Source organism: Centruroides vittatus, unplaced genomic scaffold (assembly GCF_030686945.1).
Source record: "Centruroides vittatus isolate TY-2023 unplaced genomic scaffold, ASM3068694v2 scaffold_2802, whole genome shotgun sequence".
Lineage (NCBI taxonomy): Eukaryota > Metazoa > Arthropoda > Arachnida > Scorpiones > Buthidae > Centruroides > Centruroides vittatus.
Window position 1 is genome coordinate 838,847 of NW_027122693.1, and position 144,179 is coordinate 983,025.

The following is a 144,179-nucleotide window of genomic DNA, read 5'->3' on the forward strand; positions in this document are numbered from 1 at the left end:
GTCTCACGGACCTGTTAGCCGACAAAAAGGAGGAACGGGACTTTGGCCGCCTCCCGGCACCCACAAATTTGGTATCTTGAGAGTTTACATAAATTCGGGTCATACCTCGTGATCCGGGTCGGTCTTCGTAGTCGACAATATTTCGTCGATTATCGGCGGTTCCCCTCGATTTTTGTTCGCACACGCACAGTTAAAAGACAAACGTAACTGACCCCCCTTTTCTCCGTCGTCGCCCTTTTATTCTCTCGGTCACGAGTTCCAGTTTCGCCAACCCGCGTTTTTTCGACTCTTGTTCCTCCTGATTCATTTTTTCTTTCTTTTGACTCATATCCCTTTTCCTTCTACTCGCGCGGAAAGGGATGTATCATTACCGGCTTAATTCCGGTGAGTTCTAACTTTCACATCATGAATGAGACGTACAATGGTAGAAAAAAAGCTCTAGAATTTATTTTCCTTAAATTTACGATTTATGTATCGGTTGTCATAAAAATTTCTTTTTACTTCTTTCCCAAGACTACAAATATTCAAGTACAAAGTAACCGATTTCAATTTATTTTTACTTAAGAAGTAGTTAAATAATTAAGCGATTAGGGAATTAGAAACATAAATAAAACCCCGATGAAAGAGCCAAAATTTTACTTAAACAGAAGCTTAACCGAACCAATCTCTTGCCGAGTACAGTGGGGTCTGATCTCTTCGTAAAATTAGATGTAATAAAGACAGAAATTTTTCCAGTTCAATGAGAGTGACCGAAAAGTTGCAAATTTTGGAAATTTCCGTGGACACTCGGTCCTAAAACGAATTACTTAGAAAATGAACGACGGACAATCTGTTAAGTTTAACATATTTAGATTTTTACAGCTATGGTGAGAAACGTTTAAAATCTACAACAACCCTGTCGCGTCTTTTGATATATACTAGTGACGCGAACAAAAGAGGCATTTGACATTGACCGGTATCGGCACCCCGGGATTTGGCACGCACACACCTACCTGGACCGTCTCTGATTCCATTCATTAGCCACTCGTAGGGAGCTATTTCACTAACTTGTAAGTGGATTGTTTTAAGATTTAAAAAGTAAAGAATATTTTGTTATTTTTATGTACGTTTCTTCACAAAGTTATATTTAATTATAAGTTTCATTAAAAGTATATTCGTACAATTGAAGAAGTTTTTGTACTAGGTATGTATATTCGTCACACATTTTGTTTTACCAAGTAAGTTATTCTGATAATTTTAATTTTAGCCCTTATATCGTGGCTAGTGATTCAAAAATTTATTCTAAAAAAGTTTTGGCTCGAGACCATATAATGAAAAAGAAAACATTATTAAAAGAGAAAGACCAATGCCTAAATTAAACATAAATACGTCAACAAAAAAATTTCGACATTTTGACGATAAAATTTATGACGAATGACGATTCTTTCGTAAAATCGAAACAATTTGGAAATCAAAGTGTAATAGAATTTAACTTTGGTAGACAATATAAAATAAATATTGAAAATTTATAACAAGATAATTACGATTAATAGATGTTATATGTTTTTTCTCAAAGCGAGAATTGGCATTTAAAAGGCATAGGAAATTTATTGAATCTAATAACAGAGGTAATTATATTGAACTTTTTTATTTATTAAGTACGTCGGATAATCTATTAAAAATACATTTAAAGAAGTATACGGTTTTTACTGGCTTATCGAACAAACAAATACGAACGGGCCCTGACGCGCAATTAATTGATTGCCCTGAAAGTCGGCTTCTCACAGAAACACAGCTTCCTCATCATCAAATGTCACGGCACGCCACTGGACTCCACCTTTACTTAGTTTATTAACCTTTATTAACAATACGAATAAGCAATCTAGCACAACAGGGTTTCTCTACGACTGACAATAAACTACTGTTAGAAACGGCAAAACACCACCGAAAAAAGAAAAAGGAAATTAGTGTACCCCAGCCAGCGATATGGACACCGAACACGTTACAAGAACGAAAGCTGACTGATGAGGGGCAAAAGCCCGAAACGTATAAAATTAGTTACCGTATCGACTAAATAAAGGTGGAGTCAAAAGCCAAGTGATTGAGTTAACAACACGATCTTGTGTTTAACAATACGAATAGGAAATTTAAGTGTTGGAATCTATAAAACAGTGAAATAGTTCGACAATTCATTAGTAATTTATAAAAGGCAAATTTCAAATCATATTACTAAAAATTATGTCAATTTACACAATTCTATATAACGGAAAAAAGAGAATGGCTATTTTTTATATTTTGCTAAATTATGCTATAAAATATTTATAGGTACAACATAATCGCTATTAATTTATAAAGTAATTCACCTAAGAGTGTCTGTTGTCCATAAATTCCAATAATGAGATGAATATCTTCAATAGCTGAAAAGGAAGTGATGACTTCCTTTGTAAAGACACAAATGTTGTGCATTTTAATAGTCTTTTGATCTTTTATTCTGACATTCATATTCTTAAATTTGATTTGATAGTCAAAAACGTGTACATCATCGTAAAATATAAAATTAAATAATTATTGCTGTTTACACAGTTGATGTCTTTTAACATGCTTACTTTACTAATGCTATTACTATCTTTACTAATTACTAATGCTATTACAAAACTTTACTATCAAGATTTTATGCGTTTCTGTTTGCAATATAATGTACACTACGACAAATTAATTGCTATTTCCCTTTATGTTTGGTTGAAACTAGTCTCAACCAAACATAAATTTGTTTCTTTCTTGTAAAATAAATTAATGGTTTCAAACGAACAAGCCCGCAATTCATCGTGAAGGAAAGGAAAACTTAAATTTAGTTGTCTTATAGATCTTAATTGTACTTTATACCACTGTATTGATTATCAGCAGAAGGAGGAGTTCGTAATCAGAAAAATCACGAAATCTTTATTTTATCGCCTGTAATAGTTTTTCCTGTTTCGGTATAAAGCCCTATTAATGCGTTAAGTCCACGTAGACAATTTATAAGAAAAGAAAACTTGCCTAAACGTTAACATCGCACAGTTTTGGGGTGCAATTTTTAATCATATTTTAAAAATCCAAACAAATTAGATGCATTAAACTGATATAAGTTGCTTTAAAGAGAAATCTTTACCATAAATAAGTGAAAATCATTAAGCGATGCAACATTGGAAATATATTTAGAAAATATTTAATTCGTATACATGATTTTCCTACATACTTCAGTTTGGTGTTTTATTTATAAATCGAATATTTAAATATGTAATAACATAAAAATATAGTGTTTCGCACTTATTTGCCTTTACTTTTTGGAAATTATTTAGAGATACGTAAAAAAATTCCAGCTTTACTGATAGAAAAGTTAATTTTGAGAACGTATTCTTTTCGAGGTCTTCGTCCGACACGTAGCATAGACTTCGGACGAGTTTTCCACTTTGGGATAAAGATTGTACGAGAGTTTCGAATTTACACTCACGTATCTGATTATTTTATTTCCATTACCCTCTTAGCAAAATATAGGTAAAAGTTTCACAGTCACTGAGAAATTATATTATATTTTGGGGACGAAAATTAACTTCGTAAGCGCAGTACAAAAAGACTTGCGGAAGGTAAGAAAATTAACTCCATGCACTTTACATAAATTAATATAATCGTGCATATTGTTTACTAACAATATCTAGTTATTCATAAATTTTATGACTAACTACATATTGTTAGTCATAAAATTTATTATGCAAATACTCGTATGTCAATTTGCGGCACTACAGATGTACAGTAAGTATGTATAAAAGCACTATACTTAGTAACACTTTAATGGGTATCGATAATTTATCGAATTTTATATCTCTCAGTTTTTATGATTTATTAGCAATTATTAGCGAGATTGACTCGGCTACAGAACTACAACGCATAGACTGGTATTAACGTGGAACAATTAATTATAACTGTCGGAGACAAGCAGAACATTAAAGAAATGTTCGCTGGACTCCAAATGAAAATAGCACAATAAAAAAAAGTAACTGTGAAAATCAAATGCAATAAATATTTCACTAAACTTTTATATCTTTGACATCGCTTAGAATGAGAGTTTTTCAACGTGAAATTTGAAAAGAACTGAAATAGTGGAAATTATCGCCAGATGAAATAAAAGCGAAAACAGCGAAGTTCAAAAAAATTAAAAAATAATGTTATTAAAATGTAAGAATATTATAAAATTCATACCAAAGTGGAATAAATTATAACGGAGAACAGAAAAGTATTTTAATTAATATTAATAAAATTGTTATTTGAATGTATTAATAATTACCAACTCTAAACAAAAAAGTAAACTGCAAGCATGTAATTAAAAATAAATAACTAAATATTGACGTGCAACTTTTAATCACGATGTTTTACTTCATTTAAAATATATGCTCTCCACCTCTAATTAGTATTGTTTTGACCCTGTACAGTGCATTATATTTTTCCTCTAACAATAAAAATGTGCCGATCATTTAACACCTTTCGGAAGGTGGAATATTTGAATTAAAATAAAGTGTCATTTGTTATTCTATTATGTTTATTATCTACTTAAGCAATGAAATTGTGTATAAATACGCAACAGAGCATAAATTAACGAAATTATTCGACTGTATAAATACGAACTAAAAATATTTGCAAAGTTTATACATAATTGTACTGAAAAGCTATATTATTAATAATTCATAAACTATATTTTAACTTGATTTAAAGTAGAACTGCAAATAACATTTCGTGAAATTTTATTTTTGTTATCTTTGAAATGAATTTACATATCTGTAAGGAGCAGAGTAAGGTCAAAGACCAAAACTTCATACATTAATGTGCAAGATATTCATTTTAAAATGTTGAAACATTTATTCGTTCACATATATAAGAGACTACAACAAGAAGAGAGTACAGGGTGAGCTGATTAAATATGAAATATAAATAATAGTACATATGAGTCCACAACTGGCTCTGAAAGTTCTGTGGTGTGAACCATTGCATTCTATGATAAAAATACTGATTTGTGTACAGGCGTTCGAGTCAGTGGCGGCCTTAGGAGGTGGCGAGCAGAGCAATCGCCCGGGGCCTCGCTCTTGCAGGGGCCTCGCGCAACCACTCGAGTAAAAAAAAGTTGATATTTAAAACTTTTTATTTTATCCTTAGCTATTAGTTATAAGCCGCAAACATCATTTTTAAATTCTTGCGTATGTCTTTTAAGACATTTAAGTACGTTAGTTTATCATGATTACTAATTTGTCGTCTTTATGACTGTTAACTTTTATAAATCTTCTAATATAATATTTTAACAATAAATTTATTTATTTATGACTTTTGCATTTTTCGTCAATCATCAGAAATACCTATTTTCAATTCACATACTTTGCACAAAGAACAAGGGTCTAGCAAAAATCTGTCGCCCGGGGCCCCGCAATCATCAACGCCGCCGCTAGTTGGAGTTATCTCGATTACTCCTCAGATCTTTCAGCTCAAAATCTGGAATTGACATTCAGTTTAATATATTTCATAAAATTTTCACAAAAATCACAATGAAATATCGCAATGTTTTAAACACAAAATTATCTCTTTTCCACACCAGAGATATCTTGTAAAGTGATTCATTTAATGTGATAAACTTTAAACATATTTTTACAAAGTTCGTGAAAAAAATAATTACTGTATAGAAAAGTAAATAGAAAAAGTTTATATAAAAGACAAAGTAAATGATATCTGCAGTTCGAGTCTTCGTTGAATGCAACTAGGTGTATTAAGCGCGAAGCAATATTAACAAAAAACAAAAATTTCATTATTTGTGATAAAGTATAATAAAAATCATATTCGTATAATAGCGACATTTGCCAGTCGAAATTTCTATAGTCGTATGACTAAATTCACTAGAATTTTGCAAAATGTTTGAAATTGTGAATAATAATAGCTTTGAAAAACGATTTCCACGCGTAGTTCCGCATTTAATCTGTGGTTGATTTCTGCTGTACTTTAAGGAAAACTCCACGAATCCATTTTGTTATAATACATATACAAAAAAAGATATAAATATTGAAAGTTATAACACTGCAATGTAATGGCTCCTGCTTAAAAATACTTTCTTTTGTTTATTTTCGAACACTTATAATAGATAGTTTTAAACATTTGATGTGACTTCGATATAGTAACTATTTCGCTCTACAATCTGCGATGTATAAAATTTTCGATGCTGTTGCTATGTAAGTTGAATTTCCAGAGCGCTTTGCAGACACCGTATTATCTTCCCCTTTTTGAGTTGATTCCAAACAAGGTGAGCAACAGACGTGTATTATATTGACGTCGGTATTACGAGTGTTTACCGTTGCTTTTCTCCTGTTCAAACAGCAACCTTGAAAAGTGACTCAAGCTAAATGACACTTTATTTAAATATTTGATGTTTGAGCAGGAAAATTTCAAAAATACTTTAGGTTCGATAAGTTATCTATCAGTCGAGCAAATCCAATCATTAAAGTCCAAAATAGAAATTGTGATTAAAACTGTAAATCACTTTTCGTTAAATCTCACTTCTTAGTGGTCAACTTCTCTTGCGAATTGAGTCACCAAGAGTTTGTATGGGGTGCAATTTACAGCGTATCTGTTTTATCATATTTTAATTTCGTCGTGGAATCTTTTTGTTAATTAATAAAAAGCAGTATGAAAGGTTTAATTTTCAGTAGTAACAATTACATAAAATTATAGTGGTAAAAACCAGCACTATTTTCGAAATTTGAAAATAACAATAATTTATTATTATTATTATGTTGGGTTGAGTGAGATATACTCGGTTAACACCGGTGGCTGTGTACTATGTCGGACCAAAGTCAAGGCATAGTAACCAAAACAGAAATTAATGAAGTGTATCAGTGTGTGTGTCTGTATTCAGGAATTTCCTGACAATATGACATGTATTCAATATAGTGGCCTTCTGTAGTGTGATGTATGTGTTTCTATTCAATTGTAATGTGCCCAGGCTTTTGTGTACTGTGTGTGGTATGACACCTGTAGAGGAGAGAACGACGGGTACAATAAGCGCCCTATCCATCCTCCGCAGATGCCTTATTTCCTGGGAGAGTTCTGTGTACTTGCTAATTTTTTCAGTGCATGCGTTTTGTATATTGTGAGTGTTTGGAATGGATATGCCTCTAATGTATGTGATTTTTATTGTGTTTGTCGATGAGTGTGATGTCTTGTCTGTTGTGGTAAATTGTTTTATCTGTGATTACGGCTCTGTCGTAGTACATTTTGTGCGTGTTGTTTTCCAATACTGTCTGTGGAATGTACTTGTAGTGTGGTTCGTGGATATCTAATAATTTGTGTTTCTTTGCAAGCTCTCGGTGTATTATATTTGCTACTTGGTTATGTCTGTGTAGATAATGTGTGTGTGCCAAGAGCTTGCAACCAGAAATGATGTTTTGTATAGTTTCTGGCATGATGTGTCATTTTCTGCACGCGTCATTTGTGAGTGTTGTATCCTTGAGTATGTGTTTTCTGTATTATTATTATTATTAAGTTTCCATTGTATACTAAAAGGGACGTAATAATAAACTTTTCTCTTGAATACTTATCGCAGCACCGATCCTATTTGAAAGCTCATTATTATTGTAAGCTCTGCTTAAGCCCAAAAACTTATTATTTTATGTATGCTACTCTGATATATTAATATTACGCTTTAAGTTTGAATATAAAAATGATAGGAATTTTAAAATTTGAAAGAATATTGTTCGTCACTATGTGAACTTTTTGCAAGGTGTATTAATTTTTATATGACAAATGATATGTAAAATAAATTAAGGTTATCACAGCCTTTCGTGTTAAAAATGAATTTGACATCGTAACCTAAACACAAATGACAAATTTCCTTCGTCATAAAATGTTTAGTAATAATGCGGTTTCGTGTGCTGTATATTAATTATATTCAGTATAATTAGATAAGAATATTTCGTTACATTGTGTGTTCCTTTTCGATGCCTTCCTTAACTTTAAAAGTCCTGAAAAAATAGAATGCAACGAACTCGCCATCTGAAAAAAACGAAAATCGAAATTATTTAGTTGCATCAAATTTTTCAAATGTGCTATAATTTTGTGGAAAAGAGAACGTTATATAGGCCTAATCAGCAGATAGGCCCGGCGTTGCTCGGGCAAAAATAACAATAGCGAAGATTAAGATTATTGCGTTATAGTCAACCTTACCCGTTTTCACAGAATGCAAGAATTGGGTCCCCCTGTTTCTAGACTAATTAGATAATTGTTAGATGAGTCTAAAAGTATGTTCGATTTCCCGCAAAAACGAAAAAAACCGCATCTGCGTCTTGCACGTCGCTTTCTCTTAACAATTCCATTGTTACGTAACATTTTCATTGTTGATACTTCCATTCTTACTTAACACTTCCATTATTGATAGAAGTGTTAAGACTTCTGTTTTGTCCAACCCACTCCCCCGTGGGGAGGAATTTCGAAAAAGCCCTTAGTGTGCGTTCTCGTGACGTACCCTAACTGTGTACCAAATTTCAACTTTCAACTCCTAACCGTTTGGGCTCTGCGCTGATTATTATTATTATTATTACTAACTCGTCTCGATTATATATACAAATTATAAACTGAAATAACCTTGAAAAAATTTTAAAATTTTAAAATTTTTCATAATTTTTCTAAGTAAGGAATTTATTAAATATTTATGATTATAAAATAAAATCACCTTGAAGAGGATTTTCTTATCCACATCAAAGAAACCACCGACTGAAAGACACAAGGAAACTTTCCCAAATCTCTTCATAAAATCTAAAATCTGCGAAACGAAATGAACAATAATCGCAATAACCAATTCAATCAAAAGTTGTAAACGATGTTAATTAATTAAATTTAATTTCAATAAATACCAGCTGGTGTTGAAATATATTAATTCTGATCATACGAAAATATGGCCATAATTTATTATATTTGGGTATTTACGAAATACGCTTAACTTTAATAACATTCAATGCAGCTACTACTAATGAATAAAAATATATACCTTGAGTTTGAGTTCCAGTTTAAGTCTGCAATCCGCAAGTCGACGAATATCTTGAAAACCATTTTGCATCTACAAAATAACATAATTAATGTTTGAAAAAATTTAAATTTTAACAAAAATACTTACCGTAAATGCAAAGCAGGACAATAAACATCCCATGATTACAAAGATGAACGTGATAGTAAAAGAAGCAACTAATGCAAGATCTTGCATTGATTCATTCATTTCTAGAAAGAGATAGGCATAAAACCAAAAACTCGTCGTCCAGATGACAGCAAAGTACAGAAAGCAAAATGGATAATTAAGTTTAGTGTTGAATTGATTGATGAATATCCACAATTCCTGGTGACGTAGCATCAATTCGTTCAATTTTTTCGGCATATTCTTGTGTTTCTTTTTCAATAAAGAGAGCTTAAACAGGACATTTTCTAATTCTTTATACGCGATCAACAACAATAAAGCTACTAATAATAAAGCAAATGAAAATCCTCCTGTTAGAGGTATGAAACATAGAGCGTACAGAATATTGCATAACAAAGGTTCGCCTTCAAATTTCTTTTTCCTTTCGACTCCGAAATAATAAACATATACATTCATAAATAGAAAATAAATAATATATATCATTGTACAGAAAAATGTCAACAGGGAAATTTTTCTAATTAAAGAATTGTTTTCGTTTCTCATTTTTTGTTGCAAGTATTCATTTTTTAAATCAATTTCTATATCGAGTTTGTTGTCATGTTTCGTAAGAATAGTTAAGCATACAGAATAAGTTAAGAACATTACTGCATAAACCGTTGTTAATAGTATGGGCTCATTGGTTATATCGTCAAGCCACCCTTTACAAATTGCGTATTTATTCAATCCCGGTATTATCTGCCAGAATAACAATGAAGTCCATGCCCATAAAACATATTGTATGAATCGGACATAACTATTTTTTAATCTAATAATTTTTAGCGTGAACATATCTTTTCTGCAGCTACATATGTTAAAAATATCGAAGCCAAAGATAATTGCTATCCTAGTGCAAGGTTCTAACAAACAACTCAAACAAATTTTTTCTTGTAAATTAGAATACATTTTTCCTGTTGTTTCTTACAAATTATTCAGAAAATTTCGAATCATTAACTTATATTTGTATAAACTATGTTGTCGAGAAACATTCTATAATAGTATATGTTAATTGAATAATTATATGATTTGCACGAAAATGTATAAAATACAAAGATGCGAATGTCCATGATAAATTAATGAATTATAGTGAATTTCTTTATCAAATAATGTTATTTTAATACATTTTCCAGGAAATATCATTTTTCGTTTCGATTAAATTCGGGTTTACATCGGTTTATTACGGTCTTATGAATTCATTTATAAAATTGTCATCGGATTCATTTAATTCGTGTTGATTATTATTTGCGAAAATGTCACGCTGGGAATTTAATAAGTTTTTCTTATCAAACACCCAAAAAAGGCAAGCTGAAAATTAAAAGTAAAATAAACATCAGCAATGTGCGATAATCAGCAAATAATATATTAATATATTAATTTAATGAAATAGTATTTTTAATAAACATTAAATTTTTTCATTATGAAAGTCAAGTTATGTTTTCGTTAGTTACGCTAGTTTCTGTTAATTAATATTTTGTAACTAACAAGTGTTGTTAACACGTTTATGTTATTGTTTGAGGGAAATTTAAGTCAGTCGTAGAGAAACCGTGCTGTGCTAGATTGCTTATTCGTATTGTTAAACACAAGATCGTGTTGTTAACTCAATCACTTGGCTTTTGACTCCGCCTTTATTTAGTTTATTAACCTTTATTAACAATTCGTATAAGCAATCTAGCACAATACGGTTTCTCTACGACTGACAATAAACTACTGTTAGAAACGGCAAAACACCACCGAAAAAAGAAAAAGGAAATTAGTGTACCTCAGCCAGCGATATGGACACCGAACACATTACAAGAACGAAAGTTGACTGATGAGGGACAAAAGCCCGAAACGTGTAAAATTAGTTACCGTATCGACTAAATAAAGGTAGAGTCAAAAGCCAAGTGATTGAGTTAACAACACGATCTTGTGTTTAACAATACGAATAGGAAATCTAAGTGTTGAAATCTATAAAACAGTGAAATAGTTCGACAATCCATTAGTAATTTATAAAAGGCAAATTTCAAATCATATTACTAAAAATTATGTTAATTTACACAATTCTATATAACGGAGAAAAGAGAATGGCTATTTTTAATATTTTGCTAAATTATGCTATAAAATATTTATAGGTACAATATAATCGCTATTAATTTATGAAGTAATTTACCTAAGAGTGTCGGTTGTCCATAATTCCAACAATAAGATGGATATCTTTAATAGCTGAAAAGGAAGTGATGACTTCCTCTGTAAAGACACAAATGTTGTGCATTTTAGTAGTCTTTTCGTCTTTTATTCTGATATTCATATTCTTAAATTTGATTTGATAGTCAAAAACGTGTACATCATTGTAAAATGTAAAATTAATTAATTATTCTTGTTTACACAGTTGATGTCTTTTAAGATGCTTAATTTACTAATGAGTATATAAAGATACTATGCGTTTCTGTTTGCAATACAATGTTAAAAATTTACACTACGACAAATTAATTGCCATTTCCCTTAATGGGATCATTTAAATTGAAACCAATATTAACTTCTTTCTTAATTAATTAGCATTAAGCTTTTAATCGATCTGTTATTAAAATGTTTATAATAGTATTCATTTTGAATGCGCAATTTCCTCGTGTATTTCACGTTTGTATTTTTACAATAAATGAAAAATGTTTTAATAATTAAAAACAGAAAACAAATCATTAATAAGAGAAGCAGTGCATTTCCAGTAATGTTTAGTAACTAGTGTCAACCAAACATGAATAAAGCCATTTCTTTCTCTTAAAATAAATTGATGGTTTCAAACAAACACGAACAAGCTCGCAATCCCGCGTGAAGGAAAAGTTAAATTTAGTTGTCTTATAGTTCTTAATTGTACTTTACACCGGTGTATTGGTTATCAACACAAGGAGGAGTTCGTAAGCAGAAAAATCAAAAAATCTTTATTTTATCACCTGTAATAGTTTTTCCTGTTTCGGTATAAAGTCCTATTAATACGTTAAATTTACGTAGACAATTTATAAGAAAAGAAAACTTGTCTAAACGATTAACATCGCACAATTCTGGGCTGCAATTTTTAATCATATTTTAAATTTATCTAATTTAAAATATATGCCCTCCACTTCAAATTAGTAGGGATTGCTCCTATACATCATACTTTTCCTTTAACAATAGACTCGTGCCAGTCATTTGCTTTCTGGCTAAAAGCTTTCAATTAAAATAACGTGACTTTCAGTTTGCATTGAAAGTTCCTGTACAGTTAATTGAGGGTCCTGCCCTACGCTTTCCATATCCGTTCTTGGATTTCATCTAACTTCGTTCTCGCGATTAAGGAAAGACAGTCGGACGGACGACAGTGGCATTTATAGGTGTAAATCCAGCAATTCCGGAACTGTTCAATCTGCTAAACAGTTCTGCAGCTGTTAAGTATTGTTCCGATGCACGCCTTCTACAGTGTGCTGTTTCGAAACATGTTTGGTCTTTTGACGTCACATTTCGTAACTGATTTCATTTGGAACTGATCAAGAATTGTTGTATCCACATAAAGTGAAGTGTATATTAGTATTAATCCACTCAAAAGCAGATATCTGCAAAATAAGCTTTGAGTGTATGATAGAGCGGAAAGGAGAAACGAAGCGATCTTGATAGCCGTGGCTCCGGTATATTCCCCTGGGACTTTTTCAAGAAAACGAGCCGTGTAGTATTGCAGGAATACTGCGCAGATTAGTTGATTTAGAAGGCAGGCCGTTTACTGCTGTAGATGACCTTACGAACTTTAGTGGACTTCGATCGAAGTAGAATTTCTCTAATTTTTATTGATTTATAACCCCGCGGGGCATGGGCCGTTCTCGGAAGAAGTGCAACTCCGAGTCAACCCGCGGCAAAGGAGGAGCAAGCTCCAACTCTTCGCCAGTTTCCAAAAAACAGGTTAATATCGAAGCTTCCGGGGTGGAAGCGAATCAGATATTAAGCTGATTAGAACAGATACTACAAACGATCTAAGCCTTAGGCTAGAAGCGATAAAGTGCATTTCCGAAATTTCCTTAAACTTCTCTCGGTGACTTCGCGAGTTACAGGTGTAGTTACGTCGCGGTTTGAAATACGGCGAAATAATGTGTTTAGAAATAAATCGTCTAAACTGAAATCAATCCGAATCGTAAATAGCACCGATTTAATGGATGTTATACGCTAGCTTATCTCATAAACTTGAAAATACAATTTCATTTTTAATCATCCGTAGGCATTCGGAAATGAACTACAGCTTCGACGTAAACCAGCGTCGGAGCCGTCGCGTTCCATCGTCCTGTCTTTTTGACGTTTATAAAATGTACCCCGTCTTATAAAAATATAGTAAATAATTAAATAAACTCGATTCGGCCAGCATAATATTTCATCGTATTTTGATCGAGAATAGCATATATAAACGAGCAGTTATTTATTGCGACATGGTCGAAATGACGGCTTGCAATTCCCAATTGCATTTTTAATCAATTTAATTTAAATTATATGTTCTCCGCCTAAAATTAGTAGTGGCTTGACTTTGTACATCATACTTTTCCTTTAACAATAGACTCGTGTCGATCATCTATCTAACACTTTTCGGGGAAGTTTCGAAGTGAAATAACGTGACTTCCGGTTTGCATCGGAAGTTCGTATATAGTTAATCGTTTATGGTTTCTATATATGTTCTCGACATTAAATAGGTCTACAGATTTTTAGAATTGCAGCCCAATTACAGTATTAATATCGCTGAAATAGTACAGTTATTGATAAGATTGTATAGTGTATGAAATTTTAAGTCTTCGTCCAATAGCGGATCCAGAAATCTTTGGAGGAGAGTGCAGAAAGGAAACAATCTGCCTTGCAAAACTTTTTGCTACTCGAAGTACCCGGCTTCTCTCGGAAAAAAACCCCCAGGAAAAGTCAACTGCCCCCGTGCACTTCCTTACATCCATCGTCGACTCCATCTATAGTGTAGTCTTAAATGTTTTAATTTTTATTCATTCATTTCGGTAGCCAAATGGATAAAACTGCCGAATTGGTCGCGGGTTTGCGCCTCTCCAACGGACTTGAGCTTTCCGGGTTTTTTTTTACGATTTTAACACCTAAGTAGAGGCTGTTTCCGTTAGAAGGTTTTATCGAATGGCATCTCCATCGGCAGATCGACCACGTGTAACCAAATAATCCAATCCAATCTACTAATGAAATGGATAAAACAGCTTCTTCCTGCCGCAAAGCGACTCCAACCCCAGCTATCGGTCACCTGATACACGAATTCTGTTTTTAAACGTAGCTCTGTGACCGGGAGCGATTTCAATAAACAAGAAGTTAAGTAAGCAAACCAATGGATTATTGCTTACTTAACTGTTTGTTTCTTGAACTTAGCCCAGTATATCTATCAACTCTGATAGTACGAGGCGTATAGGCTCTGGGGATCCATCATCGAATTCAATAAAAGAGCCCCGGGAAGTTTTTGGCCGCACAATGGGCTGAAAAAGGTTCCTTTATGGGGTGGAAGTGAGATACGTAAAAATTTCTCCGAGAAATAATCTAATATTATATATTATATTCTTTTAATGTAATTAAATTAATATAATTTTAAAATTATGTTATAATATTTAATTAATATTTTAAATAATTAGTCTAATAACGAAGAGTTAGTTTCGTAACAGTACCTGTGTCTTGACGTCACACAAGAATTGTAGGTTATTCGGAGAAACATGTGAGTTCTGAACATATTTTGTTTTTCTACGGTGAAACTGCGAATTGTCCAACTTGATTAAATACTTGAAATGATTATTTTTATTGTATAATCTCAGGTCAAAGGTTACGTTCAAAATAACGCAGACTGCCGATCCAAAATTACCGTATAAAGTGTAAGTGCTTTTTAAAATTTATTTCTAAGTAAATGCCAAGGAAATTATTAAAAACATCTGACTAGTAGTCCGAAAACTGATTTTACCGATATATTTTGATAAATTTATAAGTTATTAAATAGAAAAAATGGAATTTGTCGATGAGGAAATACTTTGGGTAATTATACAGTTTAAGAGAATATGAGTTTTTAAAATTACTGTATTTTACGGACTATAAGACGCAGTTTTTTCTTCATTGCCTCCAAAATTTAGGTGCGTCTTATAGTCCGTAAAATATGGTATTTTATATTAAGAAAAAGAAATATTTAGTAGACATTCAGAAAATGCATAACATTTTCTCAAGCGACCCGTACATAAAGTGCTATAACTCTTTGGGTACCAAAAAGTTGAGTGAGGGATTTAAATAAGCCAGATTCGAATTGCCGTCCTTGGTCAGATGTTATTTGGGCAGGCACTCCAAAGCGAGATATCCAGCCTAAGTACAGGGCTGAAGCTACTGTTTCAGCTGCTATATCTGGCAACGGGATTGCTTCAGGCCAACGAGAAAATCTATCGATGATTGTAAGGCAATATGTTGAGCCGTTGGAAGGTGGCAATGGACCAACAATGTCAATATGAATATTTAAAAATCTAGCGTCTGGAACAGGAAAGGTTCCCAAAGGGCTAGCGACATGTCTCTGGATCTTCGACCGTTGACAAGAAATGCAGGTGCGAGACCATGTCTGGCAGTCTTTACTGATGGATGACCAAACAAATTTTGCTTTTACCAATCTTGTTGAGCTCCTTACACCTGGATGGGACAGGTTATGGACAGTGTTGAAAGCAGTGCGACAATAACTAGGCGGAATGTATGGACGAATGCGACCTGTCGATACATCACAGTAGATTTCGACATCACTATCAGGAAGTTTATACTTCTTAAGTACAAGTGAGACGGCCGGATGGCCGAGCGGTAAAGGTTGCAGCCTACCGCTCTGGGGGACCCGGGATCGAATCCGAACGGGTCGAATAATCCCCAGGAATTTTTCGGGGGGTGGTCCGTTCGGATATGTCGGTCCCCGTCCCTCACCACCCGGCCGCCCCATTGTGGGCCTGGCCGAACCCATAATGGGCTTGCTGTAAGAGGCCCTCTTAGTGCCCACTGGGCGGAAAGAGTTACAAAAAAAAAAAAAAAAAAAAAAAAAAAAAAAGTACAAGTGATAAGTCACTTGAAGTCAGGAGAGACTGGAGCTCAGGATCTTGCTGTTGGTCTTTTGCAATTTTGCTATAATCTATAGATGGGCTACTAATTGATTCAATACGGGAAAGAGCATCAGCTGGAACGTTATCGATCGCTTTTGTGTGTCTGATGTCTGTTGAGAATTGTCCTATAAAATCAAGATGTCTCAACTGACGGGGTGTACACTTATCGTGTCGTTGCTGGAAGGCAAACGTTAATGGTTTATGGTCTGTGTAAATGGTGAACTGTCATGCTTCCAGCATAAACCAAAAATGTTTCACAGCCAAATACACAGCCAGAAGTTCTCGGTCGTATGCAGAATACTGACGCTGAGAGTTACTCAGTTTGCGGGAAAAGAATGCTAGTGGCTGGAGACCTTGTGCTGTAACTTGATGAAGGGCAGCGCCCACAGCAGAATCGGATGCATCGACGTGAAGTGCAAGGGTAGCACTTGGTGAAGGATGATGTAGTAAGGTGGCATCTGCAAATTGTGACTTACATGACTCAAATGCCTGAATCGAATTGTCAGTCCATTTAATCTCGCGCTGGTCGTTTTTCTTTGCTCCTTTAAGTAGATCGTGTAAAGGAGCTTGGTGATGGGCCGCATGGGGTAGGAACCTACGATAGAAGTTCAAGATGCCTAAGAACCTTCTCAGTTGTTTGAGGGTCTGTGGTCGCTTCTGTTGAGTTATGGCAGATACACGTTCTGGAAGTGGCATAACGCCGTGGGAAGACACCATATATCCTATGAATGATACATGTGGGGCAGCAAAAGTACACTTGGATGCATTGATTTGCAGACCGTACTTGTCAAGGCGTTGAAACACTTGCCGCATGTGCATCTTATGTTCCTCCCACGAAGTGCTAGCAATGAGGATGTCATCTAGGTATGAAAAACAAAAGTTTAAGCCTTTCAGAACTTCGTGCATGAATCGTTGGAATGATTGGGCTGCGTTGCAGAGACCAAAAGGAAGGAAAACGAATTCAAATAGCCCAAATGGCGTTGTAAGTCAGGGGGTCAACCAGTAATCTGTTTCTGATGTCGAGATTGAGTCCAAAGTTGGCCAAAAAGTCTGCATTGATTATAGGCTTCTGCACATCAGCTATGGTAAATTCCCATCTGAAAGAACGTCTTAAATTGAGGTCAAGTTCTAGCACATTTGTTCCATACGTCGAGATTTTAGAGTCGTTGGCAGCATACAATTCAACCTTTGTAGGCTGATTCTTAGTGCGATTGGGAATGATTGATAAATCTGCTCCAGAATCAATTAAAAAATTTAGGCCAGTTTTGTTGTCATACACAAACAGACGGCTATATTTAGGAGCCAGGCTGGACCCACAGGCCGTTACTGCAGCTGGCTGCGCTCGTTTCCCTGATCGTAATGCAGTTCGGTCGAAGGAACACGGCGAACGACATTTCCTAGCGGCTGATCCAAACTTATCATGGTAGTAACAATACCCCTGACGGTTGAGGCTTCTTCCTCGAGGGCGTGAACTAATGCGATACCTCGAATTCGGGTCATGTCGGTTTCTCTCTCTACTACGATAACGGGGACGAGCAGTACGCGATACATTAAGTTCTGCAACCTTCATTGTGAGTTCTAATATCTGCATTTCGAGATTTTTGATTACGGGATTGTCGGCTTCTAAGTTGATGCTGGCCAGTTGAGTTGGTTCTGTAAGTTCAGCAACCTTGTCAGCAAGGATGGCTAGCTTGTCTAGTTCATCACCGCTAACAGCCAGAACTGTCTGAATATTTTTGGGGAGACGTTGGAGCCACAAGTTTCTAAGAAATTCTTCGGTAATCTTGCCCGCTGAAAGCTCCCTCATTTTATGGAGTAAAACGCTGGGTTTCTGATCCCCTAACCCAGATCTTCAAGCAGAATTTTAGCCTCTTTAGCAGCGGAGTTCTGAAAAATTTCGAGGAGTCGATCTTTGAGTTTAGTAAAAGGAGCCTCGGCTGGACGGTCAAATACTGTCACTGACGTTAGATAGAATCTCCGCGTCCAGGGAATTGATTAAATAGTTGTACTTAGTGTTCTCACTTGTAATCCGATTAATGGCAAAAGCTGCGTCTAGCTGCACAAAAAATAATTTGATGTTGGTTTTAGTGAAGATAGGCATTTTTGCCTGTACACGTTCGATTTCCAACTCGTTCTGTTCCGCCATTTCGGGCGCCTAACTATGCGGGTACAAGGAAAGCGGGATAGTCTTTGATTAGGCTTAGCCCGAGTCACGCACTCTTAGTCGTCTTATTGAATTTACGATTCAGAAACTGATCATACCTGCATGTCCTGTTAAAAATGTTCCTTCATAGACACAGAGTTGTTCACTATCCAATTCAGTCGAAAGTCCAGGTAGTTCGTTAATCGCATCACGTTCGGGTCACCACTTTGTCATCCGATCCTACTGATCTTTTTTTTTTTTTTTTTAACTCTTTCCGCCCTGTGGGCACTAAGAGGGCCTCTTTTAGTAGGCCCATTATGGGTTCGGCTAGGCCCACAATGGGGCGACCGGGTGGTGAGGGACGGGGCCCGACATATCCGAACGGACCACCCCCCGAAAAATTCCTGGGGAATATTCGACCCGTTCGGATTCGATCCCGGGTCCCCCAGAGCGGTAGGCTGCCACCTTTACCGCTCGGCCATCCGGCCCCTACTGATCTTTAGAACTAAGCAGACAAACACGAACAGTAACAAAAAACTTTATTAAAAAGGTGAGAACTGTCACCGACATCCTCGGCCAACATCCAGGCAAAAACCCGCGATCTTTCGCGCTTCTTTTTCACGTTGCCAGCCAACTCGTTGGCAAGTGTTGTCAGGCAGTATTCGGGATCTCTGGCGCTGGCGGCCACAAGGTCATCAAGGTCAATGTACTAGTATTATTTCAAAAATTCGTATAAAATCAAATTTTTATAATAGATGAAAAAAATTTTGCTAAACTACTAATTTTGCTTAACAAAACTACTAATACTATACAAGTATTAGTAGTTTTGTTTAGTATATTTTTCAATTGCTTGTATCTTGTACTTATTTTTTAAAAAAATTCGTTTCTTTTGCTTACATTAAAGACTTGTAAATTTACTGAAATTTGATTTAACATAATTATCTGTAAAACTCATAATTCCTGTTTAGCTATATGCTATTTAGATGGAGAATTTTGTTCTTTATATTTTCATGTATATTATGTGAGTATAGTTATATAGCATCGCGAATTATAACACATTATATGAAACGATACCCTGACCCGTAAAAGCTGATTACGTGAATTTTCGATCATACTTCTGATGACGTGAAATTTGTCGAATAATAAATTTTTATACTAGAAATATGACTATCAGTCCTTCTAAGTATTATATTATTTAATATTTTCAACTTTTAGAATGTCAGAAGTGATATATTTAATTTGTTTTTTTGTATGAGAAAGTTGATATTTTGGCTATTTATAACGGTGTTTTGAATGTAATTAATTTAATTTTAAGTTTAATTAATGTACTATCTGATAGTTACTATTTATTTACTTATATATTTAAGTATTAGTATATTACATTTATCGTTAATTATTTTCATTTGAATTTTAATCTCATTTTTTCGAAGGTTTCTTTGTTCTTCAAACTTTTGATAGTGTTGCCACTTTTCGTACATTTTTACATTCACATAAGTTCTTTTCATACACATTAGACTTATTATAATATATAATTAGTTTATTTAATTGATCTGTAGATATTAATAACATATAAATTGCTAAATATCTGCAATTTATATTATAATTATTTTTTAAATTTTAGTTGTATAATATTCATTTATATATTTTGTTTAATATGTTTTCAGTTTAGAGTATTATTAAATTGGAATTTCTATTTTATTACAGAAAGTTTTAAAATATAACAGTTAGGAAAATTTTTCTTTGTCCTTTTAAACACAAAGGGATTTAAACGGTTACTCGTCAGACTAGTTTGACGTAGCGGAAATAGAGTATTCACGTGATCTTGGGTTGTGAGGTGTTTCGTGTTTCGTCATTATAAACAATAATTTCACTTAATTTTATATTCTTTCATAATTGATTCAAATGGTTTTTCTTAATAGATAGATTAAAATATTTTTTATATAATAAACTGAATTTATAATTTATATAATTTATTACTGTGTTGATATTTTCGAAATAATAAAACATTCGAGTTATTTAAACATCAAATTAGCTATATAATTCAGATAATTATATTTCATTTTTATTTTTCAAGAATGTAAGCACATTTCTTATTAAAAATATATTTTGTTTGCCGGTTTTTCGTAATACGTTTAAATAATTCAAAGTATTTGCGATAGATGGCGTCTCATTATTATTATACAAAAATTCTTATACGAAATATAATGACTATTTCAAACGAAAGATGGCGTTGCGTATTTTTCGAACTTAAAAACATATAATTACAGTATATGAAATTATTATTTTCGTGGAACACACAGTTTTATGTGAAATATTTATTGTTTTATTAATTAAAATACTTTTTTAATAGTTATTATTTTTTTCTCAATATATATATGTATAATTGTTTAAATCTAAAAATATATCTATTTTAACTGTTCGGTTGATATAAATACTTTATTTATTTAAACATCGAATTGGCTCTATAATTATGATAATTATGTTATCGTTTTACATTTCTCGCGTGTATGTGTAAACCGTTAAATAGGTTAGTAAATTCAACACCAAAAACTCTACTTTGAGTAAAAAATTTATTTACTGAAATTTTTGTACAAAAATTATCAATTTTTTTTTCGTAAAAAAAATATATATAGAACTTTACAAAAAAGTGGTCAAAAATCAGGAAAATTCGGAATTCAAGATTCACGCCAAAATTATCTCAAAGTTACCAGGCTTATATAATTTCCTTAATAAATTTTAAATCTTAATTATTAATTATTAAGCGTATTATAATTAAATATAGAAAAATTCGTGTTATATTTTTAAATTAATATTAATTAAAACTTAAAAATAAAATTAAAGGTAAATATTTTAAATAATTTTATAAATAGAAAAAAAACTTAAATATGTAAATAAACTTTTTCCTTTAGATGGCGCGCTGAATTGAAAGGAAAATGGCGCTTCCTGGTTTAGCACGTAATACGTAGGTTTTTAATCGTTTAAAAATGATTACTTTAAGTAAAATTAACTTTGTCAGTTTTAAACAGGATTATTTTCTGTGTACTCTCTACGAACAAGAGAATAATCAGTTTCAGATATTGCTAATTTCACTTGATAGTGATAAATATTTTGAAAGGATTTCTTATTTTATTAGTAAGTTATCTTATATACTCCACTATTTACTTATACCAAATTCAAATCCACGTTTATATAAACTTGTTTGTTTACACAATAGAGTCCGAGCGCAAGTTACTCGCTCGCCGCCCTGGTGGCAAATATTTACATAACATATAGGAGTTCGTTAAAGAATGCATATGCGTTATATCTGAGACATTTCGAAAACCGTACCTAGTTCAGTAAATCGCTTATTGTTTTTTAATTTGTATTTGAGTTATAATATTAAAAATGGGTAAATCAAATGTAAATTGTTGTGTTTGGACGTTCTAATACACTAGCAAACACGCAACATGTAACGCCGAAAGTTTCATTTTATTGTTTTCTGGCAGGTCTACACCTTAAACAGAAGCGCCAAATTTGGATAAATTTTGCTGAAAGACAAAAGGAAGAAATACAAAATTTATTGTTAATTTTAAAAAAAATTGACACGAATAATTTTATAAAAATATCCTTGTAAATTTATTAAAAACGGATCACAGGGGCTACCCTCTAAATCAGCACGGATATGCAGTATGCATTTTATAGATGGGGGAAATAGTGAAGATCCAAGATGTCCAAATTATAATCCAACAATCTATCCTGAAAAAAGAAGCAATGAAGAAAATTGTCGACACGAACAGTCAATGAAGAGATATAAACACCTAATGAACAGAAGGAATATTTTATTTGAAGAAGCAGGAAGACACCTTTGATGTAGCAATTGAAAACAATTTTTTAGACCCTAAACAAAAACAAAAACGTGATTTTGGAACTCAAACGAGGTTTGGATGCTTAAAAATTTTTTATTTGCATGACTAGTAACAATGTTTCTGAAACTCAAGTTTCCCATATTAGAATGATTTCAAAAAAATGTGGAGAAAATCATAGGTCATGTCATTTTAGTGGTGTAGAAAATTTTCATGATGATCAATCTTTAAAAGATCTAATATCAGTAGGATTCGATGTTTTCAATTTATTTTTAGGCGTGCTTCCAAACAGTCCTGTTAGAATTTATGAATTGTCTTGGGAAAATAAGTTACTAATTTTTCTAATGAAGTTAAAGTTGGGTTTGTGCTATTCGGCATTAGGTGCATTGTTTGGAATTCATAGAACCACTATTAATTAGCCATATTATAGCCCGATATTTAGGCGATCGTTTGGTGTAACATTAAAAGTGCTCAGCAAATAAACACATAGAAATAAAACACCTTAATTTGTTGCTGAGAAGAATATATTTGAAACAAACGTTTTCAGCCTGGTTAACAGGCCATCATCAGGTTAAAAAAGGAAACAAAAATGGAACAGATACGTTCCATGTATTTCAGTGGCGTGCCGTGACATTTGATGATAGGGAAGCTGTGTTTCTGTAAGAAGCCGACTTTCAGGGACAATCAACTAATTGCGCGTCAGGGCCCGTTCGTATTCGTTTGTTCGATAAGCCAGTAAAAACCGTATACTTCTTTAAATGTATTTTTAGTAGATTATCCGACGTACTTAATAAATAAAAAAGTTCAATATAATTACCTCCGTTATTAGATTCAATAAATTCCCTACGCCCTCTAAATGCCAATTCTCGCTTTGAGAAAAAACATATAACATCTATTAATTTAGATATACCTATTAATCGTAATTATCTCGTTATAATTTTCAATATTTATTTTATATTGTCTACCAATGTTAAATTCTATTCCTCTTTGATTTCCAAATTGCTTCAATTTTACGAAAGAATCGTCATTCGTCATAAATTTTATCTTCAAAATGTCGAAATTTTTTTGTTGACGTATTTATATTTAATTTAGGCATTGGTCTTTCTCTTTTAATAATGTTTTCTTTTTCATTATATGGTCTCGAGCCAAAACTTTTTTAAAATAAATTTTTGAATCACTAGCCACGATATAAGGGCTAAAATTAAAATTATCAGAAAAACTTACTTGGTAAAACAAAATGTGTGACGAATATACATACCTAGTACAAAAACTTCTTCAATTGTACGAATATACTTTTAATGAAACTTATAATTAAATATAACTTTGTGAAGAAACGTACATAAAAATAACAAAATATTCTTTACTTTTTAAATCTTAAATCAATCCACTTAGTGAAATACTGTAGCTCCCTACGAGTGGCTAATGAATGGAATCGGAGACGGTCCAGGAAGGTGTGTCGTGCCAAATCCCGAGGGTGCCGATACCGGTCAATGTCAAATGCCTCTTTTGTTCGCGTCACTAGTATATATCAAAGGACGCGACAGGGTTGTTGTAGATTTTAAACGTTTCTCACCGTAGCTGTAAAAATCTAAATATGTTAAACTTAACAGATTGTCTGTCGTTCGTTTTCTAACTAATTCGTTTTAGGACCAAGTGTCCACGGAAATTTCCAAAATTTACAACTTTTCGGTCACTCTCATTGAACTGGAAAAATTTCTGTCTTTATTACATCTAATTTTACGAAGAGATCAGACCCCACTGTACTCGGCAAGAGATTGGTTCGGTTAAGCTTCTGTTTAAGTAAAATTTCGGCTCTTTCATCGAGGTTTTATTTATGTTTCTAATTCCCTAATCGCTTAATTATTTAACTACTTCTTAAATAGAAATAAGTCGAAACCGGTTACTTCGTACTCGAATGTCTGTAGTCTTGGGAAAGAAGTGGAAAGAAATTTTTATGACAACCGATACATAAATCGTAAATTTAAGGAAAATAAATTCTAGAGCTTTTTTTGTACCATTGTACGTCTCATTCATTAAATTTGGTTGTAAATGATGCAGCCAAAGTAACAGTTAATTTTTTATCACTGTACTAGAATTGTACACGTTTTTTCTGCATCCCCTTACAGATGGGACATACTAAATCGTAATATCACCGGTTTAACATCGAAATCCGTAAGTAATATAAGATGGGAGAGCAGAATAAACGCGGAATAAATGTATCAAATATTTTAATGAATTTTTTTAAAACTCCTGTCAACTATACAGAACTATCATAAAAACATGCCAGTACATTCCTATCAGTTGGGTTAAGTTATAAATCTAGTCTAGGGTGAGCAACCGTTTTTATAACATGGGCCAGAATAAATTTTACGTTGTTTCCACGGGCCGTAGTAGTCAATTGACGCCTTCTTGTGACTCGTAATTTTTTTAGTCTGCAAATATGAAATAAATAAATAAAAAGTTAATTACTACATTTATTTCTCTTATCGTTTTCGAAAATTACAAAGAATTGGAAAAATAACTATTAATTAGTTATTTTTCGAATTTAATAATCTATTAAAGATCTCGCGGGCCGGATAGAAACTTTTCGCTAGCCGTAGCTGGCCCGCGGGCTGGGGGTTCCCCGCCGTTGATCTAGTCTGCTCGTGATTCACATAATCGGGCGAGGGTGGCCGAATATCTAGCAGGCGGCTAACAGCCCACAACCGCTCCGGGATATAAAGTCGGACTCTTTACGCGTGTGTCGCTTCTACCAGCTAAACCGGGTGAGGTTGGTGCACTGTAAACCGCATGTGCTAATGCCTATATAATCTGGCTGATTAGAAACTGATTCGGTTTCGACATTCCTTCCGCCACTGAACTATTCGAATAGTGGCCGGATGGCCGAGCGGTCAAGGTGGCAGCCTACCGCTCTGGGGGACCCGGGATCGAATCCGAGCGCGTCGAATAATCGCCAGGAATTTTTCGGGGGGTGGTCCGTTCGGATATGTCGGGCCCCGTCCCTCACCACCCGGTCGCCCCATTGTGGGCCTGGCCGAACCCATAATGGGCCTACTAAAAGAGGCCCTCTTAGTGCCCACAGGGCGGAAAGAGCTAAAAAAAAAAAAACTATTCGAATATACAGTAGCAATCTTATCGTTTTTTTCACATGTAATATAGAAATTTGTAAAAGATACATAATGCAGTTATAATAAAATATTCATTTTAATTAATTCAAAGTACGTTAAAATATGAAAATTTATATTTTATAAAATACAAGGGAAGGTCATTGGAAGGTGGAATCGGCGCTTCCATCGCTTCCAATGACGGCACGCCACTGTTCTATTGTAGAAAGTATGTTATTAAATGGTAACACACAGTACTTTCCAGGATTATAGGGTGATCTAATTCTCTCTTCTGTTTAACTTTTACATATACAATATTAATAAATCTTTTACTAGAGACAAAGATGGGATTAAACTTTGATGTTATACATTCAGTTCAATATGCTGATGATATGATACTGGCATCTGCTTTACAGAGAAAACTATTAGTCAGAAATAATAATGTATGAAAATAAATCCTGATAAATCTAAAATATTATTTAGAAAAGGTGGTAATTATCCAGCAAATAAACTAGTTTTTATTTACTAGGAAAGAAATTAAAAATAATGAATGAATATAAATACAGCAAGTACTCTATTAATAAGTTCTTGGAAACTGTGACATTAAATGAAACACACAATGAAACTAATTTTACCATAAACTAAATGATATATAATTTGGTTAATATTTGTTTATTGGACCATGTTTGCAACCTCCATTTGTTTCCCATCTCATAGAATCAATTTTACTGTTTATAAAGAAAATTCAACAATATAATTGTAAATGATCACAGGTGTACTTGTATCATTTCTCATGAACATTATAAAAAAATAATGTTAAGTGTGGACCTGATGTACTGTATCACCACTGTCAACCTGTAAATGTATAATGAGGGAGTCAGACCAATGATAATGAGTCATAATTGGAGCAGATATAAAAATAAGGTGTACCTATTGTGTAAGTAACACTAAATTGAAGTACTGTATGTATATATTCTGTTATAAATTATGAAAACTTAAATTACTTACTTACTTACTTTAATTACTAAACTTAAACTTAAATTAAAAATCTCTTATGAAAAATAATAATAATTTTATTACACTAAATTTTCTTTTATAAATTTATTAATTCATTATTTTACACGCTCGAATAAAAATATTTCTAGTTTTCTATTCATTATTTAATAACCTCTCCTTCCTCTGAATCTCTGACGAGTATCAAGCTGAAAATAAAAACAAATATATATTCAATAAAGATTAAAATATAAATATTTAAATTTAATAAAATTATATTTTTACCAAAGAACGTTTGCATTCAAAGAATCCATTTCTTAAAACATAACAACGTTCAGGAATACTTGCATCTTGACTCAATAAACATTCCTTAGGTGATTTTTTATGCTGAAGAGAAAAGAATATAAAATAATAAGTATTATAATTGAATAAAAATAGTTTTAATGATAATTGATACATATCATCTTTGTGTCAAAGTAGATTAACTACATGATAAACAAAAGGTATGATTCTATATACAGACACAAACCATAAGTGAATAGACACCCTTATTTTCAGACACAGTCATTTATTTCATGGTATCCAAGTATACAAATGCCGCATTAAAACCACACTTGGACACGGAATCGACAAGTTCTGCTAAATTGGTCGACTCGGCGTGCAAACAATCCACGGAAGCAGGTTTTCACGAATGTTGTCAAATTGCACGATCCAAGAGATTCCAGACATGTTTGATGGGGACACAAGTCCCATCCAATTCCAGGTGTTTTCGGCAATGTGACGAGGCACTCCGTGGCCCACGAAGAGTGAACGTTTTGTCTATCGGCCCACTGGTAAATTCGGAAGACCCTTCTCTAATACGGAAATATATTTTTCACAGTTAATATTGCCTCGTGCATTTGTTGACATTCGGGGTGTCCATTTACTTATGGGTTGTCTCTGTAGTTTGTGTTATGGATGGCTTATGGAAATTTGAATTTCTTTTAATTTTGATATCTTTTTTTATAAGTTATATATGTATTTTTAGAGTTTTTTGATGAATAACATTATTTATTGATAAAGCATTGTTCATACATTTATATTAAAATTTTTAATAAATTGCTATAAACTATCTATTCAATTTAAAAACGCTAAGTATGTTTTTAAGAGTTAAGAAATTTGCGTAATTGGTGACATTCACAATTCAAGTTACACTCTTGCTTTAGGTATAATTTTTTGCAATGGAGAGCGCATGTAAAAGAATAGAATATAATTAGTACGAACGGATTAATTTAAGGTGCAACTATGCAGATGCGAGCGAGCGAGAATATGTGGCAAGAGGTGATGACATTTTACGCTCTCGTCCCTGTCGTAATAAATGAGAGAGTTTATTATCCTGGGAGAGATGCTTGGGTGCAAGTTTACCATTGAGCCAGCACCATTTTCACACACAGTTTGATTGGTAAGATGTGGACTGCAAACAAGGGCATTTTGAACAGAAAAGTCAATGGAATTGTACTCATACATACAACTCGAAAACTGAAATGCCTCTAAAAGTCCATTTTTATTGGAAACCAGTACTGCTCATTCCCCACATTCTGCATCGGTCCGGGCTTGTTAGCGCTCACCTCGACCGATGCTCCGCACGCAGTTGTGCATTTTGGCGCTTGCCATCGCTCGCACCTCGGCACCCAAGTGGCGGCAAGTCCCCCGACCCTCTAAAACCGTATCTTGTAGGCTAAATAGTTAAATGCAATAGTCTTAGAAGATGACACGACACCCAATTACGTACGTCCAGAAGTAGGCCAGGAGAGCCATATCTCGCGAAGGGTTACGTTTAGAGGTACGGACGCTTTGACTTTTTTGCTCCCATGGATACAGTCTACGTCTCCGGTACGGTCCAACCGTCTCGTTCGGAGGCGTAATTGCGGAGAGTTTAAATTATTCTTTAAATACGGTTTTCTTAAGTTAAAACTGAAATGCATTTAAATGTTACTGTAATTTAGAATTCTGAATAAAATCAATCAGAAGTAATTCTATGCCTTAATATGAGAATCACGTGGATAGAAATATCAGCTGATCTTCGTTATGTTTACATATTTTTAAGCTCTGGCATCAAGTAAATGCATGGTTAAGCTTTAGAAAATGAATAATAATAAAATAATTACAATCCGGACGCAGTCTGTAGCAAGAAGACATTCCCTTAGATCTTCTCTAAGCCCTTTACAAGACACTCCAGATTCGACGTCTTCCTTCTCGTAATAATGAGGCATGTTTAGAAGCGATTACAAACAGTGCTGCCACCTAGTCCACAATATCCGGTTCAAGGATAACAAATTTCTCCCCAATTGTCTCCAAAGAAATCCGTGTATATATCCTTAAATCTCTACATCATTCCGTCACAAATAATTCAATTTTTAAAAAATTTTATGTAGCGCTTTTCCTTTATTTTAGAGAAAAGGAAGAATTTTTCCCTTTATTTCGTAAAGTATCTGAAAATACCCGAGAAAAATTTCTTGTAACCAGGGAAATTTCCCTCCAAGTGGTAGCACGATTGCAAAAACAAAACATTATATCGCGCCACCAAGCGGAATGAAATTTATTATGTAAAATATTTAGAATTTTCCTTATTCGTGTAACGTAATGTTATAGTATAAAAAAAGAATTCTGGATTAAAAGAAACAGCTTTTTATTTAAACTTGATTTAAAATTTACAAAGTCGATAGGGACAAAAACCAATAATTGCCGATACATAAAATGTTTTGCATATTTTTCCCTCGATTTTATTTGCAATACTCAATATCACTTTATAGATGTAAATTATATGTAAATAAAGCATGGTACTTTATGTAAGCTAATTAAAAATTATAAATTAGGATAAAATCCTGAACTACTTTGCTTATCGATGCGTCGTTTAACACCATGTCGATATGTAAATTACGTTTCTTGGACGAAGTGATGCGGAACAAACTTAGCTACTGTAACATTGTCTTCGATTTTGTTCCCTTGTTTTTTCTTTTTCGAGTCCAAATGGATTTCACAATGCGATTACGTGCGTGAGGTTTGTGCCAACTCATATCTGTGGTAAAAATAGAGGTGTTACGAGTCGACGTTGCGAGCATGCGCAATTGTCCGGCGCCATCTTTGTGGTTTGTTTACGTTTTATTTACGCGCGTTTTAGCTGGAGTTCGCGTTCGTCGCGAATATCACTATGACGAATTGTTATGTAATTGGGTGTAATGCTAGTTTACTCGAGAACAGAGGAACAACGTTTTTAAAAATTTCCGGCATTATTTGTCATCAAGGACACCAAACTGAGGTGTTCTCACCATGAATTTGCATGGCTCTGGAGAATCAACGGGAAAAATTTTGACACGGATAAAGTGAATATCACTACAAGAGTTTGTCAGAAACATTTCATTTCAGGTAAGCAGTAACTTTTGAATTCTAGTTATCAATAAATGATTAGATAAACTTTTGCACAAGTATCATAAGCCGGTTGCATAAATCCCTTTGTTAATACCGACAAAATAAAGTTTAAATTTTAATTTGAATGGATAATAATTGTTCTAACTTTATTTTTCACCTTTCAATTTGTTTTCCTTGTGTCTGCTTGTAATAAACATACGGTAGAGTTAATATTAAAGCGTTAACCAAAGATAATCGCTTAGCATTTGAAGAATTCGAAAGGACAATTGGTTCAAAATTCATTTGTCTAATTTACATAAATAAAAGTGTCTTTTTAAGATACAAGCCGCTAATTTCCATTGTTCATTTACAAATAGCTAAGTTAGGTTATTTTGGCGAGTAACATTAACATTTCTTTAATGGCAGGAGGCCCAGATTAACCATATAGGAACTTCAGGTTTGGAATGGACGTCACATTACTTCGATTCCAAAATTTTCCTCAGAACGAAGTTATATAGATGTCCAGATAGATAGATTTTTGTTGAATTTTTTGCCAATGGATGGCGCTACGTGTAAACCGGCAAATCGAATGGAGATAGAAAATAATTGATTTTTCAGAAATCCAATAGATATTTTGGGGTGGGATGTTCGACATTATCGAAGCTAGTCGTATATAAACGTGACTACCGAGTTTCGTAGCAATTGGTCGAACAGTCTAAGCGTACATAGAGAACAAACATCCAAACAAACAAACAAACATTCTTTTATATATATAGAAGAATATATAACATACCATGCTGGTAAGTTATTTAATAATAATATATTATTGAAAAAGTTTATTTAAATTTCAAAGGAAAATCTTCCTCATTTTATGATGAGTCATCATCAGACTGGGTGCCAATATTATACATGGGGTATGCATGAGAGTATTTACAACCCAACTGCATATCAGGAACATTATGAAAGAGCACATAATCAGGAAAAACAGCCACTTGTAAGATAGTAATGGCCCTCTAAAGATTTGTAAGCTTTCGTTTGTTAAAGTGTGTGTAATTTGTGACCAAAACCAAGTAATTTATGATGTCACCAAATTCTACTTTAGCCATAACTTTTGATCTATAACGAAAATGCTGGCTTCTCATGGATCAGCTTCAGAAAAATGCTGGATTCACATAATGAAACTTTCTCTTCATATAAAACAGCATCTCCTGCTGCCAGAAAAGCATCTTTTTGAAAATTTGGTTATGATAATTAATAGAATTGCAGTATTTTTATAAGTTTTTTCAATTTAAAGTGCTGCCACATGGCGAAGGGGAAGAGCAAACATGTTTTATCACGTGCGAAACCTCTCTATAGGCAGTTCACTGGCCAAGCAGTTCCATTCCCTGAACACTGGGAGTTCAGTCGTGGGTTTGTGCCTTACCAGCACAGGCTGGTCACGTGGAGTTTTTCTAGTTTTCTCCATGTCTGTAATGCCAGAATAGGGGCTAGTTACCCTTAAAAAGACCTCCTGGAAGGCATCCCTCCTAGGCGGATCACCCAAGTGTTGCATTGCTGTAACTTAACAAAACAGTATAAATCACAAAATGAAAAAACAATTTCAATAAGAGATGCAGTAAAAATTGACTGGCATCCCACTAACCAAAAAGTACCTTACAAATAATTTCTTTATTTCGTAGTTCAAATTAGTAAAAGTTATCCGTCTAGCCAGGAGGCGTAAATACGCCATTCTCAAATAATGCATAGATCCAGAAAACATCCACCAATGTAACCCTCTTTTCTTCTTTTGCTCTCCAACATCAACACCTAAGTTATCGGCCTGGCAGATTCTGTTGATTCTTGCCTCCATGTACAGCTCCAAAAAGATCTGGTTGCTTATGATGCTGAATATACCAAGAACCCTTAAAAGTGTTGTCTGTTGGGATAATATAGTTCCTCCTGACCATATACATCTAGCCACCAGATATGGGCCTTCTTTCGCACCTCCACCCTCTACATGAGTACCCGAACGCATCATATCAGAAATGAAACACCTTATTGAGGGCATGGCTAAATCATATAAGGAATTTTACAGATAGAAAACCATCTTTACTGTCAGATGCAATCCCATCATCAGGAACAATTCGGCCCTTTGGAAGTCCGTATGAGAATCCAAGATATGGATGAATTCTGACAACAACGTCCTCGCGTATAGATCTACTTATCACAAAGGCATCTGGGAATATATTTGTGATGCATGCTGTTATGTTGCCCCCCTGATAACTACTTTGTTCAGCTATAGTCTCGGGTTCTACAATTCACTAGCACCTTTCTGGCCAGTATCCTTCGTCTATGTAATGCTTCTGTTACCGCCCCAACTACACTATGTATCTTTGCTTTCACCAAGACTCATAAACCTGGCACATGACTGGCCTATTGTGGATAAATCTTTGTCACTCACCATATGTCTCAAAAGAAAGGTCAACAGTTTTGTCTTAGACCAACTCCCTCCCTACTCGTATTCCATCTCCAATGCCTTGAGGACCTTAAGGTCTGGGGCCCGATACACTTGTCTGCGACTTCCAAACTCTGTGTCTATCCATCTGTATTGAACTGTGCTTCTGCTTTCTCCGTAATTTCCTCCTCTTGTATTTCGGCACTCGGGTAAACACCACCATAACATTTTAGAACTGGCTGATCTACTTTGCCATACTTCTTTTCCTTTTGAAGGCGACACGTTTCTACAAAGTAGGGGTGTCCCTACGGACAGACCCCTTGTGCAAACTAGTTATTTGGCAGTTTGAGACCATCAATCACGTTCTCCTATAGACACGGTACATTGATGACATTCTCGTAATCTGGCAGGACAAATCCTGTATCCAGGAATTCCTGCAAAAAATCAACAATTTATGATTAAACTGTCATTTCCTGAACTTCCAGCTTTCCACATCCAAAGGATTCATCACTACTCAGATTTATAGGAAGCCTACACATCACCCGACCTTCATCCCTGCCCTTCCCACGATCTGTTCACTTTCAAGATGGCCAGGTTCGAGGTCTTAATTCATAGGGCCTTCGTTCATTCGTCGGACACACACGACAAAGATACAGAGCTGCTCATGATCATCTGGTACACAGCTCTGCATGGCTACTCCAGACTATTAAAGGCCTTATATGTCGTCTTTCCTCCTCCACAATGGTAAAGACCGTCTGGACATTCACTTCTAACCAGGCATCTACATTATACCCATCACTATCCTTCCCCCTTTCTTATTATGTCACTTCCCCTCTTCATGTGTGCGGCAATCCCCCATTGTTTCAGCACCTGGGGATTAGTTTGTCTGATGATGAAAACATTAGCACCTTTCTTTTAATCTGCTTGATATTAGGATTTTTAGTGCTTTTAATTACTAGATATTGAATTCTCAATATTTATTCTGAAATGTTTTATTTAAATTTATTCTCTTTTATAATAAGCATACATTTATTATGTAATTACATTTATTTGTTATTGAGATAAGTATAAACAACTCTAAGCCAGAACCTGTTTAAATCTTGGACATCTTCAAATTTACTGCTTTTATTTACTTACTTTACTACCTTCGTCAATCTATACTTTTTACAGTTTTATCCTTAAACTTCGACCCACCTAAAATATTATTAGGGCCAAATGGATTCAGGCTTCTTATAGTAGGTGTCCGTGCTCCGAAATAACGAAAATAGTTTTTGTATATTTTTAACTTAACGTTGTTTAGTCTGCAACATTGCTTTTGTGAATTGAAATCGAGTCATTACCCGAGTTAATATAAAGGGTAAGATTTGCTCAATATATTAAAGTAAAATCTAAAGCCAACGTTTGGCCGATGCCGAATAGCGTGAACAATTTATTCGTACTCGACTAATATTAGGTATTTGCCATTTCCCATTCCTCGTTGGCATATTGTGACAAATCAAAGGGGACAAATAGGCAATTATTTGGCAATTTGTGAATACCAAATGTGTGGAGCAGGTTAATTTCAAATCCAACAGAATCTTGAATGTCGGTTGAAACATTCAATGTTTCTAACTTTCTACTCTGAAATAAATTCTGATTTTGATAACAATAAATGAATTGTTAAAAGAAGATTAATTGTAAAATTTCGATAAAGAATTTTTTCAACAAATTAGATAATGCCGAAATATTAATTACTATAAACAAAAGTGATATTTCTAAAACTTTATTTTACATTTCTCACTTAACTGAAATCAAATATCAGTTTTATGAATTATTAATTGATGTGCAATGACTTTGCCATAATAATAGCTGTACGCTACATATCAGAAATATGGGGGCCACATCCTCTATTGGAATGGTATTTTATACATAACCAATACTGTGTGTGTGTGTTTAGAAGAATAGCACTAAAGTTGGGTCCCTACCCCTAAGTATGACCCTGCAGATAATTTTGCAAAAGAATAAATAGTTTATAAATTGTATAACTAAAGAAGCTGCAAGTAATGGTCTAGAAGAGCCACACCAACTGAGGTTTAGCCCTCATGGTTATAAGAAAGTGTGTTGATTTTTCTGATTAGAGTATAATTTCAATTACTTATTATTTAAGTAACAGTAAATACAAATCTGTGTTAAAAATAAGTACTGTGTATACAATATATTGAATTTAAGAAAAAAATCATTATCAAAAGTTCCTTATAAATGTATCTATAATAAAGTATATATTATTAACACAATGCAAACACATTCAAATAAACCATATCTGATTTTAAATTGTTCAAAATTAATTTTAATGCATTAAAGTTTTAATGAATGATAATTTTAAATTGTAATTATTTACTTACTGTATAATAATGACATAGACTTTTGCATACGTATTACCTTCTATTTTCAATAATTATAAATCATTAAAACATTCTTAATGTCTGTAGAACTGATTGTTTGACTTCTCTTTTTCCTTAAGAATTCAATATAACCTAATTGAAATTTCTAATAAATAGAATAAACTTCCAATTAAGCCTTATTTATCTCCAAAGAATGATATATAATAAGGATATTTGTAAGTTAGATTAATTTATATTTTACTGACTACTTTATATGAAGAAAAATTTTCTAAAAGTAGGAAAAACTAAATGCCTACACTTGTTATTAGAGTAAGTAAATATAAAGCAAAAGAGAGCCTTAAAATGTTTGAGCTTATGAAATCTCAAGAAGTCAGCAGCACTACTACTATTGTTATAACTGCTAGCATTTTAACATTGTCTACCTTTTAATAATTTTATTTTTTTATTTATATTTATTAACATAGAAAAACTGCTTTCACTATTGCTAGTCGCGTAACTGGAGATGTTGGCATCTAGACTTCCCTTCCAAACTCTTGGAAGTAAACAGAATTTTTCTTTAGAAATGCCAGTTTTAGAATGAAGTGTGTTTCATTCCATATGTAAATACACAATTAAGCTTGACAGAAATCAAGAGATAATGCTTAAAAGTTTTCCTAGTAATGTCAAGGGGTGGTTATCAGAAATAATTTCTGATAACCACCCCTTGACATTACACTTTATTCCATCTTATCCTTTATATATATATATAATATATATAACTTAATTATTAAAGGGGTGTAATTAATAAGTAAAGGTAGAAATTGGTTTTATTATTTAATTGTAAATATTCAAGTATACAGTTAAAATGTTAAGTTTTAGACGAATAAAAATTACAAGTAACCATTTAATTATATAGAAAAATTGTATTTCTGTTGTTGAAGCAAAGCAGAAGTTTGATAGCCGAATTTCTCTTCAGCCATTTTAGAAACGTGACACATTACATATGCTTTACAAAATACTGATTAAAATACTTGTGCTATCACAAAGTAGTGGTTTTTACTTTAATTTTGACATAAGTATACCAAAATTGTATATACAGTATTTTAATGTTATGTAATCAACAACATGAATTAATTTTACTTATTCACAAGTTGAGAGACATTGCAATGGCTGGTATTAAGCAAGAACCATATTATATAACTGCAGATACGAGTGAAATAAACATAAACAAAAATGTGTTCAGGTAATGTGATCATTCTGTATCAAAACATGCATATTTGAGAATCATGTTCAAATATAATAAGCAATATCAAAATCAAATTGGCACAGAGCAGTCGCCAGTGACGCGTGGCAGAAGCACTTGAAATGTGGCTGGTGTGACTGAGGTGGTGATTTTCTTTTTTTAATTTCATTTAATTTTACAAACTATAAAAATAACTTATTACAGTTATTTTTTAACTTATGTAGGACTACTTTTTGCTTATTAACAATTAATTTTCACAATTTTAACATATATATAAAAATTTTGTCCAACTTAATTTTATCTCTTCTTCCCGGTGCAGACATCGTCTTTCAATGATCTGCTACAGACTGTCCGTTAATCACGTGTACAGTTAAAGGGAGGGAGGAGGTTGTGAAATGTATGTAATTATTTATTTTGGGGAGGGAAAGATCAAGACATTGTCTATGTGGACTTTTAGTGGTGTTAGTGGTGCACAAATTTGTTCTTATAAGCCTACTAACTGGTTGTGTGAATAAACTATCAGTTAAAAAGGTTCTGCAGATATTTTCTATGCCATTTCTTCAATATTGGGATCCATGAATTATTGTATGTGTAATTAAAGTACTTTAGGTAAACTCTTCCTCATTATTGTAGACAATAGGAAGAGGTTGAAAAGTGGCTCAAAAATTGTACACAATTAATAGATGTTCCCTAACTGTTTTTAGATCTCTTATAGTTTTTTCTTTATTGAGGTTTTTAATTAGGAGTATAAACTATGGACATCCTGTACTATTAAATTAATTTCGTGTGAAAAATACAGACACGGTGTGACAATTTAATTCCAGGAGTGCACCTTTAAAAAATATACATGCGGAACTGTACACTAGTGGCTACAGTCACCTTAAAAATACTTTCCTTGTGCATCTATACACCGACTTAAATGGCACTCTCATTTCTGAAGCAGGCCTAGAACACATTTTCCAGAATATTGTTGAGCAGCTGTCTTGCATTCTGTTGGATATCAGTTATAGTATATTAGAAAATCTTTATCCTTTCAGAGCAGCTTTTAATTTTGGAAATAGCCAGAAATCACAGGAATAGGCAGGATTACTCTAATTGGGTAATTACTTTTTTGCCAGAAAATGTCTCACGGTGAATCTACCGTGATGAATGATCCGCTTGTCAGACCACAGTTTGGGTCTATTTCTTTAAACGAAATCTCGCATTGTTGGTTAACTGTTTGTCCCCATTTGATAAATTCTTGTGGACTCTTCACTTGTAACCAAAGAAACACACCAGCATGGTCTTAAACTTTGATTATGACACGCATCACTTTTTTAGAGTGTTCGGCAAGAACAATCATCATTATTGTGTATTGTACAGGTTACAAATAAAAAAGTCATGTATATATGTTTTACAATATAATAATCACATTTATTACAAAAATTTTTACAAGATATTATTATTATTTATTGTGAAATTTTGCCACCCCCTAAAAGTGCTGCCCAGGGCAGGCCACCCCCACTACGCTATGCCACTGATACACACAAATAACTATTACAGTAGAGCATTGATCAACCGACCGCGTTCTAGTCGGCAAATTCAAATGTCCGCTAGTGATGTGGCACTACAATATTTGGTTATGTCTTGGCTACTTTGATATTATTTTTGTTAAATTTTTGCATGTTTTAGCTGGCAGCACTGGCTCGACCATGAAAGGGAGGCTAGTATTTAAACCAGGCCTAATACACTTTACTAATAATGTATTTTTTCATACTTTTCGGTTATTCGACCAACCCCAGTCCCCAATTAAGTCGGATAATCGATGCTCTACTGTACCTTCCAAATAGCTAATTAACAACTAGCTGTATCAGCTTGAAATTTACACACGTATTAATTCAAACACGAATTCACATCATTTTGATAGTGTTGTCCGTGACAAACATATGCGACCATTCCGGGAATTAAATTGTCACATCTTGTCATATTTTATATTTTCTACTAGTCATATACTTGTTTTATTTTATATTTTTAATTTATAGCATTGTTGGAGTATACATCTAGATGGCCATTTAAGATGATTAATTTTTAACAACAAAGACATTTTTATTGTTGGATTATAAAATTTTTTTTTGTTTGGTATTACCAATATGCATAATTTCTTATTTGTATTTTAATTTCTTGTAACAAAAATTGGTCAGATTAAACAAATCTTGAATTGACAAAAAGAAAATCATCATAATCAGAAAAACCGATCCAATAGATATAAAGGTAATATCATTTTGTAAATTCACCGTGAAGACACATTGAGAAGGGAGGATGTATAGCTCTCCCTATTCACAGCCTGGATAAATCTAAAGACCAATTTATAGTCCTTGACATTCTGTTCTGCTTGCATCCATTGATGACGATCCATTCTCTTATAATGTTCATTGTTTCGGTCACATTCCACTAAGTAACACGAACCTTGCAATGGTCTAACGGAAAGTTTACTTTGTGATCAAGAACCAACAGAAATAAGCAATGGTATTGCATATTCTGTATTTGATGCAATTGCTCAATTGCCTCATCTTGTACAAATATAAAATAGAGAATATTTGAGCCATAATAAATTGTATAACAGATGTAAACAAAAAAATCTGTCGTTTGTAAGCAAGTATCCAATTAAACTATAATGGATTCCCTACCGTCATATATACTACAAACTGTAACTAAATGTCGTTCGACGACCCTCGGCAGAATTGTCACATCTAACGAGTCCTGTTGTTCGTAGTCCACTTTTAAGGTCTGGCCACCGTGCCCATTTCAGGCCATCCAGATTCAGTTCCAGCTCTACTTAGTAATAATGATAATGTAGTACCATACTACCAGACCACCTCACACCTCAAGCCTAAAATATGCCAAACTCCTAATTATCCATGCTAATTAGGATGTGGGTGTGCACGGAAAACATGGACAATCCAAAATAGCCCTCTAAGTAATATATATATAAACCTATTCCAGAGGTTTTAAATAGACTGTAATAGAGTTGAACTCTAATATATTATAATGTAATGCAAGACCCAGGTTTCATAAGCTGAAATGTATATTTAGTCAATAAACACAAAATTTAATTTCTACACAAAAATAGACATTTACAATTTTATATTTCTATGCATAATTCTTGCATTTTAATTTTAGGACTAGCAGGATATTTTTTATACCGTTTATAGTGTGTGTGATTTCCCCCCCTTGTGTATTATACTGATAAATTTCTAAAGGTTTTGCTTCTAAATTGAGGTTGACTCCTCGGTCGAGCTCGAGCCTACCACTCGTACGCTGACGCATATGCCACTTCATATTTATTACGCCATCCCCAGACGAGACGGGCAAAACGCTTCGACGACGTACGGATAATTGAGAATTTGGCACATTACACTGCAGCTCCATATTTATGTCGTGGTGTCGTTAGTTTGGTGTTTAATAATAATTGGTCTTAACTTCTCCTTTCAAATAATAGGACAGTACTTTGCAATTTAAATTAATATATTTTATTTGGAAATTATTTAAAAAAAAAACAAAGAAAAGAAATCACATATAGAATATATCTGCTTGATAGACTTACCTATATTTCCAGAAATACGCAAATAGCCTTACTTTATATCGGTAAATAACTGTCATAATTTGCAGGAGGTACAAAATGATATATTTATATATACATATACATACCGAATATCTTAATAATAAATACATCTTGTTTAATTTCATCATTCTTCTGATACATTTATTTACAGCATACAATAGATAACTAATGTCTACAATCATTGCAGTTTTTACATATTTAAAAAATCCTAAATAAATGCTGCCTTCAAAGATGAAATATTTAACATTTATTTAAATAAAAAACATAGGCACATAAGTTAAAATTTCATATCAAATCTTCAAATGCAATATAATTATTTGCATACACAGAGATATCAAATTAAATATTTATCAAAATAATTAAAAAAACAAAAAAAAATGCTTGGTTAGGTAATTTGGCGCGGGTTCAAAGCGAAACTGTGGATGTATTCGGAGTTGTCGACCGAATGCCGCTCTAAAGAAAGGTTGTTTCCTTACGAGAGATTTTAAGTAAAATTTGCTTTATAATTTAAATAAGTTACAAAGAAAAAAATTCCAGTAGTAACTGCAGGGACAGGCGTATAACAAGTAATTAAAAAATCTAATTAAATCTATATAAATAATTGGTCCGAATGTATAACTTTTTAAGACTTTTGTTCTTAATAAAACTACATATTCGACTGTTGTAACGAATTACGAGAACTTCTACTGCCGAAAATTATATATTTTACAAGAAGTGAGTTATTAACATGTATAAATTAACCAAAAAAAAATTATATATGGAATTTTTAACATTATTAAACTATAGGAAATAGCTAATCGATAATAAATATTTTCGAATATATTTTAATGTAAAAACCCTCGAATATAATCTTTTCTATCGGATCTTATGATTTATCGTACATTTAAAGAATCGAAATTAATGTTTTAAAATACTCCTTTTCTTTTGCCGGTGTAATGAAACCGATAATGCAAATCAGTTTAATACAATTCACTATCTGATAATATATATAATAATAATAATAAGTATTAAAATAAATTCTTTGTTTTAGAAATTAGAGAGATTAATAACTATTCTTGTTAGCCTAAAGTATGAGTTAACGTTTTACATTTGAAACAAAAATCTGAAAATACAAGTTATAAGATTCTTTGGTGTCTCAAATATCTGATGCTCGGTATAAAAAAAATATTAGAAAGATAAGAGAACTTAAAAAATAATCTACAATATTAATAGTATTTTAAGATATTTGTAGAATCTTACGATGCATAATTAAATTACAAAAAACTTCTTAACAATTGTTTCATAAATAACTATCAATGACTTTACATTTTGGTCTTGAAAGTTACAATAATTTTCCACATTCAATACGGCACCACAAAATTTGAAGTTTTTATAGGCAGTAACTGGGAGCACTTTAGCGACTTTACCTTGCACGAGCAAATTAACGATCGGTTTCCCCGTCGACGATTTTGCATCGGCAGTCGTTCTCGGATCGTGGCGGAAGACCGAGCCGACGGACTTTGCGCGCTTGGAAATAGTTTCGGTACGTCATACGGCCGAGAGCGATCTCAGTGTTCTCATCAGGGACGTCAGGGCGGTCGCCAACGACGTCGCCTGATGCATCAGCGTGCCCATCTGCGGATTAGTAATCCCTCTTCCTATGGTGTGTTGAGCGGCTATGACCATTTGAGAATATGCTAGTGCGACTCCTTTTAATCTGTCTAGAAGTGCCGACATTTGTACGGTCGACGTCATGTGACTTAGCACCGACTCGCTGATGTTAAAAATGCGATTCATCAAAGAAATGCAAGACACCATGTTTTCTATCAGCCCGTCTGACGATTCCATGGCACTCTTCACAAAAAATTTCGAAGCCGTAACAAACTGTCTAGATTCGGCGATTAATGTATCTTTGGCAGTTATGAACTTATCCATGTCTACTTCCGTCTGATGATGATTCATATATTGTTTTAGATTTTGTAACTGAGTAAACATAACCGATATTTCGTTATGTACTTTTTGGAAAGATTCGTCTTTCACTTTTGTCTGATCTTCCGTGCAACTGTTCTCTAGAGATTTTAAATTATCGTTTGACGTCTTTCTGTTGTAAGCCTCGCTTAGCAACAGATGATTTTTTTCTCGAGAATTACTTTTTACCTCCAAAATACGATCGTTATGGTTAAACTTTTTCTCGGCATATTCTCTTTTATGCTGATGTATTTCCTGTCTGAGAAACGTGTACGTCATATCGCCGTCCACGCTTTTATATATTTTTAAAGAATTATTACTAAGTCCATTGATAAGTTTCGGAGTAATTTTTGCAGAAGACAGTTTTCCCGTACTCATTCTCTGATAACTCCTCGTAAGTCTCGGCGAATTGTTGGGACTGACTCCGGGACTATGTCTTCGTAGATTATAATTCATTGTCGTCAGTCTTCCTCCGACATTGGAGGATTCAGATAACTTCTTTGATCCGCTGGCAGAACCATGATTATCTTTAGTCAGAGACCTTCTAAATCGACTCTAGAATAATAAATTACAAATCCATGCTGATACAAATCATTATATTTCTATTTAAAAAAATCGGTCAAAATATTTTATTTATCAAAGGCATCGGATTAGAATTAATCTAATAATTTACTATATATTTTATATAAATCATTATTTCATTAAACATTAGCATGGAATTCCATTATATTATTAATACCATATGATGTCTCATTGACATTTTTATTTACTGTAATAAAATATATTTATCAACAATTGATGTCTTCGGAATAAATTAACCCTTTCGATATATCATTTATCTTACAAAATAAAAAACCTGCAGATTACAAATTTACCTGCAATAGGGGAGATGTTGGCGGTAAAGGTGGTTTCAATATTCCTGAAAGTTCGTTATGCTGATTGGGAAGTTGAGTAATATGAGCCTTTGAATCTGATATGCTATTCCATGACATAGATCGTGATATTAATACTGATTGCGGGGTCTGCGGATTGATTTTAATGTCGTCCGAACTTCGCTTTTCTGTCTGATCTTCGTCGACTGCGTGATTATTAACTATCCTTTTAGTTCTTGGTGGTACTTGAGGTTTGTTGTCTTCGGATGAAAGACTTTTGGAAACAGAACTAACTGATGACTTAGAGACCTTAGTAATTAACGATTCGATTTGATGATCGTTGTTGCAAACACAATTTCCGTTTGAATTCTTCCAACTTTGCTTCGAGTTTAAAACTGGAGATGATGTACTACTATATACACTAAACTGATGAATGGTTTTGTCCGTTAACCGAATGCTTGAGCTGTTTGTTTCCGTACTGGATATTCCGGAAAAGTCGACGTTAACGTATCTGTTTAATTCACTATCAAAATCGTGTAAACATTTTTCGATATCGTCCTGTAAAACAGTTTCTCCATACGATGTTAAAGAAGAGGTCAATGTATTATACCCTGAGGAATCACCACCACGAGTTTCACTATCACTTATTGCATTTAATGTTTCACTTGATAAATAATCTGGATTAATTACTGGAAGATTGTGATCAAAATTGCATATTTTATCCGAATATTTTAATTCTCGAGTCCAGTTATCCTGAATGCCCACATAAAACTGAGATATATCACGAGGGTTCTCTTGAAGATCGTCTTCAGATTTAAGTTCTCCGCAACAATGACCGTTCTTGCAATTTTTTTCATCCGTGTTGTCAATCATTCTGCGAATGTCGTCGGCAGCCTGTCGGAATCTTGCCAAAACTTCGTTCTGTTCTTCGGTACTGGGGCTAGAGGATGGAGGTGGCGGTATAATGTATGCCGAAATATCGTCTTGATGTTCGTCGTAGGAAATGGGTTCACCAGAACTATCGGTCGGAGGTGGCGGTACCGTAACACTAGCGATGAAAGTGTCAATGTCATCATCTTGACTGAGACACAACACGGATGACACCGGTATTGCTTCTGTCGAACGAGATAATTCTGGAAGACTGTCGGCATCATTCGACGGTATTGCTTGTATGGATGTACCGGTTATTGAAGATATCGATTCCGCTATGGAGTTAGCTTGCATTTCTGACAGTGTATCACACAAGTGATCTAATTCAGCAACTACTCTAGCAGAATCTATCATTGGTTTAACTTTGGCTTCTTCTGTTGACGTTTCAGAATCTAGGAGGAGAAAAAATATCAGTGTAATTATATCTGTGGAAATTTATAATTCCAAAAAATAAGTAATTATGGCTTAAAATATGTGTGCATGCCAAAGTTTGACTTGCACTAACAATATTTAATTTATTTTAATTAAACCATATTCATTTTCCTTCTTTAAAGAAGCCAACCAAAAACGATGATCAGGTAATAAATTGAAAAAAACAAGTGAAACTGACATCATATAATACATTACATGCCAGACAATTTCTCTTGGTGTACTACTTTGGGCGTGCATGCAATAGGTTTGCAACCCTAACACAGATGATTCAAAGGTATAAAGAAATATTATTCAATGATTTTTTTTTTCAATTTGAGAAAATGGTATGTTTTGCATCCTGTTAATATTTAATTTATTGTATTAACTGATATATTTGAATGATTTCTTTTATCATCATTACAAGACATTTAATTTTTTTCATACATTGTGTCTTTTCATATTTAACTGGAACTGAAAATTAATATCAATTAATTAATTTCAAAAATTCTTTTGAAATGTGGTATGATCCCTATTTAGAAGCATATCTTGTTCTTTAAAACTTATTTGCAAGAAGCTTTTCCATTATTTCTTATGGTAGAAATTTATACCATGTTTCTGCATAAACCTATTCATCCTACCCATGTTAATCAAGTAATATTAAAGTGCTACAAAGTGTATATTTATCTAGCACCCAATGATTCTAAATTGAATAAAATGAAAGTGTTGATTATTGTAGTTCCTTTTATCTCAATGACTAATGCATAGTGGCATATAATATGCAGAAAAATGTTTATTTTCGTGAGTACTAGCATTTCCACTCTAGTACTCGTGGAAATAAACCTCTGTTTAATCCATGCTAATATATACTCGTGATCAGTGGTGATATTCAGTGGGTTCGCACAGGTTCGGCCGAACCCGTTGGTAAAATTTTCAGTTTTCCGAACCTTGTTAAACACACGTAACATTTCTCAGTGGTTTTGTTTCTTTTAAAAAATATGTTAAAATATATGTATTATCAGCAGAGCCATTCGGGGTGAAAAATTTCTCTGCCTAAAAAAAAACAAGGTTGACAGCACTAATATACTCTCGTTACCTGGTCTTCGCCCAGGGCCCCTTATGTTCCAAATATGCCACTGATTATTAGATAAATACAATACCTTTTCTTGCAATATATTTCTAGCCAAAACTTCCATTTTGTTTGTCGGTGATTGTTGTTAGGGAAAAATTTTCTGCTAGCGAACCCTTTGTTAAATATTTTGAATATCACCACTGCTTGTGATTCCCATTAATTACCGTCTCCCTCTGGAATAATTTTTTTCTGTGTCATTTTAGGCACAGTCTGCAAGTTTTGATGTGAAAAGGAACTTGTATACTAAATGGGATTTATCCATTCTGCGTACGTGACCAAAGTACTGAGACTGCACCGATGTACAATTACTTATAGCTGATTGATTTAGGCAAAACTTATTCTCATTCTTCAGACAGTGAAAGGGGGTTACCCAGTATTTTTCTCAGGAATTGCATCAGAAAGTCTCTAATTTGTTTTTGTCCAACTTGAGGATAGTACAGATTTCATCACCGTATAATAGTACAGATAGAAACAGAACCCTATAAAGGTGCATCTTTGCTTTAAGTGAAACAACAGCAAATATTAGCTTTCACAAAGCAAAAGCAACTGCCTCTGTCTATTATGGAAGAGTATTGTAAGAAACTCCTGTAAATTTGTGGCATCCAAAGCAGCTACGCCAAGCAAACTAATGGGACATAAGAAGTGTTTTTAATTTAATTCTCTAACAGTAGATGGTGAAGACAAACAGTTTTCAAGTTTAATTAGCTTATTTTAAAATTTTTAATTTCTAAATGGCAATAGCTGGTACAGTTGCCCTAGAAAGACAAAGAAATAGCAAATTTTTGCTTAACTTTCTGTCAACGTTTTCCATTTCTTTATGAAAGTGTTACATTTTGTAATAATTTTGTTAAGTTGTTTTTCAAGTGAACCAAAAGAAAATAAACTCATTCTAAATTTTATAAAGTAATAATTTTAATTATTAGATTTTTTTTTTTTTCGTATGGTGCATGTAAGGTTTTGTAGGTACTCTGTATCGTGCAGAACAACTAAAAGAATAGTGATTGATATAATGTTCATAAAACACTAAAACTAACTAGTCACTTTTCTATTATTATTATGTTTTAATTATACATGTTTTTGTATTCCTATTTTTATTCAAATAGTTATATCAAAAAAAAAAAAAAAATACATAGGTGCTCCTTTACTTACAAACTTTATAAAATTGCAAAGTTAATAGAGTAACACTTCTTGCATTTATCAGAAACTAAACTGGACATTATAAAACTAAGTGCATTAGGTGAAAAAAAACCATGTTTGAAACACTTACTACTAAGCGGTAGTGAGTGGGTAAACTAATGTAATGTAATGTATTGTATTGTATTGTATTAGTGTTTGATTCTCCAATGTACTTAACAATAAGTGGTTATTCTGTGTACAGATGTACTTCCTAGGTTAGTTTTTGACTTACAACAAAACCTGTTTAGCAAGTAGAGATATTTTTAGACTTATCCATATTAATCTCTAAAAGAAACTTCTTTTTCAGATATTTAATCAATAGATTGGCTAAATGTGGAATTCAGGTGGAGTTCTATAACTCTTCCTGAAATACTGTATGGCAGTATTAATACAGGTTTCTACTCTCATTGCACGTGGTCAATGACTACACAAATCTTAATTTTCATAAAACAAGGTAATTTCTAGATGTTGGCAGTAGAAAGACTGTAAATTGGAAAATGAATTCTTCATTAAGTATATTGTTTTTTAATCTTTGTTATGTCATAAGGAAATTTTTACTTCAAAAATTCTAAGTAGCCAATGACTGTACCATTTACCCTATTTGGTGTATAATAACTGTATAAAATATTTTATTGCACCAAAAATGTCATCCATTACCATTCTGAAGCTAAGGTTAACAAAGAGATATGTTTTAAAAATATTATTTTGATAATATTAGAAAATGATAAAAATAATTACCTAATTTTGAGGTTAATGTTTCATAAATAGGAGATTCTTCTTTAACAGTGAAATTACTTAATATTCCTATTTTTGTTAGCCTGTCCAATTTCTCCTTCAACGAATTACTGTCCAGGAATGGAGTGGGTGGATGATCCAAATGGTACGGAACGCCGTCCAGGCCGGAGTCGGGAGTAATCGGCGGCGGAATCATAGTTAAATCGATTATGTCCGGATCCAAGTACAACGTTCCTTCGGCAAATGGTAATTGGAGATCGTTGCAGGATTGTAACTGGCGTAACATATCTATAATATGATGATTTGTTGTATCTATACCTGGAAGCAAATCTGGGCTGTGAAGTCCAAAACTGGAACCCCGTCTCCTAGAATGGGAATGTGCCTCGATAGAATTTCTCAGCGGAGTAGAATGATGTAAGGGACTGTCGTTAGAAGTGCTTTCTGCATCGCTTTCCGACGGCGATATTTCTTCGTTTTCTACCATATTTCTTACTTCGGAAATATTTATTCCGGTCTGTATAGAGTCGTCGTCTATCTGGGTTAAAAGCAGAAGAGAATCGGCAGCTTTCAATTGGGACTGTACCTCGACGTTTTCGATTTCTTCACGCCGTTCGCTTTCTAAATCTTCCGAATCTTTTAATTCGTCTTTGTCGTCGGATAAATATATTTCGGCGTCGTTAACGATTTTATTCATTTCGGATATACGTCTGATGACTTCGTCGTTTTTAGCTTCGAATAAATTGAGATCGATGTCGTCATTTGTATCCTCTAACGAATCTAGAGTTGCTAAATTTCTGTAATCGGTCTCCGTATCCAATACGTCTAATTTTGTTCCGGAATCAATTTTATCACTTTGTTTACTAGAATCGTAGGAATTCTTACTGAGCAAAATGGATGTATTATTCATTTCCGGTCTTGAAATACATTGTGTCTCGTTCATATTATGATCGACCGAACTAGAACTGATAATGCACTGATCCCTAGAATTATTGCGAGAGAGTTGGCGTTCTTGTTGCTGAAAAATAAATAAAATAAAGTTTATAAAAATGTATATTTATATGGTAAAGAAATTTTCAGTTTCTAAATTGTATTTTTAATAATAATATTAATTAAACTGTATTTCTTTCATGTTAAAAACAGTTAGTTAATTATCTGAAATAAGGAATATAAGAGCCAGATTTATATGCAAGTACATGTTTTTTCTTATGCCAAAACCTCAATATAAATGCTACTTTGGACCAAGTAAATCAAATTAAGGCTGTCTGGTAATGTATATTTGTACACATTTATGAATTTTATTGCAGATTTGATCAGGACTAAGTAAGTGCTTTAAAAACTTTATATCTGTTTATCTGTGCAGTGATCCATTTTTGTACACGTACAGTTAATGTGAGAAATATCACCCCACCATCCAATTACAGATGAGTGCACAAAGTTTGAATGTATTCTTTTAAAGACTTGCAAACAAACACTGTATTCCATGAGAAATGTTAAATTAAATACATGGAGATGATCTCTTATGGGAGTTTGACAATCTTGCCTTACTCATATTTGGAGCATGCATAGAAAAGATTCTATTATATCAAATTCAGTTCAACCAACGATAGGTGTAAAACAGCAAAAACTAACATTAAATTGCAGAGAATAGGATCTCAATGCCTGTATGTGCTGACATTTAAACTAGATGGAATTCTTTATTACTGTGACAATGATATAGCGAGTCCAAGTGAATATAAGATAATAAAACTAAATATAATCCTTATAAAAATATATATATATATACAGTGGTGCCTCATATAATGTACTTAATCCGTTCCAGGTGCACGTCCGTTAAGTGAAATGTCCGTTATATGAAACGCATTTTCCCATAGAAATACATGTTAAAACATCTAATTCATTCCGCAGCATAAAATAACCGTACTGTATCATAAAAAAATGAACATGGGGTGCGTTCTTTTATTCCTCCGCGTAATCGTTTAAAAATTCCTGCAGAATGCGTTCCTAAATTCTGGTGGGAGTGCGCGCCGTTGAACGGCAAAAACGGCCGCTTGTAGCAGTAGTTTACGGTAAAAAGCAACATGGCGTCTTCCGTGGCTCAGATAGTTTCGTTTCCGGGTCCATTATGTGGTTTTATAAATGAAAATTTAAAAATTGTGACAGCGCAAGTTAGTGCACGCGGTGATGTAAGTGTCTTTACGAATTTTTTCGAATGGTAGCCGGCATTCTAATTTTTTTTGTGGCTATTTTGAATGCTCTTTCAACAAATAATCCATTTTATGGTTAAATTTTACAATTGGGACTCTTCTTTTGCCTTTAAAAGCTCATATTTTAGAATTATAGATTCCTCCATCACGATACTATCGATAGTGCAAGCGCCGCCATCTTTCTTTCTTTCACCGTTGTTCTTAAATGCCTACAAACAGCAGCGCACTCCCGTAGTAGCGGAGACGCAGAGCTCCGCTACTACGTCTCCGGTTATGTTTGTTTAGTATGTTAGGAAAACACTAACGCACTCACGGAGCAGTCGCCAATTATGCTGGAAAGTCCGTTGTTCGCAGCCAGTCCGTTGCTCGAGTCACCTAACGGCCAAACAGAAAGTCTGTTGTTTGCAGCATCCGTTATTCGAGGCGTATGTTATACGAGGCACCACTGTATTTTAAAATTGATTTGTAGCACCATTTATTGGCAAAAAAGTTTACATTCAATTTGCTGATTTACATGTTGATTGATTTACTGAATTCCAATACATATTTCTATTATATTTTGAGGTGGGATGTCATTTTATTTTCTAACCAAAAGAATTGAAAAATTTATAATTTTTAACTTGTAAGAATACTCATAATTAGTAATTTCAATTTGTAAAGAGAGAGCTTTTAAAATAACACGGTAAAAGCTGTAGAATGCTACATAAATCAAAATCCAGCGGCATATCCTGAATTTTGAGAACGTGCATATTGCTCGACGGATATTCTCGGACCGAGGAGTACCAATGTGCTCCCCGGTTATCTTAGAACGACCTTACTTGTCTAGATTTTTACATCAGCTTTTTAAAATTGTTAAACAGAACATGAAAAATACATAATTTTTTTGTCTGTTCATCAGTTCAAGAATTATCCAAGTTAGTGTGTGATTTATACTTACTGTACTTAAGTATAAATATACTTATATTTATACTTATATCTGTTCCTTCTTTTAGTATTATACTTGGTATAATACTAAAAGAAAAAACAGAAAAAGTATAAAATCATTACATTTCTTACTTTCACTAGAAATTATAAAAATTAAAGTATGGAGTACAAAATAACCATAAACTGATATTCCTTGGAATGCAGATCAAATTTTTCTGCTTTTTTTTCCTGTTTGTATAAGATCACTTTGTCATAGAAGTCACATGACATAATGCATTATTATATTTAGTTTTATTTTAAAATGACAAAACTGAATGCATTGGTATTAATGAGGCATTGCAACATGCATCTTCCTGGATATGTTCTTGTCAAAATTTGAGTTAATTATGCTATAATTTGAAAATCTTGTTTAAGATTTTATACAGTTTGTAATAATCAATTTTCTCTATTTAAAAATAATTGAAGTATTTGTATGATTCATTTTGCACCACAAAATGTTACATATTTTCTTTGTATAGAATGTTCTACAACAGGATGTCCAAACTTTTGGCTTCATTGGGCCACATTTGAAGACAAAAAAAAATTGTCTTGGGCCACACAAACTATAAAACTACGTGTAAAGGTGACACGAGAAAGATTTTCCATTCTAGGCCAAAACAAACAATGAAATAATTTATGTAGCCAAAAATGTAGCCAATGAACCAAACTAAAAAAGGGTAGCCCACTTTGGTGCAAAGTAGCCAAATCTTTTTAAGTGAGATACAGTACATAATATGCATATAATTTTTGGTGGCAGCCATCTTCTGTCTTCAGCACTGACACTACAGTGGCTAATTTAAAGCCAAAATAGCTTAACTGCATTAGACAGCCCGTGCTACAGACTATTTAACAGTTGATATGTTTTGTTTTCTGAAATTTTCTGGGTCATTTACAAGGTTTTATGCAGTGTAAATGATCCAGCAACATAAAAATACATTTCTTGAAATCATTTGGACATTATCAGAATACTTAAAAACTCAAATTAATGAAATTGTGTAGAAATTAGTAGTTATAGAAATAATGTAATTAAAATTGACATTGTAAAACTGTGTAAAACTTGGCACAATGATTATTGCAGGAACTGATATTGAAAAAAAAAAACTTAAAAAAAAAACTATTATTAAACTTTACATGTAATAAATAAATAAAAAATATTTAATTCTTACTTCAGATGACATGTACGGAGGAGGCGGCACCGTTAAATCGACCGAATGTAACTTAGCCGGAGAGTCTTGAACCGACGGATAACTCCAAGGAGCCTCTCTGACGGTATGTCGATTGTGATAACACGGCACTGTAAACGAGTAAAATTTTCATTTACTTAAGTCGATTTGTTTTTAAAAAAGTAATTGACTAATCTACGTCGAACATAAAAAAAAAAAATTACTATTTATGCTTATAAATCTAAAGACAGACAATTATTACTCGGTTCCGACGGAATTTTTTAAAATCACTATTCGGTTGATAAGTTATTATTAAAAAGCAATGCAAATCAGAATCAATACCACATACCCGAAGAGCGGACAGACATGTCCGAACTTTGTTCAGCTGTGTAAAAGAGTCATCCAATAAATAAAAAAGTATTAAATATAAGGATACAAAGAAATTTTCTTTTGAATTTTAAAATATGTTAAATATTCAAGTTCATTTAATTAAAATTTCTAATAATGAATTAATTCTACAAGTAATATAGATTTTATAGACATTTAAAATTATTCAGAATCCATTCATTACAGAATTTAAGTTAGGAAAAGTAAGTAAGAAAAATGTACTTAATAATTATTTCACCATTATCTGTTGGTTATTAATACTAATAAACAATAAAAGTAATTATTGATGATTCTATTAAATGTTTTCTTAATGTATTTCAAATATAGCTTTATAAAACAAACTGAATTTGGTGACTAAGAAAAAAACAAGATGTGTGTGTGTGTGGTGTGTGTGTATATCTTGTTTTTTAAAGCAGAGATTGCCACTGATTACAAAGATCATGCATTGTATTACATTATTTGTAATGCTAGTTTCAATTATTACAGCTCTCTCTCATCTAATTCCAGAGAAAATTGTAATGACATTAAAATTATACATACAATATTGCAGACAACATACAGGTTGTTTCAAAAACATATAGACAAACTTCAGGGAGTTATAAGGACATCAAAACAATCACTATTTTAGTAAATCCGTGTCTGCAATAGAATATACAAAGAACCAACTTCTGGTGCATATAATATAAAAAACAAACACTATAAAAGAGTTAGAGTTTTAATTCTGAGCCACTTTTTGCAGTGGCAGCCAGCTGTTACGTTGCAATATAAAACATTCGTTAGGATACAGATATTTTTATTAAAGTCAGTGAAAATCTTCAAACTGGTGGTAGTTTTTACTCTCAACTGGCAACCTTGATATTTGTTATTCATTTAGATATTTGAAATTCTTTCAAATGGACAATAATTTTTCTTTTGAAAAACTGGCTTGGATTCATCTCGTTTAAAGTGAAGAAAATTGTAAAAGATGAGAAGCTGCAACTCTCGTACGAGAAGAGGTATCCCAATTGCCGTCGAGGAGGTCTGGCAAGAGTCGCGGTCACTAGTGCAAATGTAAAGCCATTTCAAGAATATTCTGTAGAATGACAATGCAATCTCTGTAATGAAATGCAAGCTCACCATTTTGGCAATGGAGCACGAGTTTATTAATAACAAGTTATAAAGGACACGAAAATAATAATTCCCCAAAGTTTGTTGGTGTGTTTTTAAAACATCCTGTACAATTTCAACATTATGATTAATACAATGTGCGTGAAAAGTTACTGCGCAGTGAGAAATTTGTAATAAAAATAAGTATGAAAATAATTAAATTTCCCATAACTTTAGTATATAAAGTGATAATTTGTACTACAAATTTGTTGTATTCAAACAAAAATAATTCTACTGCTCAGTTCAGAAAACCAAATTACCTAAATAAAAAACAATTTTGAAGAAGCTTTATAAATAGTTGCAATTTACATTCCTTTAAATAACTTTTTTGTAATCTAAATCTACTAATTATGAATTCAAATTAATATATAATATACTGAGTATTGAAATATTAATGCAACACTTTATTGAGATTCAAATTTTCTAATTGCATTGAGAGATTCAAAAAATTCATCATTTGGTAACTTTATTTTTAATTAATTGCAACTTCTGACAAATTTTCGATAAACTTTTAATTAAATTTCAAATACATAAAATATGTTTATTACTTTCTAAAAGGAATAGTCATATTTAGTCTATTACATTTTTGAGTATGAATAATCAATAATATTTGCATATTAATTATTAAAGAAGAAATTGATTATCTGTAAGATTGTTGTTATAGACACGAATATTCAAATCACAAATTTACATATTATGTATCATGGATAACTTGAATTTAAATAACTCCTAAATTAATATTGTCTTACAAATTAGATAAGGCAAGGTGAGAAGCCTCCCGGGAGGACTTTCTGCAGGAAACTGGCCCCTATTTAGGCGTTAAACTAGTGAAGGAAACGTAGAAAAATTTCGACCGACCGCCGGTTTTATCCGCTCGGCCACTGGCGGACAAGATTGCCTTAAAATAACGCATAATTCTTCAGAATTGTTTCATGGATTGATATAAAATTAAATAAATTTGTAATAATACTTGTTAAGGAAACAATTGATGATAACCAAGGATTTAAAAAAGTGTTTAATTTTTAAATAGTGTATCCTTTGTTTGATATATAATTTTCCACTAGTATAGAATGTCTTTTTCAGCCTACAGAGCAGAAAGCTTTTCTATTTAACTCAAATATTTTTCCAAATAAAATTTAAGAAAATTTTTGATCTTATGTGAGATTATTATGCTAATGTTTATATTATCAATTAGTGCAGAGATAGTGTTTTTAAACCTCTAATTTGTATACAGGACAGCCAAGATTAATTAGCACCTTCACACTCCACTCGCAAATTCACATACAAGAGTTGTAAGTTTAATAGTTTAGACTTTTCAGTTGAAAATTTTTTTTTAATCATCACTCTATATAAATATCTTTTGATTCTAATAACTTAATTTTGTATTTTTATTCAATGAAGAATTCTCTCTCTCTGTTTATCTTATGAAATTTAAGAGATTAATATACATGTTGTGTAGGCTTAACACTAGAAATAATGACTAGGGATTTCTATTTATGATTGGATTATTCTATTATTGTTGGAAATGTTTTCAAACCCATCCCAGCTCATTGTCAGCTAATTTTAAAAAGAAAAACAAGCTCAAAGATAGAATCCATTACTTACAAACATATCAATTAGCCAGATTAAAACTTATTTAAAATACATAACAATATTTTATTAATCTTTAAGTTTAATTTTTGGCTTTTATAAAAGATACGAAAGTATTAATACCAAGATTTATAATAAAACATTCGTTCATTTTTGACATTTCATAATTACAACAAAAAGAAAACATTTCTGTTTAAGTTAAGATAATAATTAGCAACACATTGTAATATAGGAGTAAGATAAGTTTGTCTTTAAATATTTTGTATTTCCCAAAATAAAAAAAAATATTAATGTATTAAACAGTTTAGTCTCGCTCTTATTCCATGAAATCTCAAAAATTATACAGATTTCACTATACATACAACGAAGAAAAGATCGAAAAAGATAACATTAAAACTGATTAATTTCATATAAGTCACTATTATTTTACAAGTTTTCACAGACAAAATGGAAAAAAAAAAAATAATACTAGAATATTGCATAAAGAAACATATTAAAACAATAAATTTAATTTTTCAAAGTGCCTGAAATTTGATGTTATTTTTTTAAATAAGTAGTTTAGTTGATAATTCATTAAACATTTTAAAATTAATTAGTATAAAGTCTTTAAATTTTCTGTCAGATTCACCAGTACCATGTATTGATCTAGATAAACTGAAAACACTGATCAATAATTCTTAATTATTTTAAAGTTTTATAATTAGAGTATTTTAAGCGTTAGTCGACGATAATGCGAACTGACCTGTCTCGGTTCTCCAAGAATCTTCGGCTTCTCTTTCGACAGGTAATTCTCTACCTGTAAGAAGCCTGTAATATCCCTTTAACATAAGAATTAATTCCTCGACTTCTTTATCCTCAAGGCTGAAACAAAGATTCTAAAAAAAGTTTTCACAAAAATCATTGTAACGACGATTTCGAAAACTATAATGTAAATCATAAAAAAAAAACCATAAATAAAATACCTCCGCTTCTGGATCTTTCATGAATATCTCGATACAATACGACATTTCGTCTTCCTTTGTCACCTGAACTGACGACATATCTTCAATTTGTACTAATGTATAAGGCTGTAAATAATGAAAAATACAATTTTATGGCAAGTTATACACACAATTAAAATTTTCTTTTTTTTTAATATCATTTTAAAAAATAAATAAATGTAATTACCATGTTGCCCCTGAGATATGCTATTTGACTAATACCGTATTTTGGACTAATTAACAGAGCGGTATCACTCGAAGAATCCTAAGTACAAAAGAAAATTGTCATATTTAACCATTACACTACTTTTTAAAATAGAAAAATTTATTGTTTTATAATATATAAGTAGAGATAATTTCTAAAGTAGGGATGGGTTCTTATTATTATTATTATTATTATTATTATTTAAATCTTAAAAGTTGAAATAAACGTGTTTTTCATTAATACAGGATTCGTCTTTTTTCTCCCGAATGTTATAATTAACAGTTGATCTTTATAGATAGAGTGCAAAGAAAAATAAGTGACAATTATACAGTTGTGTCGTCATTAAAAACTATACGTTCTGTGAAATAGAGCAATATTCAAACACCATACTATATACATTCTTAGTAAAGCTATATGGGATACAGTAGTATACAGTTGTGACTAAATTAATTAAAACTTTACTGTAAAAACTATATACTGTACATCAAAATACTTTAAATCTCAGGTCCTGGCAAAACTGGTTATATGGTAAATTTGTCTGATGATGCATTTGCTTTGTACACAACTAACATGATCAGTATTGTCTTATCCTTACAAGCTTCACACCCTATATGAACTAAATTAAGATTATTTGATTATTGTGAAAATTTCCCATTCTCCATAAAGTTATAAAATTTCTATTATAACTTTATGGGACCACGAACATTTCTGCAATTAAATGTTATGCAAGTAGAATTAAGTTATGCAACACACAACTGTAATTTCATTGTATAACAATTGGGGAGTTCTGTGGAACAAGGTACCTAAGTTTAGTTTTTGAAAATTGAGAAAACATAAATTTTTCTTTTTCCATGAGGTTTGTTACAAAGTACTTGTATTAAAGTACTTATTACAGCATTTTATATATATCCATAAAACCCTATTTGATATGTTTTTCAGTTGTGTTTTTATTCATATCTGTTAAGTGTGCTTGGACAAATAGGTATGTCAATCTACAGAATTCCCCATCTCTAAAGAAACAATAAATTTACTATTAAGCTTTCCATAAATGTGCAGTGTTTCATGTTCCTTGTCAGTTATAGTACCAATTAAGGGCATATTAATTCTGGAGGATATACAGGTTTTGTAGTCTGGAATGAATATCTGTCTTAGTTGTGTGTTCCTGTGTCATTTGTTCTCTCAAGCAATCTTATGCTTACTCCTAATAATTAAAAATTTAAAATCAAAAATACACACAAGAATATCCTAAAGCAAATGGTTTTTTTAATTATTTGCTTTATAAATTATTTAGAAATTGATTAGTTGTGGAAAAGAAACCCAATGTTATCTGGCAGTTGTTTGGCTTATTATAAACTAGCAGATAGCCCGGTGTTGCTTGGGCAAAAGTAACGATAGCGAAGATTAAGATTATTATGTTAAAGTCAACCTTACCCGTTTTCACAGAATGCAAGAAATGGGTTACCCTGTTTCCAGATTAATTAGAGAATTTTTAGGTGGATCTAAAAATATTTAGATTTCCCGCAAAAACTGCATCTGCGTCTTGCATGTCGCTTTCTCTTAACACTTCCATTATTGATGAAAGTGTTAAGACTTAATCCTGTTTCTCGCCCCGTGGGGAGTAATTTCGAAAAATCCCTTCTTAGTGTGCGTTCTCGTGACGTACCCTAACTGTGTACCAAATTTCAACTTTCAACTCCTGACCGTTTGGGCTCTGTGCTGATTATCATCATCAACAACTCGTCTGGATTATATATATAGATAGGCCTAGATCGGGTTTGGAGATGTTTGTATATGTAAACAATGAAAAAATCAGTTTTTGAAATCCAAAAAACTAAATTCAATTATTCACCTGGGTGAGATTTCATAACTGGAACACTAACTAAAAATGTCAATCGTCATCAACAAAGATAAAACTCAAACAATAGAAATTTCTGTTTCTTTCACTTTAAATTAATTATACAAAAATTTTCTTGATAGGCAATTTAGAAATATTAACAGAAAGAAAACACCATTAAGTATAAAATCAATTTTAATAGATTAGGTCATTAATGCACCGTGCAAAGTCAAAATTTAGGTCTTTCTTACATTTCTAATCCTAATTTTTCTTGCTAAATGGCTTTTAATTATGATATGGGTGAATAAAGTCAAAAATATTAATACAGACATAAAACAATTGTTTCTGTACACAATTCAAAGTTAGGTAATTTGTTAAATTTATTTTATTTACACAACAATGTTAAAAAAATTATCATCCTTTACTATACCTTTAGACTTGTTGAAAAACATTTTGCACCATAACTTGGCAATTCACTGATAATTTTCAAATAATGGAGTTTTGCTTGAAGAGCTGTAAGTTGCTTTTGTCCGGGAGCACATAGTGACTGATTTTGTTTGAGGAAGTGACTAAGAAGTTTTCTCAATTCTTTTCTTTTCATAGTTTCGAGTAAAGAAAATGGAACGAATCGATCTAATCCACATTCTCTTCTAAATAAGGAATAAAATCGTATCATTTTCATTTATTTCCAAATTTTATACATTACAGTAGAGTCCCGCAAACTCGATTAATGGGATAATGTGGACGGAGAAGCTGATGAATTGCCAAAAATGATGAGTTTTATGGCTTAGCAACAATATTATTCTAAATAGTAGAATTTACGAAAGGTACTGTATGTGCAAATTCATATACTTAGTCACTGTTTGTACATACTTAATGTTTCTATCTGTAGTTACATTTTAATTTAAAAAAATATTGGCTATTCAATGGCTACTTTCGAGTTAGTGACATTTGCATTGTGGTGTTTTGCAGGGCATCTGGAAAAAGGACTATATTCTTTGTTAATACGTGAAATTGGTGCTATTATCTAGTGTTGCAGATGGAGAATGATAATTTATTTAATCCTAGTGTTGTTATACAGATAAAAATTAGATTACACGTATTTCTTTTTTTCGACAACATGACGAGTTTTACAGGATGTAGTGTTATTGAGAGTAGAGTTTCTGGGTCTCTACTGTATTATAATTATTAAGGAATTTTAAGATAACAACTGATATTCAATATAAACATTTACAAATATAACATTCTGCAACTCTTAACATATTTATAAATTTACAAAAATTAATTACTCAATTGCTTTAATTGTTAGTTTTCCCTGAAATCCACTGCTGAGTGCATGCTGTTGGATATGAAGTGCCGAGAGCCTCAAAGCAACATCATACTTGAGTTCAGGGGCAAATCTTTCTTGTACAACATCATTACAACACTAAAGAAAGAAATTAATATCATCAATATAATTCATTCTGGAGAGAAGAATTCCAATTTAATAATTATTGTTTACCTGAACGTAAAGATACTCAAAAGCACCCGGATCTTTTTGCAAGAGATCATACGCATCTTTAGGAACGAACGTTACCCGAAAAAGACATCTTAAATGATGAGCACCCGGTCGGGCCGCAATCTGAAAATTAAATTATTATATTTCACTTTAGTTGTTCTAATTATAATGTAATACTTACTAATTTATTTTAACAACAAAGAAAATTATTTAAAAATTAATCTTTTCAAGAGGAAAAAGAATATTCAAATGGCAATAACTAATTATATTACACTTATGCATTTAAAATGGGGCTGTTTAGATGCCATTTTATTCAGTAACCACCAAGAATTAAACTTTGATAAATTAAATATTTTATGCTATATAACTTTTTAAGATCTTGGATTGTTTTGATAATGTATCGGAGACTATTTTTTCATTAATAAGTCTGTTTCGGTCAGGTAATTCAGCAAGACCAAAGTAACTATGTAAAGAATGGTCCAAAAATTAGTTAATGAAGATGTATGTTAAGATTATTTAAAGAATTAAAACTTGATTAAATCATAAGTAATAACATTTAGCTGTTTTAAAATAATCTTAAAAATAGACAAAAGCCAGTGAATGAAGATATATCTCCTGTAACTTACCGTATTTTACGGACTATAAGACGCACTTTTTTCTTCGAGAAATTGCCTCCAAAATTCAGGTGCGTCTTATACTCCGTAGTGTCTTATAGGTATTTTTTTTAAAAAAATTGCTTAAAAATTAAGGTGCGTCTTATAGTCTGTAGCGTCTTATAGTCCGTAAAATATGGTATATTTTACATTTATTTATTTATAGATGAGCATTGTCAAATGACTAACTTAACAGGACAAAATTTTAGACTAATATTCATTTGTGATAAATAATCACTCGAAAATTCATTATTAAAAAAAAATTACTTTACCTTTGAAAGTGTATCCTTTGGATCTAAAAGTGCAAGTTTATTTCTTCTGGATGCTTTAATGTGTTCTACTACCAAACTGAAATGATCAGAACATTTGGTAGATAATTTTTCTTGTAATGAAGACAGTACATCCTGTTGTTATTTAAATAAAACAATAATATCAATATTAATTTGAATTAAAAATAAAATTTAGTATGTTCTGTTTTATCAGAGAAAGTAGAAAAATCTTTGCAAACTATGCTAATTTTATTATTAAAAACACTCAAATCAAAGCTGAAACTAATTTAGATTGAACAATACTTAAAACACTTTTTCTAGCAACACTAGTTTATTCAAACAAATGTTTTCGACCCCTTTCGTGGGTTGTAAGAACATTAATTAGAACCGTTGGTTCGAATCTTCTAATTTTATAGAGTAAAACCCGATGCAGGTCTACGAAAGGGGTCAAAAACATTTCTTTGAATGAAGTAGTGCTGCTAGAAAAAGTATTTAAGGTATTGTTCAATCTAATTTTATTATTTTTTTTAATAGCTTCAACTTTTACTCTCCAATATTCTTGATTAATAATTTCAGGTTTTTAAGGATGAAATGATTTAATTATTTGCCTATTTTTTGTCTACGCATTATACACAGTGCAGCAATTATATTCCGGGACTGGATCTATAAAAATGAAACAAAACAATTTTATTCAAATCTTTTTATTAAATTATTCAAAATACTCTCCTCCTGCTTCAATACACTTTTTACAGCGATTCAATAGTGATTCAAATGCCTGCTCAAACTCAATTTTCGGTATTGCCTCTAATATGCGCGTAGACTCTCTTTGGATGGTTTCAATATCATTAAAAATGCGTCCTTTCAACTTCATTTTCATTTTTGGAAATAAAGAGAAGTCACATGGTGCTAAATCGGGGGAATACGGCGAATGATTCAACACACAGACTTGATTTCGTGCCAAAAATTGACGAACAATCAATGATGTGTGACTCGGTGCATTATCGTGTAACAAACATCAGTCATCAGAATTGCGATATTCTGGTCGAATTCGACGAATTCTTCCCATTAATCGTTGTAAAACTCCCAAGTAGAAAGCAGCAGTAACTGTTTGACCCTGTGGGACGAACTCACGGTGGATGATGCCTTTGCTATCGAAGAAAACAATGAACATCGTCTTGATTTTTGATGGAACTTTTCGTGTTTTTTTGGCTTGAGGTGATGATTTTGACTTCCATTCGGCACTTTGACGTTTTGTTTGTGGGTCATATTGAAAACACCAGGTCTCGTCACCAGTAACAATTGATTTGAGGAAGGTTGAGCTGTTATTTGCTGCTCGTACAATCTCTCTGGAATGTTCCAGTCTCATCAATTTTTGCTCTTGGGTTAGTGTGTGCGGAACAAATTTAGCACAGACCTTTGTTTTGCCCAAATCTTCTTTAAGAATTTGTCGTATTGTCTCTTTGTTAATGTTTAATGCCTGTTCCATCATTCTCAGTGTTGCATTGCGATCGTTGGATACAAATTCTTGCACTTTTTGAATCGAATCTGCTGTTCGAATTGTTATTGGCCTTCCCACACGTTTGTCGTCATCCAGTGATTGTCTGCCTTCCAAAAATCGCTTGTGCCACTCAAAAGTCTTTGACCGTGATAAACACTCACTTCCATACACTTTTTGCATCATTTTGAACGTTTCTGTGGCACTTGTGCCAAGTTTAGCGTGAAATTTAATAACAGCACGTTGTTCCATTATTGTTTTCCGACATGTAACAAAATAAACTGATAAACAAAATATCAAAAACAATGATAAATGTCAACCGATTTAAATAAAAGTTTTAGGTTATGTTCATACATGTCCAAACTTGATATGATATGAAATTTAAACAGATGTCGCTACTGGTTGCTGAGATATAGCTTCAGTCCCGGAATTTAATTGCCGCACTGTGTATATTAACTCGCAGATAACCGTAAGAAAAACTGGAACAGCACACAATAATACAAATGAGGGATATCTAAAAGCATTCAATTTATGTGTGACTTATCTGGTAGTCAATATGGTTGAGTTATTTAATTTTATGTATAAACTTTAATCACATGTCATTGTTCTAAATGTCAAAATTGTTTTGATTTGCTTTACAAATGAAAAAAAATTCTAAATATACTATAAGTGAAAGTTAAAAATATAGAATACAATGGTATCAAATCAATGCTTTTAAATTTGAATTATGTTATATGTCACAATGATATAGATTCTTTTTTAAAAATGGAAAGTATAGAATACTAAAGACAAGAAACAACGAGGAATGTTACTCAAAATTTGCCGATAATCTATTTGCTACGTGCTTGATGTCGGTGGTGTTTAGGACAGGTTTCTAACTGTTGCTAATTGTCATTATGTCATTAGTGTTAATTACTTTTAGGCACCTAGAAAGGCAGTAGATATACAGTATCTGTATTGCCTGCCTTATTGAGCAAAAATGATTTCTTTCTGATACCTATAGATTGTGTTGTATATCCTATAATAATAATAACTGATGACGATAGCTTTATTGCATAAAAACCCGATTTTGTTAAAAATAGTATAGGGATATTGTCATGTTACATGATTATGATTGTAGGAAACTTTTAGACAGCTACAGTAAATTGATGTTTTCTTGCATAAGGCACTATTAATAGTTTTCTTTTTTCTTTATTGTGTTTGAAAATAACCAAATAAGTAGGGAAGCAGAAATTATTTTTAATGGAGTGAAAAGAAAAATACACACTAAGAGCTCAAAAGTGTTAGAACATTAGATTTTTTGACCTAACACTCACTCACTTTCAAGAACTCGCGTGAAAGTTCTGTCGTCGTGGAAGCAAAATAAAAATATCTCCGAGGGGAGACATAGATATCACCGTTACATTAGATTAATGTTAAAAAATATGAATCAAGATTTTAACATTAATACAACAGTGACACGAATGTCTCCTCGGAGATGTTTTATTCTTTTTGCTTCCATGACAACAGAACTTTCAAATGAGTTCCCAAAGGCAAGTGTTAAGAAAAAATAAATTTTTCTTAATAGCAGAATAATACTTTATATCTAACAAAATTTTCAAATTAAAATAATGATATCGTAGCTAATTTATTTGTGAAATTATAAATTTATATCAGTTAAAATTTTTCATAATATATAATCATAAAAATTTTACCTGGACAGTAGTTGTGCTATCATATTTAAAGGATTTGGTTTGTCCATTTTCAAGAAAAACTTTCAAAACATTTGGTATTACTGGTATACAAGAATCGAGTGGGGACGGCTATAATTTGTAATAAAACCAGAAAAAATATTAAATACAGAAAACATTTAAAAGTTCATACACTAAAAGTTTATCAAACTATTCTAAAGTAACATCTTGCATAAATGTTTTACATTTATTAATTAATTTAAACACAAAATGGAATAATATTAATTAACAATAAGAAGCTGCTTTACAACAATATAAAGAAAAATCTTTTGTGAAACGATTTAATATTACATTTATTAAATCTGCCATTCTTCTTTCGTTCATACAATTTATTTAAACAGAATCAAAAGAAGTTTTAGATAATTCTGACAAGTATTTTATTTGATGAATAAAATATTTTTAATGTATTAAAATAAAGTAACGACGACCAAACACCGATCTTTGTAAGTAAACTATTTAATAGAAACAAACTTTATACTCACAGAATATAGGGGTGAACCGTTGATCACGACTCCTTCGGCAAAACGAACTCGAGAGGGATTATTTTTTAATTTGGCTTTCTTTGCCGCCGTAAGCAAAGCTGATTTACGAGTAGACTGGAAAGTAAATATAAAAACGGTCATTTAAATCGTCATATAAAAATTTTAATTGAAATAAATGAAAGAAAACAGAATGTAATTAAAAGATGTCATTATGTACAGATTATTTGGCAGTAATTGTTTCAAACTTGTAAAATTTTTAGTATACTTTATTAATGAAATAATAACTATAGATTGAATTTTAAATATTACTGATTAGCAAGGAGAGAGTAAATCCTATACAAACGAATTTGACTTTGCTTTTTCCATCATATTGGACTTTTATGTTATGGGACACTCATTCACAAGAAACATTATTTTGTGACACAAACTGTTATTAGCATATTGTAAGTCAGGGATGGCAAACCTTTCTGAGTCCGCATGCCATGTTGTAAGCATACTTAGCTTTAAAGATGTTAATGCGTGCCAATGTATTAGACTTCGAATAATGATATTTAAAGAAATTAAACAAATACGCTTTAATTCAAATAAATGTAAAAAATCTGATTGAAAAAAAAGATGATCAGGTGATAAACAGAAAGGATGATTGAAAAAGACAGAAATCATATGATACATTACGTGCGCCATAGGTTTGCCACCCCTGCTGTAGGTTATAGACTATAACCTGGATTCACAAACACCTCACATCATAAGTTACAATGAAATTTCTCATAAGGTGCCGGATATGAAAAGTCTCGCATTCACAAAGCACGTCATAAGTTACGTTATTGTAAAAAGTCTCGTAAATACTACGGTATCTAATAGCTCTCGTTACTAGTGATTGAGTACTTTGTTCTACAGACAGATAATTGAGTCGGTCATTTTTCTGATTGATTCTTTAAAATTTTTCTGCTTCAAAACTTTTAAGATGTTAATAAACCAAACGATTACTATAATCAATTGGGCTAATTAACTATTAAGTGATTTGGTACTAGAGGTGAGCTTTAGGTGCCGCCATCATTCATTAATACATTGGGCTTTGTGATGTTTATATATGTATACACACCATGCTGGGTGGGATAAAGATAGCTAGCTGAGTGCCATAGTGGGTGATTATAAGACTGTGGGCATAGGAGTCGTCACCAGTCAGCATTGTGAGTAACCATGGATGGTTATATCTAAGATTAAATACATCTGGAAGTGAAAAATCATTTGAAGATCTGGATAGAATAACTAGCAAAATCATCTGCATAGTAAACGAGAGTTGCGGGTTTGAGCCCCGCTCTGGGGCCAATTCTTTTCTTCCAGAATATTCTAAATTAACTTGTAATTATAATAATTATTAAATTTAAGAAGAGATGGCACCTAACGCTTACCTCTAGTACCAAATTAATTAATAGTTAATCATTAATATAATACTTAATTAGCCTGATTGATTACGGTGATCATTTGGTTTATTATTAGTATGTCTGGTCTGGCTTTCTGATGATTATATATGTTCTAAGATTTGATAGAATTCTTCACAGTGGAATTAAAACTGTTTATAGAATGTTGTCTAAAAACATTAAATTGTAGTAAATGAGATTATCTTTTTTATTATTTTTTTTAACCAAAAACTCAGCTTGTCCATTTCTATTAATATAACTACCAATTTCATTTTGAGTTTATTTTGTTTCATACCTAAACAAATACAGTAATATCTCTGTTTTTGTTGACTTCTGTTATCATCAGTTTCGATTTTCATAGATTTTTTTTGCAAAAAATTTGTCTCAGTTTTCATTGGCATGCCCACATGACCTCTCTGCTAATTTTGTGAAAACAAAGGACAACCCATGCATTTTCCTGTTCAGTGTGGCATTGTTTCTTGTTATGTGAGCATTACCTTGCATGCCTAGTCAAACAACTTCTCTATGACAGCCAGATGGTCAAACAGTCAATGATTTGACCCATCTGCATTCTATTCCAGGTCCCCCAGAGTGACAACCTGCTGCTCTGGGAGACCCAGGAATTTTTTGGGGAGTGGTCTGTCTGAATATGTTGGGCCCCATCCCTCACCATGTGGCTGCCCCATTGTGGGCAAACCTATAAGGGTTCAGACAGGCCCACAATGGGGCTTGCTAAAGGAGTTTTAAAAAAAAAGCCAAACAATTCCATTGTTTTCCTTTCCTTTTAGTTCCATCATAGGACCAAAGAAAGTTTCCAGAACCAGCAGACCTTTGAATGCCATGTTAAATATTCATTTAATTTTTACATTAGTCTTTTATATTAATTTCTTATTGTTTTTAGTGTTAAACACTATATTTAATCTTTATAAAATGTGTTTTGGTATGTATTTTGGAGTGTCTAGAATGAATTAATTGGATTTACATCGATTTGTATGGAAATAATTGCCTCAGCTTTTGTCGGTTTCGGATTTCGCAGATTGTTTTCGGACGGATTAGTGACGAAAATCAAAGTATCACTGTAATTAATCTAATTAATTTCTATCCATTTTAATTCTAAAGAAATAAAATGTTATCTTTTCTCCGACCACAGATTAAGTACAATATAGAGCAAAAAAATTCTAAAAGAAATGTCTGAACATTGGGTCTATTAAGACGGAAGCAGTCACTGGTGTTGTCATAAGACACTCAACTTACAAGAAAACAGAATAAATTGATAAGTATTACAGTGTGTTTTGTGAATATGAAATGCAAATATCGGTTTCTTGTAACTTTACAATATTGGAGAGATACTATGTCCTGTCTTATAAGACGTTTGTAAATCCAGGCCCAGACTTTTTCATTGTATTCGTAAATTAAATTTTAATTATTTTAAATTAAAATTTAATTAATCTGATTTCTGGATGGTCTATAAATTAGGCCAAAAACATTTTTTAAAAATCAGAACTATAAAAATAAAAGCTGCACTACAAAAAAAGCATGTCTTTCAAAATGATTATATAAAAAGTTATATGTTTTGTAGAAATTACTTCAAGACAAAGAAATTATAATGTTATTAACACAACATTAGTACTCTATAAATAAAAATATTTAACAAATTCCACTATGACTTGATTTGCATCCTACAGACAAAGCAAAATCTACCAGATTAACAAACAGTTAATTTAAAGCATAAAGGTCAAATTGTTACTAATTAGATGTCATAAAATTTTAAATTTAAAAGCAGTAGACCCATTATGATAATTTAAGTTGTCAATTGAGTCTACAATTTTATCACAAAACCTGGATTACAAATATCATACTTTATTTTTGTTACTGTTTAAAACACTTCTAATAAATACTAAAATTAATTTTGATTGAAGGAATATATACACACACACAAATATTGTAATTATAAATCAATTTTATTAAAGTTTAAAATGTGTAATATGATTTGTTTGGAGTTTTGTCTTGTAAAATGGTAGATGATAAACTAGCAAGTGAAAAGACAATGTATTTCTATTTTTTAAATACTGAATAGATGATTTATTAGATTTTACTCTCAAAATTTGCTTCTTAAAAGTATTCTAGCTGTATGTTGCAGAAAAAAAACTTTTATAAACTAAATTTTCAATTTATTTTTTCTACTTTAAATATTTTTTGCTTTTATTTTTAACTCTCTTTGTCTTATGGGAATTGAGGGCCTTTTTATCACGCTCATTAAAGATGTGGCCAGATGGCGAGGGACGGAGCACGACAGGTCGAGGACAGATCAATTGCGAAAAACTCCCAAGGCTGGGGCTTATGCCCGAACTGCCTCGGCCATCTAGCCATCATAATTGCTCTTCTCAACTCGTTATTACCTTAAGAAGTTATGAAGTTAATTTGTATTCTAATATAAAGCTAATATCAGCAATATTTGCCAGATACAATCTCTTATTTTTGTAACCACCAAAAAAGGGGTCTGTAGGCAAATAAACAAATTTGTTACGCTTATTTGCCTACAAACCCCTTTTTGGTGGTTACAAAAATAAGTAAGTATTCTGTTAGTAATTCTAATATACAGAAGTTAGTTTCTTAGCTTTTTTCACAGTTTTGAAAAAAAACTTTACTTACTTTCATCCGAATAATTTGAATTACACTATTTTTATAATATACTTTACTCGACAGTTGCTTATATAAATCAATTTGTTTTAAAGAAGTCAATATCATGTTTTGTCACTTAAATAATTTCAGTAATGTTTATTCTCTAATATAAAAATTATACATGACAAAATGGATTAGATTAATATTGTCTGATTTATTAAATATAAAATTGTATTAACTTCTTTAAACATGCCGATAGTTAAATGACTCCTTACATTAATACTCACTAAGACTGGTTTGCAATTATCAAGAAAAAAATTTTTTTTAAACATGTTAATAAAAAAAAGTTCCTATTTTATTGTTTTGTTGTTCAATTTATTACGTTCTCTTAAATTTATAAACTCACAAATAAATCAATAAATTTTGTAACTGAAGATAACATAAAAATGCATCAAGGTTTAGTAAGTTTAATAATCTATTAAGAAGAAATAAACTTACATATGAATCATAGAGAATGTACAATGGAAGAATCTTGTTCAAGTCAACTTTAAAAAGTAATGAAAATTTATGTGGCATTTATATAATTATAATTATATAATCAATTAAACTAAAGTGTTCAGAAAGTCATCAACTTAGATTATCATTTTTCTTAAATCGGTAATTTTATATCAAAATGCGAGATAGATGCAATTTGGAAATTTTTTCAATAGTAATACGAGAGAAATTATGATATAGAATTTGAATAGGAAACGATTACTTACATTATTTGCATATGGTTGGCACACAGTTAATAGTACAGAATGTTTGCAGGATCTGTATACAGAAATTATCATCATTGACAAAAATCATAAATAATCTATTCAACTTTAGAATCTATTTCACATTTACTAACAATAAATAATGTTTAAGTACACTTAAATACTACTGTATTAAAATAATTCTTTAACGAGGACTGACTGTATGTACTGTACTTTATATCTGCTAATTCACTTATCTGCAGTTATAAAAGTGTAACTCGTTTCACGATCTGCAAATATGCGGCCGTGGGCAGAAGCGAAAAAATTCCGAAAAGTATCGTGCGGTACGATACCTCTCAGAAATGTGCCCACCGGGGAAAGCTGCAGTTTTGTTCTTGTATTTTTGATAATGGCAATGAAGCAGCATGCAAATGTTTGAACAAATGCTCCTAAGTAGAAATGCATTGTAATGAGCTTAATAAATAAAAATTTGCATTCTTGATGTATGGTCACAACTGTAGAGTGACCATGCATCATAGTTAGGTTCCTGCCAATCTTCTTCACTATACATAACTCCATTTTTTCCAAGGGATCGATACTTCTGTAACTGTGATGTTTCCATAAATGTAACCTCACAGATAATGAAGACTGACTGTACATTATTTTGTTTCACTTCATTTTAAAATTAAATGTTATTAACTAACTGAATTAACATTTAACTATTTTTATATAAACCTTAAAATTTTCCATATTTATTTTGTAATGCATTAATTGTATTTAGCAAAACAAGGGGTTATCAAGCAAATCTCTCCTTCGAGAACTGTTTGAGGAGGAACTGCTCTTGTTGCCAACTATATTACCGGTCGGAAATCAAGTTTTTTCTTTCAAACTATGTTACGTATTTATCCAATAATAAATTTAATTTTCATATTGAAATTTCAAATTTAATTTAAAAAAGAATTTAAAAACTTACAACTATTATTATACTTTATAAATTTAAAATTATTCCAAAATAAAAGAATGTCACAATACTAACGTACATCTTAATCTGATAAATAGTAATTTTTCATGTTTATTTCCTTTACCATATTTCCATGCAAACATTCTTATATGTGAAAAATCACTTATTTTTGTGTTTTTGAAACATGTCCTGCTTTACTTGTAAGAGCACTGCATTACTATATACAGTAACTGTTCAGCAAAATCTTTGCAGTAACAATTATTTAAAAAAAAACCTGCTTTTAATATTTTTCAGGTAATTTGGGCAAAATCAGCACAATATTCCTCATCTATAAGAACATTCGCTTACATGCACAAAAACATGGTAAAGCAGTACAGTCTCAGTAATCTGACATATATATGGATCCACAATGGTTAGATTATTGGAAATAAGATGAATTAAACAGTTTAATCATTTGGGAAAAAACAGTTGTTTATTTGAATGGTATCAGTACATTGTATTAAATTGAGTATTTTGATAAGTAATCCAAGTGCACTGCATCACTGCCAAGTTGGTGAAGTCCCACTAAATTTAGTGGGAATTTCAGGGAACTGATTTTTATATTTATACAGTATTGTATTACAGGTACTCCTCACTTTACGACCTATCTGCTTAACGGCCACTTGCACTTACGACCAATCGAGTTTCGATCTGCAATTCGGGGAATCCCCTTTCTCGGCTTGAGTGTCGATCCGTCGCGAATGGTGACATGCGCACTAAGCGTACTATAATAGTCTTTTTATGAATAAATTTGAAGTTTGTTGCATAATTTGTATAATTTTACAACAATCCTATATTCCAGTTGCAAGCTCCTCGCTTATCGACCAATCCGCTTAACGACGTAGTCGTCGGAACGGAACTCGGTCGTAAAGTGAGTAGTACCTGTATAAGATATTGTACCTTTTTGAATGACCTAAGATGACAAGCCTTGTAATCTTGAATATTGTGATCAAGCTCCAGTGTTCAAACTCATGTTCAAATCATCAAGCTATGTTTAGTGATAAGTTTGTTTATGACTTGGAAATATGTAAGTCAATAATACCCAAGAGTGACTACTGTCGGATTACCGAGACTGCACTCTAATTTTGGTTAAGAAGAAAGACTCTTTCTTCTTAGCTAAAATCAGAGTAATACATAACATTTATAAAGAATTTTTACAAATGTTTTGATCTTTAATACAGATAATGATCATATTTTAACATTATGAAAAATAATACATGAATTATTTAAAAAGAGAAATAATGTTGTTTACCTGACTAATTCAATTACATGTTCACGAGGCGATTTTAAAACATCTTCTCCATTAATTTTCATAATCTGATCACCTGGCAAGAGTTTATTTTCACTTGGTCCACCTGACAATTAAATATTATAATGTCAGAAATGTAATACAGTTAAATTTATTTGCAAGTAAAACATTCTACTAGTTTTATAATAATTACACAGGAAATTCTCATTAATTGGAACTTGGATAGTTCGAAATCCCACTAGTTAGTAACCATACTTTTGTCTAGCCAGGGATATAGGGATTTACACGTTAATGAATTTGGTTAGTTCAAAACACAGCTACCTCGAAATTCAAAGTGAAAATTCTGTCCAAACTGTGATATGTGTACGTTAACTCATTCATTTAGATCGAAGTGCCTCCATACTATAAGAGAACACTAGACCAAGAATAACTAATCTGGTCAATATGGCTTTGTTTTTAGATTAACACATTTTTGGGGGTCACCTTACATATGGACTACCTTGTTTTCTCTTATCTCATAAAATATGGCTAGTTTTCAGGATTGCAAAATTGGGCTATGAATAGCAGACTGAGATATTTGTAAGCTCTAGGCTACTATATTTGGGCCATTTTGAAAATCATTTGGGCTACATTTCAAAGAATTAGGTTTTCTAAAAAGTAAACCAGACCTAGCAATCTGTGAGGTTATCGTCGGACACGTGCTGTTTACCTGCTGTTTATTCATATTATTATTAGTTAACAAAACCAGCATTCTGTATATGTCGCCGTATTCTGTTTGCTTAACAAATTACATCAGTTACGTGGCAGTTATTTGGTATATTGAACAGGAATATGTAAATCTCGGATAATTCAAAGTCACGATTATTTTGTCCCTCGAATTTCAAACTAATGAAGATTTCCTGTATATATAAAATGCAGTATTTTTTGTAAATTTAAACACATAAGTAAGAAATTTCCTCCTTAGCTTATTCAATTTTCATGTAGTATCAATGATAATATACTATATTTTATACATTTAAACTAATAACGAATTATGTAAGTTTCCACAAATTCATAAAACCAAGAAAGACTTAAACTTCTAAACCAAATGATCACCATAATTAATCAGGCTGCTATTAATAATTAGAAATTATGTAATTTGGTACTAGAAGTAGATGTTAGGTGCCATCTCTTATCTAATTTAATAATAGTCCAATTAATTACGACGATTGTTTGGTTTAGAAATTGAATATCTTATAACGTGGTTTATTATAAATTATTGTGTGATAGTATGAAATAAATTGTGCCATCTTGTACGCAACATTAAAAAATTACTGGTTTCAGTTAACCAAGTTGGCAGAATGTTCAACTGAATTTGTAAAGGTTATCAATTTTAATGCAGTACTTGGCAGATGTATTTTCTTCTTAATTCGTACAAAGTCTCGATAAAAACTAATTGTGCATATAACTGAAAACACTTACAGAAGAAACTGAAACTTACTTTCCAAATTTCACTTAATATATAATTTTTCATAAAACATTTATGGTTAAAATAAAATAGCCATAATATATGCTTTATTCTTTTCTTTTATTTATTGTGTAAGTTATAAAATTATTTTTAAATTATAATAATAAAGAGAGAAATATATCTGATAAGAATAATTAGACAAGATTCTTTTATTTAAAATGTAATTAAAATGTTGTCTTAAAGTTGTCTGTTGAAACAAATCAATGGAAATATCCATACGGCTCCATAAACATTTCGGTAATCATTAAAATTTAATTTATGCATCTATACATAAAAAGATGGTTTTCAAGTCCGGTGCCTTGGAATTAATTATAACAAAAAAAAATCATTCCTCTCGTGTGAACTAGTATTTAATGACTTATCAGGAGAAAAGAAATGAAGAAAAAAAAATACCGATCCAAAAAATTAAACTTCTATTGTGTTTAATTATTATTTAAAACTGAAATTTTTTAAAATTAAATTGTAAACTCAATAAGATTTAAATGCAGTTTAATCAGACTGCAATTTTTGTTTTTTGGAAAGATTGTATATGAAGAAATAAAATATGCAAATTAATATTTAGATTATATTACGGTTGCATAAAATAGCTCAATCGCGAAAAATATAAAACATAATTACCTTCGGTCACAAATCTAACAATAACCGGCTTTTCACTACCTGCGACAAAACCGAATCCTACGTGCGGATCGCGTATCAATTCTACGTCCCTCGGCTGTGGCGGTTCGTCGTCCGTGTCTTTGTGGGGATCTTCGTATGTCGTCGTCCTGTTGATGTGGCTGTTATAAATTTTAAAAACTTTAAATTAAAATTTGCAGTTGGAAATAAGTATCATAGAATATTTATTTGAATTTAACTTTTATCAATTTCTAAGTAAATACATTACTTAAAATAGTAAACTCGGAGAGAGATAGGAGGAACCATTTTGATAAAGAGTTATTTGTAAATATTAATATCAAAATATATACAATAATAATACAATAGATTGTAATGAAATAAATACATAGAGAGTTTTATTTTTATTACTGAAGATCACACGAAAACCATAGCATAATATTGTAATTATATATATTTGGATTTTAAAGCTTAATGTGAAAGATTTTAAATTAAAATAATCAAGAAAATTATTATATAATATAGCTTTACTCATTCCTTTTAAGAATTGTTAAAGTAGCAACATATAATCAAATCTTCAAAAAATATTATTGTGATAGACCAACTAAAGCTGAATTATCGGGCTAGAAACGGCTACTATAATAAATAATTTATAAGATAATTTGGTACTAGAGTTAGGCATTTGATGCAATCTCTTGCTAAATTTAATAATTATAATTTTAATTAAATAATTTAGAACTAACTAGAAGAAAAGAATCGGCCCAAAGCGGGACTCGAACCCGCAACTCCTGCATACCGTGCAGACGCGTTGCCAATTACGCTACCCGGACCTCCGGTCCGATCTCCCCTTCCAGTTTATATAAGCTTATGTTACGACCATCAACAGCCATTACAATGCCGGCTGGGGACATTGTAATGTCTTTTCTTCCAGTTAGTTCTAAATTATTTAATTAAAATTATAATTATTAAATTTAGCAAGAGATGGCACTTAACGCCTAACTCTAGTACCAAATTATCTTATAAATTATTTATTATTATAGCCGTTTCTAGACCGATAATTCGGCTTTAGTTGGTGTACGAGGGCTGTTCGGAAAGTTTGCGGCCTCAAATAGAACAACAAACAAAATAATTTTAAAACTTTTTTTATTTTTCAATATAGTTTCCTTTATTAGCAATGCACTTATTCCAGCGATGTTCTAGTTTTTTTATGTCATCACAATAGGTCGATTTGTCAAGGTGTGCAAAATACTCGTTCACTTCAGAGATGACTTCATCACTTGAGTGGAATCTCTTTCCAGCCAAGAATTTTTTTAGGTTTGGAAAAGGGTGGAAGTCACTGGGGGCCAAATCGGGTGAGTACGGTGTATGTGGAACTAATTGGAAGCGAAGTTCGTTTATCTTTTGTTCAGTGATTCTGGCGGAATGTGCAGGTGCATTATCGTGGTGGAACAGAACCTTTTTCTTCTTCAAGTGTGGCCTCTTTTCTTTGATTTCTTTCTTCAGTTTTTCTGAAAGTTCACAGTAATAGACAGCATTGATGGTCTTTCCTCTTTCTAGGTAGTCAATAAAGATGGTGCCTTTAGCATCCTAAAAAAACCAAGGCCATCACTTTCCCCACTGATGGAACTGTCTTTGCCTTCTTTGGTGGTGGCGAACTGTGGTGTTTCCATTGCTTCGACAGTTCTTTTGTTTCAGGAGTGTAGTAGTGGATCCACGTTTCGTCAGTAGTCACAAATCGACGCAAGAAATCCTGTGGGTTTTTCTGGTAGAAGTCCAAACACTTCTTTGACATCAAAGTGTGAACACGTTTTTGCTCGGCGGTCAGCAGATGTGGCACCCATCTTGCCGAGACCTTCGTCATACCCAAATTTTCGGTTAGGATGTGGTGCACTCGGTCGACAGAGATGCCTGTTGTCTCAGCTATCTCACGCGTTTTCAAACGGCAATCTGCTAACACCAAATCTTGGACTTTGTCGATATTTTCTTCAGTGACAGCAATTGACGGCCGTCCGCTGTGAGGGTCATCTTCCACTCTCTCTCTGCCAGATTTAAAAAGGGCTGTCCATTTTTTCACAGTAGTGTACGAAGGAACAGACTCTCTCAAAACTTCATCTGTATCAGCTTTGATTTGAGATGGGGTCAACCCTTTTTTCGTCAGGTATTTTATGACCGCACAAGTCTCTCTTCTCCATTTTTAACGAAGCATGTGCACACTGACTATCTGCTAAGCTGTCGTGGCAAAACTTTACGATAAATCAAGCGGAAATTGGTATTGTATCTTTAGCAAAAATGGCCGTATTATTCCCGCCAAAAATTAAATTGATTGCAGTGCCGCATACAGGCAAGGCCGCAAACTTTCCGAACAGCCCTCGTATTGCTTTAACGGGTTAGCTAATAATGTTTGTTTATATTGTGATAGACATAAAAATGCTCCCTTCCAATGTTTTCTGATGTTTTAATTACTAGAATTTGTTAAGTTATAAATAACTAGAAAAAAAAAGGTAGAAAAAGCAAAAATTAAAGATAAAAAAATAATAATAATGGTTAAGAGCATATTGTGTTTTAAAGTTAAATATAGCAGAGTTAAATTTAATTAAAAAAAAAAGACATTGTTTCTTAGAATATTTTTTATTATTTATTCTTCTATTACTGTAAAAATTTTGTTTATATTGAATCCCGAAACTGAGTTCCGAATATGAATAATTAAAAATGGAATCAGTCTCTGTTGCCAGGAATAAACCATTGGGGGCTACACGGGAAGGTAAAAAAATTTTGACTGATATTTTTCTGTTCTCCACTCAACACTAAACCTATTAGCTACATTCCAAGTGTGAAATGCATAACAATAGCCTAAGTTTACATGATTAAAGCAAAAGCATATATTATATATACTGCATATGGGGACTGCCAACTAGGCTGAGGGGACCCAGCCATCTTGTAATCCCATTTAGCTATGATCTGAATGGAATTGACTGATAGATCCAGCTTTGAAACACAGATATTCTGAATTTGAACTTTTAATTTCATGCTAACATATATATTAATATATTCGTATTTTCAATCTTAAAAGAATTGAAATTCCTCACTTATTGCAGATTAGATTATTAAAAAAAATAAATTAAAATGTTATAGAAATAGAGCAGTGATTCTCAACCACTGTGCCATGGCACCTTAGAGTGACGCAAGATTTCTGAAGTGTGCCACCACTGCGAATATCTATACATAAGCTAAATCAGACAAGTAGTTTAATCGGCTCTACCTTCCTAGAGTGCGTTTGGAAATTGTAACTGGCGTTACCGGTAACTGCCGGTAGTTACCAAGGCGTTCAGAAAATGTGACCTAAATAACAAACTGGGTTTAAAAATCGCTGTTATGACATCATCGGTTGTCCCGCGGTACTTACCGAAGTAACAGCGTGTGCCGCCCAAATTTTTAAATTATTAAAAGTGTACCGTGACGAAAAAAAGGTCGAGAATCACTGCCCTAGAGAAAACCTTTGTTTAAAACAAGTTCTATAGTAGTAGTGAAGGGCAAACACTTAACAAAGACAGAATTTAAAGCTTCATACACAGTTAATAATACTTGAGTGTTTTAATGACTTCTAAAATTACATTACATAAGAATGTTTTAACAGTTTTTGACTACATTAGTCTCTCTATCTGTTAAAGATTGAAGTAGCCATAGCTTTAATCAGAAACTTAATCTACAAAAAGAAACACTTAAGCACAGAAGCATTTAACAAGTATTGGATTATTTACATATTATTTTAACCAATTGAATTTTAAAGGGAATAGTAAATCTTGTAAACAGGAGATTGGTGTTCCAATGGGCTCGCCAATATTGGGTGATCTTGTTGAGTTAGTAGTTAAATGGATAGAAGTGGTTAATAGAATTATACAGGTAGCATCATATGGTTTACTACTAAGTTATATCAGTAGAAGGATAAAACCAAAAGCTATACAAAAACATTTAAACAAAGAAGTTACTGGAAGAAAATTCATAATCACTGGCAAATATTTAGCCATACAAATTGTAATCATCAGATAAGGATAAAATAAAAAAAACTAGATAAAGCTCTGGTTATTATTTCTTTCACACCTTGTTATTAATTTCCACTTTCAAGATAAATTAAAATGTTTTGTTATATTTATTTAAAAAGACTGTTTTTATTACGTTATCATAATTATTATTAATAAGATGACAAAACTACATAAAAAAATAGTATAACAATATTTAAATTATAACTTTTAAGCCTATTTTCAGCTTGTGTTATAACATCATTGTTATGCTAATTTGTATTATTTGTAGTTTAAAAATGTATTGTTTAATATATATGAAAGATTAAATCTTCTAATCAATTCCAGTAGTTATGATTTATCTAGATTATTTGATAAATGCTAGACATTATTTCTTTTTTCCTACTTAATAATAAAATATGATGCCGCGGGAGGTAATCCGAGAACTGCACGGTCAATATAAGTCACTAACTCGGAATAGGATGCTTACACACAAGTCAAAAGAAATAGTATGATCTACTGGTTTAAAATTAGATTGATGATATGACTGAATCTCAAATGTATTTCACAAGACTCAAAGCTGAGTAATTCTTGTGTTTGGACCAAACAGATATAGAATATTACTCTTTTGAATAATTCTCCCAAATAAAATGTGGAATTTTGATATTGTTATAAGGAAACATTCCAAGTATCAGATAAAGTTCATTAACCGGACGTAAATAGTTTAACCCGACATCAAAATGTAGTAAAGAAAATGCTAACTTTGTCAGATAAACTAGTTTGATCTAGCAATTGTAGATAAATTTTATGGTTTTAAATGATAGTGATAAGAGATGTCAATGGAACTATGCTTTTATAAATTTTATTATTCAATTTTTGATAATTCAAGTTATAGACTTTGTCCTAATTTTTGAAAAAGCTTTTGAAATATTTACAACCTAACATCAAAATTATGGATTAACTTCGTACTCGAAACCTTGTAATTGGTCGAGTTTTAAACTTCCTCTATCTATTTTTACGAAAATGATCCATTTGATCATTTGCAAGCACAGATGATTCTTTATCAGCTATTATTTAACAAGAATTGTTTTTTTAATATTATTTTCAGTCAGCATAATAAAGGTTTATACCATGCAAATCTTTTTAATAAATCAGAAATGTAAAATAATATACAGGAAATTCTCATTAATTCGAACTTGGACGGTTTGAAATTCCATTAGTTGGATTTCAAACTGTTCTGGCTAGTGTCCCGTCCGATTTTTAATTCATCGTCCAGGTTAACAATTAATTTTGTTTGGAATTTTGTAAAAATTATTATTATTAATTAATGAAAATGGTATTCTTTACACTTAGTTATATTCTGTTTGTTTACTAAATTACATCAGTTACACGCCATTTTGCATACCGTACAGAAATATGTAAATATTGGACGATTTGAAGTCGCGATTATTTTGCCCCTTAAATTTTGAACTAACGAGGGTCTCCCGTATGTACAAATATTCATTTGCCTAAGATATTGCAGCAAATAATGTGTAGAATCTAAGCATCTTATACAATATAAATAAATTATTTGATAATACTTGACATTATATTCAAGTTTACATCTTATATTTCATAAATAAAAATAGAAAAAAAAACGTAAGAGGCCAAAAGACACGAATCATTAGTTGTTAGCTCATTAAATATATATAACAAATATTTAGAAATAAAACTCTAACTGAATTCAACACAACCAGAAGGAAAAGTGAACAATCCAGATAATAACTTATATTTTACTCTTGATAGGAAACACAGAAACCAAACTACTATATTTTGGTTTCTGTCAACTCTAGTTAGACCCATTGCCTTTCTCTACTTTCCTATGTCAAAGTTAATAATTAGATATATTAATTAATAAATTTAGATACCCAGAAAAAAGATTAAGCTGATACAATATTTGAACAACAGAGTTTCTGAAAACTTCATATTGGTATGTTATTATCACAACACATCCAGATTGCTGCTCCAATTTTTCACATGTAATTTAGATACTGTGCAACGATCAGGTCCAACTATTCAAATATGTAGAAATCATGCTAGAACGAAGTTTTCAATTAAATGCAATTAAAAGGTCTGTGTACAGAATATATCTACAAGTTATAGTATGGATAAGAAAAAAAAAATAGGAAGATGGAATTATATTATTGGAAGGACATTATTGAAGTGAAAAACAGACTGAAAACAGGAATGTATAGCATAAACTTGAAAAGCATTACATTCAAAACTCAATTAATAAAATGATAATGCTGATGATATAAACAATTTATATATTAGATGAGAAATGTGATTACAAAGCTATCCTGGCCTCACTGACTGACTGACTGACTGACCATTTTTTTTTTTCTGTAAGAAAGAAATTTGATTAGTCAAAAGAAGACATTTTAATTTTTCTGTTAATATATTCAATGTAAAAAAATTTTTTTTTTCATTAGGTCTACCCTCTTTTAATTATTTATAAAATATTGCAAAAATTCATTCTAATGTATTTTATATACCTAGTAAAACATTGCTTTGTGGCCACCCATGAAATTCCCTGATAAAACTGTATAAACTTTAATATAAATCAAACTTCATATTGGTAGTCACCTTAATCTCACTTAACTGGACATGATATTCTGGAGTGTACTAAAGTGACATTTATCCCCATTACGTGGCCAATAGAGCAGGAAAATCCTAAACTCATTATATTGTTTAAATGCTTTAAATGAAATTGAGCTTTGTTGCTATAGTTTCGGAAGAGTTTGCCGAGATCTCTTCAACATATGATGTTCAAATAAAATAAATTTATTTACAAAATTTAGTAAGAAGAAAGACATATTTGTTCAATAATTTTATACAAAATTTTATTGTATTTTGTAGAAATATAACTAAGTCAGAGATTATCAGTCTACATCACTCAATTCTCAACGAGCCTGATGTAAAAGCCAATTTAATTATTAATACTTATTTGACACAAGTCATTAATATACAGAAGTGTTCATTTATTAGTTTTCTAAATTCACCTGTTAAAATACAATAGTAAAGGTTTTATTTAAATACCATTTCATAAACATACTGATTATGTTTATAGGCACTAAACAATTTCAACAATTTCACTTACTACTATATTATACATTCCTTGAATGGACTGTATTGCAAACAGCTTGCATTCACTGTATACATACCCTATACAAAAGTGTAAATTACTGTATATTGCAAAAGATGTACTGTATAATATTAGGTGATTTATTATTATTACTTGTTTATTTTTATAAATTGTATTAAACTTTTAGCAGAGTTTAATATGATATTCTAATTACAGTTCTGTCCTAATTTCATCTAGGTGACCATATCACTTATATGACCAGAAATCGTGTACCCCAGAAGTGGTCTTATAAGTGAGATTTTATTGTATATCGATCTTAGAAAACTTTTGAAAATAAAAATCTAAAACTTTTTGTTAAAAATTATACATAAAAGTTAATTATTTTAATAAATAATTAAAAAAAATTTATCTCGGAGTTATGACCTTACTACTACTAAACAATTGTATACAATTAAAAGTTAAGAAATGCATTAAAATATTATACCATAGTAATATGGACATGTCCAAAACTTACGGATGGGCTGCATTTTTATGCAAATACAGAAAACTGTAGATAAATGCAGACAAATATTGCAAGAACTGTATTACTCAATGTTTAACACAGGGTAATGCACAACAAATGTCAAAGCAATAAAAGTAAGTCTTTGATGAAAAAGATACATATAGCAGTTGAATGGTTGGTGAAGAATGATGGAAAGTGCTTACAATATCCAGGCTTTGGGACCTGTCAGTACAGAATATATCCACCTCGAACTGCAATGTAGCAATCACAATGTCTAGGCAGTTTGTCACCAACCGGCTTGGTGACTTTTTCTAGCTATAATCGCTAGCAATTGCGTTCATCCTTAAGTTTTGGACACTTGTGTAGTAATCTGTCGTCGTAATTTGCTTCCATTTACATTTTACAAAATTTATTAGCCGTTTATCTTTATTTAATATTCATTAATACCTTTGTTGTTGCTGCGTGAAGCATTTTATTTATTTATTTCTATCAATATATTATTAACATACTTAATATACGTAGACAAAGTTTATCTCCTTTTTAAGATTATTTCATTTGTATATACGCATCTCTATATTTTATACTTATTGCGGAAAACAAAATATTAAATTGAAAATACTAAAAATAATTAGCAAAGCGAATAACATGGTATACATTACATTCATATCAATTAAGAATGATTACTCACTTGATAAAATAAGTTTTTCCTTCTTTATCAATAGCTGCTTCCCAACCGTATGGAAGACTCGATCCTCCAGAATCCCACGATTCGATTGGAGGTAACCACGACGACATTTTTGTCTCGTGACTGAAAATAAATTTCGAAAATTAAATTTCCAGTTTTTTTTTTTAATCTTAGAATTATATCTTAGAAATTTTATATAATTAAAATTAAATTATTTAAACTTACACTTGTTACTCATTAAAGTAAGAATGAGATTAGGATATTTTGGAAGACTGGAAAATTTTAACGATAGTGGGGAAAACTACGTATTTTTAACATAATCATCCAGTCGCATCAAAATCCGAATTAATATACAGTATATCAAGATTTTTACTGAGTAAAGAGAATACATTTTAGGTAATAAAACTTCTCATTGCATCTTTTTTTTTAATTAAGCAGAGATTTATTTTTTGATAATTGTATATACTGGCTGTAATTTATGGCCATATATACTTAATGACTTAAAAAACTTTTAAGCTTTTGAAATGCAAATTTGATAAAGAAAGTAAGTATATGTGGTATAAACTATAACTGGTATTATACAGTTGTCAAAAAACAGTGTGTGTCATAAAAAAAAAAATTGCTGAGAGGTTTTCATTATTTGAAATGCATTCTCCTTTTTTTAATAGAAATACATGTGCTGTGTGTCTGTACATTTAGCAGATCTCCCAATAATCACAGTAATAAAATAAGTCTTTTGTACAATTAAACATAGTATTTTACAAACGTGCTTTATTTCTGAAGAAACGACTCAAAAATTACATACATTAGCGAGGTTGAGGCTGAAGTTTTAAACGCGAAAACGTGTACGTCGGACGTTTGGCGCAGCTTTCCCGTAAGCCTAGAAGTTTGACGATGGCGTTTGGAATGTCGAGCATGATTCCACCGACTTTCCAAATACTATTTTCAAACTTCTAGTCGTACGGGAAAGCGGTGCCGAACGTCCAAAGTATGCGTTTTTGCATTTAAAACTTTGGCCTCGACCTCGCTATTGTGTTAAATTACAGATATTTGATAGACTAATAAATTTGTTCAAATAATATAAACACTTGTCATTTATAAGTTTCACTTCGGTAAAGATACATTAAAAATTTTTTAATAAATATTTCTTTACGAGACTATCATCCATCTTATACGTTGTAAAATATTCCATTAATTCTAATTTTAAGGTGACACGTAATATTAAATTCACATTAATCAACGGTATGCCATCTTGAATTAGGTGTTCTCTATCTTCCACTTGCATATATGCAATGACAAAATTAAATTTTAAGAAAATAATGCATTAAAACACATTGTTATACTTTTTATCACAGTGCATCAGTCAACGTAGAGGATTGTTATAATTTTATCTTGCTTAATTTTGGTGCTATCTACTGAATCTCATTTTCTTAATCATGTTCTAACATATTGTTCAGGATTTAATCATCATCAGGCACTCTAATTAAATTAATTGCAGAACTTACAATTTAGCAGATATAACTTAACGTTTTGTAGAAGGGACCCGACGAGGTTTGTTTTACGCAACACTAAATTACAAGATGAGAGTTTTTTCATTTTTTTATGGCGGAATGAAAATTATTAATATAAAAATTAACCGGGCTTTGTAATTAAGGATTCGCTACTACCCTAAAAATTTGCTGTAATAATTAATAAACGGTTCGTGCAAACCTATCTGCGGCACTCCCGACATTAATTAAATTGCCTAATTTTACATAACTTACGTGATTGCAATGTCATATAAATAATTCAAAATTATGAATAATAGTTCAATATGGAATTTAATGGAATAATACATGATGCGTAACAGTTAAGAGATCTCTGTATATCATGCATCATTAAAATCTGTAATATAAATACACAGTTTTCCAATACATTTGATAAAATATTTCAAATTTTATACGTGTTTCATTGCGTTCGACTTAATATAAATTTCATACTCCGACAAACAACAAAATCTGTTAAATCAAGCATTTTAATTAAATCAAATTCACATTTAAACTGGAATATGTTCTCAGCGCTTTCAAGCATCACTGTTCATCTTCAGAGTAAAACATTTTATAAAAGAAAAAACTGACACAACTATAAAAAAACAACTGACTTTTCTGTTCTACTTACGCAAACTGACTTAAATTTATATAAAGGATAATTATAATATATAATTCAGTTGACTTTTATGATAAACTTCAATGTTAATTAATAAAAAATTCGATAGTAGTCCAGTTGGAAAAGAGATACAACGATCTATTGGACAAATTTTATCCAATAAGCACTGTTTTACACTTTCAACCGATTTGGTTTAAATTCTGCAATTATTTAAATTAAACAATCAAAGCAATTATCTTTAATTTATCTTTTATATCACGGTTAATCTCTCTGCTTAAGCCTTTGTTTTTTTGGAGATTTAACATTAAATGAACAAAAGACAAGTGAATAGATTAATTATTCAACTTAAAAATGTATTAATACACGCACAAATATCTAATTTTAACGTCATTTACATTTACTCAATGTTGCGCTTGTAAATTGTTCTATAAAATGTATTTTAGAAAATATTACGTAGATATTTTCGCAAACTTAATGATACGTATTTCCTTAAATAGAAATCGTCCATAGTGGTGAATTTAATGGTAATTAAATCTATAAGAAATGTATAAATAGTTGTTATAATACATTTCATTTTACCTTTAATGTAAGTATATCAAAAACAATTACTTTTTCAATAAGTAACATTTTTAATTAATTAAATGAAAATTCAAATGGAAAAACATCCATTACTTGTACTATAATAAATTTTTAAGTTTTAGATCGTAGTTAAAAAAATCCGGAAACGTCCGAAAAAACGGCAAACTTCCGTCGTTAACCGGATATAAATCGTATTACCGTATTTTATTTTTAAAAGCCCCAAAAATTACTTTAATAAACAAAATGTCTTCGGCTTATTTAAACTTTCCTAAATACGAACTGAATAGAATACAAATTAAATAAATGGAACACATTAACATTAGTATAATTGTTAATGCATTCCATTTATTTAATTTGTATTCCAGTCATTTTTACCCGAAAAAGATTTAAATGAGCCAAAAATGCTTGTTTGTTAAAATAATCTCCGGTTTTAAAAGCAGGTATACATTACTTTTTCGTATTTAAAACGAATTTTTTCAAACTTTGTTATCTTCTTTATTACACAAGTTTGCCGTATTCAGTATTTATCAATGCTACTTTCTAAAATTACACGTGTAGTTTTCTTTCTAAAAAAAACATTGGAAATTGGCCGACAAAATACTAATTTAAATAAAGTTTGTTCGAATATATTATACGACTGTTTCATTTAATAAATAAAACTAGAAAGTCTATTAAATGTATTTGTACATATGGTAACTATAACGATACAAATTTGCTACAATTAGTAAGTGTGAAACTTTTCACAAATGACATCCTGCTTGATATCTTCCAGCACATATTGAAAGCATCACTAATCACGTTCATTCAATTGTACAAAATTAAGGAACGACCAAAAAAACGTGCGATAATTACGATCGGATTATTTTTATGCAACGTAAATGTTAATTATTATTACAATTATTTAGTACCAAATAAGGATATAATTTATAAATCTGAATAAAAATATTCATATTTATAAAATGAACTCGCTTTCAAATTTTTGAAGTTAATCATTTTAATATTCCTGTTTTATTTTAATGGTTAAAATCTTAAGTCGAACTTTACCGACGTTAACGAGCAGATAAACGAGACGGATTTTTTTTCCGTAGTGACGGCAAAATTGACTCGTCCAATTGCTTATCATATTTCTAAATAATTGTTGTTTAAGAATTAATTATTATTAACCGAAAAGCGAAGCAATCATTACGTTGCCACTAAGTAAATACGGCTCTAATATACTGGAAAATTTTTATTTTTAAGTAATAATATATGTATTTTTGTGTGTAAATATTTGTATAAGAGGCTATTCGTTTCCGTGCAATCGGCCGAGTATCGTTCCTTCGCTTTGATATCATCCATTTATTATCACTTATGTAACTCTTGATCCCATATATTTGCATTTAATGATGTAAATTTGCTAATAATTACTTTTACTCATTTGTTTATTTTAAATTCTTTCAGTACTAATAATCTTCTTTATTATCCTTTCAATTCTACAAAGAAATAGTTTAATAATAGCCTTGCAACTTTTATTATTGTTAAGTTCCATTGAGACGAATCATCTTGATAAATCTTATGATAAATGAACAAAGACCTGCCATTTTACCTATCATCAGAGGCATCTCATAATTCTTCCAAAAACATTCCACTTACTTTCTGATTTAATCTCGCAATGCAATAATCTAATAAATTTTTTCACTTTAAAAGATAGTTCTAAAAACATTAAAGTTTTTAACAATTTTAATTAACTAACAAAAACGATTAATATCTAAGCTAATGTATATCTCAATTTATAAATGTAAATTGGTTTCTGTCTTCAGAAAACTCATTTAAACAATTCTTGATGTTATAACTAATTATTTTCTTTTATAAATTCTGTAAATTACTGTCATAGATTTACAGGATATCTGTTCATATATAGATTTATTACGAGAACTAATTGATTAAAACAATGAAGACAATCCTAATTTTAACGTAATACATATTTCAGCACATTATTACAGTGCAATAAGTAAAATTCTAATAATTTAAGTTTAAAAAATATGCTGTATAATAAGTAAGGTGACCAACTTTTTTTACAATGAAAAGGCGGACACAAATAAATTGAAGGAAAAAATATTGTAAATAATAGAAACATTTTATTCATTGCAACAATAATACACTGTAATAATCTCTACTGCATGCGTATGTGCCGTGTTGTGTTTCGGTAAGAAGTAAACAAAGCTACTTGCATGCGGCGCACTCTCTCGAGGTCTCCCGTGCAGAGCGCATGCGTTTCATAATCGCGTCTTGCTGCACTGTACCGAGCCTCGACGAACCGTCATGTCAAATACAAACACGTCGTGTCGCGTGCAACGAATCGGCTCGGCATCAAACGAATATGGAGATTTACAGATTAGTCTTCAAATATCAAAAAGGAGAACACGTAGAAGGACACTTTTCGAGGGAAGACAGAACTTACAAAAGAAGGACTGTCCTCCCTAAAGGAGGACGATTGGTCACCTTATAATAAACTAAGTTTTTAACATCAGAGCAATATACAATGTATGATCCAAATTATAATTTTAGAATACTTGTTTTAATATAATTGAAGAATTTAACATCACCGATTTATTTTAAACTTAATTTTATTAATTGAAATTATCGAACAGAAGTGCATTTAAGCTCGGATTCTGTCAAATCTGAACGTAGATTGTGTTAGCGTACAAAGATTTAAAAAAAAAAATTGATAATAAAAGTCAAATATATGCCCATATAAATGTTAGAAAATCTTTCTAATCACGTCTTCGAATAGATTTGTAAGAAGTTTACGTAATTAAAAATACAAAGACTAAAAATAAAATCTTTTATGCAAATGAATAGAAACTTAAAAAATATTAAAATCAGAATAATAGAAAAAAGTTCAAACAAATAAAAAGATAAATATATCTATAAAATAAAAGCGCGAATAAATATTTTCAACTTCATGTATTGTCTATTGCAATTATATAATATCCTTTAGTTTAATTAATATAGAAAATAAACCATATATTATTACTTCCATAAATAAGCATTGAGTTTGGTCTTATTTTTTATTTAAAGTTTTAATATTTTGTACATATCAATATCAGTTGCTTATAATTTACGACAACGATTTTAATTTTGATAAGCTTAAAATTTAGAATCAACATTTTAATTTTTCTGTTTAGTGTATCTGTTTTATAACGTTCTTTATAATATTATAAATAATCAAAAATAAGCAATTTTAGTAAGTTTATACATAAAAAATGATAAAGATGCTAGCGACGAAAGTTAAAATTAAACATATTTATTGTACCATTTTAAACAAATAATTCTAATTAGCAATAAACAGATAGTACACAAAGTAATCCTTATGAAAGTATAAGCGGGGGGTTTAGGAGTAAACAGAAGCCGAAAGATGGGACGAAAGAGGACGTCGAAGAAAGACGGAAACGGCGATTTAGAACGGATTTAATTATTCGCTTGCAAAAGATAAATCCAAATGGAACGAGTTCATTAAAAATAACCATTGCTAAATATCTGACAAAGAGAATAAAAATGTGTGTAATAAATATATAAAAAAAAAGAAAAGATACCCAATTATTTAAGTAAGCAGCTAATCAATCGGAATTTAAGATTACTAAACAAAGATACTTTTGTTTTATTAGCTTTGACTTTGATATCTATCGTCACGGACTTTAGTAATCCAGCTGTTTATTTTATAAATGAAAGAAAAAGAGTCGGTCGTAAAATTTTAAGGATATTGCTAATAAAAATAACGGATTTCATTTTGTCTGTTCGAATAAATTAATTAGTTAGATCAATTCGGTAGCTTAAACATAGAGCAAGTTTAGAATTGTTATTAATAGTCTTTTATAAGCAGAGGTTATTCTGTTTTATTGTTTCATAAACACAAAACAGATAATAAAATTTTAAAATATAACATGGGTATTATACAATAACTTATCAAATTTGTAAGTAGATTGCCGAAGAAAAATTATTAATTTCAAAATGCATTTCTATTGCACGATTTAAACCCGAAGTTATAAAGCAGTTGAATGAAAATCAATTCTTTTAATATACATTTAAACCTCCTGCAGGTTAATATTATATTACAGAAAAGACTTTTTCTATTGTACCGTACTGCAATTTTCTTAAGTCTCGCGGGATGTTATTTCCAGTCAGAGAAATAAATTATTATGCAATGCCATAATAAGTCAACAATTTTACTAATTTGCCGACTTTGTAAAGAATTACGATTCGATTCATTCAAACAAATGACGACGAATTTATAAAATTCTGTAAGAGGACATAACTGCTCCGTTACGTGTTCTACGACAATTTGTCGTAACTACTTTATATAACTTTAATTTGACATATTTTACTTCAATGCAATTTCGACACAAAAGCAAAATAAAATAAATAAATTACTATAATTCAATTACTTCAAACATACCGATTACAGATAGGAAATTAAAGCAAATAAAAATATCTTTATAGCTATTTTAAAGAATAGATATTTGTATTTTTTTATTTATTTTTTTTTATGATTCTATTTGAAGTTTTCTATAGAAAAAAAAAATATGGCTTTGAGATTTTTTATTTTTAAATATTTTTGAAACTAAAAATTTATTAATAAACAGCCAACATATAAACTGTATTACTCATTAACTTGGCATTGAATTAATTTTAAAATAATCTATTTTTGGCTTTCTTGAAAAATTTTCTTGATTTTTATGTTAATATAGCATTTTAGATCATATATGGTGCTTTCATTATTAAAAAAAATCATCAAATATCTTTGTTGAAATCTTATAACTATATTATATATTAATAAATACTTAAAATCCATATGACTTCTCAATAGAGAAGTGAAAAAATAAACTAACTTAAAAAGTAAAAGTGTAATTTAATCCATTTATATGTTTTTGTACATACATAGTTTCATCTGGTGAAGCCATTGCACCTTCAAACTATCAAATGTGAAGGTTTGATGGCTCCCGAAGACGAAACTATATATATTTCAGAAACATTTCTATAGATTAAATTACTTCCAACTAATAACTGTTTTCTTATTTATTTTCTCTGAAATTAATAGGAAAAAAATCAAATAGAAACTAATACTGTAAAATATTTTGTTTACTTTAATAAGAAAAAGTTTTATTAACTTATAATAAATACAGCTAACCTGATAATTATTTCAAATACCAAATGAATACCTTTATTGCACTATTAAGGCTAAGTAATTACTATGCAATTTGGCACAGGCCACCTTCTCTACTATATATATATATATATATATATATATTTAAAAAAAGATGGTGGCCTGATGGCCTGTCTCCTGTCAAACTGCATAGTAATTGGTTAGCCTCAATAGCTTTATAAATCCGGCTGTTTGTTTGGTATATTAATTCACTATACTGATGTGCTATAATTTATAAAATTACATGCAAAAAATACTTGATTGTATTAATTATCTATTAGTTACTAAGTTATTTATGACAAAATGATAAACGAGATACAATTAAAATTTATTCTTCTCAAATAATTTTATCAAAATCAATTATTTTACTCCTACCATTAAAGTTAAATGTATTAAAATGTAATTAAATCCGTCGAACGTATTATGCCGAAGGTGACGTCCGTATTCGAGCGTCGAACAAACGGTCCGATTGTATCGATCGATATTAAACGAATACCGATCTTAAAATCATTCTTAACAGAGAACATTAAGAAAGTTGTGAAAGTTGCCTAATTAGATCTTATTTTTATTATTACGCAGAATAAAAAACACTTTTTTCTCTATCAGTATAAAAAATAAGAGATGTTTTCTTAGAAAGATAAACAAAATTTGATTTTTTTAAATAGAAATGTAACTTATTTGAATAATTGATTTCCTATACATTAATGTAAGTCTGCACCTAGTTTTTTATCGAAATACGGGACACTTGAAATTCGTTGTATACAAAAATGAGTACAGAGACGTATTAAGAGTGTTATTTGATAAATCTGATATTGTATATTTATCTGACTTGTTAGCAGCAGACAAAATATATTGCCAATTATGTCATCAAGGTCAAAGCTCAAAATTGGTCAACAGATGTAGAAGTCTTGTAGTTCAGAGTTATTAACAGTTTAATCTACATTAATTAGGACGATGCTTTAATATAGTTTCACGGGAAAAACTTCGTTACTCCCGAAATTTATAGGCAAAAAATAGAAGTTATATATTTAATTAGTATTTAATACTAATTAAAGTAATTTTTTTTTACAATGTAAGAATATAGTATAAAAATATTAATTTATTTTTTAATAATATAAAGAGGCATTATATAAATACATTTGTTATTTTTCAGAGAAAAATACTGTTAGTCTCTTGTGTATGATAACATAGATAAAAATGTTTGATTTTTATTTAGGCTAATAAAATTGTATTATTGTATTATGTTAAGTACACATAAACACTAATTCATTTATTTTGATTATCAGAAATAGAGATCACACATGTGTTTAAAGAGCTGAAGGTTGCCAACCTCCATCCAGTTTATTTGGAGTAACTAAACTATAAAATTAGAAAGATCTCTTTTAAGTGGTAATTTCTGTTAGTCTGTTAAAATATATTTTCTTATAAGACAACGATATTTTAATAGAGACGTAACCAAACGATCTCCTTAAATAATCGGGCTAGAACTCCGCTAATTTATAAATGCGTTTCTATATACGTATCGGGCTTTGCGATATTTGATAAACCAACATTTATATAAAATTCGGGATTATTAAAGTGTAGAATATACTTTTCTGCAAGACAAATTAAAGGAGAATAAAAATATATTTAATTCTATGCAAGCCGAGCTGATCCACAATGCATTTATATATAAACGGATGCATACAAAATTCATATTGAAGTAAATACAGATAATGAATTATGTCTTTATAATTTAGAAATATACTTCTAAAAAGAAATTATATATATTTTAGTCCTCAACTTGTTTTAATGTTAATTTTATATGCTCCTGTTTACAAACATCTTTAAACTCAAATGCCAGTGAGTCAACTGGTTATAGAATACGCTTTATTTAAAAAAAAAAAAAAAAACAATGTTAACTGGAATAGTTTAAAATCAAATTATGTAAATGATAAAAAATTAAATAAGAAGAGAATTTTTAAAGAACAGCATCAATATTTATTTGTTTAGTTAAACAAATGTTATGCTTTATATCCTTTGACTACTTAAAAAATTGAATATGATCTTTAAAGGATGTTGTCAGACAGAATGCTAAAGATATGTGCTATACTCTTTGCATTAAGATAACCATGTATTTGACATCGTTTCAGATACTAAACATAGGCATCATCAGGATAATATATTGTGTGGACTGCTGCGCTTGACATAAGAAATGATGTCAAGTATGGAAGGCTGTACAATATACAAGCACGGCAGTCATAAATTTTATCCGTAACTGGACCGACCGACCGGTCCACACACACCTTCACGAAACGTGCGATATTTGTTACCATTTAGATTTGTAAAGTATTTAGGATAATATCTAATTGATACAGAAAAAAAATTAGACAGTTTTGTTTTCAGAAAGTTGCGATTGATTTATCATTAAAATATCTACTGTAAATTATATATTAACTATTAAAGAAAGGAAAATTTTATATATAAATGGCGTTTAAATTTACTCGCCAAGCAGTTTTTACATATTCAAATATGTTGACTTCAGGAGAATAGAATTTGAAACACATATTTGCATAGAACAAACATTTTTTCAAATAGACTGCAGTGGAATGACTTACAAAAGATATTTTAATGATACAGTACTTTTACTAAAGAATCTTTACCTTACCTTGTAGATTTAGATATTTTCATTCTGTCTTCTATAATTTCAGAGTAAAGTAGTTATAAATTTGAATATTTTGTTTAACATTTGTCTTAAAAGATTTATAAATCAAGTTTTAAAATGTACAAAGTAAATACTGTAATTGAATAATACAATACACGGATGCAATGTATGAAATTTCTTTTAAAATTCAAACGTCAAACGACTCAAATGAAAGTTTATAAATCGTTTTCCATTTTTAAATAAATTATTGTTTGAGTTTTTACTTAAATATTTATGATTTTAACTGAAATTCACATTATGTACATTTGTAAAGATGATAATTATACTAGAAATATTAAATAAAGTAAAGATTGTCTGATAAATCAGTTATTTGGAAGATAAGTTACATATGTGCACCGATTTTTTTAAACGTTCTATTTATATCATGGGTATGCTTCTGTGTATGATATATTGGTAAATGGAAATAGAAAGTATACAAATTCTAATTCTCGTAAAATAATGTTTTATGTTAATATTCCAAATTCTTAACTTAGATATCAAATTTAATACTAAAATTAATTAATTATCCTAATTCTATCTACGTTGTTCTATTTAGAAACAAAATAAGATCATATTTTTATTAAGTTATATAAATTTAAAACATTATAGCATTTTATATAGATCCTTACTACGCTGATTATTACCTATTTATTTAAAATCAAACGTGGAACCATATGGATCTATCTGGTTTGTTATATAAAATTTCGTACGATTTAAAATAGAAATGGAAAGGAAAAAACCTTCCCCCGAGAAACTTTTCTTTAATAAACAAACAGTTCTTGTAATTAACTACTTTCTTCAAGCTACATAGATAAAAATGTAAAAAAAATAAACATTCTGGAAAGTGTTAAGACGGAGAGGAGCTTGCGAAATGATTTATTTTCGTTTGTATTTGTGGGTTTTTATGTAAATCTGGGATTAATTTCGGCGGAAGTGCTACCATATTAAAATTTTACTTAAAAAAAGTCCAAATTTTAAATTCAACTTTGCATTTTTATATTGGTAACAAATAACAAAACGACAAATGATTTTTATTCATATATCAAATTATATATAGAACAGTTAAGCCGAATATTATCTTTAAACTGATAACATTTCATAAAGATTTTCATTCATTGGCTTTCTTAACGGCAGTAGTTACTTATCATTTTACGTAATCTGTAATTTTCTTTCATTTTATTGAATAAAAGGACACATTCTGTATGTATTGGATTAACTACAATCACTTCAACAATGGATGTAATTTATAATTTACTCTGCTTAACATCAACAGTAATCTATACTGTAAAATATCTTAAAAATTGCACGAAAAAATCTGTTTTTATCAAACTACATTTAGCATGAACTACGAAAATTACAGTAAATTGGTTGTTTACGATTGCCGTTTATATAATCCGAAGTTATTTCGTATTTTATACACATATATTTGTAATTTACATTTATATCACTTCCTTTTTTGCTACTTTAACATCCGTACACTCTTACAAAATTGCTATTTTATGTTGATCGACGCAATTGTCCGGAGGTTATATATTGCTTCTTCTAAAGTTGACGTTTTTGAAAATAAAACTTCCGAAATAGTCAAAATAGGTGTATAAGAATGACAAGGGATGAATTGTCACTGTTTTGATCTAAAAGAATGATGTAGGGGCACGAAACCTTGGATGTGTAAGAGAGACTTACATGTGTTTCAGAAGGGCTATCTAATATCATTCTATTTATTTTTTTGAGAAATCGGCAACCGGTAAACACTACATAATACAAAAAAGTCAAGGGAGAGGTATCGCAACTCTCAAGGAGGATGCAAACCAAAGATAAGAGACTATACTGCAGGACATTTTCAAAAAATAGGCAAAATAGTTGGTATTGCTTCTACTTTAAAAAATTTCCTTCGGTTTAAATAAATAGAGCTGGTAAAGTTGACGCGCAGCGTACTAGCGTAAGAATATCATCATATATGGTAAAACCTGCATAAACTGGACTCGCACGGTACCGTATATTTTTTCCGATTTGGCAGGTTTTTTAAACGCGGGAAATTGACGCATTCCGAAGAAATTTTCCCATTTAGGCAGGTTTCTGTTTTATTAAAAGGTTCTGTCTCATACGAGTCTTACCGTTTAAAAAACAATAATCTTTAAAAAATTGTAAAATTTCTTAAAAATAAACGAGTTTCTAAAATTAACTCTTTTCTATCCAACTTCGAAAGAGCTAAGAACTGAGATGGACACCGTGGAAATTAATAAAGCAATTTTTACTTAATTCTATTGGTAATCATCCATTTATATATAATTCATATTTCTTAGGCCAAGGTTGGGCATTTCCCTCCTCTTACTGGCCTTCAATCTTCACAATTTTTACACAATCAATGCTATTATACGATACGGCTATTATTTAATAATTTCTCAATTATCGAGGGTAGAGGCGCGCGACGATCTCTCAAAAAACAATCGACACAATTGCTTTCGAGTACCTTACAAGCGATAACCGAGCATATACCGGGAAGGAGTGCATTTCGGAGAGTAAAATAGATCCAGAGTTTAAATAAATTCGGCATTTTAAAAGATTTCTCGATTCCGACGGAAGTAAAATAGGTTTCTAGCTGCTTATTTTGAATTTAACGTATTTAAATTTAATTTATTTAGAAACTTTAGCCGGAAAATAACGTCGGAAACGATGCTGCATCTCGAAAAGAACCGTATTGTTAATAAATTGATTAAAGTACGACGTTTTTCACACTACAGAAGAAGCGATTTTCGACATTAAAACGTTTTTTTTTTAAATTTAATTAATTTAAACCCCTAAAATAGTTATTTAATCCGAAAAACGTCTACAAAACGTACACAAGATCTGATCTCCAGCTGATTATTTTCAGTCAAGATTACGAAATGAAATCGACACAAGTAGGCAAAGATTGAATTGAGACCACTCGAAACGTAACTTTACACGTAAATATAGAAACAAAATTCGATTCGTACGCATATTTAATTCTTAAACTTAAGAAAAAACAGCGTTAAAGAACAGGGCATTCAGCTTATCGAGTGGTTATGTAAGTGTACTTTTTTTTTAAAAACTCCCAGCAAGCGCGGCACACTTTCGCTGTTACGATAATAAATTGATGTTTTCTCACCCCCTTATTAAACAAGCTTATAGCTAAATTTATAATCTGATACATCAACGTTCTCTCCCGATAAAACTTTTAACCAAAGTCTTATCTCTTTTCGGTTTTGGTGTTAGATAAAAGGGTAGCGAGAAGCAAATTTACGATATATATTTGTGACGGCGAACCTCCAAATGAAAGTCAGTATTTTAGGATTAAAATAAGCATCCATTGTTATTCCTCTTCAGATTCTTATAATTTTTCCATCGCTTCAAAAGGGAGGGAGGCGGGAAAAAAAATCCCTACCAGACTTAAATAAATGATTCGGGGAGGAAAACACCTCGGAATATTCATCACCCTAACTAATATCTATAGCGTATATACTAGTATACGAGAAAAATAAATTACTTTTCCTACGAATATTAAATTTGTTGGTATAAAGATAATCAAAAAATTGAAATTCCTCTCCCCCAGCTGAGAGTAGGAGTAAATGTTTTTTTTAAATAGTCAACAGTTAAATTTGGCTACGAGCCAAACCCTGTTCTAAGAAAATGTTCCCGATACATTTTGTACAGCATACGAGTACATTAACTCGTAACAGTCTGCAGTTAACATTGCCGTATCAAACATAAAGAAAGGAAGAAGACTAAAAGACAACTGGCCCCGTAAAAGCTTTCTAACAGAGGATTCTTCGCCATGGGATTACTTTCAGAAACGAACAACAAACAATGGTACCTCAATTCGACTTCTTTACATTTTTTATGAGGAAATTTCCAAAAATATTTTTATGGGATAATTCTGATACTAAATTTAAAAAACGTTACATCTAATCGGGTACAATCTTCCGGGGTATATAAAAAAAAAGAAGACTAAAATCGCGTAATTAAATCCAACCAAATTGATATCACTCGCCGTTATCGGCAATTCAATTTATAGATTAGTGACTTCAGCGATTTGGATCATCGAGGAGGAGGAGAGGGAGGAATAAAACGTTAATTCACGAGAAAGAAAGAAACTTTAATGGATGTCAATGATTATAAACAAGACATTACAATGTTTTTACTTCGGACGTTATTTATTTTAAATATATTCCTGACGTAATTCAATATACGAGGCTCGTTTCGCTTAGGTTTATCGATGTGTTTACAAAGATTCCTTCATAGCATTCGAAGGCCGTATTAGAAAACAAATTCGATTTCAGTTCCGTCCGCGCTTCTACATTAGACGAAACAAGCGGGGACGTTATACAAGATGCTTGTAGAATTCGAAGGTTTTGCAGTAATAATAACGGCTAAGTTTTAAAATCTTCGCGATATTCCATCGATTTTTGCCACATTTAAGCCGAAAATTAAGACACTTACCCGTAACGGCGGTCTTGTTTTGATCCGCGCAATGCGTTTTTGATTTGCATCCATTTCGTATCCATGCCACGGACTAAACTGTTCCTAGAAGTTACTAAATAGGGATGGTCTTTTTGTACTGATTTACTCATTCAAAGCGGTGTCGCCATCTATCGAAAGGCCGAACACTGCTTTGGACGATCCAACAAAAGCACACGCGTTGTTAGTCCACGGCTTACACACGGTAAGCTGCGCGCCTAGTATTTGATGATTTACAAGAGAATAATTAAAAACAGGAGCGATTTAAGACCATTCCTAATTCCGTTCGATGGGTCTTAGATTTCTTTTAAGCAAAAAAACGGTGTTGTTTTGGAATGTAAGAAGTTTTAACGCTCGCATGTTTGACACGAAAAGAACTACAACAAATAAATAAGTCATTTATCATACGTGACCGCTATTTAATACGATTTTTAACTGCGCTGCTATCATCATTATTATTTTTTTAACCTTAATCAACTAGTTATATTATTAACTGGAAGTAGTCCAAGAAGGCAACAGCATACGGTTTGATGCCCATCCATTTTTCTCTGTCGTAATTCTTACACGTAACTGTCACGAATTTCGCGAATAATTTGGTGAAGAAACTCGATTATCAATGCGATAAATCTTGATAAATTCGTCATAATATAAAACGATACGGTTTCGTCGACAGGATTATTATTAATAACCGATACATCAAACGGGATTATATTAATTCGTGGATGGCGAAGAACGTGGTAACGCTCGAAATTTTTAAAAATAAAAAGGAGGAGGAGGAGGAAAGGGGAGAAAATTTACAAGGGATTTCCAATTTCGCTTCTATTCCCAGAAAAGAATTAAAATACGGGATGGCACCGGAAATGGCAGAAGGTTGAACAGAAGGCGGTTAACTAGTAACGTGGAGAGTTGGCGAAACCCGATTCCGCAGGATGAAACAGTTATTATTTTTACAGCATTTCCCTACACTTTATCATCTTATTCTCGTTTCTCATCTCCCTTCTCTCTCTCTCTCTCTTTCAAAACACTGCCAGAAAACGAGGAGAGGAATTTTTCCAATAATCTCGACCAAGAAGAGAAGGGAAAAATTATAAAAACTGATTAAGAATTTCGCAAATTAATCGCTCTAAATAACAGAATTCCTTCCGGCTACTATCCTAAATTAATAAAAGGATGGGTGGAGGAAGAGGGAAGAAATCACAGCACTTATGTTCGTTTCGTAAAGTCAATTCTCATTCATTGGAAATGACATCCGAATCGTCATGGCAACCGTTTTTATTAACGTTACGTCGTCATCGGATGGCTCCGGAAAAAAAAGGAAAAAAGTTGGTCATCTGTTTGGAAAAAAATGGGGATTATTAAAATTCTTCATAGCGCATCTCCTAATGGTAGTAAGGTAATTATCCAAAGCGATCATTGTGGTATTTTCCCCATTTTTTTTTCCTCCTCTTCCTCTTCTAGAAATCTGGTTAAGAATTCCGAATATGGTTTTGCAATTCTTTTTCTACGGACGAGATTTTAGTGGCATCGGATAAGAATGGAAAATCACCAACTATCGCCTAACGGATTCCTGTATCCTCGAGTATCGATTGTCGTTCAGAATGGAGGGGATGGCGCCTTTGGTTCGTGCCCTGGCCTAGGAAAAGCATCGATACAATTGCCTGCTCCCTCAGTCTACGCGTCCTGTTTTCTGCCGACCGCATTTGGCCGTTCTGTTTTCGCCTCGCCTAAACGTGATGCGACCGAAAACCCTATGTCGAATTTAATTATAAGCCGATACGACTCTCACCTGGAAACGGGCCTGCACCGTCTAGGTGGGAAACAGTACGAGGCACGATTTCCCATCTCCCGTGACGTCACTTCCTCCTCTCGCCGTTCGACTCCTCGGTAGCCAGTGGCGGGAGACTTGGCTGCCAGAACCAACCTAACCAATCGCCGAGGGGAATTAAGTAACCGCGCCCCCGGGTTGCTAGGAGACGACGAAAACCATCCATGTAATGTGTTGAAGAAATCACTATCAAACTACGTCATAACGTAGGTGATCTTTAAGGTTTCTCTGCATAATTTCACCCCCCCGGAACACGTACGAAATTTGCATTCCATCTCGATTCTGCCGTGAAATTTCTGGGTAACGCGGGAAAATATATATATAAATCCTGCGGTGTGACGTAGTTTTATAGTGAGCTCTCGTGTGATCCTATTGTGATCGAGTGTAAGACACGAGGTTTCTGCAGACACTAATTACGATTAGAGAAGAAGAAAAAAATCTTTCTAGCAGCAAAACGGAAAAAGATTTACTGCACGGGAAAAAACAAACAAACAAACAAATTTACCTGTGGAAAAATTAAAGAATGCGTCAGTTGTCCCTTGCAGCGAAGACACTTTGCTGTAAGAGCATGCTCAGTCTTTATGCATTTCAACACGTCATATTTAGAAATTAAACTGGTAAAATATAGGGCAACGTTTGGCTCGAATCATAGAAAATTTAAACGATAATTTCCCGAAAAGAACCCGATGAAAATATCAATTTTTAATTCCTCTCTCCGCCTTCCACTCTTCTGTAAATACCATACGTCGAGACGTGTGCGACGCCATCTGTTAACGGATGGAACAATTAGAAAAGGAGAGGATTTAAATTGTTTTACGTGGTTTAAATAGTTAAACAGGTTTTTTGCTTTTTCGATATTTTCATCTCAAAATTAATTAAATAAAACTTGTTAAAATATTTATAAATCCTATTTACTAATATTCTTACGTAGTAGCGGTTGAGGTCTTAGGCGCAATTTTGTTAAAAACCTTTTAAGTAAGCGGTCTTTTTGCATTAAAAAGACAATGACGTAATTCACAAATTGACGATTTTACTGTTCTTGCTGGTGTACAATTTTTAAACGTTCATTATATTTTTACAGGCATATCTTTTTGCTGTATAATCTTTGAGGCCCCTCCGGGAGAGGAGGCCCTAGGGGCGAGCCTAGTGCACCTATTGGGTAGTGCGCCATTGATTTTACGCGCGAGTTCAATATAAACATTATATAAAAATTATATTACAAAATACTATTTACGTAATACGGTAAAACCTGTGTAAACCGGAATCTAGCGGTACTGTATCGAATATTTTTTCCGGTTTGGCGAATCTCAAATTCGAGCAGGCTTTTTTTAACATAAAAAATAGCTGGGTTCCGTTTACGCGGGTTTCCTTTTTATTCGGGTTCCGTCTCGGACAGGTTTCACTGCAGTTTACACGGTTTATAATTAGAATAAACCTATGAAAAATGCAAAACTTGTAAACAAGTTCCAATAACAAAGATTTCAGAAATTACCATAAAAGTGGATTACACGACTTAAAAATCAACCAATATTCCATTCAATGAAACTGCTTACAGAGGAACAAACCTAGTAACAATTACTGTACTCTATTCTTTAAGACAATGAGTTAGATACAGAAAGGAGGATTAGGTGTAAGTCGCGGGTTCGACCGATCCTCTGGCAATCTAAAGCCACAGTCTTTGGAACGATTTAACTACGTGCCTGAAAGCGGGGATGAAAGCTACTAATAAAACTTGGGAAGTTTAAACAAGTGGTTGTTAATCTTTATTGTAACTTCCATTCATTTAATTCTCGCCTATTCCAATATACGGTAAAACCTGCTTAAACCGGAATCGCACGGTAAGAAGAGGGTTATTTTTTAACATTAACCCTAGTTAAGAAGCAGTGATTTATTCTCGTACGAGAATCACAATCTATCTGGATTGTCAAATCCATTTGAAAGTATGCGCTTCCCATTAACAATGGCTGGAATATTTTATGAAAGCTGCGATCATTTCAATGCAATTAATTTTAAAAATTGAAAAATAAATTCTTTGTTTATTTATTTCACGTAATAATAATGGTTGAAAATATACAAAACGTTAATAAATCTACGCGTTGCCGTACTTAAGTGCTTGTACTTAATTTACGTTTCTCGATTTATTTTCTAAATCGCTACGCAGAACTCATTTTTATAATTGATTTAATATATCTTAGAACTTATGGTGCTTTGTATTTTCGGGGGGGAACATTTTAATACAGTTTGATGTTTTCTCTTATTTTTTATACTAGAAAAAACAAGTAAACCATTAATTTTAATGGATGTTTATAGACTACATGACTTATTAAGAAAATAATTGATAAGAGTCACGGGCGCACCAGTCGAAGTGCTGGGGGCAACTGTGCCCTTACCAGATTCGAGCAAAACAAGGGGGGGAAGACAAGAACACGGTTAACAAATTATAAATCGGTATCTGTGATTTTATTTGCGTAAAATTTCGCTCAACACGCTTCCTTTGCCTCTTAACCAAAATATTTGTTGGCCCATAAGGCAACGCAATTTGCGGGCGATCTGTCGGGAGGGGTACCTCTCGGGAGGGCTTTCTATGGAAAAGTGGTCCCTATTTAGGTGATAGAAACATGAAGGAAAACGGAAAAACTCCACGCGGTCTGGCGATTATTTATTGAAAAATAGTTACAATTACTTATGATAATGATGTAAAAGTGCAATGAGAAAGAAAAAAATTCTCTGTAAAAAGTAAAGTGGTGTCTCGTACTTCGAATTTAATTCATTCCAAGAGGCCGTTCAGAGTCCGAAGCGAGGTACCACTGTATTAATTTATCCACGAACAAATGGCAAAGTTATCTTTCTAGATACGCGAATTTATGGAATTTAAATGGAGAGAAAAAGTCTTAATAAAATAAAATAAAACATTTCTTTTAGTAACTCGTATTAATTGTAATTAATTACAATTGCATTTTTAAAAAGCCTTTTATTTATAATTAAACACTACGATCATTTAATTATTATTGTTAATTATACGTAAAGTAATTTCCAACGATCATATCATAATTAGCGTTTATACTTAGGAAGAGAAACAAAATGGCTGGAAATAATTAACGTGACATCATTTGAAACGTAAATAAAACATTAAAAAAAGGCGAAGCGAAGGACTACCCGTTTACTTTGACGATTATTGTGCTAAATAATCACAGCAACTAAAGGAAATCGATTAAGAAGCAGTAATTTGATCCCATCTAAAAGATCTTTTATACCAAAACAGCACCGTATTTCACTTTACAAATTATAAATTATTATTTTAAAATAATAATCAATTTAAATTAACAAAAGCGCATTTACTACTTATTAATATAAATATTTACGAGTTAAAATCTTAACCCTCTGAAGCACCTTCAATTACATTTCATCGTGAAGAATTCAAAGGAAAAAAAGATTGATCAATTGTTTCCTACATAATTTACCGTTTTATTGTGAACTATTTAAAAAAATAATAAGACAAGTAATAATATTTTACAATAAAATAACTACTTTCCGGAGTATATAGGAGGATATACAGTAATAACGATTCGATTTCGTGTCATATATAATATGAGAACATAAAGAAACACAAAAAAATCCGATAAGATCCTGCACGATTATTGCTCATCATCATCTTGCAATCTCATTCAAACGAAAAAAGTAGACAAAGTGCTGACTACAATAGGGCCATTCGACTGGAATAAGGCACGAGAATTAGCCCGCAACTACCAAAGAAAAACCTATAGATACTAGCTAAATTCGTTTCCTGATCTTTGCCAGCGACAACAGAATTTTTTTATACCCCTTTCTTTTTTACGACATATCAATAAAAATCTATAACTATTTTAGATTTTAATTGCAATCCTCGTTATATAAATTATTTTTCATACTTTTCTTTTATGGTTTCCTATACTGTTCAACGTATCCGCACCAAATATGGCATAAATATGTTTCGATACCCTAGAAAAAAATACTACGAGGTCCCCACCCCAAAAGCGTGACTGATTTCGTTTTTCGCAGTTTCATTATTGTAAACACTAGGGCCAATAAATGTATATTTTAGTTACTAAGACCATTGCTTTTATCACTCTCTCTTAAGTCAACTTCACCAATCCTCACACCCTCAGGGGTTATCCGTAAATGACGTCCATACTGGAAGGGAGAGAGGGGAGTTATGACAAGTTTGACAAAGTCAGACAAGGAAAGGGGGGGTTACGGAAACTTGAATATGCTGGGGAAATGGGAGAGGAGAAGTAAAAATTTCAAGTAAAATGTGTGGACGTAATTCATGGACAGCCCCTTAAAAGCTGCAGCAATGCAGGGCACGTGCGGCTAGTTCCGAATATTTTGGAAACTTCAATATTCTTCTGAAAAACTTGAGCTGCAAATTGTTTTGGAATGTTTTTAAACTATTGAAAGCAACATGATATAGACATATGATCAAACACCTCATAATAGCTAATTATACAGTTAAATTATCTTATATGTTTTCATTCTGTCTGTCTTTCTATATATTATTTTATTGTGATATATTTATAATTGCCTATTCTCATACTGGAAGGACACTTTTTTCTTTTATTGCACATTAACTTAGCTACTCTAGTTTTGTCTTTTATATTTTTCTCCAGCTTCTCTAACATAAAGCTTTCTATTAAAAAAAAATATATATATATTTTTATTGCACATCTATTGATTTAAATTTCACTTCTATATAGAAGAAATAAGTACAAATATAATTTATAAACCAGTTAAAATCTTAAAATATAAATTGATATAACAACTGAAGCTTATCACTTATTAACAGTTCCCAGTATTTTTCAGCTTTATCAGCTCATCTTCAGGGGAGCCTGATGTTGAATGTCAATTTATGAAAAAGAGTGTATAATTTTACAATAAATTAAAAAAATAAAATGAAATCCTCTAAAGTTTAATAAATTAAAACATTTACTTTTCATCAATATAAATTAAACTCTTTTGATATTTCCAACTTTTATTCTCCTCCGTTGCCCTCTTCTAGATCTATTTCGTTTACGAATTCTTTGGTGTCCTGCCTGTTTCTTGCCGTTGACACTCCAATGTTTCGTGGCGTGAAACTTTTCTGCATCATCAAACACATTCTTCTGATTTTGAACTGGCTTCTGGTCCAAAGAATTCAACTTTCCAGAATTCATAAATGCAATAGGTCTAGAAGAAGAGGAGTTCAAGGAGAAGAAAAGTTGGAAAAGTCAAAGGTGTTCACAGTTTATATTGAAGAAAAGGAGTAGAAAAAGACAAATGTTTGAACAGTAGGGGAGAAGCAACATAAAACACCTATGGTTTTAATTACAAATATAATTAATAATATGATAATTACTCTCAAAGTGAGAACCACAATAAATAAATTTACTTGATGTACAAAAAATTAATATATTTTTTTTATAAATTAACAAGTTAAAATTTTTAAAATTCTATAAAAAAAATGCTCACATATGCTAACTTATATAAACAAAAATCAGTATATTTTCTAAAATAGTTATACAGTATTATTAGTTATAATAAATATTGTGGAACTTATAAATGTTGTCGTGTGTATGTTCTTAAAACCTATCTCTCTGTATTGGATGGTCGACAAGTGCTTTCCGTGCATTGGAAATAATTTTTCACTTGATGCTGGGCCGAAAACCTTTGCTTATTATAATAAATTGCTGGAAACATGCTAAAGGACAGTGCAATATTTATTATAATGGTAAATACACATGCACTAACAAAGAAAAAGGAAGACGAAGACGACAAGCAGTTATTTATTGTGATGTAGTCGCAATGCCGAGCTGCAGTTTTTAATTTATTTAACCTTAAATACATGCTCACCACTTTAAATTAGTAGTGGCTTGCCCCTGTACATCGTACTTTTCCTTTAACAATAGAGTCATGCTGGTCATCTATATACCACCTTTCTGGAAAAATTTTTGAATTGAAATAACATGACTTTCAGTTTGCATCTGATGTTTGTATATAGTTAATTGAGGGCTCCTGTCCCTACGGTTTCCGTATCTGGTCTCGTATTTCATCTAGCTAACTCCATTCTCGAGATTAAGGAGAGACAGACAGCATGGGAATTTATAGGTCTACAATTTTTTCAAATTGCAGCCCAAAATGCTGTTTTATGATACATTGGCTTAAATGATTGCATATACTCCTTCAAAAGACATAAAAATTGTATTCGGTGATTTTAATGCAAAGGCAAGACAGAAAGAATGCATTTGGAGACCTACAGGAAAAGAAAGCTTACATGAAATATCAAATGACAGGGGTATAAGTGTGTGCCATCTTGCAAAAATGCAAGGTTTGGCAGTCAGCACTATCCAGATGATAAAGAAAGATATACATAAATAAACCTAGATATCTCCAAATAAAAAACATGCTAACATGCAAATTGATATCATTCTAATTATTTGTAGTTTCAGAAGTAGTAGGCCTATAACAAATGTGAGAAACTACCAAGGTGCGAACTGTTACAGTGATCACCTCCAAGTGAAAGCCATTAAAAAGATAAAACTTGACACCAGATACCATAGATAATGATCACAAACTAAACAATTCAATCTAAATAAATTAAAATACATTCAAACCAGGATAACATAGCAAAGTTGTATAGAAGATAACATTAAGATAATAAACCAAAATGATAGACCTACAGAAGATATTTGGAACGACACTAAGATTATTATTAAGGAGACAGCAGATGAATGTTTAAGTCATAGAACAACAACATGTAATGGTTCAATGATACATGTAAAGCAACGGTAGAAAAATAGAGAAGTCCATATAATATGATTGAATGACAAAACTGATGAGTCCACGAGACATCAAATTAAATGCAAGACGACAAAGAAGACCATCAGGAAAGAAAAAAAATTGAATACCTACAACAAAAACTGAAAACATGGAGCAACATTTACAAAATGATGAAAGTAGAAAGTTATGTTGGCAAAGTTTTGTGCGAAATACAAACATTATACTATAGAAAAATGAAACACATCTAACAGATAATGAAAAAATATGCAAATAGAAAAAAAAAATATTTCAAGGAGTTATTGAATCCAATTGATAAAACCATGGAACTCAATGAAATCACTATTAATTAAAGAAACAAAATTGTATTAAGCAATTTAAAAGATCAAGATTACAAAGCATTAAGTATTAACAAAATCAATGAAAAACTGATCAAAAATAGAGATAAAGATCTAGATGAAAAAGCCCACGAGCCGTTGTTTAAGATAAAGAATGACAAATAACTAGCCGAAAGCAATGATCATACTAATTCGAGGAAGACGAGAGAAAGATCAGGAAGAACTACAGAGGAATCTCACTGGTAAAACAATTTATAAGATTCTCTCAAATCTTGTAAAATGCCTAAAAATATACTACGAGGAAATTATTAGCATTATCTCCACCACTGTTTAACATTGTGTTGAAGAAAGTATACTATCAAGACAAAGAAAAAATTGTTACTGCGATGCTCAAAATTCGATGGGATCAAAAATCCCGCTAAACACCACCTTCAGAGCGCTTACCTACCCCCCCATCACAGTGACAAAGAATAGGAAACTGGGGTGAAGGAGAATGCCTGCAGTTTCAAAAATAAGTCAAAAATGCTGCCAGCAAAAGCTCCAGCGAGGCTAGAAAAATTGTTACTACACTTGCGCAATATATCTTTGGATACACATATGATATTATTGTTTAAACTTGTATTGGGACATATGATACAGATAGAAGGGATCTTCAAAGAACTGAAATGAACAATACAACAAGTGCAAACCTACAAATAAGTAAAAAGGAAAAAGTATCTAACCATGATGAGAACAGATAGATCAGTAAAAGGCACAGGAAGATGGATAAAACATACTTTAAAGAGGAACAAGCTTTTAAATACCTCAGTATCAATTTCAATAGAAAAGAAAATGTGAGACTAAGTAGAAACAAGGATAAATGCTAGCAACCATACTGTTTTTGCACTCAACAGCATCCAATCATCAAGATATGTACCTCTAAGATATGTATATGTAAAAATTATTATACTATATAGCTTGTGATGCTATATGACTCAGAAACATAGAGCACCACACAACAAGAACATAAACTGGAGTAGTTCAAAAACAAAAATATTTTGTATATATTTATTTATTAAGTTATTTAGCTATTAACAATATGAGCTTTCAAAATCAAAATTTGTTCCATCAAATGCATTCCGTAAAAGAAATATTACTGCATTAAATGGTTTTTAGAATGGGTACTTCGTAAAATATTTGGACTTGTAAAGGATAATGTGACTGATGAATGGAAGAGGAAACAATGATAAAATACAGTGTCTGTATAGCTACTCATTAATTACCAATATCATAAAGGCAAATAGACTCAAATTGGCAGCTCTCGTATTGCAAACGAACGGCAACCAACTATAACTGAAGCAAGCACTAATGCACTAACGAGAACCTTACTATGCAAGAGAAAGAGAGAACAACCTCAATGTAGATGAACAGAATATTCAAAAGACTTTATAAGAACTAGGAGAAGGGGAAAATTAAGAGGAAAAAGCACTAAATTTAAATACCTAGCAATAGATTGCAGATGTAATAAAGAACTTACACATCTTACAAATGCTAAGAATTAGATTCATGAGTAATATATTGAATTTATTAGTATATAAAAATATTAAAAAAAATTATTATGATTAAATTTTAATAATGATTAATTAAATAGAAATTTAATTATTTAGTCTCGATTAAAATATATTCTTTAAATTACATGTTTTTGTATTTCTAGTTTCTAGTAGAAAGCTGTTTTTGAAATGTGTTTATCATTAATCTACATCGGAGATTTTAAAACTCATTTTATAAAAAAATTGTTTATTATTTCTTTCAAAACATTAGAAAAATATTTATTTAATTTCAATGTAATAATATTTATTTAGATAATATAAAATTAATTGGTTGCCGAATAATTGATTTTTCCATTTATAAAATAAAACTTGTTTAAGGCTAATGACCGATCAGGATAATTTTTTTTTAGTATAAACTGATATTACAATTAAAATTTTATTTATAATTAATATATTTTTTGTATGCAAGAAGAAAAAAATATATATATACAATTTTAATTACTTAAATTGCAAATTAATAATGAAAAGAACTCAACTGGAACAATCATAATTAAAATTATTCTTATTTTAGAAAAAATTTAAAATATTGATTATCAACAAAAGATTATACCCAATTAAGAATAAAAATTTTATGAAAAGTTTAATTCGTTAAGCCGAGCCGATTCCGAATATGTGGGAAAAGTCCGAGCAGGAGGAGGAGGAAAAGGAGAATAAGATAATGACTTTAATTTATTAATTCAAATATTAATAAAAATTATTACCTCTAAAGTCAACTAAATTTACAAAATAATGAGATACTTATTTTAGATAATAATGAAGTTTTTAAAGCTTTCATTTAATATTTAAATTTATATAAACTCTACAAATATCTGTAACTTTTGTAATAAGGTGATAATGAAGTAAGAATATCAAGATAAAATGTATTTAACTAAGCATGTATCTAAATAAATTACTCTTGACTTTTTAAGAATTTTAATAAAAGGCTAAATAAAAAAGATTGCAGACATTGTTATAAGAGAAAAGCAAGGCATATATATTACCATTAAAAATCACAGACAAAATGAATTGAAAATAATTTGGTTATTCGTGCAAAATGAAATTAAATCATTAACAAAGTAACTAAATACAGTGACCCAGATAAGACAGTAGAAAATAGTGTGCAATACAGAAATAGGCATGGATACCGAAGTATTATTATTATTTACAGTGGTATAGGTGAAGTGTATCCTAAATACCATTTATATCGGTGCCTAGTGTAGTACCAGACCAGGGTCAATGCATAACTACAGAAAAACCTATTACTTTGTGTGTTATTTGTATACATATCAGTACTTAGAATTTCCTGACTATGTGACTCATTTAGTGTGACAGCTCTCTATAGTGTGATTGTGAAGCCTTAAATGTTTCTGACTTGTGTAGTGTATGATATGATGCCTGTGCAAGAAAGGACTACTGGACGATGTCTTATTGTGCCAGTAGTCCTTTCTTACACAGGCATTATACGTATTATTATTATTACTGTAAAGATATATTTGGCAATGATATATTGCAATGATAGTCTCCACCTCAATTAAGCAATAAATAACAACCCTGGCAAAAATAACACAAATAAAATATAAAATTCTGAAAACAATAATTGAAATATATATATATATATATATATATATACACACTAGATTTTAATATTGTATGTAAAAATAAAATACAATAAAAGCATAAAATTTTGATAAATAGTAAAAATGGTAAACAATAAAACACCAAAAATAAGTCCAGTGAAGAACACAGAAATAAACTATTCTAAATATTTTTAACCTGAATCCACTGGACTTATCTTAGATATTTTGGTGTTTTATTGTGTATTGTAATGCCCAGTTTGAGATAAGGTGATATCCATAAATTATGTCTGCATTTTTCTTGAAAATTTTACTCCCCCTCCCCTCCTTGGACATCCAACAAAACTTGACCCCCCTTAAAACCTTTATCAATTTATAAATGCTAGATATCATAAATAGGAACAAAACATACAAGAAATTTTGAAATAAATATAATAAAAACATAAACTGTATAAAATTTAACGAAATAAATAAATGTCTACTGAAGCTCAACTCCCTCCCCTTGTCCGACTTGTCTTAACCCTCTCTTTCCCTTCCAGTGTGGACGTCATTTGTGGACAGCCCCTAAGTATCATTGTAAGAATGGTAAATATAATAAAAATAAATTTTTTGGTACTATCGAAACCGTGTTGTTATTTGTATTTGGTACACTGGCACAATGAAATGACGCTTAATCAACACTGGGCAAGTTTTCCATCTTTATTTAGTTAGATCTAAGTCTCAGTTACAACTTTTTAAATTCCTTCTTTTTCTGAATTGTTATAAATAAAACAAAACCCTGTCTATCAACATTAATTAACTTTTAATTGTAACAAAATTCTCAAGATTTGAACACTTCACAAATACTTTTCACGGATTATAAATGTCATCTTCAGGTGAAATTCAAAAAACAAGAACATCGTATTCTTAACAGGTTCTTATTTTCTGAATTTCACCTGAAGATGACATTTATAATCAATGAAAAGTATTTGTGAAGTGTTCAAATCTTGAGAATTTTGTTACAATTAAAAGTTAATTAATGTTGATAGACAGGGTTTTGTTTTATCTACGATCTAGTTTGAAGTTAAGTGGCAAACATTCTATTTTAAATTATTAATAAACTAGTATAATATATCACTTGGAAACATTGCATATACAGTGTTATAACGAGCAATTTGTTATTATTAATAATTTACGTTTGCGTATTAATATTTTTTATTCTATTAAAAATTACAGGATTACTCTCCTGAACAAATATTGTAGTTATTTTTGTTTGTTGAAATAAAGTATTATTTACAAAAACATTTACACATAAGCTATGAAAAGAAAACTAATATTTACAATGAACAAATAAGTTTAGATTGATTTAGGTGTCATAGAACTGAAGATTTACATAAATACTAATGCAGTGGCGTAGCGAGGAGGGCAAGGGTGTGTATTGTGCCCCGGGCGCCACTCGCAGAGGGATGCCCAAATGGTCTCCAAGACAAACTATATGTGTTTCTAGAGGGGGACGCCAATAAAGTGTCGTGTCCCGGGCACCAGTTATGTTCGCTACGCCACTGTACTAATGATAAACATTCAGAAAACGAAATACATATAAACCGAAACAAGTTTAAAACAAATAAAACATTGTCAATTTTTAAAACATCTGAGAAATAATTTTATCTATGACATTTATAATTAAATGAATTGATTAATTTTAACGTTTTAAATATCTTAATTTATATTATTAATTTTGTTTTTTTTAATACACTGATTAGATTATTAAATAATAATAAATATTAAATTCCATTATGAAAACATGTTACCTCATAAATATTTCAATAATGTATGATTTTTTATTTGATATTTAGAATATTAAAAATGTTTTTTTTTTATTTTGTGAGAATTTTAAAATTTAGATATTAAAATTTGATATTTTCATTTATAACATATTACCTAACCTTTCTAAATAATATTAATCAAAGAACCCTATAGGCATAAGAGTAATAATCAGAGATTTTTACACACATTTTGTTTACATCTACTATATATTAGTGTTTTTCATTCTTAAGCTTGCGCTAGTTTGTAATCATTTGATTAATGACACAATTTTTTTATTGTTATTGTTGCACTTTAATTATTGTTATTTGCAGAAGAAAAATTGTTAGCAAAAAAATAAAATTGGTTAAATTGTTCAAACATTTTAAAATTCTACTACTACTTAATATCTAAACTAGCCAGCGTTTTTATTATCAATTCTTTTTTAATGCGTTGTCTAAAAATTTGACTGACTAGACAAACTGGTTTATTTATTACTGTGTACTAGGTGCTTAAGTTGACAAGTTTGTTTAATTTAAATTACAATTACTTCTTTCCTGTTGTTTATAAAATAATAAATTATATATCATTTTTTAATTTATAAACATATTTAATAATTACTAGCAATTTTCTAAAATAGTTTACTTATAAAGTTATGAAATTTCATCTTATTTGTAAAGTGTCATTCAAAAAGAATGTTAGCATTTTTTAAATACTGTAATTATGTTAATTATTATCTGAGAATGATGATCTAATGTCCATTAAAACTTATATTTACCCATTACAATTTCTCATTGTGCACCTCATGTCACACAGCACATCTAAATGGTATTCAAATTTTTCCTGCATTCACTATAACATATCCATTGTCTCTTCTCCCACAGTAGCCACAATTCTACAGCTCCAGCAGATTACTTACGTTGGACATTGATGACCGATTTTGACTTTGCAAACTGCAGAACAGAAAATGCCTTCTCTATTACAGTCAGTATTTTCATTTATGGCACTTCCTAGAGGTAGCAGGCGACAAAACATTTGAATGCAGATGGGAGACAAAACTCTGACGGTAAATCTATCGACCGGTGTACATTGCTTACTTCTCGGATAATAATTAACATAATTACAGTAATTTAAAATGATAGCATAGTAAAATTTCAAAATCTTTATACATCACAATATTAAATTGTGAGTTTTATTTTGTCATTATATATACAATAATTCTACTTTTATCTTTAATCCTATTATTCGAGATTTATTTATATTTTAAAATTCCCTTAATCTTTCAAAAAATATTTTAAAATAGCTGTAAAAAAATATATTGTCAAAACTTCAGCAACTCAGATTTATTCTAAAGGAAATGTTTTTTGCCATATTTAAAGGTATTCAGCTTTAATAATGAACACAGAACCAATAACTGGTGTGAGGAAAACAAAAAACTATCTCTGGACAAACGTTTTCTAACTCCTTCCGAGTTCTTCAGGTGTTATAATAGTTACCAAATGGAACATCATACAGAACATAATAGCTTTTCTGAAACGTAAATTCAAACCACCATTTAAACTATAAGTATAAAAAATTTAAAGCCACGCAGGTGGTGTCCTGCATGTAATGAAGATCCAACCAACAACTATACCATTGTGTCAAGTAGAGAATGAGTATTTATCTTTATTATTATTTGCCAAATTTTATGCTTGTATTGTATTTTAGTTCTACATATATAATACATATATACTGGATTTAATGTATTCCTTCAGCCATATTCCAAATAAATCTTAGTTGCTGGCATATCAAAGGTGTATTCTTTACTGCTATTATCTGTGCATTCCGTTGATTTTCCTATACATTGTTTAAAAACTGCATTTTTTCCATTTTTGTTACTCATCATAAATGAAATAAATTATATATTATACTGAAGAACAACTACATCGTAAGTTCTAATATAGTTCTGTAATTAGTTTCTATTCTAATGCAATTCTCAAATTGTAGCTACTCTTTTTCCAATTTTTCCTGTTTATTATAAATACATAATGTAAGATTTGTATTTAATGGCAAAACCAAACAATCTATACAAAACATAATATTAATACAATTCATACTATGTTTAACAAATTACCTAATGTATGTGCATAAGTTATCAATATTAAAAGAGTACAGTACCAATTACTCACTTTCTAATCATTAACGGTAATAATTAATTCCTCCACCAATTAAGTGACGAGTAATTCTCCAACGATCAGAATAAATCAGTAAATAATCATTTCTTTATAGAAATATAATTTAATAATTTTTAATTTAAAAAGTATAATTTTTTTTGGTGTTTATTAACTAGAAAATTCTCGAGAATTCTAGAATCCTGCATTTGCAGGTATATAGGAATGCTACCGGCTATTCGATGATCTAAAACATATGGTTTAATTTTGTTTATTTTGGTAAAAACATTATGTTTAAAGAAATGAAACTTCATTAACAAGGATAATCATGGCAATACATCCAGTTTTGTTAAAAATTACAGCATTTTATAACTGTGCTTTCAGTCTAAAATCTTTATTCACACTAAAAATGTTCTGTTACAATACTAATAAATTTTTAGAAATATATATTTTTAAGAAATAAGCCCCAATCATTCATAGCCAATTACCCCATCTCATCAATTAATTTTCATTTGTCTGCCTATTTTTAAAAGAAATTGTTTTCAAGCAAGTAAATTGCTATTATATTGCCAACTATTTTATATTGTTTTGTTAACTATATTTCACTCAAAAGAATATCTAACGCGTGGAAGTAATTGTCACATAAGTCAGTTAATTTATCAATTACTTACGGAAAAATGCAACCATCAGAAATATTAAAATCATCGTGCCTATTTGCTCAGAATGGCATTGCCAAGAAAGTATATAATCCATATTCTACATTAAAAATGATGACTAAACACTATCTTGAATCAATGTGAAGAAACTTTATCCCAGTAAACTATTTATCAATCTCGATTATACTGTTCTGTTATTAAAAAAATTATCACTGTACATTATTTGATGAAATTGTCTAGTGGTTTGACTGGAAAATTTCATCCAAAAATCTCAATTGAACATTAGACAAGATCCATAGAACCAGACAGTTGGCAACCGAAGCTATTAAGGTAGGTTATGTTATTTATATTGATCATCTGAGAATAGGAAGCAACCTGCCAGACACTAAAGTAAAGAAGAAGAGAGAAGAAAAAGAAGAGAAGAGCATAAATTGTACCCATGCATTGTTAATTTAAGAATCCTGTTGAGCCAATGAACATAATTTTATTTATGTGCATGTTGCATCAATTTTAAGTCATTTACATCTCCTTATCATCTTATGAATCAAGCAAGCATGCCTGCTACAACACAATGTGGACAGGATGCTAAGTAAAAAAAACCCTAATTTCTTTTACTTTGTAGCTACTAATCATACTAAAGTACCTGTTGAGGATATGGTCATGCTAAGCTTTGTAACTAAGCTTTATAGAATTTTCCTCATACCATTTGATGGATTTTTAAAAACTCTTTGTGGTACAAAGTACTTGGTTCTTTAATGAGGATAAAAAATAATTAGACATTTCATTCATTTGGAAACATAAAAAACAAAACTGCAGCTATTAAGACCAAAAGTAGCCATACAAACAACCTGGGTAATTTACCGCTTAATGCTGCCTCGATTAACGCCAATTCAATATAACGCAGTCTGCTCAAAGCCTAAAAAAAGCTTAAGATTTACACTGATTCAAATTATCATGGCATTTCATTGATTCGTATATAATACTATTATGTACAAACACAAACCAATCAGCAAAAGGTAACAATTCGTCGTAGTGCTGTACTTTCCCTAAATCTATGTTTGTTTAGTGCAGTTTTCAAAAAAATATAACATTATAGATGCCATAGGCAATATAGACTTCACTTGACAAGAATTAACTGATAAATGCATCAATGGAGTGTGGAAAAGTTAGGCTGGAGATATCCAAGAATTCTCAATGAGAAGAGCCTATCACTGTATCGTTAGGTTGACCAAATTGTCAACCTAATCGATACAGTAGGACTAGGAGAAGTAGATAAACGGGATATTGAGGAGTTACTGCAGGTTTCTGGTGAGAGGCTTACCAACAACGACCTTCAAGAACTGGCAGAGCAAGGAAATCGTGTAGAACTGGAAAATAGAGATTCTGAAAACGAAAAACCCAAAGAATTTCTGTACAGATTTCCTCAGTAAAAGTTTGGTAACAATAACCAAAATCATTGATCAAATTGTAGCAAATGATCCATGTTTTGAAAGGCATGCAAAAGCAAGATGAGGCATTTTGGATGTGATCCCTTGCTACCGACATTTGCTTAAGGAAAGGAAAAGTGACAAATGAAACTACACGACTTTATCGCAAAAACAAGAATTTCAGAAGAACCGGGACCTTCGTCATAAAAAATGAACTTTACATTTTTGTGTGCATATATTTGTGTGTTATTTAACATATATTATTATGCAAATTAATATAAAAATAACTTAAAATTAAAGTAAAATTTGTTTATTTTTGGTCACGTGTTTCTCTTTCCTATTTATTCTACATTAAAATGACCTCGTTTAACGCTGTTTTGTTTAGCACTTTGTCGTCTAGGAACGCATTTCCTGCATTAAGTGGGGTCTTACTGTGTACTGTATTCATCATATTAACTACATTATGAAAATTTATTCTGTATATTAATTTAATACTAAATTAGATGAAATACAGGACAGTTTCTATCATATAATTTGTAAATTTTTCTGCTTTTATGCATTATTCAATCAATACAAATGTCAATATAACATTTTTTAGAAATAGTGAACACATACTTTCCTGCATAATTATGAACTTAATTATATAACTTATATAATTTTATATAACACAAAATAAATTAGACAGGTACAAATTATTTTATTTTGAATGAAATTTAATTTGTTAACAACATTATAATTTCTAGAAGAATATGTATAAAGAAGAAAGTATTTTAAGAATTATAACAGTGTGATTTATGTAAAAAAAATTTAACATTATTGATTGCGACTGAAAAAACTATATAAATTAAAATGATTTCAATGATACAAGTTTAAAAATTGTGTAAGCATATTACTTAAAATTATTCATTTAATTTTTGAAAATGTAAATGATAATAATAAATGGTTCGAAAGAAATACAAGTAATAACTTATAAATTTTTGTCTTTAAGAAAATTAGACTGGAATAATTAGTGAAATAAATTAAAATCAGTTTTCCAGTGTACATCTTGATATATTATTCAAAAATTAAAATAAGAAACTGTTGTTACAATTTTCACTTATTTATAGAATATATTTTACTTACTTCATATAGTACAAACGTCCATCTGGAGTGAGATGTGCACTGCATCCTTTCCTTAATCTTTGGTTCAATTCTGTAAGATATTTTCCAACATCTAACTCCATGCTTATCCTTTAGACGTACAACTTAGCCTTCCCCAGCCATGTTTCACTCAACATCCAAACACAAAAGTGCATGGCACTTGTCGAAGCAATTTCATTATGTTTTCTTTCGATCAAATGATAGCAAAATGCCAAACCGATAATTCAGTTATCATAATGATTTTGATATCTTTCAAAAAAAATCTGCAAAATAAAACAAAAATTAATCAACAAACAGTTTAACGAAAACACTTAGAACAAAACTTTTATTTTAAAATCTTTAACAAAAAATTAAATTACAGTAGAGCATCGATTATCCGACCGCGTTCTAGTCGGCAAATTCAAATGTCCGCTAGTGATGTGGCGCTGCGATATTTGGTTATGTCTTGGCTACTTTAATATTATTTTTGTTAAATTTTTGCATGTTTTAGCTAGCAGCACTGGCTCGACCATGATAGGGAGGCTAGTATTTAAACCACGCCTAATACACTATACTAATAATGTATTTTTTCATACTTTTCGGTTATTCGACTTTTCAGTTGTCCGACCAACCCGAGTCCCCAATTAAGTCGGATAATCAATGCTCCACTGTAAATCAAAAACATTTAAATTTAAACATTTATTACATTATTTTTCTAAATATTTTCAAACTTAACAATTTACTTTTGCAATTTTACAATTAACAACTTTTTAATTAAATTGCCGAATTAAAATTAACTGTCCAACTCCCAAGGCATAGCCATGTCTCCTTCCGTCCCTTTCACCCTTCCAGCTCAGGCTGATTCACGTCTACTCTTTTGCTGCGCAGACTATAGTAACATTACATAGTTTAATTTTTCTGTTCTAATAGTGAAAGTTTCATTAGATATTTATTCAGTGAGTTCATCAAATTTGTATAATGTTTCTAATACTCTGACTAACAATTTGCATGTAATACATCATATCAAATTTCATTTGAGTTTTCTCAATTAAGATTGAGAAGAATGACATGAGAAAACATTTTATTTTTTGATGCTAAATCATATTATATTGATTGTATATTCCGAAACTTGCCAATATATAGGACCGTGACAGAAATCTCTCCCTGTGCATTATTGCAGAAATGAATAGGGCAACTATTGTGAAACTTAGTGTGTATTGTCATAAGTTACATTAAATGACAGTGCAACCACTTGGCCCTCTCCTCCTATGTCAAATCTGACTTCATAATGGAACTAGGACAAAACCATTGCATAGTTTTAAAGGATGATAAGACAAGGAATTTTAACTTTTATTGCCTTTCAAAATATCAAATAGAATTTTAAAGTAGGTTTTCAAAATACGATGTGTATGATGAGAAAATAACTACAACAACAAAATAAAGGTCGACAGTTTACAGGTAATAATTAAGCACGTTATGCTAGTGAGGTTATAGTTTGACACACATTCAAGTATGGAAAATAGTAAATATATTATTATTGATAGCTTTTTAAATTTATTGCTTTTTATGGCTAATGTACTTTAACACTTTAGTTTGATGAGAATAAAGTTTTCTATAAAAATACGTAATTTAAAGGTTAATTTTTAATTATACAGTGGATCCTTGCATAACGTTACTCCTCCATAAGAAAATATTGGTAGCATTTGCATTAAAAATTCACATAATATGCTAATTAATGGATGGCCTTATAAGATGTGTGTACAGTTTTTGCCACACACACACTCTCTCTTTGTTGTGTACAATAATATACCTTTGTTAATAAATCCCAACATTGAAAAAAATGACTAAAATGTTCTACAAATATTTTTTAACTGAATGTTTATTTAAATAACTAGTAAGTATGCTTGTAAGAAATTCATATGCCACTAATACCACTAAAAAAGTCCATATAGCAATGTCTAGACTCACTCCCACCCATCACGTACGACAATATACTTTTCGTGACTCCTCTCCGCATCTTAAACCGTACACATAATTAGTGGCTAGCCTTACGTGACTGTGTGTGTAAATGATAAAGTGTAGATGCGTGTGAAAAATAATTTATAAAAAGAAGCATTTCAAAAAGTTATAGGCACTAACTCTAAGGAGTTAAGAGGATCAAAGGATAAAAATTTTCATCATCTTTCAACTTTGAGGACTTGGCACACTTAAAACATTACTGGGGGCCAAACAGGTTCCATCCCTTTAAAGTTGGCATCCATGTACTAATAGAACTTCTTACTTCAATTAGTCAATTTATATATTATATATACCTTGTAATGTTATTCACTTTTGCATCAAGTAATACTGTTATATGAAGTCCATTGTATTATTTCCTGATAATTTTAAGTTAAAAAAAAAAAAATACAATATATGAATTAAGCTATATTTAATTTATAATCGATTTTTATAACTATTAGTGATTTTGCTGAATGATGAAGACGATGATCAGCAATAAAGACAAAACTGCTTTTTAATGATTGCTACATTGAATAAATTAAACAGTATACGGTTTGTCTATCAATGATTTTCAGAATAAATAATTATATAAATAAATGACATACATTCTGAATAAGATAAAGGTAATAAAATTTTAAAATCTCTACATGCATTCTTAATCAATCAAGCTATATGTACGTTGGCATTTAAGTGTTACTAGACTAAATGCAAAAATTTCCTTTCAACAGGAATCAAAGATATAGGAATTATAGAAATTATTTATACAGGAAAAAAAAAACATTTATTAATGTTAAAATTATCAGTAGTTCAGTAAAGATATATAAGAAGTTATTTTATGTTAATAACCAATTTTAAATAGTTTTACAAGGACATATTATTATTTTGTTTTGTTTTTTATTTGATGTATTCATTCTAGTTATCTATTCTAAAATTTAATGTGATTTTTTAAATTTTGTGCATTGTATATTCCAATCAATTAATGTTCAATCCTGAGGATGTCTGCCCACTCAGCCAAGAACGTCTGATAAATAAAATATTTCTGCTGGAAAAGACTTGAGCTGTTATTCAATTCAACAGTTTATAAGATTTATTAACAAGGTTGAGGCCAAAGTTTTAAACGCGAAAACGTGTACGTCGGACGTTCAGCGCCGCTTTCCTGTAAGCCTACAAGTTTGACAATGGCGTTTGGAAAGTCGGTGGAATCGTGCTCGACGTTCCAAACGCCATTGTCAAACTTACAAGAAAGCGGCACCAAAAATCCAACGTACACGTTTTTGCATTTAAAACTTTGGTCTCAACCTTGCTATTATTATTATTATTATTTGACAATTAAAAGAATTGAAATTTATATTATAAGCTTGTTTTATATAAACATGTATTTTTTTAAAATTCAGCTTCTAATAAGAGTATTGAGGAATATGTTAAATCTTATTTTGTATTCTGTATTATATACACTCAAACCTGTTTTCGTGTGGTCTTTTTTTGTGCAATTTTTTATACGTGCAATGTGTTTTGTGCAATTATTTTTGTGCAGTATACCAATTTGATTGAAATTCATATACCGCACACAAAAAAAAAATCACACAAAACAAATTGCACAAAAATAGACCGCACAAAAACAGGTTTGACTGTATGCATGATTATGATAAAAGATTGATGTTACTTGAAAAGCAATATATTGTGTAAAATAATTAAAGATTTGTTGAAACACGAATCAATACTGTGTGCCTGTAATTGTATTAATACAGCATCTAGAACTAATTTAAAAAATAGTTTACAAGATGAATTATATCTTTATAAGATTATTTATACATAAGGTAATACTAAAATAAAATTTAATGTTATAGGTACAAGTATATTTCAAGCTTTAATCCATTTGTGAAGAAACTTTAACATAATTACTGATAACAAATTTGTTTGATATGGGAAATGAATGACTTACAAAAAATTACTTAATAAATTGACCATCTGTTAGCATATTACATTAGATCAAAATGTGCAATCAATACTGCCTCAACATTGGCAAGAAACATTTAACTAACAGTCGACTATTTGTTTATACTGTAAAATATTTGTCGGATCAATACACAAACTAACATTAGGTTATTTAAGTTTTGTTAAGTGCAAGAGATTAAACTTAGGGTGAAAAATATGATAAAAATTTCAACAGAAATCTAGAATAGAAAATGTTGATGTAGAAGAAATAAAAAAAAAAAAAGAAATTCTCTGTGATAAGTCACAGGAACTTGTAAACAATTTGTGTAAGTATAGGTATAGAAGAGCTTATAAAGAAAGGCCAACTCTACTAGTGTTAACTGAATTCTAGTGATTGTGAATGTATGTTCATAAGACTTTAAAAAAATATTTTTTTGTATTTTTCTCTTTAATATTGAACATTTTTAAATTATATTTCATCCTACAGTTTTTAATCTTTATTTTACAAAAAAAAAGTATGTTGGCTCCATATTTATATCATCCATAAGACACAATGCTAATAATTTTTAAGGAGTCGGTTTCCTTAAAAATTATTAGCATCGTATCTTATGGATGAAAGAAAACATTGCTTTTAACAAAAAGTTTTGAATAATATACAAGTCAAGTGGGAACAGCCAGAAATAAAAGATTGAATGAAAATGTAGATATGACAGAAAAATGCTTGAATCTATGCAGTTCTCTACAATGAAATTTTGGAAAATTAATATAAAAATGTTCTTAAAATTATTCTGTATTAAAGGAGAATGAAAACTTCTTATAGGTAACATACGTTTCTTCATTCTTACTGCCCACAATGTGGAAAAATAATGAAAAAGAAAACAAAAAACCTAGGAATTCCTTTTTATTTATAACAAGTTAAAAGATTTTCAGAAAAAAGTGAATGCAGTTGCATGACATTCTGTTTTTTATATAATACTAGCTGACCCGGCCACGCGTTGTTGTGGCTCAAAATGTATGTATTATAAATGTATAACACTTCCCCCGTAAGGGGAATTTCAAAAAATCCCTTCTTAGTGTACATTCTCTTGACGTACCCTATTAAAACGCAATCAAAAACGCGTCTAAAATAGTATAATAAAAGCCGAGTTCTTCACAGTAAGCCTTAATCCCGTCACTTTTCCCGCTGGGGAATATCGAAAAATCCCTTTTTAGTGTATATTCTGTTGACGTAACCTATTAAAAAGCAATTAAAAACGCAAAAAACCGCAAGTAAAATAGTATAATAGAAGCCGAGTTCTTCACGGTAAGCCTTAATCCCGTCCATCTCCCCCCACTGGGGGGAATTTCGACATGTATATTATATAAAAACACGTGCGTATTCGAATGCAACGTTGTGTCAAAATTTCAAAGGAATCGGTGGGAACAAACGAACGTTATATTTTATTTATATAGATAGATAGAAAATGATCTACTTCAGTCCATTCTCACAGAAAAGCAAACTTAGGTCGTCGGAAGTTAGCGCCATCTGTTGGACATAAAAGCCTTAATTCATATATAAATATATTTTTGAAAGGGGGGAAATGGTGTAGGGGTATGAAAAATAGATAGTAGCCGATTCTCAGACCTACTGAATATGCATATAAAATTTGGTAAAAATCGGTAAAGCCGTTTCGGAGGAGTACGGTAACTAACATTGTGACACGAGAATTTTATATATAAGATTTTTACTCTTTTACTCATGTGAATAAAACTTCCTTTCAATTTTTTATATACAATGAAGGGTCAATAAATAATTTTTTTTTGTTTTTTCAATCATTCATGTAAAAGATTTTTAGAGTTTTGAACAAAATGAGATCAGTTATCATAGAGAAATGCATTTTAAATCTTTGTCTTTATGAAAGGCATTAAAACATTGACAAACCAATTTTTTTTGGTTTATTTTATGCCAATTAATATGTGGAAGCTATTATTCTCTGTAATTTTTTAAATTCCTGAACTAGTGGTTAATTCTATATACTTATTTCCCTACGTTGAATAGACACGTAGTGCATATATTTGAATTCGGTTAATATTACCTATGGTAGCGAATGTGGCGGCTCATCTCTGAAACAGTGGGGATGCACATTCTAACCTAACCTATTCTAATGAATTACCCCTATTCTAATAATTTGGATGGCAATAATTATAGTAATTTATTAGAATAGGTTAGGTTAGGTTAGAATGTGTGTCCCCACGGTTTCAGAGACGAGCCACCACGTTCGCTACCATAGGTAACATTAACCTTTAATTCTTATTAATATAATGAGATTTATTTGTTGTTATTACTTAGATTGACCATTTAGAAATCATGTGAAATGAGACAATAAATCATCACTGATTACACTGTATCATCATTTAATCCCTTTATAATTACATTTTTCCTGTAAACCTGAAATATTTAAAACTGACATATTACAGGCAAAGTGATTTATAAAAGAGTAAACTTTACATAGTTAAACACTTCACAATGGCAGATTATTTACATTTGTTAGATGATTAGTTAATTGAATTATCTGATGTAAAAAACTTAATATAAAGACTAGAAGACTTAAAACCTTAGAACTGAATGAATAGTTAAAAAGTTATTTGTTCCAAATAAATATATTTTGAACTGCATATTTAAATAGATAAATAAGTGTATTTAAACTTAGAGTAATAAAGAAAAGTAATTTTATTAAATATCTTACAGTTTATGAATAATATAAAATCTATATTTTGAGTTAGAAATACATGTGATGAAAATAATGCAACCAAAATAAAATAATAAAGCTACTACATTCCACAGACTAGCTATTAATTTCAATTACTTCAGTTAAAAAGCATTCCACACTGTAAATTGCAAATTACTTCTTAAAATTGTTTTAAATTATGTTTAAACCGAATAATTCCACTCACATGATTAAAAAAAAACAAAATTCCTTAGTTTTGTTTTTATTTTTATGAGTGGAGTGATTTAATTTCCATTATTAATATATTATTTTAATTTTAAACTAAATAAAAATTATTTTGTTCTTCATAATCTAATCTATAGTCTTAACTTAGTGGCGTAGCAAACATAACTGGCACCCAACACTTTATTGGCGCCCCTTTCCCCCGTCCAGAAACACATATAGTTTGTCTTGAAGACCATTTGGGTGCCCCCCTGCAAGTGGCGCCCGGTGCATGATACACTCCCTCGCTATGCCACTGTCTTAACTTTTTAAGTTGTTTAAGTTGTTTTTAAAGGGATGTTATATTGTTTGTTGGGGAGGTATTTCTTTTCTATAGCATTACCTTTGTGAAGATTAAAAATTAATCCATTAACTAAGAATAAAATATTTCACATAATTGTATGAACAAACAAACAAACTTCATGTGAAATAAAACACCGAAAGAGTCAAGGAATCAGTGAATAAATATTTACTGACTCCTCGAGACATTTTTCAGTAGATATTTTATTGTGTATGAATTTAAATATAATGAAGTCAACAGACCTTTAAAGATTAGATGCAGAAAGTAATCATAAGTCTTTTAAGTCTTTATTATAGCAATAGTTTGATTCTAGACATTGATGCCTATATTCACAACCAAAGATTCAAGAGAGAGAGTTAGAAGTTTACTTTTAATATTGAATGTCTATTAACCAAGTTAAGTGAATGATAATTGGTTAATGTCTAACTTTAACTCTTGATTCTCGTTTGTGGTTGTGGTCCTAAATGCATCTGAAATCTTTAATATTATGTTAATTAGAAATTACACAAAATGGATAAACTTCTCATTTTTACTGAATAAATACAATTTTAATGGTACTATTAATGACCTAATAAAGGTCATCAATACCATATAATTAGTATATAACAGTATTTTTCATTCGATCCTACTGATCTTTAGAACTAACACTAAGCAGTCAAACACGAGCAGTAACAAAAAAACTTTATTAAAAAGGTCAGAATGTCGCCGACATCCTCGGGCAACACCCAGGCAAATCCAATGAACTTTCGCGCCTTTTTCTTTTCAACGTTGCCAGCCAACTCTCGTTGGCAAGTGTTGCCAGACAGTGTTCGGGATCTCTGGCGCTGGCGGCCACAAGTATTTAAATGGTACATAATATAATAATAAGCATTAAAATAAATATAATCACGAGTAATATACTTACACAAATGTTTAATACATATTTCATATTTGTTTGAATTATTTTTGGGCATTTTAATTTATCATTAGTGATGTAAAGATATACATGCATTGAGTGGCAAATATACTATGAAACTAATGAAACATAACACGTTTGCTGCCAATTGATGCTATTTTGCATTATGTGACATTCATGTAACACAGAATTGTTGACTGTTAGACAAGGGCGTCGCCAGGGGGAGGGGCAGAGAGGCAGTTGCCCTCCCCTAGAAATTCGAAAAAGTTATTTAAATGCTAAGTTTTAATTAAAATAATCTTATTAAGCTTCTTGTAAGTTAAAGAAAATGTTTTATTTGAGATATTTCTTTTCCGGTACATAGTAAATGATTAAAACTTTATGAATCGTTTCTATTTTACCTACATACAATTCATATCCTCTATCAATTTACATCATCTTGCCCCCCCTTACCCATTGGCTGGCGTCGTCCTTGCTGTTAGAGAACATGTTAAGCTTCAGGGCCCTAATCCCAAAGGAGTCTTGGCACAACTAGTTTTTAATGAGTGAACTTTACAACAAAATCAATGGAGTTTAAGTGTTTGTAATTAAAATAAGAATTTTTTTATTGATAGAATCACTAAAATAGCCTTACTTTAACTCCAATGATTATGACATATGAGATAACCCATTATAACAATTTTAATCAGACGCAGAGATGTAGTGGTTAAATTTTTTAAAAATTTGTAGTGATCTGACATAAAACAATCCTGTTGAAAATAACAATGATTACCCAGACCTTCATCTGGTGGGACTGACTGTATGGCCTAATTTCAAGGATCCATTCCATTTTGAGGACTTTACAACAGCAGTATGGACCTTGGACGTTGTTGATGTTGTCCTGTTGTTGCTGGTTGTAAAGGATTCTCATAATAGTTCAAGCTTCAGGTTACAAAAAAATGTAGGTCTGCCATTGCATGCATCACAAATCAAGTGTATTTGAAAACATAGCATAGAAGACATATATATTAGTGATGTTACCAAATAGTTTATTTTTTTGCCAGAAGTTTTTAATAAAAATTTAGTTATTTTTAATTAAAGGTCTTAAATTATTCAAAGTTTGTTATAGAAAAAGCTTAAATTCAAATCTCTTAGAAAGAATTCCATTAAAAATCTTATTCCAACATTTGAAATTGCAACTAAGAGTATTAAGAATGAAGAACGTAAGAATAGCTTTTTATTAAATGCAGAACATGCATTAAAAAATTCAAAGATAGCAATACGTCAACATATTTGAAATCTGTAAATAGGGTCAAAAACTTTTAAACAAAAAATAATTTAAGTCTTTTAATTACATATAAAGTTAAAACATTATTTATTTGCAACGAATACAATTTTTCTAACAAAGAATGAGACTTTTCACGTTAAACACAATACACAAAATTCAGTTTTATCCTACCGAAATGCTTACGTCATAAGTTAAAACAATTTCATTTACTTATAGAAGTGATATTTTAATTATATAACTCTAACCAGAGCTCAAATTTTAAATAGATGCAAAAATGTGATAATATATTTTAAAATATTTTATAAATAAATCCACTTAATTTCTGTAAAAAGAGATTAAAATAATATATTTGGAATAAAATTTTCAGTAAAAAGTTTTTAAAAAACTAAAAATTTTAACACAAGAATGCTTATTAAATTAGAAAAAAAATTATATATATATATATATAAACACACACATCACTAATTTCATTTATCGTGTATTATTAATTCACAACACTTTAATTCAATGGTGATTTTATTTCCAGACTTATTACACAAAGGACCACATTCTTTTAATATTCCCTTACATTATTAACTTTTATTTCTTTCACCAATGGAAGAATATTAAAAGAATCTTGTCCTTGATGCAATTTGTCTGGAAATAAAATCATCATTGAATTAAGTGTAGTGAATTAATCGTGAAAAATTTAACCAGACAAGAAGCGTTATTAGGAATATTTACGTAATTAATTTTCCTATAACTACGAATAGTCGGCTCTATCAAAGATCACATCGTAACACCGACGGCAAATTTCTATGTTAACATTTTATTTTTTTAAGGTTATTTACTTATGTTAATTTTATGATAGCTTATTTGTACTTAATTTTGATAATATGTTTAGAAATTAATTAAGTGTTTCGAAAGTAATCACTTTAAATTATATACAAAAGTATCATGCTATATTACAATTTCATTATTAGTATAATAAATTACAAAAGTGAGATTATTAATATAGAATGTATGGAGTAATAAAATAAGCTGTAATGAAAATGTAAATTTGTGCAATAACTTAAAAATTTGATTACCAAGACATTAATAAAATCCAAATATCACACGAACAGCCGGATTCCTTTAATTAAGCTAATAAGGCTAAATAATTACTGGCACGATGCAGGCTATCAGGCTATCATCTTTGTTAAATATAATAATTATGAATAAATTAATTAATTTTAGAATATTCTGAAAGAAAAGATTGACCTGGAGCAGAACTCAAATAAGCAACCTCCGCTTACCGTGAAGAATCCAGCTGTTTGTTTGATATTTGAAGTAATTACGGGATTAGGTGTATTTATTATTCATAAAAATCCTACAGTACATATGTCTGTATATATAAAATCATGAAATTTATAAAAGTTGCAGTCAAAGGCCTATGCTAATTAGGTGATAAACTATTCCAGTGAACTAATACAATATAAAATTAAAATTTTCTGCTATTTCATCATTAATAGCTACATATAAGATACTAACAGTAATACTACATTGATAATTTTCTTACATATGTATAAGAAAAAAATTTTTAAAATAGAGGTAACTCCTTAATGTTATATGTTGTTCAAGCACATAACTAATTATATAAATTTACGGCTACAAAAAATGGTTAAACCAGAATGTCATACTAAATTTATGATAGGTTTGAGTAAAATACCATGCTTGTTATTTGATCATGCCTGTAAATAGTGTTTGAACATTTAACTCTCATTACATCATCTGTTATATTTGCACACAAACTAGTTTTAGACTATCCTTTTTTTAAATAAATATTTCATATCATTCGTGAAGGCATGCTTCTTTTGAAATATTGGAATTATATTACAAGAATATAGTTGGAAAGAAGTAGAAAATTATATACGATACCACACTCAATATGTCACTTTGCAGATTAGACCACCACAAAGTTTAATTTAACATTAACGCAGCATCGACTTTTAAAATGCTACGTACTTATATTGAAAATAATTTTTATTTAAATCCATGATATTTTTTAAATTTTATCCATAATTAAATGAATTAGCATATAATTAAAAAATATTTGTGATATATTTTAAAAACTCTGAAGTCTTTTTTATCATAATCGAGTACATATTATCACACTATAAAACTAAATTCCATATTTTAAAAAATCTAATATTTTCAGTACGGATTTTAAATTATAGTCTATACGATATCTAAATTCATTCAATCAAATTTCAATATAGCATCCTCCTACGTAATACTCCTTGTAGAATGTCAATGTATACTCATGAATGGATCTTCCTTATAAATATTAAATACGGAACCCTTCGGTATTTCTGGATTACTAAATGATTTTGCATTGCAAATGACATCGTCGCCAAATTGTATAACTTTGAAATTTTCATACTTCAGATATGTATGCAGACATCATTACTTTATATAATTCTTATTGTTTAAAGGATTTCAGTTGCACCATACTCAAATTTTAGAGGCAAACAATGGTGAAGCTACATTAAGGTTTGACTGTTGTAATGTTTTATAATTTTTTCTACTTTACGTACAAAATAAAATTATAACAAAAATTTCTTAAGAAGTTTATTAAGAGAGAAATTATATCATGAAGTCTATCAGAAATGTGCTGTAACCAATGGCAAACTGTAATAAAAACAAATAAAGCTGTAATCCGAGGTTCCACAGCTTTTTGAGCTTCATGTCAAAAAAAAAAAAATTAACAGTAGTATAACTAAGGTTACAATTAGTATTTTCCCCCATCTTTATTATTGTTAAAGTTAAATTAAAACCAAATAATTTGAATTTTCTTATAAAAGTATTCAGCATTAAAAAAAGATTTAAGATTTAATATCTCCATTCTTCATTAAAGCATGATTACTTGTCTCGCACGTGTAGCTGAATATCCTATTAGAAGAGAGGCTAAATATTCCAATAATTTAAATGGTTAGAATATTTGGCATATAAAGTCAAAATAGTTACTGTATAATTTAATGAAGTAAACAATATACCTTTAATGGTGGGAGAGGTTGGAGAAATGCTAAAATATTCCTCTTACATCTGTCTGTTTACGCCTGAAGATGGTTTGTTAACTGGGTCAAAAAAATGTTAGTTTCCCTAACCTTAAAGGTATATTCCTTTTTCATTTCTTATATTATTGAAAGATATTAGTTTGATTTCCATTCACAGCCAAGTATGGGCTTCAGTTTTTTAGGTTTCAAAGTCTCTTTAGGTTGAAGATGCCGTTTAGACACAAATTTAACAAATAAAAGTAATAGTTTATATTAAGATTTTTATCTGTTCATAAATAAAATCAATCAACACAATTATTATCTGAATTCAAATTAATTTATCTTTTATCAGTATTATGTATCTAAATAGTTAACAATCAATAAACAAAAGGTAACTAAATATCTCTATTATAATGAAGTTTTATTGGTAATTTATATTATCAATTTTGTGTCAACATACACCGAAAATAAATATTTCTTACTACAATTATGTCAAAAATAATAATTAAATATGTTATATTTAATAATGGAAATCAATATATATGTCTATAAAACATGTCAATCAATTAATCTAAAATCAATTTAAAAGATTAGAAGAAATAACTTGAAAATAACATTGTCAAATCACATTGACATGTTAAATTTTTAATCATAATATCAAACTTAATAATTTGATGTATGATCCTTAGTTAAAATGTCAGATATTTGGGGATAAAATCCAGGACAAAATGAGTTCTTCCCAAAAGATACTGTGACACTTCAATTCCAGGACATGTAGGATGTGTATTTTTCCTCTGTTAGTAATAGAAATACAGTTAAAATATGGAGGGAAAAAAAAATACTTCATTGTAGGAACAGTTCTAATAAGTTCTCCTGTTGCTAGATGACAGTAGGAAAAAAATCCAGAACAATCCCAGATAACCAGGACATCTGGCAACCCTATCCTCAGTTATATATTTAATAATAATACATCAAATTCATGATTTATGGTCTATAACACCATTTTCAGAATTTAAAATAATTCAAAAAAGTTAATGTTGATCATTATATCAACTGTAATAGTTAAAAATAAAAAAATTAAAGTTACAAAATTAATGGTAGTGGTTTTGTGAGTGCAGCTATAAAACAGTTCTAGACTATGGAGATAATATGGACAACAAGTCAAGTCAAAGATATATATGAGTCTACATATATGAATATAGCATTTATGTTTCTCCTGATTAAAAACAATAAAATTTGACCTACCTTCTATAATTTAAATACTTTGGGAAGAATAATGAAATGTAACAATAATCTTGAATTTTCAGAACATTTAAATTTTATAATTCTGCCAATCAGACAAAACAGTTTCAAACACAGCTTGATCTATATTTTCCATCTTTAATCTTTTCTTACCTACAAAGAAATATTACAAAAATATAAGAATTTGTAAACATTATATAACAAACTGAGAAATTCAAACTATAAACAAGACAATCTTTTTCTTCAGCAACTACATTGGATAGTGAGACAAATGTTTTCTGTCAGATTCACAGCCCAACTTCGGGTCCCTCACAGTGAAAAATAAATTGCAGTTGTATGTTGTGATTGACCTAAAGTTTGGCAGTGAATCTTCCCAAAAACATTTGTCTTACTCCTCTGTGTTGAAATAGTAGCTTTTTTTTTTTAAAGTTATGTTTTGAGACACTTGGAACAATTAGTTTAAAGACTGTAAAGTAGATAGGAAAATAAAGTGGATTTAGAAAGTCCAACATCTAGTGTCAACACTTCATGGCGTCTCAAAGCATAATTTGTCTTACTATTAAATATAGCTGCTGGAAAAAAAATATTGCCTTGTGATAATTTTAAACATCACAAATTACTATTTGTTTTAATTGTAGTTATAATCAAACAGATTATAATTCTGATTAAATGATTTGTTAAATCTATGAATACGAGTTACAAAAGACATAAATCTAAATTAATATTTGAGATGAATCCAGGAAAGTGATTATAAATATGATTAGTATTAATTAATCATATTAAAATAATTTATAATTGTTATGTTAAAGAATTCTCTGAATGAATGTAATTTTTTTAAATGCTAAATAATAAAAACTGCACCCTTAATGCAGCTCCTGTACATTGGATCCATATCCTTTATTACTAGATGTAGGGGTCTGACTTTGGTACTATTCCTATATATATATATATATAATATATATAACAGTATATAGATTATACATAAGATATCATTTCAATATACGATGTGGGCTCTCATATATTTCTGATACACTGCACTGGTACACGACTCTATCGTGACAAGGTTTGGCCACTCCTGACATATACACTTATTTAGATATAATAAACCGAAAAATTTGGTTTATCTCGCACCTCAAAAAGTAAACTCAAATTTTGTGTGCTCATTATAAAGAAAAAAAAGGATAAAATTCAGATTATACAATGCTTAAATAGGATATAAACTATCAATTCTATATTTTTTGTAATATATATAATGATATACTAGTAATATAATCCATTTTAGACGTACAAGCTAAATGTAATAAAGTGTTAATTTACAAAAATAAAAAATGCTTAAAACTGCAGAAATCATTACCAATATACACTAGAATTCTTTTTGTCAATAGCAGAGATTATTTAAATAATGATAAAGTTTAATTATTAAAATAATTAAAATGGATAATTTCACAAAATGTTAAAAGAATATAAAAATTCAACATTCTAAGCCATTCTATATCTAATATAACATACTAGATTTTGCTAATGCTAGAAGTATATTCTATTAGTTAAACTATTATTAACTAAAAACAATGCATTTCATTAATAAAGTGTAAATTAAACATATAATAACAACAATATATGCATTAAATACTATAAATTACTTCTCACTCAGTAATCATTTATCGGATAATACAGCTTGAAAATGTCAAATACACAAACCACGATACATACAAGTGTCAAATAACTATTATAATTTTGTAGTTCCTCTTATGTAGATCTATATCTTATAAGGAAACTAACATCTACACTTTCCTTATAAGACGATATAAAATTTTTGCACCTAATAATTTAATTTTCTAAATACAATTTAAATAAAAACGAATGTCTACATAATTAATATAGATAATTATAGAGTTAAAAACAAGAAATCTCAGTATAATTCCCTTACATTGATTAATTTACTTATTTCACCCTTTACATTTTTAAACTCTATTGAAAAAAGTAATATGTAAAGCATATATTTTATTCACACGATAAATTAATATATAAGCAACAAAGAGCGGATATAAGATATTGAATACTACGGTGACATTGCTCTTTCATATATATTGACATGTCAATATAATAAAAAACAGATATAAAATATGACAAGAAATTTTCTTATTCTTAAAATATTTTCATATAAGCTTCAAAATTTGCAGTTTACAGGTGACGTACAGTTTAGCTAAACCTTTTTATTTCTTGGTGAAACATAAAAATAAGTACGACCTACACTTATAAATATCAAATATTTACAGTCATATTTTTTTACTCCACGACTAGATGCCAAGTGGCATAAGAAACAGTCGTTCCAATCAAGCTATTGGCAAGTTCTGAAGATAATAAGTTTTGTAGAATGATGTAAATGGAAGATTATGAAAATTAGAAGGAATTTAAGAAAATTGAATCATAATATAATGAATTTATGTAAGATCTGACAATACAGAACATGCTATTTTATCATAGAGCTTATGTAATGTACAGGATTTGCAGATGAGAAGAAAAAAATGTGTGTTTTGTATAAAAACATGCAATTTCCCTCGTATTTCAGAATTATTTGTTTTCGAATTTAATTAAATTAGAAAAGTGAACAATTCATAAGGTTAATATCTAAATTGCTAATTTTTTTGTGAATTAATATTTAATATATATTGATAAAATGAGATATAATAAGTTATATACAAGATATTAAATAATGTTGAAATTTACATGCATTAAAAGAATTTTAAATATTTAAATTGAATCAATATTGAATTAATATATTTTATTTATTAATATATTAATTTTTAAAATATATGTTACTGTTTACAATAAATGTATAAATTTTTATGCGTAAGCATTACTTTCACTAAATTTTCACAAAAATTTAGTGAAAGTAATGAAAGAATTCAAATTAAAACAGGTTTATGGGCATCAAATTTCTTTTTAGAATATCAGAAATTATTATTATTGTTCTTTAAAAAGTTGTCAGTTTGAAATTATAATATAAATTTATTTATTAATTCTGTTATTTTTCAATCAAGACTCTGAAAGCAATTTTTAAATTTTTTTTTAAAAATATTTATTCTGCTACATTCCTACTTCAGAAATCTTTATAAATTAATTTTCTTTCTTTGAAAAGTGAAAAACAAAATGCTAATTTTGCTATAAATTTATAATAAAACCAATATTTAACAATTAAATACATGTTCCTATTATCTTATATTAATGGGTATTTTTAAGTAATAAATATGTGGGACGTTCAATAAGTTCTCAGAAAGTGGTTATCAATCATAAACAGAATGCTGTATTTATAATTAATTAAATATTCTTTTGTACCAAAAAACAAACACGAGGCCTTACACCTAATGACAAGAAAACTGATTAACAAATTCTATTGTTAATTCATTTGAGATTATTGATATATGATATGTTGCATTAAATTTTTATTGATATTTTAAATCCTACTTAAATATTTATTTATTTATTTTTAGAAATTAAAAATTGAATAGAATATATAACATCTAATATTGTAAATTCACTCAAAAATTTGTGTATTAATGCTAAAACTTCCAAATTGGACTGGGTTGATGGAATAAAGCATTGCAATCTTGGGCAATCTGCCAAAGGGATTCCTCCTGAGAAAAACCCTTTCTCTATGGTCCCTATTTAGGTATTAGAGACAGAATCCAGCCAACTCCATATGGCCAGCCTGTTGGTGAGATGCAAAGCTGCAACTAGCTACCAATGTTCAGTGGTTTTATCCACTTGGCAAACTTCCAAATAAGTAAACAGAAATGCTTTTTACAGAGTAACTCCATAAAAACATTTTTATCTACTTATTTGTCGTAGTAGTGGAGAACCGTTCTAAATGACATTTCATATATGTCACACAGGACTTTCCATCACCAAAGAAACTTCATATGGATCACTTAGCGCCAATCATAATGATCAAAATCCAGATGCTGTAATGGAAAACGAGCCTTCGATACAGAAAAAGTGAAAAATATACGTCATTCCGATCATTTAAAACGTATCATTCGGTACTTAGGACTGTTCTGCGATACTGCAGTGCAATGTCTAGTGAAACTCTCAATTGAAATACTAGTTAGAAACATGCCACATAAATTAATAAATTAAAATAATTTTATCATATCCAATCCTTGATTAAAAAAATTTCTAAAATTCAAATTTTTTAATTTCTTTAAATATTTACAAAATTAATGTATTTAGATCAGAATAACAATAAGAATGAGAAATAAGGAATAATATTAAAAACATTTTATCATCAAATTTAATCAAAATTTTTATACTAAAGATTTAAATACTTACCTGGACAGAACAAAGAAAAGCATTATAGACAGAGACAAAAAAACAAAAAAATAGGAATTTTGAATTGTTTTATATGTTATTACAATATAATGTAAGGAAAATAGTTTCTACGCAATTACCCCTGTAATTGCCAATTATTAATCTATTAAAAATCTACGAAGCCAGTTGGAAATTTAAACCCATAAACCCATCGGTATCCTGAACAAAAGTGAACACAAAAGAATTTTTTAAAAAAAGAGAATGCAATAAAATTGTAGTTAATTTTTTTAAAAAGTTGAGTTAACCAACTACTCGCTAAGTACTTAAATGCATTATTCAATTGAAACAATAAATAATATGACTAATTTTCAGTTGCATAATTTCAAAACAAGTGTAATATATAATGTAGAAATAATAATAGGCTGTTTTGTATATTAAATTAATCTATTTAAGATCAATTATGATAATTTGAGTTAGGCTTTTAACAGTGATGTTTTAATGATAAAATTATTTGATGGTGGAGAAATTTTAAATGAATAAAACAACTTTTAATGAAAGTTTTCTTGAGTTTTAACTACAAAATAATTTAAAATTTTCATGATATGTAAGAATAAATATGAGGCATAATTACTTAACACATTTGAGGAAAATAGCTATTTATTTTTTTTTAATTTAGCTTTATATTTTCCTTCTAATTAAACCAAATATAAAACATATGTACCAGAATATGGTATAAAATTTGATAAACTGTACAAAAAAAAGTTTAGTTAATTGATGTAAAAGGATATGCTTAGACATATTCCTCCTTTGCGTCATACAGATAGTGCCCGGTAATTTACAAATTTCATAGCTAAATCTGAAGAAAATATAGCCGAAAATTAAATGAGAACATCAATATAATGAAATATATGCATTTAATCCACATTTTTAAAATAAATTACATGGAACTGGAGCCAGTACTACAGGAAATTAATTTATACGAGCTCTTATTTATCTATCAAAACAATTATTTGGTAATTGTTGTGCGGCTTATAAGCTCTACACATTTGACCTATTGCTTCCGCTCCAATAGAGATGCTACCAATTACTGCAGCATCATAAATTCTTATCCTAATTGCAACTTTCAATATAGAAAGTTGGGTGTAACATGAAAAATGTGTAGGAAAAAATATATTTAATTCACTCCCTGAGAATAAAAATGTTATTTTTTAAACATTTGTAGTGTTTTCATTCGAAATTATAAGAAAATATATTATTTTCTTGTAATGTAGAACAGAATTCAAGCATTAAATAGAGCTTCAATGGAGGAAGTAAAAAAAAAAAAAAAAAAAAAATCACCTCTACTAAAACCGATTGTAAATTGCTCGTGTTTTAAATTAATTCTGCATACAATATGCAGTACACAGGGTGTGGCAATGTTAAAATTATAATCTCCAGCTCGACGCAAAGACAACCAGCCAGATTTTTTGATTGAAACTACTTATAAAAGTGCGCGCACATGATACACATAATCATAAATCTATATACTTTATTCATGTAACAAATGTATATTCATGTACAGAATACATAGGCACGTATACAGGTCTACAGTATGCACTTGTTTTTACCAATCAATTAGTTCAAATCAAAGAAAAAACTCCAGTCATAACCTATATTACAAATAAAACTCTGGCTAAAATGGATACCTATCTAATGTGGAAACAGAAGACGACAATAAGCTTCTCTGCCAATAAAACGTAGACCATATCACCATTTTTTAAAAATATTATATTTGTAATCACATTTGAATACCTAAGGAAAGGTTCAGACCCCCAACCCCCCTCACTACATCATACATGTAATCAATGTAACATTATTTAGACAATCTACAGCCGGAATAATTCAAATTCCATCAACGAAAGTCTGTATTATTAATATTTTAAATTAAAGGTAATGAAGCTTATGTTATTCAGTAATTAGAAAATGTTACAAATATCAATTTGTTAGTCATTATTATTTTTCATTTAAGAATTTCAACCTTATTGTTTATGTGTAGACCTATATATGCATAGAGATATCTTTTAGATCAATCAGCTGATAATTTTATTCTCTCCACAGGAAATTTTTCCAATCATTTTTTTAATTACTTTATAAAATTTTAATTAATTTTTATATTTAATTGTTTGTTTTAAATTCAAGGTAATTGTGAAAATGTGCATTTCATATTCATGAATAGCGTGGCATAAAAATATTTTTTTCATATAATATATTAAATTAAAATTATTACAGAAGGTAGTATTTACATATAACTACAAAGTAGTCTTTCTGTACAAATCAAAGTGTTCATACAATGAAAAAACAATACATTAAAATGATAATTGTTTAGACGTGTGCAGTGTCCATTTTTCATTTTATTCTATTGATTCATTATATAATTTTTTAAATGTAATGGCCATAGGGGGTTAGAAACTGCCTTCCCCTACAAAGAAAAGCCACTACCTTAAAGTAATAAATAACAAAATACAATATTTTTTTCCTTACGAGAAATTATATTTATGACTGAACAACGAGAGGAAAAAAAATAAAATATAACTAAATTTTTTATCTACCATCCGTTTTAACAGTTACTCTATTCTTTCGGATTCAAACTACGTTACAAAAATCCAAATTAAATTAGAAAATTATCGAATTTCCCAATAAAATAACCTTTCTGTAATGCGTGTAGATAAAATAGCTGAATTAAACTCAAACGAGAATAATACAATTTGGAATAGTTTAAATGTAGCATACGAAACAACACAAGACAACGCAAACTAGACAGAAAACAAAAATGTCATAAACTTCCGTTTCCGGTATTAGATCGTCCCAAAGATCAATAGATGTGACGACGCGAGTATGATAAATGTTCGATAGCAAAAATCGTTTCCGTTTGTCGAACCATTTGTAGGTTTTAGTGGGTACAACAGCTGATCACAACAAAAAAACAAGCAAACGTCTAAGAACAAGGCATTAGCGAGGTTGAGGCCGAAGTTTTAAACGCGAAAACGTGTACGTCGGACGTTCAGCGCCGCTTTCCTGTAAGCCTAGAAGGTTGACTGACAATGGCGTTTGGAATGTCGAGCATGATTTCACTGACTTTGCAAACACCATTGTCAAACTTGCAGGCTTACAGGAAAGCGGCGCTGAACGTCCGACGTACACGTTTTCGCGTTTAAAACTTCGGCCTCAACCTCGCTATTATCGTGGATCTGTCATAAAGAACAGGCGAAAATTCTGACGTTACATAACGGGCTATTTTTTTTAAATTATTTTTTTAACGTATTTAAATCGTTTCGAGGGTTAAATTACCCAACAGAAGGTTGCTTAATTTAAAGTACAACACTAGTGGAAGAAACACGCTTGGATTTTGTTTGCAACCCATTAAAAAAAATGCGCTACTCAAAAGGTGCAGGAAGAGTTTAAAATCTATGCGTGTTACAAGCTAAATTTACTATCGATATTTAAGAAATTCCGATATCAGGATAACGTATTTGGTATGCGACACGCACAAATTTCGTGATAAAATTGAGAAAAATACGAGATTGCTTAACACTTTAAACTGGTGCGTGGTTATCGAACCCTGTAAAAGTAGGTAAAGTGACGATGAGGCATACATAACAAGCATTCTGCATCGATATTACTTTAACAGCATTCGGCAATAAACTCGTAAGAAGTAAATTTGATGATGTGGAAAGTTTTTTAAAAAATTAGAAACTTTCTACATCATTTACGTAAAAAAAACATTCCGACAACTAGTTGCGTAACTTTACCGGCAAGAGTTAAAATGGTGCGTAGTGCCATCTGTTAAGATATTTTAGTTTAAAAATATTTTTTATATTCTTACTATAAAATGGAATCTCTCCACCCCCTGGGCCTAAAACCACCAAAATTTAGCAACGTCAACGCCCCTAATATACAAACTTTCAGAAACTTTCGACAAAAGGCATAGGAGTTATTAACTTTCAAAGTGGATAAACAAAATCGTGAAGCTTAATAACTCCTGTGCCTTTTCACCCTAAAAACACACACCCATATATACAGAAAAGAACACAAGTTTTTTGCATTTCTCGACATTTCAAATTCCTCTGAGTTCAATCTTGGGGATAATTTTTTTTTTACTAGTACCATACTTTTCCTCTGTTATATATAACACCAGGGAAAGCAAAAAACGTATATATAATTTCCCGAAAATACGAGTAAATTTTAAATACAATTTTTCTATTATAGAATTAAAAAAAGAAGAAGAAAACAAGTTTAAAGTTTACATTACACAAAGATTTATAGCGAAGTAAAAAATACGTTCATGTGAAAAAACGGGTAAAATGTAATCATTCTTCCTGTGGCTTCGTGTTCCTTAATTCTATTATTAAGCTGTCTTTTGGTTTCTCCTACATAAATCTTTAGTTCGCAACAGCAAGGTATCGATATTTTGAAACCGTACCAAAGGATGTTCCGAAATGATAAACTATTTCTGAAATGTTCTACATGAAAACTTGACTTGTAACACGCTCCTCTCCCTTGTTACCTTCTGATAAACATTTTAAATTATTTTAACAATTCAGAAATTGAAATATTTCTTAATAATGATTTATAAACATGTGTTATCTTATTGGTTTAACATTAATTAAACTTTCCATTTAATTAACTTATATAAATGTATATATTCATATACATTATTATTAACAAATAATGATAGATCTATATTATGCATTAACCAATCTTATTATATTGAACAATGTAATTAATATATTATATTATATTGTATAATAATTATTAAATTTATTAAGTTATCTCATTAATGTGTATAGTACATGCATGCTGCTTGTATTCAATATGGGATGAAATTATTTACCTAACACTTGAGTTAATTTTTTTGTTTGTTTTATATAAAGGCCCGCCTTATTCTTTGAAGGTATGACATAAAATTGAAAGAAAATTACTTATAATAACGGTATGAAAAGCTTGTAATCGGTCTTAATCCATTGTAAGATTATTGATCACGTTTTAAATATGGCGGCGCGTAAACGAAACGGCAATAATATGGCTTATGACGTTAGATCGATTTCACATCTGTACCTATAAATCTGTGTTACGAACATTTTACACGGAAATTTCTTACTTAATTATACAATATAAACATATAAAAATTATAAATCATGCTTTAATTAAGTTGGTTTTTGCAGTACTGTACTCAATTTAATTAATTGAAAGTAAACGCGGATCTTAATTGATGTTTTGATTCGAAACATTTTTAATTAAACTCGCGTTTTGCCTCCTCTTTTTTCGTTTCGAATTGTTACTATATTGAAAAATATTATTAATCATAAGTTAATGTTAACATCGGTGATATGATGGTGTAAAATTTTACGATCCACTTGGAAAGCATCTCATTTTCACTCAATCTAACCGCTTCCTCCCCGTAATTATGATGATATATGTTATGTATTCGATCGTTCGTTATGTAGGCAATTTAGAAAGAATTATAGCTTTATATACAACAGCGCAAATCGTGTATGCAGTTTACAATATTCCTTGCAACCGGTAAAGGGGGTTGTAAACGTATAACTCGCAGCTGTGGTGTACTTATGGAGGATGATATGGGTATTAGATCCTCAAGGGCTTTTGCTTTATGGTATATTCCTTATTCTGGCCGTGCCTTTTAGATAATCCTCCCAGATTACCCCCCACAGTAAAATCTTAGTTGTGAGATATCTGATAGTTAAAAAAAACTTGTAACTTTATATGGTGACTGCTTCGGTTGTCATACACAAAGCTTTTACACATTCACATATCGGAACTGATACATTTTATGTTCGAAACTGTAAGTGAATCGAACATTTCAATTTTTATAGTACAAACATATAAGCGTAGCTAATAAACAGTTTATTAGTCACGGATAGTGTGTCCTCTAAATTCTTGTCAATTGTTCGTGATTAACTGTCGGCTTTCAATTGACTACCGAACAATTAATTTTACAATAAATGAGCCGTTTTGTATTGTAGGAATGCCTGCCCTATTTCTTTAAATGTTTTTGGAAAATAAATCGGAACAGAAGTTTGTAAAACGCCTGTAACCTAAATAATAGGCTACTTACAATGTAACTAAACACTACACCATATAGACAATATATTGTATACAGTTATAGCAGAACTCGTGTAAGGTTGTGGGTGCATTAGATTTCTGATTCGAGTGCCACTTCCAGTATAATATTTTATCTATTTTTATCGAAAAATCTGTTGTGTATTCCCCGATGTAGCATTAACTACAATCAACAAAAACATTTTAAAATATATTTGATTAAATTTTCGTATCACTAATGCTTATTACTTGCACGAAACTTATCCACCTCCTCAAGAGGATAAGATGTGTTGGCTTCATTCATTTTTAAAATTTTAAATAGAAGAATTTTTGTTAATATTAAAAGCGACGTGACTAAATAATCTAATTTTAAATTAAAATAAGCTTAATAATCAGAAGTTTATTCTGGATTAAAAGCTTTGGAAAGACTGTAAATGAATGGAAACAGTTCAACATAGTAACACAAATAAAAGTTAATAAATTGCTTTTTAATTATCTAATTAAAATAATTAGAAAAGAACCTAAATTTAAAACCCTTATGCTACTTATTATTAATTAATAAATGTTTAGTGGACAGTGCACAGGGAATTCATCCAGCACTAAAGACTTTAGAGACTAATAAATGTATTCTTAAAATATAAATTTTTCTCTGTTTGTATTGTTTTCTGGTCAGCACATCATTACAGGAAAGCAATTATATTTATGAGAATTCTGTTAACTGAACAAAACATTTTATATACCTAAGTTTTACAAGTTTTAAGTAGAACGTAATCCACGCTTCCTAGATATGGCATTACATGTCTTTTTCCTATAATATTTGTCATTACCTCTGTTCTCTTGAAAACGAGAAACCGAAACGAGTAAACATTTAAAAAAATTACTAAATTTTTATTGTGGAAAATCCCGAAAATGATGAAACAGCTTAAACTTAAAGGGTGGTCTTCAATAGTTAAGAGAATGTATTACAACACAGTAATTACACACAATACAAAAGAAGAAAAAGTGATTCCAGTTTAAGAAAAGGAGTTCAGAATAAAAATTATGCAAATGTTTGATAAACATTCGACTAAAGTGTGCATTTTCTAGAGGAGAACAAATATTCAATAAATAAAGATACCAGAAATTCAAATTTTTCAACAACAGATCATAAAACAGCAAGAAATCTCCAATTGCTGTGGATAAACGATGCAATTTTTCGGTTTATTTCGCTTTCTTTTCTTTTAAATTGCTTTAAGACGACTTTTATATCCAGTAAACAAAATTCTGTCGCTGTACACCTACGATATATAATTTGCAATGTTGCAAGTGATAGATATATTGAGATGCACAATGACTTTCTGACTATGTTGTACAAAAATTTTAACTTTATATAAAGTGGGTATCTTCGGTTATGTGAAATTTATAAAACTTACCTAACCCAGATGAGTTTTGGAACCATTATACTCATAAAAATATAAAGAAAACAGATGCATTTTGAATATGTCTACAGTTTTATAATGGAAAAGCTATTTTATATTTGCATTATTAAAATTAAATATAATCATTAAAAGACTATCTTCTTATGCTAATAGCTTGAATTAATATTTTAAGAAATTTGCAGGCAGTTCCAATGTAATAAGTATTTAATTAAAGAACTCGTCTACTAATTATAATTATATATAATGGTAAAGTTATACAATTTCCCTCTGAAAATAAGCAAACAAATAATCCAATTCTATAATTTATAATGTGTATTATTTATGAAAAACTTCCAATGATTATTGTTTTATCAATTAAATTTATATGAAGAGATGAATTGCCAGAAATTTATTAAGTAAAATTTTTATTATCAGCAATAACAATTTCCTGAGTATCATAAAGTATAATTCAAAGTTATTGACATTCCTTCAGATTTATTAGAATTATTTATTTCTAATTAAATAGCTTCTATGAAAAATAATTAAATATATTGAATAATAAATATATATTTTAAGGAAAAAAATAATGATTTTGAATCAAGTAATAAACACTAAAAATTATCTTAAAATAAAATAAAATTTATCATTTAAATAAAAGGAATAATCTCATTAAAATTTAACTTATTCAGGTTTAAGCTTTTTGTCCTTTAATTGGTTATTTGTAGTAATTTTAATCTAGAAGAATTTCAGACCTCAGGCAAAGTGATATCCTTTTATTAGTTGAAAATTACAAATCGAAGGTATGCGTTTCGGGAATGACATCTATCTCTCCCCCCTTCAGCCTTTTTTTAGTTTTAATGAACAAATATATGGTAACCGGATATGATATAATACAATGTAAATTAAATAATTTTACAAAAGGAAATGCCTAAGGTTTAGAATTCTTCTAGACCGAACGGCGGTGTATAACAAGTCTTACCAAAAAGCACTAGTGACTGAGCTTAAAATTGTTATTAAAAGTTACCTATTGAAACACAAAGTTAAATGGAGACATCTCACTAAAACCAAGTCGTAAGAGTGGACTTTTTGAATCACAAGAATGATTATTTTAAAGTCAACTTAATGAATTCTGTCACAAATATAAATATAATATGGATTTCATATGTCACTGACAATAAATTACAATTTTTCATGCAATCCAGGATTTTTTTTACTTTTAATTTAAAAAAAAAAAGAAAAAGGTGTATTTCTGGGATAGATTTTCAAAGTTCAGTTCCAAGTTTTCTTTAAAATTCAGTGAATATATAAATCATTGAGAAAAAGAAGTAATTATTACTTATATTTGCAATGCAGGAACAGATCCAAAAGATTTGTCTAAGAAACAATATATTTTAGAAAGTGTCCAAAACATAAAATAGTTTAAAATTAATTTTGTGTCGCACATTAAAGTATATTTTAAATAAAATTCAAGCGTGTATTTTTTTAAAAATTAAATGTTTTGCATCTTCTCATTTTAAAATTGATGCTTTCTGAACAGGATATGAAGAATGATTTTGTGCCTTCTCTGAATTCCATATTGTTCTGATTACATTACATAAAAACTTTTATAGAAAATTCTATAATAATGAATAGATTTCTCTATTCATGATAACTATAGATTTATGTCATCAATGACTCACTTCAATTGAGGAAATCATTTAAATTCTTATTTTAATTTCATAATATTTTTAAATCAAACTTTGAAAAGCAAATTTCAAATTATAGCTGAAGAGAGTTGGAAGGTGGAAAGATAATAGGAAGAAAGTAGAGTTTCTACAAAGAAAAAAATGGACTTGAAAATAAAAATTCAAATAATCTGTGATTTATCACTCTCTTTAAGGCCTATATATACTCAACACATCTCTACTATAGTGTGATTTTAAATGAACAACATATTATTTTCTTATAAGAGATAAACAGGAAGAAAAAAAATTAGATAAAATTACAAAAAAATTTCTGCATTTACAATGAGTTTTGTAAAATTTATAGTTAACTGATACTTAAAAAATAAAAATATATAAGACAACTAAAATTAAAACTGTATTATATAAACAAATTATATTTAAAAAAAATACTACTGAAGTATAGTAAAATAATTTATATTTACATTTAATTATATTATATTAAATTAAGCACATATATAGAACAAAGCTGAATTAATCAATGCAGCCTTTAACAGTGGGTGAAGTTTAAAGAATGCTGTTTTTGACCCAGTTAACAGACCGTCTTCAGGAGCAGACGGTCGAAGTGGAATCAATGGGTTGAAAACGTTAGCATTCTTCAAACTTCACCCACCGTCAAAGGCGCATCGATTAATTCGGTCGAGTAACCGCGGCGTCTAGTTTGTCCTTTTATATAAAACAAATGCATATCATCACTTTTTCAACTTGATTTTCATGCTAAAGTTGTATTCTTTGTTTCAAATTTTATCATCTTTCAAATAAAATATAGTTTTTTATGTCTAAAGTATTAAAAATATACATATATAATTTGAATAATTGTGTTTATCCACTTATAAAAAGAATATATCTGATTTTTAGTATCATGTAAACATACATAGTATATTATTATAAAATTATATTGAAAAATTAAAATAAATAATGTTAAAAATTCTTCAATATTTAATATTAGACTTAACATTAACATAAATAAATATATTAAACTTTAAGCAGAAGTCATTAACTTGTTGAGTAATAAATAAATATTAAATTTCATAGTCAGCGTTGTAATATTTTCTAAACTTATTATTGAAATATTCATTTAATTTTTAGTTGCAAAAGATCAAAATGTATTTTTATTTAATTTTATTAAAAATTTGCACGGCCGTATTTTAGAAGCGAATGCAAAATTTATTCGCTACTCAAATGAATAGCAATTACAAATTTACATTATTTTATATAAAGGAATTTCATAATCTTATAAGACGACTATTTACCAAAATATTTTTAAAACATGAATTATAATTATAATTCAGCTCTAGGCAATATTCTGTTTATAGTAGAAGATTCTTCCATTATTAATCAAAGTACAGTAAATCTCTAATGAAATATTTTCAATGTAACAGAAGAAATATAAAATCCTGTATCAATTTAGTAGTAAGAAATGATAATAATTATTTTTTTAAAATTAGTAATGCAATTTAATTATAAGTAAAAAATCAAGTTAATTTATAGCGACAAAAATCCCATTCTGTAAATTAAAACTGCTATATAAATTATAAAATTAATTAAAATAAAATTTATATATATATATATTTGTATTTATAAGTGTATTAGTTGCATGCATTCAACAGTGCTTTGGTATTGGTGAGATTGGATGGTGAGTGATAAAACAATGGTGTTAGTAACTAAAATGTACATTTATTGGCCCCAGTATTTACAATAATGAAACTGCAAAACAAAAAAAAATTGCTGGGGTTTAACTTAAGAGGGGTGGACTTTAGTGGTGTTGAAGGTGGGACCCTTCATAGTATTTTTTCTAAGGTGTCCGTTAAATGGTATAGAACCCTTTACTTAACATACAGTACATATTTTGACATTTATATATATATATATATAATGTATAGATTAGATATTAAAATATTAAAATTAAACATTTGTAAATAATGTACTTTTTCTAATGGTATATTGTTTTGTTTCTTAAATGAATTTAAACAATAAGAAATCCGAAAGAATAAAGGATAATTTGGTACATTAAGTTTGGAGGTTTTAGTCTTGATTTCAGAAAGAATTAAAGATGAATTTCG

General features: G+C 30.5%; 3 protein-coding genes and 1 non-coding gene across 8 annotated transcripts; all 4 read right to left on the minus strand.

Moving 5' to 3' along the window:
* Positions 1-13,013: 13,013 nt before the first annotated feature.
* Positions 13,014-13,202, minus strand: LOC136987905 (U2 spliceosomal RNA). The gene has a single exon (XR_010882693.1). It is a non-coding gene; the product is annotated as a U2 spliceosomal RNA (small nuclear RNA).
* A 4,058-nt stretch (positions 13,203-17,260) lies between these two features.
* Positions 17,261-18,106, minus strand: LOC136987854 (uncharacterized). Its single transcript, XM_067285605.1, has one exon. It carries the CDS (start codon positions 18,104-18,106, stop codon positions 17,261-17,263), a length of 846 nt encoding a protein of 281 aa, XP_067141706.1.
* An 8,368-nt stretch (positions 18,107-26,474) lies between these two features.
* Positions 26,475-28,723, minus strand: LOC136987832 (cytochrome c oxidase assembly factor 5). The gene is made up of 3 exons (XM_067285576.1): positions 28,529-28,723; positions 26,667-26,768; positions 26,475-26,590 (listed from the first exon to the last, which is right to left on the minus strand). The coding sequence occupies exons 1-3, from the start codon at positions 28,631-28,633 to the stop codon at positions 26,549-26,551; spliced, it is 249 nt and encodes an 82-aa protein (XP_067141677.1). The 5' UTR covers positions 28,634-28,723; the 3' UTR covers positions 26,475-26,548.
* Positions 28,724-40,315: 11,592 nt separating this feature from the next.
* Positions 40,316-115,272, minus strand: LOC136987846 (FERM and PDZ domain-containing protein 4). Of its 5 annotated transcripts, none has more exons than XM_067285594.1 (19): positions 114,977-115,272; positions 80,684-80,803; positions 72,360-72,517; positions 70,238-70,340; positions 68,010-68,061; positions 63,206-63,319; positions 62,688-62,795; positions 59,502-59,633; positions 58,580-58,699; positions 58,368-58,504; positions 57,509-57,728; positions 55,227-55,304; positions 55,022-55,126; positions 54,802-54,934; positions 51,286-51,321; positions 50,940-51,067; positions 46,610-47,621; positions 42,229-43,547; positions 40,316-41,908 (listed from the first exon to the last, which is right to left on the minus strand). In XM_067285594.1, the coding sequence occupies exons 1-19, from the start codon at positions 115,075-115,077 to the stop codon at positions 40,934-40,936; spliced, it is 5,151 nt and encodes a 1,716-aa protein (XP_067141695.1). In that variant the 5' UTR covers positions 115,078-115,272; the 3' UTR covers positions 40,316-40,933. The 5 variants fall into 5 exon arrangements, with proteins under 5 accessions (XP_067141695.1, XP_067141699.1, XP_067141694.1 ...); XM_067285598.1 differs by lacking the exon at positions 114,977-115,272 and adding an exon at positions 97,532-97,854; XM_067285593.1 differs by lacking the exon at positions 114,977-115,272 and adding an exon at positions 95,728-95,926.
* Between the last annotated feature and the right edge of the window lie 28,907 nt (positions 115,273-144,179).

Excerpts from the sequence above, each read along its gene's own strand:
- LOC136987854 (XM_067285605.1), bottom strand. The coding sequence starts at position 18,106 with ATGAGGGAGCTTTCAGCGGGCAAGATTACCGAAGAATTTCTTAGAAAC.
- LOC136987832 (XM_067285576.1), bottom strand. The coding sequence starts at position 28,633 with ATGCCTCATTATTACGAGAAGGAAGACGTCGAATCTGGAGTGTCTTGT. Across the intron at positions 26,769-28,528 it reads CTACAGACTGCGTCCGGATT|CATAAAAAATCACCTAAGGA; the intron begins GTAATTATTTTA and ends TTTTCTCTTCAG. Across the intron at positions 26,591-26,666 it reads TTGAATGCAAACGTTCTTTG|CTTGATACTCGTCAGAGATT; the intron begins GTAAAAATATAA and ends TTTTATTTTCAG.
- LOC136987846 (XM_067285593.1), bottom strand. The coding sequence starts at position 95,858 with ATGAGTAAATCAGTACAAAAAGACCATCCCTATTTAGTAACTTCTAGG. Across the intron at positions 59,634-62,687 it reads ATAGCACAACTACTGTCCAG|GATGTACTGTCTTCATTACA; the intron begins GTAAAATTTTTA and ends AAATAACAACAG. Across the intron at positions 58,700-59,501 it reads CAAAGGATACACTTTCAAAG|ATTGCGGCCCGACCGGGTGC; the intron begins GTAAAGTAATTT and ends TTTAATTTTCAG.